Source organism: Spinacia oleracea, chromosome 3 (assembly GCF_020520425.1).
Source record: "Spinacia oleracea cultivar Varoflay chromosome 3, BTI_SOV_V1, whole genome shotgun sequence".
Classification (NCBI taxonomy): domain Eukaryota; kingdom Viridiplantae; phylum Streptophyta; class Magnoliopsida; order Caryophyllales; family Amaranthaceae; genus Spinacia; species Spinacia oleracea.
In genome coordinates this window covers 129,678,155-129,822,333 of record NC_079489.1, presented here as the reverse complement: position 1 = coordinate 129,822,333, position 144,179 = coordinate 129,678,155, and the positions used below count along the sequence as shown (strand labels likewise).

Below are 144,179 nucleotides of genomic sequence, written 5' to 3'. Positions count from 1 at the left end.
ATTTAATTAATTTATCAAATAGAATTAGGAATTTAATCATTAACCGAACTCTGCATGTTTTAGGAAACGTGCACGAACACAAACACTTGCACACACACGCACGACAGCCACGATGGGCCTCATGCGTGCGCGCGAGCAGCAGCCCACTCAGCGCCCGCGCGCGCTGCGCGCTGCGCGCGCTGTGCGCGCTGTGCGCTGCCCGTGCTGTGCGCGCTGTGCGCGCTGCGCGCTGCGCGCAGCCTGCTGGGCCTGGCCTTGCTGTTTTTGCGGCGCGCTTGGCTTGCTGGGCGATGGCCTGGCTTCGTGCTGGGCCTCGTCCGGCAGGCCTCGTCCGATGCTTATTCGTACGATGCGCTTCCGATTAAATTTTCCGATTCCGGAATTTATTTCCGATACGAACAATATTTAATATTTCCGATTCCGGAATTAATTTCCGTTTCGAACAAATATTTAATATTTCCGTTTCCGGAATTATTTTCCGATTCCGGTAATATTTCCGATTCTGACAATATTTCCGTTTCCGGCAATATTTCCGATTCTGGCAATATTTCCATTTCCGATAATATTTTCCGATACGTACCATGTTTCCGTTTCCGGCAACATCTACGACTTGGATAATATTTATATTTCCGATACGATCCATATTTCCGTTTCCGGCAATATCATCGTTTCCGGAGTATTCATTTCTTGCCTGTGACGATCTCAGCTCCCACTGAAACCAAGATCCGTCGGTTCCGAATATTCATAGATAGAGTATTTAATGCCATTAAATACTTGATCCGTTTACGTACTATTTGTGTGACCCTACGGGTTCAGTCAAGAGTAAGCTGTGGATTAATATCATTAATTCCACTTGAACTGAAGCGGCCTCTAGCTAGGCATTCAGCTCACTTGATCTCACTGAATTATTAACTTGTTAATTAATACTGAACCGCATTTATTAGACTTAACATAGAATGCATACTTGGACCAAGGGCATTATTTCCTTCAGTCTCCCACTTGTCCTTAGGGACAAGTGTGCATTTCCTAATTCCTTTGTCGCTCGATGCTTGCTCTTGAACATAAGGTAAGAGTTGTCATCCTTATTATGTCCAGAGGTGTTCCTCGGTTTCAGAGTTCAACTGATCAAATAAACAGATAATCATAGCCTATGATTCATCCGAGAACGGCCATGCATTTCACAGTTTCTAGCTCTCCGAGTGGCCTTGTGCAACTTTTAAGCATCTCATCCCGATTTATGGGAGGACAATCCCAATCTTGCGATCTTGAGATTAGACTTCGTTTGATAGGTGATTACCTGAGCGTTGCCTTTATAGCCTCCTTTTACGGTGCGACGGTTGGTCAACGTCAAAGCAACCAGTTCTCAAACAAGTAATCTCAAATCACTCAGGTATTGAGGATTTAGTGTCTAATAATTTAATGAAATTTACTTATGACAGATTTTCATCTCTTACGGTAAAGTTTCATAGGTCTTGTCCGATACTAGTCTTCCCAAAGTAAGTATCTATGCAAATGATTATAACATTGCCATGTCCACATAGTTCAAGAAACAGAACTACTAGTCATCTTGCATTCTAATCGTCTAACGTTTTCTATGCGTCCAATTTTATAGAAAACTCCGACCAGGGACCATTTTCAACCTTTGACATTCAAGTTCACTTGATAGACATTTCTTAGTCACGGGACTGGTCCTGACAGTCTATCTTGAATATATCGTCAAATTTGAAGGGACTCATCATTTAATACTAAACCAAGATTAAATGGAATATGAAAATACATTTCATATATGATAAATGTTCAACCCCAATGTTTTACAAGCATGGGCCTCAAACCCATCTTCTAAAACAGTTCATGGAATTCAAAGCTATGCTTGATTTCCAGTGCTACAATGTGAGTGTTGCTTCTCACTTGTTGCATAGGTTTAGTTATCATGCTTTGCCAATCTTTAATATCCTTTTCATCGAATGTTCTTCGAGATATGATGATAAGATCTTTTCGAGTTTGTTTATTATGTGATCTAGTCTTTCTTACTTCGATGGTGGTTTTACTCATTTTGCAATGAAGAACCATCAAGTTAGCAGACGTTTTTCTTGCTTCAAGAGTGGTTCTACGCATTTTTCAATGAAGAATCATCAAGCCAGCAGATAGGTGATCTACCCAAGTTCAGTGAAGAACTTTAAACAACCCTGTTTTATTGCTTCTTAGGCAATAATTACTTTTACTTCAACTTTATAGGTTGCTAGTGATGCTTTGTTTGGAATTACTTATCTAAGCAGTTCACAGATATGTGGAATACTCTCAACTATATCTTAGAACATAGAAATCATTATTTTAATTTCCCACGCAACAACTCATGGTCTCCAACCCATGTTGCCATTTCAAAACACGATGCTCTATAGCTCGTCCTTGCCAATGGTTAACTCCAAAGGGGTCTTGCTTGATCCTTTGCCAGTGTTTCTGCGTGTAGCATCAATATTTAGCATATCTTTATTTCCTTGAATCAAGAACTATTCCTATGTACCTTTTCAAGTACCATAAGTATTCTTGATCTCAATCTAGTTGATCTTCACTTAGATCAATAGAGATTGGTATATGTTCGTCATGGCTAAAGTCATACGATACGTTTTTGGCGATCCTCATATTATATCATACATGATAAATTATTTTGCAGAATAATTCCCAATTGAATTCTATTCATGTAACTTTAGCTTATTCAATTTCAGCAGATACTGAATCCAGCTAAATTCTTTGACATATAATATAGGTTAAGAATCTCATTTAGACTCTTTGATGTTTAACTTAGTAAATGCTTATACATAGTTCAAACATCCTTTACTTAGATTTATTCACATGGGTCGAATATCTCCAATGGAGACTTTCGTGTTTGATTTAGTAAATGCCATTACTTAATCCAAAACAATATCATAAGATTTTTGTAAATAGATCTTAATACCCAGTATGTACTAAGTTTCGCCATGGTCCATCATTGATGAATTATTTCAAATCTAAGTCATTAGCATTTGAATGTTATTTCACAATAGAGAGATATGTGTGTAATACACATAGGACCAATTAAGTTTTAAGTACTCCCACTAAACTTCTATAAGAATCATGTACATTTTATGAAACTAAAATACTTATTAGCTTCACTAAAATACATTTCTAATTCCCAATTGCTTGCTTAAATCTGTACTTAGATTTCATAAGCTACCTTCTTTTTCAAGCATTTATTTGGATCCACAAATCCTATGACATACCATGTACATAGTTTATTCCAACATTTTATTGAGGAATTGTTTTGTCATCCAATTGCTATATGTACCGATATGCAATCATTGCTTGAATTATAGACTTGAGCATTACGATTATGCATGAGGTTTCAACACAATCCATGCCATGAATTTTGCTTGTAACCTTTTAGCAACTAATCTAGCTTTGTGCGTGAACACAATTCCATGTTTGATGGTTTTTATCCTTAAAACAAACTTGCAACCAATAGGTGTGAAACTATTCTTGCAAATCAAGAAAATTTCAATTTTTGTCATCAAAACATTGAGTATGTTTTATGGCCTTTAACCAATTAAACATATAGTCTATATATGGCCTCTAACCATTTTAGGGAATCTGGGTTTCGTCATAGCTTTCTTACAAGTCACAAACTCATTAATCTACATGATAATAGTTTGACTGTAAGTTGTAGGTTTCTTCACTATCTAATAGAAGAATTGCATAGTTTCAGTGAGTTGAACTCTATGCCTACTTGGGTATAGAACATCAAACAATAGAATATCAATAGCCACTTGAAAGTCCTTTGAATATTCTGTTCTCCTTGAAGCACTTGTGAAGTCTTCTAAGAGATGTCTATTCTTTAAAGCCACTTCTAAAGTCCTTTAAAGAATAAGTTCGGATTTTCTGAAGCACTTTGAAAAGCCTTCGGAATGTCCGTTTATGTTTGTTGTTCGCCTCGAAAACTTTCGAGGTCTATTTTCTCCCACTTGTCATTTTGGAAACGAATCTCCAAAAGGACATTATTTCGAGCAAACAAACATTATGTTCTCAAAAATTCGTGGTAGAAACAATACCCTTGTGTCTCATTTGAATAAATCACAATGAAACATATATCTATGCTTGGGCCTTAGTTTGTTGAATAACAAACACTAAGCTCCCACTGAGTTTTGCAACTCTCTAGATATTTTATGAAAAGTTATTCTGAAATTACTTTTCAATAGCTTTGACGAATTTGGTTTAGTTTGGTGGTAGTTGAGCATTTTGTTTTAGAAATTATAGGAAAAGTCTTTATGATCCATCATTGATCGAATCAAGTACTAATTGACTTTGATTATGACATATCTTATGGACCTAGATTGTGAAATTACAACACACAATCATTGATGATCATATTTGGTCTCAAGTAATCATCAACATGATCTAACCTAGATCTTTATGATTTCTTGCCAAGTGGATTTTATACTTCTGAATCTTTGAACTAGCCAAACAGATTCAACTTATATCACATTTGAGTAAATAAACCTATATTCACTCAAATCCATGTGAAATAATAAAGTCATAAAATCTTTCTTTAGCTTTGAACTCTATTGTCTAGGCGTTCTAACAATAGTTCATATCTTTTGTTACTTTCAACAAGTAAGACTAGTTGTCTTAAAATGATCTAGAAATCAATCAACTTTCAAAAGTCCATCAAAATAGAGCTTATGAATGTTAACTTGTTGATATGGTCTAAGCAACAATGCCAAAGATTAGTGGAACTCAAATCAAGGGGTTGATTTGAACCTAGTAAAGTTCTTTTAAAGAGTTGTTTGTTTTAATCAAGCATATTGACTCAACCTGTAATTGACCATTTCATTCAAATAAACAAACAACATTGTTTTTGTTTTTCTTGAATGTGAGTCTTTCTGTGTTTGAAAACAGAAATTTAGGTATGTTGATTATGGAACAAAATAGCCATTTAGTTCCAGCCTTTGAAAGGACTTAAAACAAACTTAGATGACCCTACAATTAATGTAGCAATGCCATGCTTCATTTCCCACTTGTAGGTCATTAGTGTATCCTAGCTTCCATTGTTTGAGTTATTACCGAAGTAAGAACCTCAAGCGGTATATGATACCAAGGAAGTTTGATTGCTAGGTCACTTCTCTTTAAACATAAATTTATAGGTAGAAACGGAATCGTAAATTCCTTTCATTTGTTCCTTGTTTTCCTATTTCTTGTACCCTTTCTTATAGTCTTAAGAATTGAATTCTTTAGTGTTGACTTTTATACTTTGTTAGACATGTCCAATGTCACCAACAAGGTTCTTTACCATTTTAATTTATGATGAATATTTTGTTTCAACTAGATGATCTTACCAGAAGCTTCTAAAGTTCTCTAAGCATCGATCTATTCGAATGTCTAGGGACTAGACTCATTCGAGAATTAAATGGACAAAGATATTAGGTTGTTAACCATTGGTAAAGCTGAGCGTATTAAACTCAATGCTTTATGATCTCAAAAACTACATTGTATTTTGAATTCACAAGCACCAATTGGTTTGCCATTCGATTTTGATATTCGAAAACAACCATAAACAATGGAGAAGACACGCCTTCTCAACTAGGAGTAGGTCTGCTATGATCCTCAATAATTGTTGTGAATCTTTCAACAATGTACTGAGAGAGGCTAGGTTGCAACCTATTCTAAATATGATGGAGTGGATAAGGAGATATGCAATGAAAAGGGCATGCATAAAGAGGGAGGGGATGGAGAATTATGTGGGAAAGGTGATGCCTGCTGCCATGAAGTTATTGCACCTATCAAAAGAGGGAGCAAAGAACTGTTTTGAGACCAAGTCTACTCCCCACTTGTTTGAGGTTACTCATGGAGAAAACCAGTATGTGGTTAACCTTGAAGCAAGGACATGTGGCTGCTATAGGTGGGACTTGACAGGCATCCCTTGTTGTCATGCCTTTAGATGCATTATGAGGAATAGAGCTGACCCTGAAGACTATGTGCATAAGGCATACACTAAGGAAGCATTTCTGCTTGCCTATGCCCCTGTTTTCTACCCAATGCCTGGTATGAAGCAGTGGGAGAAGACAAAATCCCCACACCCACTGCCACCACCATTCAGAAAGATGGCAGGAAGGCCATCTAAGAAGAAGAGAATCAGAGCAGAAGGTGAGGATGATGAACATGTCAATACCCTGGTTGTTAAAAGGAGGAAGCCAACTAGGTGTGGAAACTGTGGTGATTTTGGCCACAACAAGAAGACTTGTAAGAATGATGCAGCACCACCACCACCTCCAAAAAAGATGGGAAGACCTAAAAAGCAAGGTCCATTTAAAAAGCCTACATGTACAGCAAAGAAAAACTTAGCTGATTCTGGTGCATCTGCATCTGCAACCAAGAGAAAGAGCAAGGCTGCACCAACTAAGGGAAGAACCAAGGCCGCACAACCATCCCAAGAACCTGCTTCACAAGTTGATGATTAGAAGTTTTAGTGTGTTATTATTAGTATTAACAGCTTGTGTGTTTTTAGTTAATTAGTGCTACTATCCTAACACTATGAAATGCACCACTTTTGATTAATGTATGGTGACATTTATTTGTGTAGAATGAATTTGTGGTGGTTTAACTTTTGTGGTAGGAATGATTATTGTTGGTTGGTTTCACTTGTTATGTTACTTGTGTTGTTCCCATTTTGTGCCTTCCCCATTTGTTTTGACTCGGGTTTTGTTGTCCAAGTCCCGACTTACTCTAGTTCGGGGTTTTGTTGACCAAGACTTTCCCGAGTCAAATTTTTGTGTCCCAAGTTCTCTACTTAATCTAGTTAGGGGTTTTGTGGATCAACACTTTATCGAGTCAAATTTTGTTGACCAAGTTCCTGACTTACTCTAGTTCGGGGTTTTGTTGACCAAGACTTTCCCGAGTCAAATTTGGTTGTCCAAGTTCCATAGTTACTCTAGTTAGGGGTTTTGTTGACCTAGACTTTCCCGAGTCCAATTTGGTTGTCCAAGTTCCCGACTTTCACTTTGCCGGAGTTTTGTTGACCAACTTTCCAATTTTATGTTAAAGTTGAGCAAAGTCAAATATAAGCAAACATTAAGGCACAAAAATTTAGTATCACCATAACACATCAATTTAGATTATAGTAGGGGATTTTATAACCCTTTTGATTTCTTAACAAATAGGCAAACATTATAGCCGTTACAATCCCAACAACATCAAACATATTACGTACTACTCTAACAACAAACATCAAACATCAAACATCAAACTACTCTAACAACCTAATACAGTCTAGCCATTACAATCCCAACAACAACAGAGGCAAGAGCACACACCACCAACTGTGTGGCAGTCAGCCCTGTTTTCACAATAACCTTAACAACCCCAGTGTTCAACTCTTCAATGTCAGCCAACATCTTGAACTTATCTTCCTCATGCCTGCTGATTTCCCTCTTAAGTAGATCAACTTGGGATTGCAAAATTCTCTTTTCAAGCAGCAATTGGTTGGTAAGGATTCCTTCGTCCACCCACTCAAAAAACCCGCACCCCCTTCTGCCGGTTGCATAGTCATAGAACTTGCAGGCTATGAACCTTCTTCCTGGATTTTGCATTGTCCACGCCTTTAATGGCCCAGCAGCAGGAAGTCCACAGTGACATGTGGAGGGAGAGCAAAATCTTCGAAGAGATGAATGAGAAATAGAAGACATCTGCAATTGGAATCAGTTACAACAATGGAATTCAATTGATTGCAATTTGCACCAAACAATTCAAGAGATGAAAAGTAAGAAAATCATACCTTTGGATCTTGAAACCAGCTTCTTTCTTTTTTCCCCCAATAAATCAGTTGATTTCCCTCCAAAAAAAATGTGTGTTTGATCTAAATTTTGGGGCAAATTTTTGGTTGTTATAAGAGGAACCCAGGCGCGTTGTTTTGGGCTTTGTTTGTTCCACACGCACTTTTGTTTGGAGGGAAACATGAAAGAATGGCCGGTAAATTGAAGAATTGGCCGGAATGTGGTAATAAGGTCCCATTTTTAATACACTACTTTAATTCAAGGTGCTATTTGACAAAATAAGAAAGTTAAGGTACTATTTTCCAATTTTAGACAAAAACAAGGTACTTTTTGACAATTTTGCCTAAATGAAATGTTTTGTTTGGTGTAAAAGTTTTCCTGAAAAATGATTTGTCCTTTTTAACTCATTTGTCGACGTCTGTGTTTGGTAAGAGCCTAAGAGGTGGAAAATAGTTTTTCAATAACTCTCTCAAGGGTAAAAAATATTTTCTGTTTGAAAGGATGGAAAAACCATTTTCCCTCCTTAACCCCCTTCTCCCATCAATCCCTTCACATTTATTCTCATTTTTTTCTTTCTGTATAAATTCTCGTGTAAATAAATAATTTGAAGTTCTATTTTTCTTTGAAAAATGTATTTTAGGACTTTTTTTTTATATAAAATAAATTTCGTCAAATTAAATGGACCCTAAATGAGAATCCATTTGTTAATAGAAAAACAAACATTAGTATCCATTTGTTAATAAAAAAAAAAACATGGGAATTCATTTTATAGTTTTGTACTCCGTACTCCATAAGACTCCATAGTCAATAGTTCCATACTACTCGTATTCATGAAGTTGACATTAGACAATGGGTTCCATTTTTTTTTGAGTGGTGGGGCCATGGCCATGGGGTCTATTGTAGAAGTTGACATAGACTTGTAATTTTGTCCCTTGTTCCTTTCACGACTTGGAACTTTTATTATTTTATTATTAGATAGGTGACTAAGTGAGGCAATGCTTACAAATTACTACCTTCAATTTAAAATGATCTTTGTAATTACTATTGTACAAATATTAAGATAAAAGAGAAAAAAATGTGTAAAAAATATGGATAAAGTAAGAGAAATGTGTAAAAATTAGATGAGGGTAAGAAAAAAAAAAAAAAAAAAAAAGAATTTATTGTTGTTGGGTAAGAAAGGTAATATAGTAATTTTTCTTGTCAAAAAATAGTATAAAAAACATTATAAAATAGACTAAAATGAAAAGTGTAAAGATAATATAAAACGGAGGTAATACTTCTATTATTAATTATATTTAAAAAAAAAAATTGTTAGAAAATTTCCTTCCTCTGCCTAACAAAGGCTTAGCTTTGTTATGTACTTCATTTGTCTTATTGTTTGCCCCATGAATTAATTGCGCTTTATTAAGAAATGGTAAGTGAAAATTGAAATTGCCCCAAAATTTTCGAATATCCGATCCATTATATCTAAACTTAAAAAATTGGTTCGGATAAACATTGAGATTTTTTTTTTAAAGGAGATTGCTTAACATACATTAATAATTTTTTAAAAATAGAAATCGGATATGAAGAGAAATTTTAAAATTCGATATGAAACCAAATATAAAAAATCGGATCTAATCAGATGGGATATTTTCCCCACCCCTCTAATGCAAACGTTTCAACAAGACAAACCTTGCTTGACTTATCTAAGGCTTTTGTTGATTTCTCTTTTATATCACGTCAAATTTGCATCCACATTTGTTGAGTTGTGTGGCAAACATTTCCAAACAGTCCTCTCATTACAGTTGAGAATGTTGTCAAATGCTAAATTACAAAGTTTAGCATAAATAAATGTCTTGCATTTAAATTTAATTTTAAAGTTTTTTTTGCCTTTCTTCTCCTTTTCATATGTGCTCCTATGAATTTAAATACAGAATCTACTTTACTTCCTGCAAATTTATTACTGTGAATCCCTGATTAAAAGCATCCCAATTTTGGCTACTTGCAAGTTATGGTAATAATTTCACCTTTTCTTGAGGTTCCATTTTTCTCAATTAAAAAAAAATACTTGTGATACTATTTATGAGAAAAAAGTTTATAACTTGAAAATATTTCTCTGCTTCTGATTGAATTTTTAAGTAATTTAATAAAAATAAATGTTTGCTTCATGTTGTTTATTCTTCTTGTCCAGTAATTTAAACTTTATGCATTTGTTGGATATTCTCAACCACGTGCTTTTCTGCTATCATTAACTCAAATTAAACAAATTGTTCTTGATTTTTGCAAATCAAAAGTGGGTTTTTATGGGGTTTTAGTGATTTGTGCAACTTTATTGTGCAGGGAAGTGGATTGTTTTTATGCTAATCCACCATGATTTTTAGGGTTCTTGGGTTTTTGCTAATTTTTAGATTATTAGTATTGCAAAATGGGATATTATCTGCAACTGGGGTTGATTCAAATCCTTCAACAAGACCTAAATTTGTCAACATTGGAGCAATAATGTCCTTCAATTCCACAATTGGTAAGGTTGCAAAACTTGCAATTCAAGCAGCCATTGATGATGTAAATTCCTCCCCACATGTTCTTCAGGGAACCAAGCTTAACATCTCAATACAGGATAGCCATCACAATGGGTTTCTTGGAGCTGTTGAGGGTAATTAACTAACCCCCACTTTCTTCTTTTTTTCTTTTTTTTCACTGTTTTTTGTTGCAAATTTATTCGATATTATAAGCAGTGGTTTTTATTAGAATTTGCTTTGATTTTGTTTCAGCAATGACCATTATAGAGAGTGGTGTAGTGGCAATAATAGGTCCACAGTCATCTGTGATAGCTCATGTAGTTTCTCAGGTTGCAAAGGGACTCCAAGTCCCTTTGCTGTCATTTGCAGCAACTGACCCAACCCTTTCCTCCCTTGAGTATCCTTTCCTTGTTAGGACAAGCCAAAATGATCTTTTCCAAATGGCCGCGATAGCAGACATTCTGACTTACTATGAATGGCGGGAAGTAACCGCCATTTACACTGATGATGATTATGGTAGGAATGGGATTGCTGCTTTAGGAGATAAGTTGGCTGAGAGACGATGTACAATAAGCTATAAAGCTCGTATGAACCCTGAGCTTAACCGAGAGGACATAAGGAATGTTCTGTTTCAGGTTTCCTTACAAGAATCTAGGATCATTATTCTTCATACTTACAATAACTATGGCTTAGAGGTGCTTGAGATTGCTCGCTCTCTTCATATGTTGGATAGAGGGTATGTTTGGATTGCTACAAATTGGCTTAGTGATGTTATAGACACGGATTCCCCTCCTTCTCCGGTTGCACTTAATAATGTCCAAGGTCTACTAACCCTTCGTGTTCACACTCCCAACTCACAGCTCAAGAAAAAGTTTGTTTCTCGGTGGGCAGATTTGGTTAGGAGAGAAAATGTTGGCTCATTTGGGTTGAATACTTATGGTCTTTATGCCTATGATACTATTTGGATCCTTGCCCGTGCCTTAGATGCATACTTTCATCAAGGAGGAAATATATCATTCTCTAATAACTCTTTGTTAAGTCAGTTGAAAGACAAAAACTTGCACCTTGAAGAAATGAACACCTTTGATGGTGGAGAACTCTTGCTCTCCAACATATGGCAAGTCAGAATGAATGGTTTAACAGGCCGTGTTCAATATGACTCGGATAGGAACTTGATTAATCCTGCCTTTGATATCATCAACGTGGTCGGTACTGGTCATAATACTATAGGATACTGGTCTAACTCTTCGGGTTTATCATCAAGGCCACCAGAATCTTTACACTCTATAACACCTAATCAGTCAATTTCAAGTCAAAAGCTGTCCGTTGTAATCTGGCCAGGGCATACCATAGAGAAGCCTCGTGGATGGGTATTCCCTAACAACGGGAATCATCTAAGAATTGGAGTTCCATGGCGTGTAGGTTACGAAGAATTCATTTCATATTCAACAAGCACCGATACATTCTCTGGATACTGCATTGATGTGTTCATTTCTGCTGTTAATTTGCTTCCATATGCCGTTCCTTATAGGTTGATTCCCTTTGGGAATGGGAAAAATAACCCGAACATCAATGAGCTTATTGAGAAAATTAACACAGGAGTAAGTATAGAATGTTTATTTTACGTCTTCTAGCTTTGTGCTACTACTAAAGCATGAGAAGTATACTATATGCTCATATGAGCTTTTTCTATTTGCTTTGTTTCAGGTATTTGATGCAGTTGTTGGTGACGTTTCAATTACTACTGATAGAACAAAATATGCAGATTTTACACAACCTTATATTGAGTCAGGTCTAGTTATTGTAGCCCCTGTTAAGACCACGGAATCTAATGCCTGGGCTTTCTTGAGACCTTTCACTCCAATGATGTGGTTTGTTACTGGTGCATCTTTCATCGTTGTGGGAGCTGTAGTTTGGATTCTTGAGCATCGGTTTAATGATGAATTCCGCGGTCCACCCAGAAAGCAAGTTGCAACCATGTTATGGCAAGTGCCAATTCACTTCTTTTCTTGTGCCCTAGTTTTCATGTTTGGTTTGAATATTATTGAATATGTTATTATGCTTTTTCAGGTTCAGCTGTTCAACTTGGTTCTTTGCTCATAGTAAGTAAGACTATTGCTAGCTAAGCAGTTATATATTCCTTACGATGAGTGTACGTAGTGATAATGATTTGTGATGATTTATATTCTTTCATCTTATTATGCAGGGGAGAATACAGTGAGCACATTAGGGCGGCTTGTGCTAATTATATGGCTGTTTGTAGTTTTGATTATCAATTCTAGCTACACTGCGAGTCTGACCTCCATGCTAACTGTGCATCAACTTACTTCACATGTCAAAGGATTAGAGAGTTTGATAGACAGTAGAGAACCAATAGGATACCAAGCAGGTTCATTTTCTGTAAATTATTTGAATGAGCAGCTGAATGTTCCTATGTCCCTTCTTGTCCCTCTTAACTCCGAGAATGAGTATGCTGAAGCCCTAACAAAGGGTCCCAAGAATGGTGGGATTGCTGCCATTGTTTCTGAGAGGGCATACATGGAGCTCTTCCTTTCGTCTAGGTGTGAATTCACCATTGTTGGTCAAGAATTCACCAAAAATGGCTGGGGATATGTAAGTATCTCTTTCGACAACCAACTTGAGAATATGCTAATGCTATATGCGGATAAGCCAGTCATACCTAAAGATGACTGTGGATCTGGCCAGGCCGGGCTTCAGGCCGAGTCCATGGGTCGTGGCCTGAACGGGCCGAGTCCACTCTACATCGTGCCGGGCCAAAAAAATCAAAACAAGGCCCAGAGCCACGGGCCACCGTGTTAGGCCATCATGTCTAAGCTTAATTTTACTATCTTCAGTGTGTTTTGTCGGGCCGGGTCAAGTCGTGCATTGTGGTGCTTTTCCAAAAAAATGGCCCACGGCCCATGACTTCGTGGTCGAGACTCGGGACAGCCTGGCCCACAACCATCGTGCCTAAGCCTAATTTTACTATATTTAGTAGTGTGTTTTGTCGTGCCAGATTGAGTCGTGCCGTGCCTTGTCGTGCTTTTTCCAAAAAAATAAATAAAATGCGACCCACGGCCCATGACTTCGTGCTCGTGTCGGGTCGGGACTCGGCCCAGCCCATCCCGGCCAACAGCCATCTTTCAAGCCTTGTTTATATTACCAGATACTGCTGTCCGTTATTGCCAGTCTAAGTTTATAAATTCGATTCTTGTACTCCGCAGGCATTTCCCCAAGACTCTCCATTGGCGGTAGACATGTCAACGGCCTTACTGAAGCTCTCAGAGAACGGCGACTTACAGAAGATCCATGACAAATGGCTAATAAGAAAAGCTTGCAGCACACAGGACACACAACTTGAAGTAAACAGGCTTGAGTTGAAAAGCTTCTGGGGGCTTTTCCTTGTCTGTGGCATAGCCTGCTTAGTTGCCCTGATTGTGTATTTTGCACTTACAGTGAAGCAGTTCCTCCGCCATCACACTCCCGAGGAGGAAGAAGAAGAACCCAGTGGCCAAATTACATCAAGGTCAAAGTCTTCTCGTATTCAGACATTTCTATCATTTATGGATGAGAAGGAAGAGGAAATCAAGAAGCGGTTTAGGAAGAGGCAAACGGACAAGGGATCGAGCAGGGGAAGTACTCCATCAAATAGAAGCAGCAATATTATGGAATTGTCAATGGGGAGTGGATCTAGGATTAATCATATGGAATTTTCCCCTGCTCAAAACAATCAAGTGTAGATACAACATACACAACACAACCGATCAGTAAAAGGAAGTTGGGGTAAATATGTGCATGTAACTTTCTTTACTGAATTTCTAGCCTCTTTTTGCAGCTTTTTGATCCTAACTGTAATCATATAACTCATATACGTACTCATGTTAACATTCAGCAAAGTTAAACGCAGCAGTCCTAATTATGATGAATTTCATATGTGAGAAACTGTATGAAAGAATCGACAGGTATCTAGATTTGATCTTCTGCGTTTACCACAACGTTGTCAATCATACTACCAAGGTGGCACGCTGCAACCAGGGGCCGATCCAAGAGGGGCTTACCAGGGCCTTGGCCCGCCCCATAAACAACATAAAAGAAAGGGAAATTTGACATGAATAATCTCAACTTCTCCTTCTTCTTGTTTCTCGAGTAAAAGATTTTTCATGTTCCTTGAAACTCTCCCACGTATTTCTGTTTAAACGTGCATTTAGTGTTTTGATTTGGTCTCCCCTGTTTTTCTCCAACTATGCCCATGTTACTGAGCAGTAACTGTTAGTGGGTAGTTGAGGAGAACATGGGTACCCAACCCTAAGTAAAACTCTCCTATAAAAGGAGAAGAGTTTCTGTTTTTCAAAACACACAACTGATCTTTGCAAAATATATCTTAAGAGCTTAAACGTTTTAAAAGAGAATCAGTTTTCAAAAGAGTGTCCCTTGAGTTCCTTATTACTTTGAGCTTTATTACGTACTAGAGTTTTATATCAAATTGTATTTTGGGTTTGAGGGTTGAGTGATCCTTAATTGACTTAGAGTTAAGTCAAAGAGAAACAGAGCGACTTAGAGTTAAGTCAAAGAGAAAAGGAGCGACTTAGAGTTAAGTCAGAGAGAGAAAGAGGAACACAGTAATCAAAGGGGATTGCTGTGGGGAACTCGTGTTCGAGAGGAACTCGAGTTAAAGAGTGTATTTGTAATAGAGATATTGCATCAATACAAAAGAGTAGTGAGGTTCTTCTTGATTAGGGTCAAGAAGGTTCATCCGTTTTATATCTTTCTTCGCTCATTATTCTCAGTCTCTTTATTGTTTAAATTCCGCAAGAAACTTACCCAAGTTCCCAAGAAACAATTCACCCCCCTCTTGTCAAGTGTTCCTACTAAACTATTAAAAGGTACCTCTAAAGTTTGGATAATTCTAAAATAATAAAAGTTATGATCATTTTGAGAAGATTGGTGAAAATTGAGATTATTCATGTCAATTTTTCCTAAAGAAAAGGTATATGTTTATTATTGTAGTATGGAGTACAATATTGTCTAGTGGAGTCGGTGTTTGTCAGTCATCAAGGTGTCAGACACCAAAGTTCTAAATGCCAGGGGCCGATTCCCTTTTCTCTCCAACTTATTACGAAGTACTTGTTTTTTGCTTTTCAAATTCTTACTTTAAAACTTTCTCCCTTCAAGAGTTCAAGTATTAGTGTCTTTATATTTGATAAACAAATCAACCTTTTATCATGTTACAAATTTTGTACGCTCATACTTTTTTTTCCCTATATATACATGTCTCATTATTCTAGGTGATTGTTTATACTTTTGTCATTAAGTAATGTAATAAACTTAGATATTACAATACAGAATACTTTTTGTTTGGGCTCCCAATTGATTCTCAATTGGGCCACTAAGTCCAAAGCCCAATGGCTCTAAACAAACAGCATCAAACCTACCAATGGCTAGTCAGCCATCCATCAAGGCCCAAGGCCCAAAAGCAATAAATGACCTATGGGCATTTATTATGCAAACACTATAAATAGGCCGCCAAGGCTCACACCTCAAGGTACGTCCAATTTATCGCCTTAAGACTACTCTTCTAGAGAACTTCTCTCTAGAATCCGAGCATCGTTCTTACTTAGGCATCGGATGGGCTTTCCTCGGAAACACCCCCGAGGCTAGTGACTTTGCTCTTGTGCAGGTGAATTCGGACTCTACTCATTCAAACAAGCAAGATCTTCAACACATACAAAAGGGCCTTCATTCGAAGCCCATTGTTTCCATCTTTACAACACCGGAACAATTTGGCGCCGTCTGTGGGGAAGAACACTTCAAAGCCTTTGAAAGACATCAATCACCTCTTTCCGCGAAAATGGTTAATGATGTTGTTAACAACAATGACGACGATATGATGGTGCGGTCAGATTCAGAATCTGACCAAGAGGAGCACCCTCAATCGATGGCGAGGTCACAGCCAAGCAGAGCTACGACCGCCACAAACGCAGGACCTCCGATTCCAACTAGGGAAGAGCTCACTGCGGCCATGACCATCATGCAAAACTTCCTCTTCAATGAGAAGCAGCAAGGATTGGCAAAGGACCGCAGAGAAGAGAGGAGGACCAGGCGAAGGCTGAACGAGCCACCCAGTGTAGAAGTGTCCAGACCCGAACGAGAACTCCTTCCCTTGACAGGTACACACTTGACGTCGAGATGGATGGAAAGCACGTGGGACACCCAAAAAAGGGCACAACAGCAACCAGATTGGTTTGCGAGACCATCGCCTACTCCAACAGCTCTCCAAAGCGAATCGACTACTCGTAACACTCGGATCCGAAGCTCGGTGCTCAGCAGGTTGAGGCCCTCGGTCCACTCAAGGTTAAGACCTTCGATCCATACGAGACTCGGGGTAGGTGAGTCAAGCAGATCTGGCGAACGACCCGAGGTCAGTAGCCGAGAAAGAAGAAGAGACAGGAGGCATGATCGAACCCCTAGCCCCCATCGTACGCCCGAACGTTCTAATCACAGAACCTCGGCAAACGAAGGCATCAGGGCTAGACTCGGGAAAAGAATCATGACTCCCACGCCATCCCCTTTCTCGGACGAGCTGATCATGGAAGAAATACCGAAGGTAAGACTGCCAGCGCACCTAACCTACAGCGGAATCACAGATCCGAGGGATCATGTCATCTCCTACGAGCAGCAAATGTTCTTGAGTCCCTACTCCGAAGCATGTTGGTGTAAATATTTCCCAACCACGCTAACCGGAGTGGCGGGAGAGTGGTTCAGATCGCTGCCGAAGGGATCGATCAAGAGCTGGAAAAAGCTGAAAAAGAGATTCTGCACACAGTTCGTGAGCAACAATCGCCCCGAGCGAACCACAGCAGAACTGACCTCAATCCAACAAGAAAGAGACGAAAGTCTAAGAGAATTCATGGCCAGATTCATGAAGGAATCAACAAACATACCAAACTTGCAGCCAGACGTGGCCATCTTCGCTTTGAAATACGCGCTCCAGGAAGGGAAGTTCCGTGACGAACTCTCAATGAAGAACCCCTCCAGAATAGCTGACGTGCTCCAAATGGCCGATGCGTTCATCGGATCCGAGAGACACAAAGAATACCCAGAGCAAGCCCGAGGGCAGCTCAAGGAAGGGGAAGGAGAAAGTAGGAGCTAGAGAGATGAGCCCGAAGAAAGACGGGAGAAGGGGTGAACTTCAACCCAAATACACTAACTACACTCCACTAGCTCTGCCCCGAAAAGAAATCTTTAGCCTCAACAGAAATGATGAAAAGTGGAAACTACCGGGGAAGCTCAAGTCCAACCCAGCTCGGAGAAACAAGAACAAGTGGTGCGAGTTTCACGATGACTTCGGTCACCACACCGAAGAATGCAACTCGCTGAAAGACTATATTGAGGACCTCGTTCGCCGAGGCTACCTGAAACAGTACTTGTTAGACCGAAGGGAGGAAAAAGAAAAGGCCGCCAGTGGCAAACAACATGAGCAACCCCAGAAGAGGGTCTACGAAGCAACAGGACACAAGAAAAACGACATCCTGGTGGTGTTCGGGGGGCAGAAGTCTGGCCAGGCCAGCAAGAAGCACCTAAGAGCCCTCTCCCATCGGGTAAACTTCAGCGCGGTGGGAGACAACCAGCCACACCCCCCGAACATGACCTTCACTGCTGATGATTGTTTCGGAGTCCAGTACAAACATGACGATCCCCTAGTCATTTCCATGGACCTCAATAACCACAACGTACATCGGGTGTTAGTCGACGGAGGAAGTGCCGTCAATATCATCTTCAGAAACTGCTTCGAACAGCTGATCCTCGAAGAATCAGAGGAAGCACTGACGAAAGTCAGTTATCCTCTGATCGGATTCAACGGATCCGCAGCTATCCCCCGAGGAAAGATCACCCCGCCAGTCACGGTGGGTGAAGGCCAAGCAGCAAAAACCCTTCGGGACGAATTTTTAGTGATGGATTGCGATTCCGTATACAACGTAATCATGGGAAGAACCATGATCCACAAGATGCAAGCAGTCCCCTCCACATACCATCAGCTGATGATATACGTCTCGGATGCAGGATTCGCCGAACGAATCAGAGGTGATCAAGAAGTGGCGAGAAGAACCTGCCACACTCCTGTCCGAAAACCCAAACTAGGGGACGACCCCGAGGAAGAAAAAGGAGCCACGGGAGAGGAAAGCGAGGCAAAAAGGAGAAGAGCAAGCACGAGCAGCCTATCTCCCGCAGAAGTTGATGCTCGCCCCGAAACCCTGTCTCCTGAGCCAGATCAAGAAATGGAGGATATCTTCCTCGAAGATAATTCAGACAGGAGCGTCCGAATAGGCAAGGGCCTAAGCTCGGGGCTCCGAATCGATTTGATCCGACTACTCAGGGATCACAAAGACATCTTTGCATGGTCAGCAGCAGATATGCCAGGGATAAATCCGAAGCTGATTTGTCACAAGCTGGACGTCAACGCTGAAGCTCGGCCAATCAAGCAAAAAAAGAGAAATTACTCCTCGGAGAAAAACAAAGCCATCGCCGAGGAGGTAAAAAAGTTGCAAGAGGCCGGATTCATCGAACCATGCATGTATCCGAAGTGGCTGGCCAACGTGGTGATGGTCAAAAAAGCGAACGGCTCATGGCGAATGTGCGTAGATTTCACAGATCTGAACCGAGCCTGCCCCAAAGACTGCTATCCCCTGCCAAGGATAGATCAATTGGTTGACTCCACCAGCGGCCATGCACTGCTCAGCTTCATGGATGCCTTTTCAGGCTACCACCAAGTATTCATGCACCCCGATGACAGGGCAAAGACAGCGTTCATCAAAAGCGCAGGAGTGTTCAACTACAAAATGATGCCTTTCGGCTTGAAAAATGCCGGAGCCACCTACCAGAGGTTAGTTGATCACGTCTTCGCCGACCAGAAAGGGAGGAACGTGGAGGTCTACGTGGATGACTCCATCGTAAAAAGCATCAAGGAGGAAGACCATGTCAAAGACTTGGCAGAGACCTTCGGAAATCTGAGGAAATACAGCATGAAGCTGAACCCAAAAAAATGCGTCTTCGGGGTGAAGTCAGGGAAGTTCCTCGGATTCATGGTGAGCGAAAGAGGAATTGATGCGAACCCAGACAAAGTCCAAGCGGCATTGGATTTACCCGAGCCGAAGACCAAGAGAGATGTGCAGAGGCTAACCGGCAGGTTAGCCGCACTAACAAGGTTCATATCAAAAGCCTCGGACAAGGGTGAAGGAAATAATGCCCTTGGTCCAAGTATGCATTCTATGTTAAGTCTAATAAATGCGGTTCAGTATTAATTAACAAGTTAATAATTCAGTGAGATCAAGTGAGCTGAATGCCTAGCTAGAGGCCGCTTCAGTTCAAGTGGAATTAATGATATTAATCCACAGCTTACTCTTGACTGAACCCGTAGGGTCACACAAATAGTACGTAAACGGATCAAGTATTTAATGGCATTAAATACTCCATCTATGAATATTCGGAACCGACGGATCTTGGTTTCAGTGGGAGCTAAGATCGTCACAGGCAAGAAATGAATACTCCGGAAACGATGATATTGCCGGAAACGGAAATATGGATCGTATCGGAAATATGAATATTATCCAAGTCGTAGATGTTGCCGGAAACGGAAACATGGTACGTATCGGAAAATATTATTGGAAATGGAAATATTACCAGAATCGGAAATATTGCCGGAAACGGAAATATTGTCAGAATCGGAAATATTGCCGGAATCGGAAAATAATTCCGGAAACGGAAATATTAAATATTTGTTCGAAACGGAAATTAATTCCGGAATCGGAAATATTAAATATTGTTCGTATCGGAAATAGATTCCGGAAATGGAAATTTAATCGGAAGCGTATCGTACGAATTAGCATCGGACGAGGCTTGCCGGACGAAGGCCCAGCACGAAGCCGGGGCCATCGCCCAGCAAGCATGCGCGCCACAAGCCCAGCCAAGGCAGCGCCCAGGCCTACCGCAAGGCAGGCCCAGCGCGCGCCAAGGGCCACGGCTGCGTGGGCCGTGATGCGCGGGCTGCTGCTCGCACGCGCATGGGCAGCCCTTGTGGCTGCCGTGTGTGTGTGAGTTTGTGCTCATGCGTGATTCCTGAATCTACAAGAGTCAGTGTATGATTAAGTTTCTATTCCTAATTGGATAAATTAATTAAATAGAATTCATGTAGGATTCTAATTTCAATTAATTCGTATCCTACTAGGATTACGATTCCTTTTCCATAACTCTATAAATAAAGGCCTAGGGGTCATAATTTATACACAAGTTTCAAAGTATTCAAAAGTGAGTTTTTTGAGAGAAAATTAAAACACACATCTTGCTCAAAAGTGCCGAATTTTCTAGTACCTTAAGGGCGATTCTAGTTGGTCAATCTTAAGGCGGATCCGGACGTGCTGTGGACTATCTACGGAGGGACGACACTTGGAGTCCTAAAAGACTTGTTCTTGTTCGGTTCGGGCGCAGCTAGGGAAGGCACGCAACAAAGAGTATGCATCTAATTATGCTATATGATTATGTGTAAATAATATGTTTCCTGGGTTAATGGTTGTTTCCGCATGATTTATGTAAATGTCATATGTATCATAACCTAACAGTGGTATCACGAGCCCCTTATTATTTTCATAATCTAAATTGCATGAACATGGTTAAATATTACAAATTTGCAAGAATTAAAAGGGGTGATTAATTTTCGTAATTGTTAATTAATTGCAAATTGCGTTTATTTAATTATATGTACGCAGTTTTTCGGCAGTTTCTTCATTACTCATCCGAATTGAGTGACTTTTGTGTCAATTCCGCATGTAAAAGGCATTCTAAAATTGAGTGACCCAGAATTCTCAAATTCGAAGCCTAACTATGACTTTTCGAAGGTTTTAGTTTTTCGAATGCAAAATTTCGTAAATTTAAGATGTTAAATTAAATATTTGCGATTCTTGTTGATAAATCTTGAATTTTTGATTGACCTACTGCATATGTTTAACAAGTTTGAATGCCTAGTCTTGTTAATTATGCAATCTAATTATTAATTATGATTAATTTGTTGAAAATTAGAATAATTTAGAATTAATTTGATTTTCATAATTAATTGTAATTTAATTAGAAACCTATGATTAAAAACCACCATAAAAATTGTAAATTTACGATAAATTTTAAATTTTTATGACCTAGACTTGAATCCATAACAATCGGAAATCAATTGGATAATAAATTTTCGATTTTTTCGCCCTAAAATTATGAAATTAATAATATTTATTAATTTGTCATTAATTTTAAATATAAATTTTAAATTTTTATGCGATTCGTTCAAATAACTTGCACGCACGAAGCAATGGACGCTTCGTGTTACCCTTAAGGGGTGTTGTATAATGCGGGCATGCGACGACGAGCAAGGGAGCTCGTCGCCCGTGCGGCACGAATGCAATGAGCAAGGGCGTAGTGCACGAGCACAAGGCAGCAGCCCTGCCTTGTGTCGTGTGCCACGAGCAATGAACGAATGGGCATGGGCGAATGGCGAGCCAAGGCAGTCGCGTGTGGGCAGCAAGCGAGCTGCGCCACAACGCGCGCTGCCTCGCACAAGAGCGCGCAGCCTCGCGCGCAGCGAGCGCAAGCTCGCGTGCCACGAGCGCTGCGCCCAGCACTACTCGCGCGCACAGCGCGCGATGTCGCTCGCCCAGCGAGCGATGTCGCGCCCCAGCGAGCGATGGCTCGCGCGCACAGCGCGCGATGTCGCCCGCCCAGCGAGCGATGTCGCGCCCCAGCGAGCGATGGCTCGCGCGCACAGCGAGCGAGCCAGCGCGCCCAGCGAGCGATGTCGCGCGCCCAGCGAGCGATCTCGCGCGCGCGCACTGCGAGCGATAGCTCGCGTGCGATGGGGCGCTGTGCGGAGGCTTGCGATAGGACAGCAGCAGCTATGCGACGAGCGCATGGGCTGCGCGCACATGGCCAGCAATGGCTGTGTGCGTACGACCCATGGGCGTGCAACGCGTAGGGTGTTTGCGTTACGATTAGATCGTTTTGAATGTTTAATTTGAAAATTTCAGTTCACGTAATTTTAATTAATTTTAAAATTAATAATTTGAATTAATTTCTTGGATTTTAATTTTGAATATTATAATTATAATAAATGGTATTTATTCTAATTATTTTACTAAAATTAAAATGATGAATTAATTTAAATGCGACTGAAATTAAATTAAATTTTTTGGATTCAATTATAAATTGATATGAGCTTTAAATTTTAATTAAATTTGTATGTTTCCGGTTAGACTAGAAATACAATTTTATGTTTAAAATTAGTAAAGCATATGAATTTATTGGTTTGAGTGGGAGCGCTTTTTAGTCATAAACTCTTGATTAGGTCTACAAATCCTTAAGGTTAAAACAACTTGATTAGAATTAATAAGGACTGAATAATTGGTAGATTATTGGTGCCCTTGATTAATTGCTGCAAATGTTTACGTGATGCATAATGTGTTTTACTAACCAGCTATGTGGGCCATTCATGATAATGAATGGGTGAATGGTATATATTGTATATGTACTGTTTTGCAGGTTATGAAGTGACTAGTATGGCCCAAATAGGATAGAAAATATGGTCTGCGTACCATTAATTTGAATGTAATTGGTCTAAAGTACCAAAGTTATTTTTCAATTCAAATATGGTCTGCGAACCATCAAATAGTTGTAATTAGTTATAGCTTATCCTATTTGAAGAAAATGGTGCCTCCCACGGAGATTTTCAAGACGGACTTTGAAGTCAAAGCTTCAAGATGAAGTCGGGCCATACTAGATCACAAATATCTTATGCATGTTTTAAGTTATTTATTGTTTTAAATATGTCTTAAAATGCATGAGATCAAAAGCTTGATTATGTTGCATGATTAAGGATTTTAGTTCACTTAAAATCTAACCAACATAGTAAGAGCCTTAAAGTTCCAAACTTAAAAATTGAGTTAAAAGGTGCCATGCCAAAATATACACTTGCTTGGATATCCTTTACATCAATCTAGTAATAGTTTTCGCTCAGCTAGGTGTTACTTATTGGTCCTAAAGGGGCAAGGTACACAAATAATTGTGAGTACATGTTAGTTTTGGTGAAACTCAACGATATAAGTAAGGAGTCCTTTTATGTCGTGGCAAAATCGATAGGTTTACCTAATAAGTTCTTAGACGTGCCTATCAACCAAGAGTAGTTTCTAGACTATTAGCAAAAGGCTTTTGCTTACCTAAAATGTTTTAGAATTGAGTCGACAAACTGTGCTTAATTCTTCAATGGTTTTAGGATCTTGGAATCATTTTATTCACACCTGCCGGAACACATAATTCGAATAAAATGCTAATAACTTGTTTGAATTGCATGGTTGCTTTAATTTCAAGTTATTATTCATGATAAATGTTTAGACTTTGCATGCTTCAATGTATGTTTTAATTATTGTTTATAATTAAATATCTTGCACTGCAATAAATCCTTTTAGAAAGGTAACAGTAAATTTCCTCGATTGGTAGTGAATCCAAGAAAGATTCACGGAAATGAGAGAAAGTGAGCAATTTAAAATGTACGTTTCTTATATCGACTTTTATGGTTGTTTTCGAGTATCAAAATCGAATGGCAAACAAATTGGTGCTTGTGAATTCAAAATACAATGTTGTTTTGAGATCATAAAGCATTGAGTTTAATACGCTCAGCTTTACCAATGGTTAACAACCTAATATCTTTGTCCATTTAATTCTCGAATGAGTCTAGTCCCTAGACATTCGAATAGATCGATGCTTAGAGAACTTTAGAAGCTTCTGGTAAGATCATCTAGTTGAAACAAAATATTCAACATAAATTAAAATGGTAAAGAACCTTGTTGGTGACATTGGACATGTCTAACAAAGTATAAAAGTCAACACTAAAGAATTCAATTCTTAAGACTATAAGAAAGGGTACAAGAAATAGGAAAACGAGGAACAATGAAAGGAATTTACGATTCCGTTTCTACCTATAAGTTTATGTTTAAAGAGAAGTGACCTAGCAATCAAACTTCCTTGGTATCATATACCGCTTGAGGTTCTTACTTTGGTAATAACTCAAACAATGGAAGCTAGGATACACTAATGACCTACAAGTGGGAAATGAAGCATGGCAATGCTACATTAATTGTAGGGTCATCTAAGTTTGTTTTAAGTCCTTTCAAAGGCTGGAACTTAATGGCTATTTTGTTCCATAATCAGCATACCTAAATTTCTGCTTCAAACACAGAAAGACTCACATTCAAAGAAAAACAAAAACAATGTTTGTTTGTTTATTTGAATGAAATGGTCAATTACTGGTTGAGTCAATATGCTTGATTAAAACAAACAACTCTTTAAAGAACTTTACTAGGTTCAAATCAACCCCTTGATTTGAGTTCCACTAAATCTTTGGCATTGTTGCTTAGACCATATCAACAAGTTAACATTCAAAAGCTCTATTTTAATGGACTTTTGAAAGTTGATTGATTTCTAGATCAATTTAAGACGACAAGTCTTACTTGTTGAAAGTAACAAAAGATATGAACTATTGATAAGAACGCCTAGACAATAGAGTTCAAAGCTAAAGAAAGATTTTATGACTTTATTATTTCACATGGATTTGAGTGAATATAGGTTTATTTACTCAAATGTGATATAAGTTTGGCTAGTTCAAAGATTCAGAAGTATAAAATCCACTTGGCAAGAAATCATAAAGATCTAGGTTAGATCATGTTGATGATTACTTGAGACCAAATATGATCATCAATGATTGTGTGTTGTAATTTCACAATCTAGGTCCATAAGATATGGCATATCTAAGTTGGAATGATCGAAGTCGATTAGTACTTGATTCGATCAATGATGAATCATAAAGACTTTTCCTATAATTTCTAAAACAAAATGCTCAACTACCACCAAACTAAACCAAATTCGTCAAAGCTATTGAAAAGTAATTTCAGGATATCTTTTCAATTATATATATATCTAAAGAGTTGCTAAACTCAGTGGGAGCTTAGTGTTTGTTATTCAACAAACTAAGGCTCAAGTCTAGATATATGTTTCATTGTGATTTATTCAAATGAGACACAAGGTATTGTTTCTACCACGAATTTTTGAGCACATAATGTTTGTTTGCTCAAAATAATGTCCTTTTGGAGATTCTTTCCAAAATGACAAGTGGGAGAAAATAGACCTCGAAAGTTTTCGAGGCGAACAACAAACATAAACGGACATTCCGGAGGCTTTTCGAAGTGCTTCAGAAAATCCGAACTTATTCTTTAAGGACTTTAGAAGTGGCTTTAAAGAATAGATATCTCTTAGAAGACTTTACAAGTGCTTCAAGGAGAACAAAATATTCAAAGGACTTTCAAGTGGCTATTGATATTCTATTGTTTGACGTTCTATACCCAAGTAGGCATAGAATTCAAGTCACTGAAACTATGAGACTCTTCTATTAGATAGTGAAGAAACATAGAGATCAGGTCAATGAAACTATGAGATTCTTCTATTAAATAGTGAAGAAACCTACAACTTGCAGTCAAACTATTATCATGTAGATTAATTAGTTTGTGACTTGTAAGAAAGCTATGACGAAACCCAGATTCCCTAAAATGGTTAGAGGCCATATATAGACTCAAATGTTTTAAATGGTTAGAGGCCATAAAACATACTCAATGTTTTGATGACAAAATTGAAATTTTGTTGATTTGCAAGAATAGTTTCACACCTATTGGTTGCAAGTTTGTTTTAAGGATAAAAACCATCAAACATGGAATTGTGTTCACACACAAAGCTAGATTAGTTGCTAAAGGTTACAAGCAAATTCATGGCATGGATTGTGTTGAAACCTCATGCAAAATCGTAATGCTTAAGTCTATAATTCAAGCAATGATTGCATATTGGTACATATGGCAATTGGATGACAAAACGTATTCCTCAATCAAATGTTGGAATAAACTATGTACATGGTATGTCATAGGATTTGTGGATCCAAATAAATGCTTGAAAAGGAAAGCTAGCTTATGAAATCTAAGTACAGATTTAAGCAAGCAATTGGGAATTAGAAATGTATTTTAGTGAAGCTAATAAGTATTTTAGTTTCATAAAATGTACATGATTCTTATAGATATATAAGAAGTTTAGTGGGAGTACTTAAAACTTAATTGGTCCTATGTGTATTACACACATATCTCTCTATTGTGAAATAACATTCAAATGCTAATGACTTAGATTTGAAATTATTCATCAATGATGGACCATGGCGAAACTTAGTACATACTGGGTATTAAGATCTATTTACAAAGATCTTATGATATTGTTTTGGATTAAGTAATGGCATTTACTAAATCAAACACGAAAGACTCCTTTGGAGATATTCGACCCATGTGAATAAATCTAAGTAAAGGATGTTTGAACTATGTATAAGCATTTACTAAGTTAAACATCAAAGAGTCTAAATGAGATTCTTAACCTATATTATATGTCAAAGAATTTAGCTGGATTCAGTATCTGCTGAAATTGAATAAGCTAAAGTTACATGAATAGAATTCAATTAGGAATTATTCTGCAAAAGAATTTATCATGTATGATATAATATGAGGATCGCCAAAAACGTATCGTATGACTTTAGGCATGACGAACATATACCAATCTCTATTGATCTAAGTAAAGATCAACTAGATTGAGATCAAGAATACTTATGGTACTTGAAAAGGTACATAGGAATAGTTCTTGATTCAAGGAAATAAAGATACGCTAAATATTGATGCTACACGCATAAACACTGGCAAAGGATCAAGCAAGACCCTTTGGAGTTAACCATTGATAAAGACGAGCTATAGAGCATCGTGTTTTGAAATGGCAACATGGATTGGAGACCATGAGTTGTTGCGTGGGAAATTAAAATATTAATTTCTATGTTCTAAGATATAGTTGGAGAGTCGTCCACATATCTATGAACTGCTTGGATAGGTAAATCCAAACAAAGCATCACTAGCAACCTATACAGTTGAAGTAAAAGTAATTATTGCCTAAGAAGCAATAAAACAGGGTTGTTTAAAGTTCTTCACTGAACTTGGGTAGATCACCTATCTGCTGGCTTGATGATTCTTCATTGAAAAATGCGTAGAACCACTCTTGAAGCAAGAAAAACGTCTGCTAACTTGATGGTTCTTCATTGCAAAATGAGTAAAACCACCATCGAAGTAAGAAAGACTAGATCACATAATAAACAAACTCGAAAAGATCTTATTATCATATCTCGAAGAACATTCGATGAAAAGGATATTAAAGATTGGCAAAGCATGATAACTAAACCTATGCAACAAGTGAGAAGCAACACTCACATTGTAGCACTGGAAATCAAGCATAGCTTTGAATTCCATGAACTGTTTTAGAAGATGGGTTTGAGGCCCATGCTTGTAAAACATTGGGGTTGAACATTTATCATATATGAAATGTATTTTCATATTCCATTTAATCTTGGTTTAGTATTAAATGATGAGTCCCTTCAAATTTGACGATATATTCAAGATAGACTGTCAGGACCAGTCCTGTGACTAAGAAATGTCTATCAAGTGAACTTGAATGTCAAAGGTTGAAAATGGTCCCTAATCGGAGTTTTCTATAAAATTGGACGCATAGAAAACGTTAGACGATTAGAATGCAAGATGACTAGTAGTTCTGTTTCTTGAACTATGTGGACATGGCAATGTCATAATCATTTGCATAGATACTTACTTTGGGAAGACTAGTATCGGACAAGACCTATGAAACTTTACTGTAAGAGATGAAAGTCTGTCATAAGTAAATTTCATTAAATTATTAGACACTAAATCCTCAATACCTGAGTGATTTGAGATTACTTGTTTGAGAACTGGTTGCTTTGACGTTGACCAACCGTCGCACCGTAAAAGGAGGCTATAAAGGCAACGCTCAGGTAATCACCTATCAAACGAAGTCTAATCTCAAGATCGCAAGATTGGGATTGTCCTCCCATAAATCGGGATGAGATGCTTAAAAGTTGTACAAGGCCACTCGGAGAGCTAGAAACTGTGAAATGCATGGCCGTGCTCGGATGAATCATAGGCTATGATTATCTGTTTATTTGATCAGTTGAACTCTGAAACCGAGGAACACCTCTGGACATAATAAGGATGACAACTCTTACCTTATGTTCAAGAGCAAGCATCGAGCGACAAAGGAATTAGGAAATGCACACTTGTCCCTAAGGACAAGTGGGAGACTGAAGGAAATAATGCCCTTGGTCCAAGTATGCATTCTATGTTAAGTCTAATAAATGCGGTTCAGTATTAATTAACAAGTTAATAATTCAGTGAGATCAAGTGAGCTGAATGCCTAGCTAGAGGCCGCTTCAGTTCAAGTGGAATTAATGATATTAATCCACAGCTTACTCTTGACTGAACCCGTAGGGTCACACAAATAGTACGTAAACGGATCAAGTATTTAATGGCATTAAATACTCCATCTATGAATATTCGGAACCGACGGATCTTGGTTTCAGTGGGAGATAAGATCGTCACAGGCAAGAAATGAATACTCCGGAAACGATGATATTGCCGGAAACGGAAATATGGATCGTATCGGAAATATGAATATTATCCAAGTCGTAGATGTTGCCGGAAACGGAAACATGGTACGTATCGGAAAATATTATTGGAAATGGAAATATTACCAGAATCGGAAATATTGCCGGAAACGGAAATATTGTCAGAATCGGAAATATTGCCGGAATCGGAAAATAATTCCGGAAACGGAAATATTAAATATTTGTTCGAAACGGAAATTAATTCCGGAATCGGAAATATTAAATATTGTTCGTATCGGAAATAGATTCCGGAAATGGAAATTTAATCGGAAGCGTATCGTACGAATTAGCATCGGACGAGGCTTGCCGGACGAAGGCCCAGCACGAAGCCGGGGCCATCGCCCAGCAAGCATGCGCGCCACAAGCCCAGCCAAGGCAGCGCCCAGGCCTACCGCAAGGCAGGCCCAGCGCGCGCCAAGGGCCACGGCTGCGTGGGCCGTGATGCGCGGGCTGCTGCTCGCACGCGCATGGGCAGCCCTTGTGGCTGCCGTGTGTGTGTGAGTTTGTGCTCATGCGTGATTCCTGAATCTACAAGAGTCAGTGTATGATTAAGTTTCTATTCCTAATTGGATAAATTAATTAAATAGAATTCATGTAGGATTCTAATTTCAATTAATTCGTATCCTACTAGGATTACGATTCCTTTTCCATAACTCTATAAATAAAGGCCTAGGGGTCATAATTTATACACAAGTTTCAAAGTATTCAAAAGTGAGTTTTTTGAGAGAAAATTAAAACACACATCTTGCTCAAAAGTGCCGAATTTTCTAGTACCTTAAGGGCGATTCTAGTTGGTCAATCTTAAGGCGGATCCGGACGTGCTGTGGACTATCTACGGAGGGACGACACTTGGAGTCCTAAAAGACTTGTTCTTGTTCAGTTCGGGCGCAGCTAGGGAAGGCACGCAACAAAGAGTATGCATCTAATTATGCTATATGATTATGTGTAAATAATATGTTTCCTGGGTTAATGGTTGTTTCCGCATGATTTATGTAAATGTCATATGTATCATAACCTAACAAAGGGAGCCCCCTTCTTCAAAGCACTGAAACCAAAGAACCTCCCCGGAGGAGAAGCAGAACCAGTCAAGAAAAAGGGGGTCCCGAGGAAAGTGGATCCCGAACTGATATGGGAACAGGAGCAAAAAGAAGCTTTTCAGCAACTCAGAGCCCACCTAGCTCAACTGCCGACACTGGCCAGACCAAAGGAGGGGGAAACCCTGTACCTATATGTCGCAGTTAGCCCTGGAACCGTCAGCGCAGTGCTTCTTCGGGAAGAAGAAAAGAAGCAACAGCCAATCTACTTCACCAGCCGAACACTCACAGGGGCCGAAACCCGGTACCCGCTCATCGAGAAAGTCGCATATGCAGTAGTGGTAGCTGCACGAAAACTGAGGCCATACTTCGACTCCCACCAGATCACAGTACTAACTGACCAACCGCTCGAGAAAGTACTCGACAAAATAGAGAGGTCAGGAAGATTGGCTGCCTGGGCCTTCGAACTATCAGAGTTCGGCATCAAATATCAGCCGAGGACAGCAATCAAAGCACAAGCATTGGCAGACTTCTTGGCCGAGTTCTCATACCAGGAAATGCTGGATGATACGAAAAGCACTTGGGAGGTCTTCACTGACGGATCTTCCACAATAAACGGCTCAGGAGCAGGAGTTGTACTAATCCCCCCGACGGGGAAAAGCATAGAGTATGCATTGAAGTTCGGCTTCAAAGCAACTAACAACGAGGCCGAATATGAGGCCGCAATCGCAGGAATAGAGCTTTGCTTATCCCTGGAGGCCGAGCACGTTTGCCTCAAAACTGATTCCCAGCTTGTAGCCAACCAGATCCGAGGGGAGTATGAGGCCAAATGGCCCAGCATGACAGCCTATTTAGCAAAAATTAAATCCTTAACGTCAAAGTTAAGATCCTTTGAAGTCATCCTCATCCCCCGAGGACAAAACACGCAAGCAGACGCACTGTCAAAACTCGCAAGCTCAACACTCATCGACCTAAACAGGTCGGTCCACGTGGAAGTTCACCAAGAGAGAAGCATTGACTTGCTACCCACCACACTATGCAGTTTACGTACCGAACCTAGCTGGATGGACGCAGTAGTTGCATACAAAGAAAGGGGAGAACTTCCCGAAGATAAGCTGCAGGCGAGAAAACTGAAAAGATTCAACAAATGGTTCATCATCAACGCCGAAGGAGACCTCATGAGGAAATCATTCTCTGCTCCGCTGCTAAAATGTGTGGGTCCAACAGACGCTGACTACATCCTAAGGGAAATCCACCTCGGGATATGCGGAAACCACATCGGAGGTAGGACATTGGCACATAAAGCCCTTCGGGCTGGGTACTGGTGGCCCACTATGGTTTCCGAGGCAAAGCAGATGGCAAGGAAATGCGAGAAATGCCAAAAGTTCGCACCAGCCATCCATCAACCAGCTCAAACCCTACAATCAACACTGTATCCCTTACCATTCGCACAGTGGGGGTTAGACATCATTGGTCCCTTCCCCTCAGCGACGAACCAGAAGAAGTGGTTGATTGTAGGAGTCGACTATTTTAGCAAATGGATCGAAGCCGAAGCTGTCTCCTCCATCACCGAACCTCAGGTCCGCAAGTTCATATGGCAGAACATCAGGTTGCAAAAGTGGTGCAAACAGTTCGGCATACACCTAGCTTACTCGGCAGTCTGCCACCCACAAAGCAACGGGCAAGCCGAAGCTGCTAACAAACTCATCCTCAATGCACTCAAGAAAAGAGTCGAGGATGACAAAAACAAGTGGTTAGAAGAACTACCCGGAACGCTATGGTCCCTTCGGACCACTGAGAAAGAAGCTATCGGGCAAACACCGTTCCACCTTGTATATGGATCCGAAGCTGTAATCCCTGTGGAAATCGGAACAGAAAGCCTGAGGATCCAGGCATACAACAGGTATGATGGGCTCCAGGGAGAAAGCAACAACCAACTTCTGTCTGAAGCTCTCGATCTACTGGACGAAGCTCGGAACGATGCAAGGACACTCAACGCAGCCTATTTGCAGAGGGTCAACAAGCATTATAACCGAAGAGTCAACGCCAGACCCCTAAAAGTCGGTGATCTAGTGCTTAGAAACGCCGCCTCGGTTCAGAAAGGACGGATCCATGGCAAACTCTCAGCCACTTGGGAAGGACCATACATCATCCATTCCGAAAAGAGGCCAGGCACGTTTATGCTGAAACAGTTAGATGGAACAATTTTGAAGAACCATTGGAATACCGATGTTCTCAAAAAATATTTTGTATGATCTCTGTCTGTAGACCAAGTAAGTTGTTTAATGAGAAGAGGAAAGCCATTGGCACCATGTGTTTCATTAAACTTATCTCTATATTTATTGTCCCCTTATATATATATGCAGCCTCGGATCTGATCAATCCGAGACTAAAAACAGGTTGACTTTGTCCATTCCTTGATAAAATGCAAGAAATGACCAAATCATACACTTCAGGGAATCGTCCAGAATCCTCGGATTCGCGATAACCAAATAAAACTTGTTCGCCACAAACAGTCGCTCGAATCAAGTTATAAAACTCCGGCTCAGATCCACGGATCGCCGAAGGCATAACTAAGAGGCAGACTAGCGATCTCTTGCCCAGGTTTCCGAACCACAAGAGATCGGAAGAACAATCCAAACCTCTGAGCAGATCGACGGATTTGAAGAGTCTGGAAACTAAAGAGTCTCTTAGCAGATCTACGGATTTGAAGAACTCGCAAAACTAAAGAGTCTCTTAGCAGATCTACGGATTTGAAGAACTCGCAAAATTAAAGAGTCTCTTAGCAGATCTACGGATTTGAAGAACTCGCAAAACTAAAGAGTCTCTTAGCAGATCTACGGATTTGAAGAACTCGCAAAATTAAAGAGTCTCTTAGCAGATCTACGGATTTGAAGAACTCGCAAAACTAAAGAGCCTCTTAGCAGATCTACGGATTTGAAGAACTCGCAAAGTTAAAAAGTCTCTCAACAGATCTACGGATTTAAAGAGCTCGCAAGATCAAAAGGTTTTTAGCAAGTCTACAGAAAGAGGAGCTCGAAAAATCTACGGATTCAAAGACCTAAAATTGCGAAAGTACAAAGTTGAAAAGAAGCAGCCAAGTAACAAACATTCATTTTTTATTCAATATTTGGGGGGAGTACAAGTACATTGAAAACCTCAAAAATTGAAAACAAAATGAAACAGTTAAAATCGGCAGCCATCAACAGACAATACCGGCCTACCGAAGTACTAAAGAAAACAAAAAGAAATGAGTACAACGCAGCGCCGAGGCAAAAGGGGGGAAAGGCAAGCACATGTTCGGAAGTCCTCAACTGGAACCGACCGACTCTGAAGAAGACGACTGCCCGAATCCCTAACTCTTGGGGGTCTCAGGAGCAGCCCCTAGGGGAGCATCCTTCGAAGAACCCCCAGCAGTAGTGTCACCTTCGGAAGACGCCTTCTGGGCCCGAGCCTCTGCAAGAGCAGCTTGACGTTCAGCTTCAGCTTCGTCTCGATCGGCCTGGCACTCCTCCAAGTGATCCTGGGCCCTCATCCAGAGCGGAACCTTCTCATTCCAAGGGAAATGAGGCATGTGCTTCGCAAACATGCGCCGAGCACCCAGGATGCCATTCCAGTATTGCTCTCTACACTGATCAGCAGTGTAGAGGTCAACTCTCTCTTGCTCCAACTTCCGAATGGCCGCATCCTTCTCTCGGATCTTCAGCTGGAGAACGGGCACACTACTACAAAAATGGGCAAAGAGACCCTTAGCAAAAGACCCGTTGATCGACATAACGGGTCTTTTTAATATGAGAGATCTAATATTATATATAACGGGTCTCTTATGAGTTAAAGGGCCCACTTAAAATTAGAGGGAAAAATAAAGAGACCCGTCATCTGAATTAATGGGTCTCTAATGTATAAAAAAGGTCCTTTTTTTACGTGAAAAAAAAATGAAAAACACCAGAGACCCTTGATTTAACAAAATGGGTCTCTTATATATCATATGACCCACCTCCCATACAAATTAAAGTAAAATAATAATTAAAAAAAAAAGTAAAATGCGGAAAGACCCGTCGTTTAATCCAACGGGTCTCCACTTTCATTCATTTGCCCCCCAAACCTTCGCTAAACTGCTAAACCAAAATTCACCCTATTGTGTTTGCCTCTTTCTTCTTCCTTAGATTCAAGAGCTAGGTTTCAGGAAAGACAACCATTGGCGAACTCATGGACGAACTCACCACCACCGGCGAATTGCACTACCACCGGAGAACTACCGTACCATCGGCAACCTCACCATCGTTGCTAGCGAACTACAAATTTAGGTTTTTTTTTTCTCAACACTCTCTTCATTCTCTTCTTCTCTTTAATTTTATTTTTTGAATTTCTGAATACCTTGTGGGTTTATTCGATTTTCGATTTCAATTTGTAATTTCTGCTACAAGATTGGGGTTTTTTTCTTCTGAATTTTTCAACTTCAATTTCTCCTACGAAGTTGGGTTTTCCCCCCCTGAATTTGTGAAATTTCAATTCCTGAAATTTTGTGTTTAAATGTTCATGTAATTGCAATTGTGGGTTAGGATTTTTCCAGTTTCACGGGAAAATATGATTTTCACCTTGTCATGTTTACATACTTGTTCTACACGGGGACATTTTGATCAGCAATATGTTTCTGGGAAAATGCTTTTGTTGTACAGACTGCAGAATGCTTGTTCTGTTCCTCTTCTCCTTTTCCCAGTAAGATTAAAAAAAAGAGTCGAATGAGAAAGAGTATTGCAGTTGATAGACTGAATAAGTTCTTATGTTTTCTCCAAATTACATTATCTATTGTATTTTCCCTTTGAAAAACAATAATATGGCTTCAACATGTGTAAACCTAGATTAATTGTATGATTCTATTACGGTAAGAAAACATAGTCTTTTATCTTTTAGGAAAAAAAGCATAGAGCTCGGGGTTGAGAGTTTCAGCATAGAGCCCTGTCTTCCTTTTTTTCTTTTCTTTTTTTTACAACATTGACCTTTGTTGATTTTAATTTGTCTTCTTCGACCTGATCTGATAGTCTATTGTTGTGGCAGTGGCCAATAATATGTGTTCATTGTTGAGATGCAATTCCATGTCCATTTTGATCTAATTGGTTCAAATGTGTTGTATGATTTGAGTTTAGTTGTTTGCTACTGTGTTTTTCTGTTGAAATGTGCCAGGAAGAAATTTTGGCATTGCTAAGTTCAAACACTGTCATTCCCTTAAAAAAAAAAGTTCGAACACTGTCTTTGAAGTTCAGTTAAACCTTTTCTTGTGTCTATTTTTCAGCTGTTGTCAGATCAAAGTTTTGTTCTTTGGCATTCTGTTTATGTAATTTTGCAGTTTATGAATTTTTCCGATTGTAATCTATCATATGGACTCTGTACTGACAAGCATATACATGTGACACAGTGAGGCTATCTTCTTTTCTCATCCTTTCCCCTGGAGTTATCTTCTTTTTTGGCTCATTATGAAAATGAAAATATAACTTGAAATATGTATGATTGAGATGTGGGGACAAGTGTAGGTTAATACCATTGGATCTGTTTTAATTTCCTTGGTTGCTGCTTACTGTTATGAGTAGTCGATAGTAGATCTGCTATGTGTTTGTATTCTGGAAGTGTTTCCGTTGTTGCTGCATTATAGGCAGTCGATAATAACACTGCTACGTATTTGTGTTCCCATTGTTGCTTCTTACTAATATAGGCAGTTGATAGTCTCTCTGCTATGTGTTTGTTTTCCGTTTCCATGGTTGCTTGATATATAACTTATATTTTTCCTATCATACTCAGGTTACTTCAATAGAAAAGGCTGAATATGAGAAAATCTTAAAAGGCGCTGACAACAGAAGATAGTACCAATCTGTCTCGTTCGGCAAAAGGCTACAATCATAAGGTAGTTTCTTGTTGTTTGAGAAACTTGCAGATTGTTTCTTTTACTTATCTAAGAAGAATTGGCTGCCAATAAGGGTGATTAGCGTGTGATGTGTGGCTAGAGTAGTGCCTGCTTTAGATGGATGTAATGTAGATGAATGTGGTGATAGGCTTTTCGACGTTGAGTCGTTGACAAAGTATAAAATTCTTCCCTTCAGTGTGCATTTCACTGATCTATAAACCCCTCTTAGCTGAGTTAATTGGTGATATAATTCTATTTGTTATATGCATATGAAATTGAATTTAAATGAACAAGCTCAGGAGGTCCATTCCTGTGTTTCAAAACTTGTTAAAATATAAGATTTGCTATATATTTATGTTGTGAGTTGTGACGTTTAAGTGTAAGAAGATCCTAAAATGAAATTTAGCTTAAGAAAGAACATCTTTACCTGATGTTGTTGTTTGTTGATTTAGCTTGCTTAGGAGTTAATTGCATGAATAGGTTTTTGAGGACTAATGTGTCCAGTGGCAAAAAGCTTGGAGGAATCTGTGGAATAATGCAAGGCTTAGCTCTAGTAGTTAAATCGTATGATATTTAACTGTCTTATGTGCTTCGTGTTTCTTTTCCACATATAAGCTGCTTGTTGGATTCTCAGATCATATTTAAAATAGTATTGTTATCTTTATTCTTATGTTCTTGTTTGCGCTTTGCTGTAAATTTGAATCATTTGGAGATGAGTAAACACAAAGACAATGACTTGTTTAAGTGAATTGCATCTGCAGCATGGTACACTTCACATACTTGATTCCTTTCCCTTCAGCTTCTTGTAAGACTGTCCATTCTTTGTGATGTGTGGCAAACACCATACCTCATCATCCAAAGACGTATTTTCTTTCTTTTGATAAGCTGAATGAGCAAATTAACTTACTCAGCAGCTACAAAGGATACAGAAGACAAGACGAGACACCAAATCCAAGTAAACACAAAGACAAGACACCAAATTTTGCTCCCTTCCAAACACATAAAGGTGAGATACACTTACACTCACCACGACGTTCTTTCACCTCGAAAGCTTCACTTATTCTCTCGCTTATTATTTTGTCGTCCAGTTTATGTGTTGGTTTTAGCTGCTCACTGAATACTTTGTAGTCAAAACCCAAAGACTTGTCTATTTTGTTCTCATCTCATCCCTTTACAATCTTATATAGAGACCAATCTTAAGCTATATACTATAATCCAAGATTTCAGCATAACATATTTTCTTATCATAGGTTTATTTTAATACCCTATTGCAATTTTTTTGTGTTTTAAATAATGTACTTTGTATTCATATTATTTTTTAGTGTTTGATAAGTTTGAATTATAAAATTCTTCTATTCCACTTCCTCTCCTCACTTGCGCTATCTCTGGTGTTTCTTCTTCTTCTTCTTCTTATATCAGTAGTCCGACTTCATTGCACTAAACTGTATTTTGTCAAATTTGACTAAGTTTGCGCTTGTAGCTAGCTTCTAATCACTTAATTAATGGTTTAACTCAATTTTCTATTAAACTGTGTTAGCTCAATGCGCAATATATGATTAAGATTATTATCACACTGTAAAAATTATATATTTGATATAGTTCGGAGAATTTCTTTCTTTTCAAACAAATACTAACTATGCATTTGCTTAAATAATAGTACTAATTATTTTTACTTATTTACAGTTTTCTCAAGAAACTTATTCATCGGAAAATGTGGATGAGGTTAGAGACGTGTGGGTCGAGTATTTTCTCAAGCAAGATGAAGACGAAGACGAAGAAAACAAAGATGTTGGTATGGAAATAACTCCATGAGTTTCGATTCCAGTTATTGGTAAATTGGTGTGAATGATTAGATTTTAGAACCTTTTGTTTTACGTTTTTGGAAATTATGATGTCAAGCTTTTACGTTTATGGAAACTACAGTTAATGTAAAACTTTTGCGTTTTGAACATTATTTATTGGAAATATATTTTTGGTAATAATATGGATTATTATGGAATTGTTAATGAATTAATACGAAATGGTATAGCAGCAGGTGTAAGTTACAAGTTTAACACGACTTCTGAATGCAGCAGGTGTAAACACGTTTAACAGCAGGTTTAAAGTTTAATAGCATCAGGTTTAAGTAAACTACAGGTTTATACCTGCTATTATCTAATGTGTTTTTAAAAAATATAAATGAAAAAAGACCCGTTATGTATAAAAAGAGCTCTCTAGTTATAATACTAAAAAATTTCAAAGAGACCTCATATCTCAGATATGGGGTCTTAATTTCGTGAATAAAAAAATTAAAGAAATTCAAAGAGACCCCCTATCTTACCTATGGGGTCTGAATATTTTTAACAAAAAGATCCCATATCTCTAAAAAGGGGTCTCTTTCCCCTCTAAAATATTTTTGACAAACTTTATATAAGAGACCCCTTTTCTTACGTAAGGGGTCTCTAGCTTTTAACAAACAGACCCCCTCTAGGAGAGGGGGTCTCTTTTAAAAAGAGACCCCCCCATCTAGAGACCCCCTTTAAGGAGGTCTCTTCGGCTATTTTGGACGGGTCTCTTTGCCCATTTTTGTAGTAGTGGCACCTTGTCAGCTTGATTCTGAATAATCTCCCGATGCTTGACAAACTGCTGAAGCCTCGCCTCCGCTTCCTGGCTCTGCTTAATGGCCGCCTCAAATTTAGACGTCATCTCCTTGAGAAGACTGTCTTTTTCTTCAAGTTCGCTCGCAAACTTGGCGGCCATTTCTTTCCTCTCCTTGTCGAAGGAAGCTATCTTTTCAGCATCCTCCTCGACTTGGAAAGTGAGCTTCCCAACTTCGGCCCCGATCCGCTCAGCCGACTCCCTAGCCTCACGACTGTACTGAAGGTACAGTTGCTTGACCTCCACCAGCTCGGCGAAGAGCTGCCCAGCCTTCTGGTCCAAGATAGGGATATCACGAGCATAAGCCTCCTGATATCTCCTCAGTTGTCTCTCCTCAACCGAGCTACACTCGAAAGCGAACGAGGACCAGAAAACAGCCTGGGAAAGAAGAAAAGATGAGAAAAGATGAGGAAAGAAGAAAACAACAAACCGAAAACGGAACTCAAAACAGAATTTCCAACACTTACCTCATTCAGATAATATTGGGCCATCATAGCTGGGTTCCTCTCCTCAGCTCCAGGAACCCTCCACTGCGGGTTGGCCCGAAGAAGATTCTCCCGTGCAGCTTCGGGACCCACCAAAGATCCCACGTGAGCCATGGGGTTCTCCCCCAAAACCGGAGCTCTAGCATAGCGAGCCATCGCCTCCCTTACCTCCTCGGGGATCCGTTTCAGCGGAACATCCGAGCAAGGGTCAGCGTGGATCAGTCTATCCAGGGCCGAGGTCGAAGTAGAGCCCAAGGTCGAGTGGCGCCTCTTCCTCGTCAGACCCTGCTCGGGTTTCTCCTCCTCAGCAGAAGGGACCCCCTTCTCAGCTTCGGGAACCTCTATGTGAGCTTCGGTGAGATCCACCATCTCCTTATCTGGACTTTTCTCCCTTTCGAGAGAAACGTCAGCAGATTCCTCCTTCTGCTCGGCCACAATAGGGACATCCGAGCCAGGAACAAGGTCGGCTTCAATCGCCTCCATCACCTTGGTTATATCCTGGATCTCGATCCCTAAAGCAGCAGACGGCTTCAGCGGAGAGGGGATGGTATCTTCCTCAGCCAACGGTTGGTCCACGGGCGGCGGTTCCGCAACCACCACACTCTTCAACTTCTGCCCTGGCAAGGGCATGAAGTGAAGGAGATTTTTGGGAGGAGGCATGACTTCCGAAACCGCTTCCTACAGGGCAAACGCTCAAAAGTCAGTTTCGGAAAAAGAGAGAACGGACTACAAAAAGCTCCAAGTCAGAACAAATACCTTCTCCGAGGACTGAGAAGCCTTCGCTTTCTTCGGATGCGCGGAAGGCCTCAAAAGAGTGCTACCCTTCCTTTTGCGCTGATCCTAAACAGAGGAGACCAAGGGTCAATAAATGTAAAAGAAGACAAAGGAAGGAATAAAGAAAAAACCGTGAAGTACCCGGTTCCTAGATAAAGAGATATCTATCCGAGCTGGAGATGAAACCGAAGGAACGGCACGCGGCACAGCGTCAGTCCCAGGACCCTAAAAAGATGGTCCAGGACCAAGACCTTAGCCGACGGCCAACCAGAAAGAAAGACAAACAAAAGACTTCGAGATATAGAAACACTCACCGGATCCGAGGTTGTCCTCAAATCAGGGAGCACGACCTTCACTGGAACAGCTTCGGGAGAAGAGGCAGAATCCCACGGATCGGCTCGAACTTCAGATATCCGAGCGACACCCGACGGAGACAGCACGTAATCCTTCAAGCGAGGATTACGAGGATTCTCTTTTCCGAACTTGTAATCAGGAGCCGAGTCGTGAATGGTCTTCAGATCCAAGGAAATGCCCAAGACCACAGGATCAACGCAGCTAAAGCCGTACTCTGCAGAAACAAAGCACAAAACAAAGTCAATAAAATGAGACAAAAAGGAGGAGGACAAACTTACTAAAGCACGGTCCCAGCCGAAAGACACCTACCCCTGTCAAAAATCCTGCTGAGACCGGCAACAGCAAGAATGTCCTCCCGCAAGATATAGTTGAGGTTCGGAAGCCAGTTGGACGGCAGTTTGTAGTTGTCCTCCCGAGCCAAAAACCACTGGAGGAGATCCACGTAGTGGTGATGGTTCCGATCCGGAGCAGCCACGCTTCGCATATCAGGATCAGGAGTCACAAACCACTTCGGAGGGCGGTAAAAATGTGGATGCTTCGGATCTGTCGGCACACGAACGAACAACCACTCCGTCTTCCAATTATGATCAGAGCTGAGGTAAGGGTAGGCCGTAATATAGTTCGGCTCCCCCTTCCTTCGGGATCTTTTGTTGATGATGGTCCACCAACCATACCCATCCCCCTTGGAAGCGTGGTTGAAAGACAGATCGTGCAGATCCCGAAACACGGCAACAGAACATGGAAAGTTAATAAAATCGCACACCCATCTAAATCCGATGATGTGCCTCATAGATTTGGGGGTAAGCTGGGCCAAACTGATGTTGTACGACACCAGGAGCTCGGAAATGAAGGGATCCAAAGGAAAGCGGAGACTGTTCTCCAAATGATGAGTATACACAGAGATGAACCCCCTCGGCGGATGAGTCACCCGAGGACGCTCCTGGTCGGGAAGCTCGCACCAGTACCCCAAGGCGTGCTGGATTCCGTATAACTCTTCGGCCCTCCGATGGTAGTTCCTCAGCTTCGCCTCCACCAACCAGTCACCACTGACCGATTTTTCCAAAGGACCATCGATCTTAGTGGTCTCGTGCAGAATCGGGGCATACTTGCCCTGCGGATCAGCTTCAGTCCAATGAACTGGAAACTCAGGGTAAGAGCGGCGCACACCCGAAGAACCAGCTTTCTTACCAGAAGTTGCGCGTTCAGACACGCTAGACCCGCCAACAACATCATCTTTGGAAGCATCCCAACCAATCGAACGCCTCTCCACCGGCCTCTCCGAAGGCCGACCCCTCGAAGTTTTCGGTAACCTTCCCGAAGGCACGTTCTCCCTCTCACTAGAGGAGCCAACGACGAACTTGCTCTTGCCCCTATTCTTTGCCATGGCCGCGAATTCTCGGTCTAGGGTTGAGATTGAGGGGTAGAAGGAAAAACGAAGAAAAAAGGAGAATTCAGAAACAAATTACCTTTTTCTGAAGCGGAATTCGCCGATAAAACGAACAACACAAGTTCCCGAAGTCTAAAGTTGGCCGAATTTCGTAGATCTGAAGAAACAAATTGCACTGCGATCGCCGGAATTTAGAGAGAGAATGGGTTTGAAAGAAGGAGTAAAAAGTTCGAAAAGAGCAAAGCACCCCGTATTTATAGAAAAGAAAAGGGGCGCATCAACTTCCTCAACCCACGATCTCCACGACACAATACAACTCCCAACACTTGTCATCAATGCAAATCATCCCTTTTCGAAAAAGAGAGGGAACTTTCGGACTTCTGACAGCTGGAAACCCACCCATTTAATTCTAAATGGACCGGGTCTGGGGGGCATGTTGTTTGGGCTCCCAATTGATTCTCAATTGGGCCACTAAGTCCAAAGCCCAATGGCTCTAAACAAACAGCATCAAACCTACCAATGGCTAGTCAGCCATCCATCAAGGCCCAAGGCCCAAAAGCAATAAATGACCTATGGGCATTTATTATGCAAACACTATAAATAGGCCGCCAAGGCTCACACCTCAAGGTACGTCCAATTTATCGCCTTAAGACTACTCTTCTAGAGAACTTCTCTCTAGAATCCGAGCATCGTTCTTACTTAGGCATCGGAGGGGCTTTCCTCGGAAACACCCCCGAGGCTAGTGACTTTGCTCTTGTGCAGGTGAATTCGGACTCTACTCATTCAAACAAGCAAGATCTTCAACACATACAAAAGGGCCTTCATTCGAAGCCCATTGTTTCCATCTTTACAACACCGGAACACTTTTTATGAAGATTTTATGTTTAAAAAATTACTTTAAACTAAAGTTAAGTGTACTTCGTATTCCTTTGATATAAAAAATTAATTAATAAAATATCGGCCCACCCTATAAAATCATTTTGGACCCGCTGGCTGCAATACTCGGGATTAGGATTGAAATTGTATTACTTCGTGTAAAAATGAAAAAAAAGGGTAGGGATTTTCTCTTTCTAACTTGGTTATTATTTGATTCCAAAACTAACAAAAAAGTATTACGTAGGGGGGTCTAGCCCAGGTAAGAATATTTGTAAGATTAAAGATATAAAGAAAGTTTGATTTTTCATGAATCAGGAACATTTTCATGGTAGTATAGTATGAGGACACTAATGTTACATCGTCGTTGTTAGAATAATGCCTTGAACCGTTCAAACCTTTAACTGCAACGCCCTATCACGGGGGCGACGTCCCTGGTTTAGGGGTTCGGGGACGCAGCGTGGTCCCCGATGCCCCCGAAATTTACAGTATCTGTTATTCTGTACTAGGGTTATCTGTTTTGGATTTATATTCTGGGCTTTTCCGCATCTGTCTAGAAAGTACTATATAAACTCTCTAGGTTATAACCTAGTAAAACTTTCCTCCCCTCTGCATGTGAACGTAGCTAATACATGGTTAGTAAACCACGTTAAAATCTCTGCTCGTTCTTTATTTACGTTATTTAATCTTTCTTTGCATCCGTTATAAAACTGTAAAACACATGTGATGCACTTCAGTAAAAGTTGTGTAAAACCCCTGCACGAGTGAACGGGCAAGGCCCTCGGAGGGGGGGGACACTCATTCATGCTAGCTTTGTAAGTGGACAATAGGTCGGTCATTCATTTCAATCTATAAATTACAAGGTAATGATGATTTATGGGGTTATGGAAGGCAGATACACTAAATAATTATAAAAGCATAAACTGCATAAAAGTGATGTTTTGGCAGGAAATGTTCTACACATATCAACAGCAGCAGATAATATTTGGTGTAGTATGGTGTTTCACTGTTCCCTTCTATTTTAGGTGACTCTTAACCCTGTCAAAATTTTAAGAATCGGGATCGGAATCGGAATTTGTTGTAACAGGTTTCTGAAAATAGGAATCGGAATCGAAATATGTTGCAACAAGTTTCTACAAATGAGAATCGGAACCTATTTCTACGGGTTCCGTTTCAGGGTACCCTGTTATTTTAAAATTTTAAATAAATTATTGCTAATCTACGGAGAAAAAAATCTACTTTATTGTTTGGGCTTTGATTGTTTTATAACTTGGGCTTAAATTGTAATTTCATATTTATATTTCCAAAAAGTAGCTTGAATTGTTTTATATTTTGAGCATAGGAAGCATTTTTATAAGGTATGAACCCTTATTTTGGGTAATTCATATTAGAATTGGTGTGTACAGGGTACCCGTTCCGAAAAATTAAGAACCGGAACCTATTTAAACAGGTTCCCAATTTTGTTACCCGGAACTGGAACCTGCACAACAGGTTCCGATTCCTAAACCGCAGATTCCTAACAGGTTCCGGTTCCGATTCAGGTTCAGGGTACCTTAACTTTTTGCTTTGCTCACAGAATTCATACATCAACTAAATGCCGAGGGTTGATTCTTACTGAGTGTTTAAGTTGGTTAGTGTTTCTAATACTCGTATAAGTTTGTAGAAGATAAGATTTAATTAACCATATATGTTAGTAGTTTGTTATTAACTTAGTATTTGTATTTATCTTCCTGTATAATACTTGGTCAATATTTATCTTCTTAGAGTAGTTAATATCTAGCATGATTGTGTAAACATTGTAACCTAGCTTAGCCTATTTAAAGGCCTCTACACATTCAATGGAAATCATCAAAACCTTCTCAACATTTATATGGTATCAGATTTTTACGATCTTCTCAACAACCATCGACATATTTGTATAGATCATATCCCAAGAGTATAGCCTTAAGTTGTGTACTTGTGTCTTCCATGCCATATATAGTTGGTGGGAGTGAGCTTGGTAACATTATAAAGATGAAGAATGATGAAGGGCTTGGTAGGGTCAGAGGTATTTGGGATGAGAGTTTGATCAGATGTCGTCATGGTGAACAAGAATGAAGAGAAAGGTACTTTGGAGATTTAGATCGTAAAAATCCATGACATCTCTCCATGTGTCACGATAACTTGGCAAATGCTATGACAATGTCGCGTCATGTCATAAGCACAAATAATTTTTATTGTATAATCACAAAAAAAATGTTGTTACCCATCCTTGAACCCATGACCTCTTACTCCCTCCGCCCCTTAATACTCGTACCGTTTTTCTTTTCGGGTCGTCCCTTAATACTTGTATCGCTTCTATATAAATGAAATTTTTTATCAATATTAAATTATTTCTCACACTTAACTATTAACATACTCCCTACAAAAAATCATTTAAAAATCCAGACCCCCTCGGATTAAAGGACGGAGGGAGTATATGTTAATGCTTAGTTTTATCCATCACTCTAACAATACAACTTGTAACTTTAAAAAAATTAAAAAGGAGAAACTTCGTTCTTTCGAATGTGTGATGTCCAAAATTATTTAGTTGAACAACAATTTATGATAACATTTTGTTTCTTAACTTTTATTCTTTATTAATCAAATCATATATATTTTCTAGAAATTTATTTAGAACAAACACAAAACTATGAAATGAACAGAGAAAAAAATAGGAAAGAAAAATAATATTGCGCTTTCTTTTAGCTAATCAAATGTTTTTTTTTCCTGTTTAAAATGTATTTCGACTTTGTAACTCATTATATGTTGACTATATTAGTCCTTATTTATATGGTTTGCTATAATGCCACTTTATCAGGAAGTTTGTTACTTCCTCCCCTTTGTAATCTCTCTCTAGTACTCCCTCCGTTCTTTGATGTTTGTCATCTTTCCATATTGAGTTATTTTTATTTGTTATTCACTTTTGGAATCTTTTCTTATTTGTCCAATATTTATCCCCATTATACCATTGTAAATATCTAAATGACCCACTTGTTTACTCCAAGTAACATTTATCCCATTATACTCTCTTTGTCCCTTAATCTCGCACAACTTTCCTTATAAAGTTGTTCCTTAATACTCGTCCCGTTTCAATAGATGACATATTTGTACTAATATTATATCATTTCTCTCACTTAATCATGAACCCATATATCTTATTACTTCTTAAAAAAACATTAAAAAATTCAACCCCACCCCTTTATCTGACACGTTTTCCACTAAGTATATTAAAAAAGTACCACACTATCCACTATCACCTAATAAATTAAAAAGTCAATTAAATTGCCTAACGGTCAAATCGAGACGAGTATTAAGGGACAGAGGGAGTACCCCCTAATTGTCAATCTCTCACACCCACAAGGGTTAGATTCTATTGAGATTCATGTGACAGATGTACTTAAGCTAGATTGTCTTATATTCCAAAAAAGTCACTAACATTCAAGAACAGAGGAAGTAATACAAATAATATAGTTTAACAAAAAAAAAAATCCTCAAAAACTTAGTTCACCAATTGTTGGTTAACCAACTTTATTCTTAAACTGCACAAATAATGAAATTCCTATCATTCTCAAATTGCATATATAAAAGAACTTAAATTTGAAATGAATAAAATAAAAATTAAACTATATGCAACACATCACGACCTTGCCCGGACCACTGACTAGTTCATCACTTATAAGGCTACATCAAAACCTTCACTTCATATGACCAAAATACAACAAAAAGACAAAATAGAAAAAAGCACAAGAACAGTAGAACAACCTTTATGGTCAACTTTATTATTATTTTTTGAACTGATTATGGATACGAAAAAATAATGGTACAAAAATTGAAACAATGGTTTTTTTTAATATGGTATTTTTTTATTTTTAAAATGATACTTTTTAAAACAATAGTACTTTCTCCTTCTACTGTCGTTTCCCTCTTTTTGTAAATTTTTATCCTTTTTTTTTCTTCCCCTTTTTCGCTCTCTTCTTTTTTCTATTATGATTGTCTTTTTTCTCTTTTTCTTTTTTTCTCTTTGTCTTTTTCCTCTTGTCATTTCCCCTTGTTATTTTTCTCTTGTCATTTTTTCTATTTTGTCTTTTTACTATTGTTATGAACTCCCTCCGTCCCGGAATACTTGAACCGATTTGACCGGCAAAGAGTTTAATATAAAGTAATTGACTTATTATTTAATTAGATTGTAGTTGATAGTGGAGTATTTTTAAATATATATAGGGATATGTGTCAACTTTTTAAAGGGAAAAGGGGGTAGGGGGGAGGGTGCACGAGACCACAAAATGACATGTGAAGGGGTAGTTGATATAATATTAATAAAAGTTTACCATTTATTGAAACGGTGCAAGTAATTCGGGACGACTTTATAAGGAAAGCGATTCAAGTATTCCGGGACAGAAGGAGTAATTGTTACTCCCCCGTATTTATTTAAGGGATACACTTGTCTTTTCCGACCGTATTTATTTAAGAGATACACTTGACATTTTTAGTAACTTATCAATCCCACCATCTAATTAAATAATCTATTTAATATCTCATATGTCCCACCACCCTATTAAACAAATAATTTAAGAACTACACCCCACCCCCACCCCCTATAATAACATGATCCCCACTTGTTTTACTTATTAAAATATCTACCCAACCCTACTTGTTTTATTACTTTATTTCATTCAATACTTCTTCTTAATACCCGTGCCCGGCCAAGTGTATCCCTTAAATAAATACGGGTGATACTCCTTACGTATTTTATTAAAGAATACTCTTCGACCGACACGTAGTTTTAGGAGAGTGAGTTGAATTTATTAATATAAAGATGAAAGTGGAGTAGTGAGTGACTTATTGATTGTAGTAAAAAGATGATGTAACTAAATGAGGGGACCACGAGAAAGAGAGAAATATTAATATAACTGGAAGTGAGGACTAGACCTATCAAAAATCCACCCGACCCGAAAACCGACCGAACCCGACCCGAAAATATGGGTCTTGAACAAGATTTTGTGACCAGTAATTCGATTTTCTCCGAACCCGAGCAACCCGAAAAGTAATGGGTCAAAACCCGACCGAACCCGTTTTGGACTTTACCGATTGAAAATCATTGTATTTATAGTAATAAATGAGACTATGAGAAAATTTAAACATAAAAAACACGTTGTTTTTACTATTGTTGTGTGTAATATGATTTTAATTTGAATTATACTACATCTTATGGTTGAATTTGACTAAATATAAACTTGTGTAGGAAAATTTGTTAATTTGTGCTCATCTTTTGTATATTTATCACATAAATTAATGAAAATATAATGCGTGTTTTAAAATCTCTCAACCCGTTGGGTCGACCCGTAACCGAAAGTTCTGGGTTTCGAACAAGCATTTGTAAACCCGAACCCGAAAGTGACCGAACCGATTCAACCTGAAACCAAAAATAATTTTTTACAACCCGACCCGATCGACAGGTGTAGTGAGGACCATGACATACCAAAAAAAAATGTATCCTTTAATAAAATACGGAGGGAGTAACTGTTATCCGAAAAAACAATCTCTACACTCACAATCATCCACCTACAAAATAAACCCAAAAAAATATGTTAGTGATCCACAAATAACACATTTTTAAAGGTGGAGAAATATATCAACTCCCAGAAAATCCCCACAAACAAATAGTTTAACCAATTTAATTTACCGCTTTTGTTTATCGAGAAGATAAAGACTTCGTTCTCTTCACCTGATATGGTATGAGTTTTTAGTTTCTAGTCTGAAATGTTTTCTATGAGTAATTTTTTTTTCTGGTCTGAAATGTTTTTACTTTTTCTGGTCTAATGTGATCTGATTTAATATGCCATAAAAATAGTGAAGAGAATGAAAGTGAAGAGAGCAAGTCTTTAATAAAATACAGAGGGAGTATCTGTTATCGGAAAAAACGATCTCTACACTCACAGTCATCCACCTTCGAAATAAAACCAAAAAAATATGTTAGTGATCCACAAATAACACATTTTTAAAGGTGGAGGAATACAACTACCAGAAAATCCCCACAAACAAATAGTTTAACCCATTTAATCTACTGCTTTTGTTTATCAAGAAGATAAAGACTTTGTTCTCTTCACCTGATATGGTCTGAGTTTTTAGTTTCTGGTCTGAAATATTTTCTATGAGCATTTTTTACTTTATCTGGTCTGAAATATTTTCTGCAAGTGTTTTTTTTACTTTTTCTTTATCTAATCTGATATGATTTTTCTGATCTGATTTAATAAGCCATAAGAATATGGTAGAGAATGAAAGTGAAGAGAACCAAGCGAAATATGCCAATTAACTACCACTTTCATTTTGTGCTTATTACAAAGGCCGTACATTTGGTGAATATGGACCTAAAATACCACACTGACTGTGCATCTTATCAAGTGACGTTATGGTAATAAAATCGGATGTTGATCAAGGGGATGAAAGGGGAAGCTGAAAATTAACTCGGAAAAGCCCAATGAAGATGCTCTGCTTACTTTCTTCTTTCTTCTTCAACCCAAAGTCAAATCTGGAACCAACCTGCAAAGCTTGAGTCTTTAAAACCCCCACATCAATGTCAATTTAGTTTCTTCCAAGAAAGCTACCTTTTGTTGTTTTACAACATTGGAATTGAAATATTCCACTTTCTCCATTTGTGGACCCACTTTAGTGCCCTTCATTTTCTGTCAACATTTCTTTTTATTTCATCTCCTTTCATGTTTGTAATCAACTATACTTCGAATCTGCTTTTACTTGTTGGATTTTTAGAATCAAACTTTAACCTAAAATTGGCCATTTTTTAAGGTACAGTACCTGAATTTTTTTCAAAGATTTAGGTATATTTTAATAATATTCATTCTTGCTGATATTCCTTTCGTTTCTTGGGTCTAGTAAAGGCTAATTAAAACAACTGACAAATATTTCAAGTAGTACTATCTTCTCTGGAGTGAATATCTGCTGCAGTTCATCATTTCAGCCTCTAAAATCTGAAATTTTTGTTCTTGATTTTTTAAAATTATGCAGAAAAGGGGATTAGGGTTCTAATTTTAGTGCTAACCCACCATGATTATGAGGGTTTTATGGCTGTTTCTGCTTTTGGTATTGAAACTGGAAAATGGGTTATTATTAGCAAGTGGGGTTGGTACAAATCATTCAACAAGACCAAGAACAGTAACCATTGGGGCAATTTTCTCCTTCAATTCTACAATTGGTAAAGTTGCAAAAGTTGCAATTCAAGCGGCAGTAGATGATGTTAACTCTTCCTCACAAGTTCTTAATGGAACCAACCTCAGCATCACAATGCAGGATTGTCAGAGTGGATTCCTAGGAATTATTCAGAGTAAAAATCCCTACTCATTTTGATCTTTTTAGTTGGATATTTGATTCATTTTCTTGTATTTTTGAGGTTTGATTTGATTTGCTCTTTTGGCGTTGTTATAATGGAATCAGGAAAGATTATAGATGACGTATATAAAGAACACACGGATTTAACGTGGTTCACTAACAATGTTTTAGTTACGTCAGCATTTTGGGGAATTTTTTTTTATTGATTCTGGAGGAGTACGTATTACAGAATACAACTATGCTATGACCTCGAGAGTTTATACAATACTCTCTAGGCAGAAGCGGAAAAACACAGAAAAATGGCCCAAAACAGATAACGCTAGTCTAGAATAACAAATAACATAAAGTAAGGGGCTTGACCTATTCAAGGCATATTCTAACAGGTGTTTTCCTTTTTTGTTTCAGCAATGACATTCATGGAGAGTGATGTAGTGGCAATAATAGGTCCACAATCATCTGATATAGCTCATGTAGTTTCTCAGGTTGCAACAGGACTCCAAGTCCCTTTACTCACCTTTGCAGGAACAGACCCAACTCTTTCATCTGTCGAGTATCCATTTGTTGTCCCAACAACCCAAAATGATCTTTTCCAAATGGCTGCAATTGCAGACATTGTGAGCCACTATGGATGGAGGGAAGTAACTGCAATATACACTGATGACAGTTACGGAAGGAATGGGATCGTGTCTTTAGGTGACGAATTGGCTAAGAGGCAGTGTAGGATAAGCTATAAAGCGCCTTTGAGCCCTGACCCGAGTATAGATGACATAAGGAGTGTGTTGTTTAAGGTGATTTCAGAAGAATCTAGGATTCTTGTTATTCATACTTATGATAAATTTGGTCTAGAAATACTTGAGGTGGCTCGCTCTCTTCAGATGTTGGATAGTAGTTTTGTTTGGATTGCTACAAGGTGGTTAACCGATGTCATAGATACTGATTCTCCTCTATCCACTGATGCATTGAGTGATGTTCAAGGGTTTATTACCTTGAGGCCACACACACCCAATTCACAACCCAAGAAAAATTTTATGGCGCGGTGGAGTAATTTGGTGAGAAAAGAGAACATGAATAATGCCTTGTTTGGATTGAACACTTTTGGTCTTTACGCGTATGACACTGTTTGGATTCTTGCTTATGCTCTAGATGCATATTTTTCTCAAGGGGGGAACATATCATTTACAAAATATTCAACCTTGGATCACGCGAAAGGAAGCAGCAACTTGCACCTTGATTCTATCAGCAGTTTTGATGGAGGAGAAAGCCTACTCTCAAAAATATATCAAACCAATATGACAGGGTTAACAGGTCTTATTAGGTTTGACAAAGATAGGTACTTGATTAATCCTGCTTTCGATATCATCAATGTGGTTGGAACAGGTCTTTACACAATAGGGTATTGGTCTAACCATTCAGGTTTATCAGTTAAACCACCAGAAGATGTACGTTCTAAACCGCCTGTTTCAAGTGAGCGGCTATTAAGTGTAATTTGGCCTGGGAAAACCACTGAGAAGCCTCGTGGATGGGTTTATCCGAACAATGGTAAGGTTCTAAGGATTGGAGTTCCACGCCGTGTTAATTACCTTGAATTCGTATCATATTCAGCACGCACAGACTCATTCACTGGGTACAGTATTGATGTCTTCACTTCTGCTTTGAATTTGCTTCCATATGGAATTGCTTATAAGTTGATACCCTTTGGGGATGGGAAGTCTAACCCAAAGATCGATGATCTTATCGAGGAATTAGCTAGAGGAGTAAGTGCATTATGTTTTTATTTCTCGCAAACTTTTTACAAACACACAAAAAGTACAAGGTCTGTTAAGCTTTTTTCTATGTTTATTGCAGGTATTTGATGCTGTAGTTGGCGATATTGTAATTACCACCAAAAGAACAAGAATGGTAGATTTTACACAGCCTTTTGTTGAGTCGGGTCTAGTGGTTGTGGCACCTGTTAAGACCAAGGAGTCAGATGCCTGGGCTTTCTTGTGGCCTCTAACTCCAATGTTGTGGTGTGTTACTGGTTTATCTGTCATCGTTTTGGGAGCTGTCATATGGATTCTGGAACATAGGTTTAACGATGAGTTCCGTGGCTCACCCCAAAATCAAATTAAGACAGTGATATGGTTAGTGTTAAACAAATGTTACAAGTACTTCTTTGATGATACTGATGAGGAAAATGAAAGAAATGAAAGCAAAGCTGTTTTTTGTTTAATGCTTGTTTCTTTTATCTGACAAGAACATAGTAATCAAATCCTATTATGATTTTAATTGCAGGTTTAGCTGTTCAACTTGGTTCGGTTCTCAAAGTAAGTGAAATGTTTTGACAGTTTTAGTAGTTATGCTTATGCCTTTAGAAATGACTACAATGAGAACCTAATTTACAGGACGTTAATTAATGCTTGTATTCTACCATATGCAGGGGAAACTACTTTAAGTGTGCTGGGTCGAATCGTGCTATTCATATGGATGTTTGTAATTCTAATTGTAAAATCAAGTTATACTGCAAGTTTGAGCTCTATACAAACAGTGCAAAACCTTTATTCCCCTGTCAAAGGGATTGAGACCTTAATGGAAAGCAAATATCCCATTGGATATCAAAATGGTTCATTTTCTGAGAGTTATTTGCACGAGGAGCTTCACTTTCCCATGTCTCGCCTTGTTGCTCTTGAAAATGAAAATGAGTATGTGGAAGCTCTCAGAAAGGGCCCCAAGAATGGTGGGGTTGCTGCCATTGTTGATGATATGACGCGCATAGAAACCTTCCTTGCAAAGAGGTGTGAATTCACTGTCAGAGGTCAAAAGTTCACCAAAAACGGAAGAGGATTTGTAAGTGCTACCCCTATTTCACAATACTTGCATCATTTCTCTTTTCACGTTCCAACACGTTTCTTTTGACATTAACTAGTATATGCCCGTGCATTGCACGGGGTGTATAAAATATAAGAAGGTTCAAGAATTATGTTTTTTTTCTAAAATTAAAACTAATTATAAAGATAAATTGGATTATCTTGATGTAAAATAAAATAAATATTGTAGTAAGATAACGAACAAAAATTGCATGATTGATGAGTATCAATTGAGAAAGTAGATCGAAACTCAAAACTATATGTTGTTATTTTCTAAAGATTTATAAATAAGATGACTATGATTATCCATGACTGCAAGCATGCAACTCCTCCACTCCCTAGTAATCAGCCTAATGAGGAATTCATCATTATTACGGATTAGTTTTAACTAACACGCATATGCATCAGTAATTCAGTAGTCTTATTATTATATAGGATTAACCCACATGTCCATCAATTGGCGTAACAATAATTAACACGTACTGGTTAGATGACATGAAAATTGATGTTTGGACTACAACGTATTTACTGGAGGAACCAATAATGTATATGTAATCAAATCAAATAGATGATAGAAATAAAAGGCCAACTATTTTCAAGGACAATAATGTATATGTAATCAAATCAAATGAAAACAGTGAGAATAGGAACATGCACAAGCCATAATATGTCTGTTCCATAAGACTTCACATATATACCTATCATTTATCAAGATACTCCTATGTTGTGTTACTTCGACACGCCACTTTTTGGCTCATACTCGTGTCGACCCGACGTGACACGAATTCGGGTATCGAACCCGTACCGATTGCAAGCCTTGTTTGTCTTTCTGGGAGTTGGAATAAGAGGTACGTACTCCGTATTGCATATTTCTATTACAAAATAATCGTAAATATTAAAACCCAAAGGCTTAAAGATAGTGAAAACCTGACCAGAAAAGCTAGTATACATATCAAAGACAAACCTCAAGTAGGCTCCAAATCTATGCCGACCCTCAATCTCTCCAAAACATTTGCACTCCCACAAGTTGACAGCTAAGAGCTTGATCTGTTCCCTTGCTGCAACAAAATCCCAAAAAACACGACCCATCACCAGTAAATCAAACATATTTGTACATAATTAGCAGATATTGTTTCAATTTGACATTAAAACCCCACCTTCCCACGCACAAAAATTAACAGCAAAACCTAATGTTTTAAACAAAAGGATAGAAGGTGAAGAATCATGAACATACAAAATTCACAGCATCTTTCAAAACAGCTTCTGTAGTTTCCGAGTCACCCATCATACCCTTCTCTGCAAATTTGTATCAGCAAACGAAATATGAACAGTCAAGAAATTACTTTATATAGACTAAAAAAACAGAAAGAAATAAGGAGAGGAGAGAGAAAGTGTACCACACAGAAAGAAGGAGAGGAGAAACAAATAACCGCATGCTTTTTTTAAGGTGGGTGGGTGGTTATTTGTTTGTAGATTAGTTTTTTGTTTTTGTTTATATCAGATAAATGTTGTTTAAAACGGTTTTTGGAGGGATTAAGATTGTTTTTGAATGTTTTTAGCGGGAGTGTGTAGAATTGTTCCATTTGGTTTTTGGAGGCCTCACATAGCTTAATGACTTTCTTAGTATTATATAGGATAGGATAGGATAGGATAGGATAGGATAGGATATCTCTAATTTCGTATAAGTAAAAATTATAAAAAAAAGTTAGATATTTGGAATCCTTGTTGAAATTATAATAGAGATGAGAGAGGGGATGATTGTAGCAAAATGATACTTTTATTTCATTCAATCCAATAAATTAAGTTACATCAAAAGATATTTTATATTAAAAAATCTAAAAATTATAAAAAAAAGTTGATATTTGGAATTCTTGTTGAAATCCCAAACCTTTAAAATGCATGTGTTTTGAGTACTATGCTTATCAATAGTGATATGAGTGAGGATTCCTTGAAATTCACTATTTATAAGGAGCAAATTTTCAAACCTTCCCTTTGTAAGCTCTAAATGTTTGTTTCCTTTGGTCTAAGGTTCAAATCCTACCATCAACATTTCCTTTTATTTTATTTCTTCTTTTTTCTTTCTTTCACCTTCTATCTGATGACCTGATCCCTTTTATCCTTTTTTTTCCTCTTACGTTCTTTTCAATAATTTATTTATCTTTGTATGCGTAAATTATACATTTATAAATGAAATATCGGACTATTTCATTTGCAAGGTATTATTAGAAACCATAACATATTTACTTAACATTCGGTAAATAATTTACTTCTTGTCTAATTATTCAATATATTTACTCTATTATTTTTGCTAATGGATTCCAATATCTTGGGGGACCGCGCGCTAGCGCGCGCGGTCCAACAACTAGTTATAATAGAGATGAGAGGGGGGAAGATTGTAGCAAAATGATACTTTTATTTCGTTCAATCCAATAAATTAAGTTACATCAAAAGACATCTTATAGGCTCATAAAACATACTACTCATAGTCCATGCATTGCTAGAATGTGAAATAACCCACTAACCCATTATTGCCCACTAATATTATTCATGTTCCTAAAATTAAGGACCACTAAAACACTAATTTGAAGCACTAAATTAACGCATTGAAACAAATTTAACAAGATCTCACTTGATTATGTTTTTTCTTACATAATGGTGAAAAAAAGATTGTCAAAGTCGATTGATAAATAGTGGGCAAATGAAAAACGATGCAAGTATTGGTGTAACAGAGGTAGTATATAAAAAACACATTGAGGTAGTATATGCTAGGAAGAACTGCTAAAGTGAAAATACTTCCTGAATGTGTTCAGAAATGGCTAAATGAAATTTCCTTTTCTCTGTCCTTAGGCGTTTCCGCGAGGCTCACCCTTGGCAGTAGACATGTCAACGGCTATACTGAAAATGACAGAGAATGGTGACTTACAGAGGATCCATGATAAGTGGTTGAGGAAAAGTGCATGCAGGTCACAGGATACCAAGCTTACAGTAAACAGGCTAGAACTGAAAAGCTTCTCGGGTCTCTTCCTACTCTCTGGTGTTGCTTGCATTTTTGCTCTCATCTTGTATTTTGGAGTTATGGTGAGAAAGTTCATGCGTTTCCGGCCACCCAAAGAGGAAGAATCAGTTAGCCCGACAGCTCAGATCACGCAACCTACCTGTCTCAAGACGTTCTTCACGTTTGCCAATGCGAAGGATGATGAAACCCAAAGCTGTTAAGAAAAGGCACTGCAGCAACCAACTGGAGTACTGGACCCTGGTACATAACTACAAGTATAATATTATGATCTATGTATATAACTGAAATTCTAGCTCCCAGCTAGTTTTTGATGTAATTTGATCATGTAGTTATATACATTATGTAAGCGAATGGTTTAGAAGCCATATAGTAGCAAAGTAGAAATCGGCAATTACGAATTAAAAATGAAAAATTTCCATGTGAAAGAGACTAGTGTGAGAAGTGCACCAAAATGTATCTAATATTGGTTACGACTGAGGGTCTGTGTATGATAGGTCTCAAGTTCGAATTATCCTTCCCGTGAGCTGATTTGTAAAGAAAGAGTAATAAGGCTATTCAGCTAACTATAGAGTATTGCTCTTTTTGCCTACTAGGCACCTAACAAGGTTAGGCTTGTTTCATATTACACTTACACTTGGCTTTTGTACTCTTCTTGTTCCTTGAACGAGGATGAAATTGTCATTCAGCTATAAGTTAGGGTTTTCCATGATGGGGTTATTGTTCAATTGTACTCTAGGACAACGAAAGATTCTAAGTAACACCCGTTTAAATTGCAATTAAAGTTTGTATCAACTAGATTAGTTGATAAAGTTTTAAGATATGAGTTTGAATGACGTCTACATTAGTCGCCGCATTTCCATTTGTTGCTCTCACTACCCAAAAAAAAAGAAGTTAATGAACTATACAATTATACGAAGAAGGTAATTTGCAGTACGCTTCAGTCGACTATTTTTGCATCGGTGTGCTAATCTTCTTAATTGGTCAGCTATATGTTAGGGTTTTCACTTTCCCATGATGGGGTTATTATGTTCAAATGTAATCTAGAACAACGAAAGATCTCCGAGTAACACTGGTTTTAAAATGCGAGTAAAGAGAGCAATAGTCCCGCACAACTGCACAAGGACTGAATGTCGTCATTGCTGAATAATTAGGGAAGGAAACTAAGTACATGCAACTAAACTGACTCCAGCCATCGTTGGGGGAAGATAAGATGTACACAACCTTAGGCCTAACCAATATAACTTAACGGGGAAAATGTCAAAGGACCAACTCAACCAAAAGCTTAAGCTGATGGTTGAAGCCCTAAGATTAGTTGAAGTGTGGATGCAGCATAGGCCTCCTCATACCTAGCGCGAAATATTCCACTTTGAAAGGAGGGGTGGATGAGATTCGAACCCGTGACCTATGCGTCACGTTGGCTCTGATACCATGTCAAAGGATCAACTCAACCAAAAGCTTAAGCTGATGGTTGAAGCCCCAAGATTAGTTTTATACGCTAGGTATGAGGAGGCCTATGCTGCATCCACATTTCAAGCCCAAAAGGCTTTCATGTGAGGGGGCGTGATAGAGTATAAAACTAATCTTGGGGCTTCAACCATCAGCTTAATTTTAAGCTGATGGTTGAAGCCCCAAAATTAGTTTTATACTCTATCAGAAAATATTTATCAGAGAAGACAAAGACCCCCCCCAAAAAAAAGAATTAAAACAAGTAAAATACTTGTGAAGCTTTGAAAATTTGCAAAAAAAAAAGTTAGTCATGATGTATGTGACCCTTGGGATGGATATGGAAGATTGACTCACTTTCGAGAATTAAGTTTTTTGTTTGGTTGGATTTTCATGATCGTCTTCCGCATAGGAAGACACTTTTTGTTAGACACATGATTGATTCAAGTGATTGTGTGTGTTGTCAAAGGCATTTTAGATGGATTCTATAGATATCCCAAGGGATTGTCCCGAGGCTAAAGATATTTGGGAACATTTTGGTGTTTTCGACTGAATTTTTCACCCTTCATATGCATCAATGGTACATTCCAACCTAACTCGGTCATAAGCCTCCCCTCCTACAAAATCAGATCCTTCTCCCGTGGAGAACTCTCTTTCCTTCTATTCTTTGGACCCTTTGGAAGAGAAGAAACTCCATCATTTTCAACCAAATTCAACCCACTACGGAAAAATGCATTTTGGAAAGAACTCCATACGTCCATAAATATGAACTCTTCCGTGCCTCCTCCTCACATTACCGCTCCACAGTGGTCCCAATGTTTTGAAGCTTAATTGTGATACTTCTTTTCTGAAAATGGACCAAGATGCTAGCATTCCATGTGTTTTTAGGGATCGTTTGGGCAACTGGATCCTTGATTTTCAACGAAAAGTGCAGAGTTCAATCGGTATTGATGGGTGAAATGTTAGCAAATTTGTGTTGGATTGCAAATTATTCAAAGGAAATGATGGCTGAAAGGGGTCATCAATTCAGATTCACATCAAGCTTTAGAGCGTTTGGAAAATTCAGAACTTATTGATGTTAATCTTGCTATAACTAATCAATGCAGGGACTTCTTGCGGGCTCTTTTTGAGATTGAGCTAGATTATGCCCCGAGATGTACTAACAAAGTTGCGGATAGGATAGCGAAAATGTGTCGTACGGATATAATAGCTAGTTTTAGTTTTAGTTTTAGTTTTATGAGCAACCTCCCGAGTTTGTTTTGGATGTTATTGTGGAGGATAAACCTCCTTGAAACTATCTTGTAATCGTTTAACTTTTTTAATTTAATGTTTCTTGCTTGCATAAAAAAAAATTTGTGAAACAAATGTATTAGGGATTTCTGTTTCAAATCTGCATTTGCTGAATAAGTATGAACATTCTTCCAGAACTTCAAAACTGAGTGCTCCGAACAACCAGTTAGAGCACTCTTTCAAGTCTTTAACACAAAAATTATATAAAAAAAAGAAGGAAATAAAGTGAAGGTCTGAATTCTGAAAACAATTGGAATAACTGCATTTAAATCGTTACATTACATCTGATATATAAATATTATATATATTGGAGGGAGAGCGGAAATTCTATTTACATCTGAAGTATTTGATGATAAAGTAAAGAAACTGACGCTGGCGGAATTTTTATTTACATCTGAAGTATTTGATGATAAAAGTAAAGAAACTGACGCTGGCGGAATTTTGATTTACATCTGAAGTATTTGATGATAAAAGTAAACAAACTGACGCTGGTATGTACAGGCTACAACACACTTGAAACCATACTGCCTTAAACATATTTCTGAAACCATTTTTCAGATCTGCAGAACTTATTTACCACCTTATACACTTCAATCAGTAGTTTGGGAAATCTGCTTGTGAAGTACTCTTCAAATCCGTCAGGAACTGGTCCCAGAAGTCTCTGAAATAACATTAAAAAAAGGACCAAGTAGTAAGTACCAGCAAGTAGAGGGAAGATTTTCTTTCATAGGTCTATTCTTTAAATGACAGAACACAATACAAACCTCTTCTTTACATTAAAAGCTACGAGAATTTAGGGGCAAGGGCAATACAGATAAGGGCGTTAATGAAAATAATCAAACTGCAACTTCCATTTATCACAAAACCAAAACAAACTAATGCAATTCTATCTAAATTTCGCTTAAGTGCCATCTGTGATCACATTGTTATTTTATCTTCACGACTGAACACAGCTACTGTGTTTCACATGATAAAAACCTAACAGCTTGTATAATTTAATACGAAGTACTATTAATTTTGTACACGTTTTCATTCTTAATAACTTCACTCTTTTGTTATGTTATGTTATCCAACCTAAGAATGCTATTTCTACCATCTCAGGGCCTTGGCAATAACTTATCTCTACCTCCGTTCCTTTATGTTGGTTACACTATCTACTTCGTCCGTTCATGTTTGTTCGTTTCACTTTATCCTTTTTTCCTATTTTGGCGAACTTTTTCTTACACAAACCCACTTATAACACTCTCTTACTTTTTCTTACAAAACCCCACTTACAAGTTACAACACCCTCTCCTACGTTTTCTTACAAATTACCCACTTTTTCTACTCTCCCATTGGTCTCTGTAGTTATAGTAAGTGTAACTATCAATTAAGAAGGGAGATGGTACAGGTTTTTGGTTTAAGCAACAGAATCTGTCATAAATAGCATTCTGTTATCAGCAAATTCTCTGTTTGCCATCACGTGTTAAGATGAAAAAGTAATCAACATTCAAGTACCATACTACGTCACCCAGAGTTCCAAATCGCACGAAGAGACATCAGGGGGAGAGGTGAGAGAGATTTCAAAGAAGAGAAGCGATAGCCGCGGATGAATATGATCAATGATTCTGCCGTTACTCCCTCCGTCCCTAAAAGATTGCCCCATTTGACTTTTCACGGTCTCCAAGACACGAATTAAAACGTAAATAACTCTAACTCTACAGGCGTAAAAATTATAAAAGTTGATATTCCAAAAATATAAATTGAAACGAATCTAACAAGATTCCACATGACTATATTATTTCTTATAGACTAATGAGAATTCATGGTCAAAGTTTTCAAAGTTTGACCCTAAAAATTGCAATGGGGCAATCTTTTAGGGACAGAGAGAGTATATTATAATCACAAATTGACAACAGTACCTGAATTTCAGCAGGCAGCTCCCGATAATGATTCAACTTATTTCGCATGACTCGCAGCAGGTCCCGGACACTGTCATACTTGTAACGCCTGTAACGGCCAATGTCATTGATAAATTGTGGCTCCAGCTTTTCATTCCATTTATTACCTATAGCTATAGGAGCAATTCTTTCCAATGCTTTCAGAATTTCTGAATAAGCCTCTCTGTCTTCTAATTCAACTCTGTCACTAGCGTCATGTAGAAACGATAACCGCATTTCACAATCCCAAAAGAATGGATGGTGTAGAACCTCCAATGCCGTGGGCCTGACAATAATGACAGAATTGTCAGCTTGACTAGAAAGATCAGTCAACACTCAACAGAAAGGGGAAATAAAAAAAAGACCAAGACAACTAATTATCTAAAACTCGTAGTGGGTAAAAGAAGTGAGTTGAGAAGGATGGAGGTGGAAAGGCAAGCAGATGGGGTTCGAGTAAGGTATACTATGCAGGTGTTCATATCCCATAGAGAAAACGTTGAGTTTGAAAACAAAACCTGCTCCCTAATCTCCCTAATTTGTCAATAATTCATTTACTCAACAGCAACTGAAACATAAAACTCTTTAAGAACTTGAATGTCGATGACTTTCTTTCAGCCAACTTCAGCCAGGAGGTAAAAATCTATTTGAAATCTACTCATCATGTGGCATTCAAATGTGCATCATGAGAAAGGTAGTTCCAAGGCCGAAGGACATTTATTATAAACAAGCAAAGGATAACAAGTTGGGCAAGGGATAAATTCCCGCGAAGCTAATCAACAGAAAATAGTCCGAGGAACATAAGTTTGGTGGACCACAAATCAACAATGACCTCACCTCATTTCAGGGTTTGGTTGCAGTAAACGAGAAAATAGTTCCAGTGCTTCTGGCATATTCTCTACCAGAAAAAGGTCCATCTTGTTCCTGATTATATTGGCATCCCGCTCAAATCGATCACCGAAAGGATGTCTACCACCTGTAACACAGTAGAAAAAGACACAACCCAAGCTAAACATATCCATAGCCCGTGTTTGGCGTTCATGAAGTAGCTGTTCAGGAGCTTGCCAGCCAGAACTTCCATTACCTGTTTATAAGCCATTAGCATTGTTAAGTAAAAATATGAACAATAAACTAATACATAAAGCAAACTAAAAAGTAAAGTAATGTACAGTTCTTAATAGGGGACTTTATGCTGCAAGAAACCGCAGTAACTCAAGTTTGGTGACAAGTAAGCGTCTAAGGGCAATGATAATTCTTTATTACCTATCCCCTCAAAACCCCATCCAAAAAAAATAATAGAACTTAACGCTGTGCGATTGTGATCCAGGTGAAGCATCTTGGTATTAAAACAATGAGTAGATGGCCAACTAAATGCCAATTAGTTCTGTGCTACAGTTTAAGAAAGACATATAGAGAATCTTCAGCCATTTGGATGGTTAATAATGGCTCATGGCTACCAGTATTCCATGGACTTCGGCTAGGAATGATCTATTGGTGCATATAAACAAGAACTCCTTATCCATTATACTCCAAAAAATATTATTATAACAGACTGCTTAGAAAGTGTTTAGATTGTTCTCGGGGCTTGAGGGTTGGTATTAAACTTGGGGATATTAAGCTCTAATATACAATTGGACATTTGAACACCCTTAATGTATTCCAGTAGATGATAGCTGAAACTCATTCAGCATAACCAAATAAATCCTAGGTAGTTCTGCTTTGCTGATAAGCAACATTTATTCCTGGAAAATATCCTTGAGTAGAAGACTCTCCAGAATCATGGGAAAATCCTCCTAAGGCTCTACATGACTATAGTCATTATCATTACCACATTGCCTCAAAGAGGCTCCCGCAAGAAGCGGGGTAAGGGGGGATCGGACGTACGCAAGCTTACCCCTGCAATTGCAGAGAGGTTGTTTCCAATTGACCCAAAAGCGATAATGGGAGAACAACGGGACGACCATCTTCTACTTCATGGAAAGGAAGCGAAGAGGTATTAAGAGCCATTTTGATTTAGTCCATTACATCCCACAACCAAAAGAACAAATGAATCTTTGACTCCATCGGAAATGGATATTCTACATGACTACAGTATTAAAAAAAAAAAAAAAGAGAGAGAGAGTCAACCTAACAGTAACAGAGAAAGAAAACACAGAGAACGGGAGTGTGCACAGACAAGTTAGATGAGATTTTTTTTTTTTGTCAATACAAGTGAGATGAGAATTTTTTCGGCAATAAAAGTTAGATGAGATTGTTTTAGAAGGTTTGACACCATAAACAGAAAACAAAAACTTACAAGCTAATTCCAACATGAATTGAGATTCTGCTAACAGTTAATAGCGTTGAGTAATTGGCTTCAAAACTTCTATTTTGATATTTTTGAAGTAAATAGTAAAAAACAATAGCCTAAGCAAATAGATCCATCGAACGATCTCCTTTAGAGGTGAATAACATATATGCAGAAGTATGCACAAACACTACAGGGGCAATATAAAGGACTTCTTACCAGTAGCATGATGACCTAAAGAAGACATATCTGCAAGAAGCCGCTTGCTAATCCCCATATCAGACAGCTTTGCACAGAGTGCTATTTCCTTGTTTATCAATACATTTTGTGGTTTCAAGTCACGGTGAATTATTCCCAGATCATGCAAATGAACAAGGCCACAAACCACATCCCTGCATTAAAAAACAACATAAAACAGAAAACCCGACATTAAAAATCTAAATTACAAAATAAAGATGATACATAGCACACCAGGACTGTATTTTACTAGATCACACCAAACACCTATATAAATAGTTTCCAGTTTCATTATTGAGCTGGTGCATCCCAATAGCAACTTTTGCTTAAAGTATTGATGGCATTGAAAATGAGGCTATTGGCAGCAGAATATTTAAATAGGTTGTCAGTTTCAGTTAAGCTTGTATTCTTGGTGCTACTCCAGGTGAAACAAATATCAAAAACAACACTCTCCTTTAATGCAAAACTACAACTAGATAGGAGTGTGCATGACAAATCTCAAAACCAACACTTCCCCATTAATGCAAAACTACAAATATTCAATATATGACTTGCCAAACATAACAACAATTACAGCATTCAAGTGTGCATGGTAGATAGGAGTTTGTTCCAACCTCATAAGTTTTATAAACAAGGGAGAAGGATAGCCATTGCTTTTCCACAATTTTATGTCTTGCATGGTGGCCTTTACAGAGTTCATCCTGACTTTGTACTCCGTGCTTCCATGCAACGATTTGTCATTGAAGGTCATAGAATGAAGGGAGGATTCCGCATATGACTCAATAAGATCATATAAACTGCAAGAACAAAACTCCAGAGAAAGATACACAAAATCATTGTCATACTCCATGCCATACCATCGAACAATATTCGGATGATGGTCAGATGCAATAAGGTTTTGAATTTCTTTGAAGGCCACATCATGATGAGCCTGAACCAAGCGTTTCACAGCCACCTTCCTGCCATCATAAGCTCCCTCATATACAACAGTACCATTGCTTCCCTTTGCTATTTCTCTTTTGGATACAAACAATTTACCAATTGTGCGTCCATCGGTCTCACTTTGCAAAAGACTATTGAGATTTAACCATCGTCTAACAGCCTTTTCATAAGGCTGACTTTCCTCTAAGACAGTTATGTTCTTCCCGGATTTACGAGATTTTTTCCTTTTGGAAGATATCGGTTGAGTGCTCAAACTTGACTCTTCATCCGGTTCAATATTTCCCGTTGCCACTGTGGGTTTGTAGTGGAAAACAACGCCGATGAGGAGAAAAAGAAAAACACAAGACCAAAGAAGATATTTCCTTATTAGCATCCACAAACTATCAACACTCCAATGAATGTCCGTATTAATTTCCAGAACTTCACGCGAAGACCGAAGATGGCTATCAGTAGATAAAGAGATCCCTTTCTGATGGGTAGCTGAGAATACATCATGTTTATGTGGTGAAGGTAGCATTTGACTTGGAGCACCAACTGGAAGCATAATTGGATCTTTCATGTGATCCAGTAAGCCATCTAGTCTAAGAAAATACTCGAACATACTCTGTTTGCGAAAACGGATAACAGGAAATTCTAATTCACACGGCAATGAGACAGTCCTAGGATCATGAGAGCCAGAGCCCAGTTTACGGTCATGATTCAATGAAGCTCCATCAAGCAACTGATTAGTCCCTCTACATCGAACTTTGGCTTTAAAGAAGCTAACTGTTAGATTCCACAGTAGTTTATCAAAGGCTTTAGTAGAAAGTGAATAATCTATTCTTTCAATGTATAGCTCCACATCAGAATGTTTCGCACTTGAAGAGATAGAATATTCTAATTCATTTCTTGCCTCAGCAGAAGAAGTCTCTGCACCCCCTTGTGGCACCTTTCTGGAAACAGATTTGCCATAATCATGAATAAGCCTTCCAGTCCAAGGATCAACCTTAAAAGCAGTAGAATGCATGGATCCCACAGTAACTTCATCATCCTCGAATATTGGTGTTTTTTCCACATAGTCTTGAATAGTACCTTCAAGTTTCTGTTCAAAGTAGTAGACTTAGGCTTACTCTGTGAATTAATCAGTTATGTTGTGATATATGAAGTATACACAGCATGAAGCTGTAAGTATCTGAGAATTGCAAAAGCTCCTCAACATTCAAGATTTAACAATAAAAGGTTATCAATGCATTAGGAATTCTAATTGTTTTTGGTGATTTACAAATATTATTTAAAAAAAATTGGGCAAGCATGTTATTCTAATGTTCTAACAGCGGCTACCTATGTACTACTTTGAAGAAATAGAGTTCAAGTTGGTGATCTAGACTGCAATTTCCTGAGTTCATATGAATTTGTATAGAACGCAAATCTTTATGTCATTTTCCATCCCTCGTGAATTATTATGCTGTATTAGTAAAGATATAACCTTGATTACTTTAGCTACTCTCACCTCATAATACTCAATCAAAAATAGATGAAACAAAAGAAAAATCACTAGGATTAATATATCTTTGGCTGGCACAAAGTCATAATCATACTAGCGAAGGTCAGAGCAGAAGAAGGTTCAAAGCTCTTCAGCTTATATTTCTGAAGCATGAAGTAAAACTACAAGAATACAATGTCAATCGAACGAAAGATTTGATGTGAAAACACATGTGACATGCTATATGCCTATAAGTTGTATGATAATTCACAGGGGATGCCAGAAATAGTGGTGAAAAAACACATTGTAGAACAAGAGTAGGCTGATGAGGGTTAGATTAGGTAACCTACCAGTTTTCCATAGTTACTGTTCAGATATAGCTCCCAGTCATCTCCACAGTCCAGAAAAGAATATCTACTGTGTGCCACTGCTTTATCCTTTTCATCATATTCTTGGACAGGAGAGTGATAAGACATATAGATTGGAGGTCCTGATGCGAAAGACCAGAGTATTTTTCTAGAATCACTGTCTATCAGACAGACAGTGCCATTAGGAGCAGCTACTAGCTCCACATCTTGTTTCCTGAAACAATACAATAAAACTGATGAGAAATAGGACGGTAAAAAAGAAGAATGAGGGCCTACCAAATCAGATGATGTCCATTTCTGATGAAGCCAAAGATTCTTTTGTTCTTTTGGATATAATGGACTAAATCAAAGTGGCTCTCAAAACCTCTTCGCTTCCTTTCAATGAAGTAGAAGATGGTCATCCCGTTATCGCTTATTGGTCAATTGGAAACAACCTCTCTGCAATTGCATAGATAAGGAACTAAGGTTGCGTACAACCGACCCCCTCTACCCCGCTTGTTGCCGAAGCCTCTTTGAAGGAGCTGGGTTAATGATAATAATGCTGAATGAAAGGTCCAGATCAAACCAGACGGAAGAGGGGAAGTTAAAAAATAAATAACCCTTTCTTTTCTTTTGAAAGAGGGTCAATGTTCAATAGACACTATACAGGTATTACAAGCCTAAGGTAGATTGTGACATGATCTACGTCTTCTGCAGAGTCTGCAAGTTAATTTAGCATCGCTGCAACAATATAAGGAGTACAGTAATGATGGAAACAGTGGTTCTACAGAGTTGTGATGAATGATGATACTAATGAATGTGATTGTGAGTAAACAGAAGTAACTGCAGTAAAAACGCATGGCAAACACGCTTTATATGCGAGGGTTTTGGTGCTCAGTCTGTTAGTCACAACAATTAGGTGAAATTCTCATGTTAGCTGTAACTAGAGTACTTTAAGTTAGCCCCGTCAACAATACTCTGTAGTTGCTCAAGCAAAGGTCAATCATGAAGCACCTGGATATATGTGTTTACATATATAAGCAATATTCTACCTCGTTCACTGAAATGAGCTAAATCATTTTTAATTTTTTTTACATAAGCAATGTTCTACCTTGTTCACTGATGGAGGCACTCAAATGAGCTAAACAACTACACTGCATTCCAATGCAAACCGTTGCACACATAAATGTCTGGAAGTTAGGGTGCAGCATTACTTACAGCTAGTGAACTCTAATCATAAGCCAACTATTTGACCTATTAATCACAAATCACAAGAAGTCCCCCACCATGATAATTAAGATTTGTAAACATCTCCAAGCAACTCTAGCTATGGTTCCCAAAATGTCCACCCAATATATTATTATGACCCAACTGACTTTGTATATCCAAAAATCCCTCAACAAGAGGAAATAACTTTTTACCGCAGACCGGCACAATGTGATCATGAAGCTGAATTTTACAAAACCAACTACGATGTCTTCTTTCACCGATTACGTTTAGATGGTACCAACAAACTTGGTCCTCAGAAAAATCATGTGAAAACCCATGATTCTTCTTCCCTGGGCTGTCAAATTTTGGACGGACAATTTTGTTATCCATATTCACATCCACGCAGAATGATCAGTGATCAGTAAAGTGATAAACCCCAATTAAAAAGCAGTACAAATTCAAAACGCCAATAAAAATAACCTAAAAAAATTCTGATATGGGCTGGGGCAATATCATTTTCGTCCCTCGTTACAAAATTCAACCTCAAAATACCCAATTAAACGGAGAATTAACACTCATAATTAAGCAATACCAAAATCTGAAATGGGCATCATATTTTATTCTCCCATCACAAAATTCACACAAAAAAAAATACTGAAAAAGGAGAGATAGAGGAAACTAACGGAGCAATAGAAAGCAGTTTTCTGCCGGGAGGACGATGTAAAGACAACTCATTGTCGGAGGATAAAACGATAGCGGCCGAGAAGGAAACACCGGCGATGATGAGAGAGAAAACACAGAAAACGAGGAATTTGAAGCTGCGTTTCATCTGAAAGTTTTAACACCGAATTGATCAATGTTTGGTGGGGTTTGGAGATTATAGAGGTGCATAGAGAGTTTTGAAGGAAAGAGATTCGAAGCTTCAATTCCAGTGACATTTTTTAAAGGTTGCCTCAGAATTCAACGTTTGAGGTTGCCCTGTTTCACTGTTTGTATTTGTCGTAGCCCCAACGATTCCTGTTTTCTTTGGGGTTTGAGGTTTTTGAGCCTAACTATTTAATGAACACGTTATATTAAAGTTATACTTTTACGTTCTCGACAAGGTAATCAAGTTTTGGTCCTTGGCCTAACTTGTTGACATATTTCTGAATTCTGACGGTATGGTCTAACGTAGAGCTGTGAAAAAATTGAATAGATCCGTAAACCTGATCTGAACCGATCGAAGTAATCCGAAACCTGACTTGTATCTGACCCGGAAAAACCATACCCGATTTCATCCGATGTTGTATGACTCGAATCCGAATTCGACACCCGACCGAAAGATGACTGTTACGGGTCGTTTTGTACCGCACGTGTCGTGGTCGGTTCCTACATTCAAGGAGTCATCATCCCCACTTCATGCTTGTTGGACAAGGTCAAGGAAGCTAACAAGGATCAAGCGAACGGTTAGAGAAGATCAAGCGATCAGGTGAGAAGATCGTGGAGGCGGTTGAGAGTATTATGGAACAACTAACAACAGGATTCCGTCTTCTATGCTAGACCTAGTACTATATAAAGATCACCACTCTACAATGATAAGGGACGGCCGAGACCTACGATAAAATCCACACTTCTCCATTATCTATACCTCCGTCTAAAGATAAGCCCAACTACTTACTACTATTGCCTTTCCCATAATCCAGTAACAATGAAGCCAACTAATCCCCATTCTTACCATATGATCCTTCCCGTAACTCATACAACAAAGATAAAAAAAATCCCTTTGTCTTCCACATGGACTTTCCACTACCAATTGCTAATCTTTATTATCCATATGTAGACAATATACAATAGATCAAAGAGCTTCTTCTAATACTTTTTCCTCCGCCGAATTACAAAGATATTACTTCAAGTATTATCTCTGGCTATATTTCCACATACGCAAATATACATTGTACTTGTATTCATCTAGGCTATTTATGCCGACAACATAGTAGATTGGTGGACTCATTGCCACCCGCGGTTTTTATCCCTTTTGGGTTTTCCGCGTCACCATCTCTTGTCTCGTCTCTCTTTATTTTTTGTCATTTATTTCCTGTCATTTGAGTACTTTATTTTATCTAGTCGTCTATGTCCCAACCAAAGGTCGTCCATTCGAAATTTGGCATAAACAGTTTGGCGCCGTCTGTGGGGAAGATGACTAGATTTATCTTCAAACACATATCCACAAATATCCTCCCAAACACAATATCCGACCCACTTGCGCTCACCAATAAAGTTATCGCCATGCGAGAGATTGTTGTCATACTGTGTCGCCACCATGAGATGGAGCTACGTCAGGGCACATGTCGTCGACATGACAGGTGTCGTCGACGGGTCAGGTGTCGTCGCGGGTCAGGTGTCGTCGGCGGGTCAGGTGTCGTCGACGGGTCAGGCGCCGTCGACGGTCAGGTGTCGTCGACGGGTCAGGTGTCGTCGATGGGTCAGGCGTCGTCGACGGGTCAAGTGTCGTCGGCAGGTCATGTGTCGTCGCCAGGCTCGTTGGTCGATGGAATATGGTATGACGTCAGGGTACATGTCGTCGCCAGATCAGGTGTCGACATCAGCAGGTGTCATCGCTAGAAGTGACGCGTCGGAGTGGTCAAATTCAACCTAGATGATGCATATCGTGACAACAACGACACCAACGCTTGATGACATCGAAAATAGATGTCACCACAAACAAGATACAATATGAGTTGTCTCGTACCTTGACAAGATCTCGAGACGATTTGATCACTTGACGTCGCGAAAAGTATGGTATAAAACTCAACCCCAGTGATTTTAATTTAAACTAATATTGTTTCTAGTCCTTGTTGTCACTAAAACAGATGCGAACACGTGACGTCATCCACCAATGACATGACGTCAACATAGTTTCGTCCGACGTCACCTCCATATCAGTCGACGACGTCTCCACAAACGAAGGCGACAAATGGAGATTCAACAACAAATTGTCGGCAATACTAGATTTTGTGGCTAACTTCATTCCAAGTATCAAATAGGAGAATTTGTAGTTGTCCTGAAGTCGCCACAGGGGAGCATATAGTATACTCTATCTCATTTAATTTTCATATAGTATACTTTACTTGATTTGCTTTTTATATAGTATACTTTGCTTATTTTAATTTCCAAAAGCACTTTGAAATATATGCTATATGTTGCTATCCCACTTTTTGTACTAACGTCATCACCACTTGTCGTTTGATCATGTCGTGTCGCTTGGCTAGGTCATGAGTACATCAGGTGACCGACGTTAGAATGCAGGTGACAAGGTATTGTCTTGTCTACAGGTACTGACGTGTCACTTGGCAAGGTCGTGAGTAAAGCAGGCGACCAACGTTAGAAGGCCGCGAGAATATAGTATACTTTATTTGATTTAAATTTCATACGATATTTTTTATGCGATTTAATTTTCGAAAGTATCTGAATTATTATTGCCATGTTGATGCATGTCGCTTGTTATGATTTCAAGTTTAGTTAAAAATAAACTTTTCATATGAGAATGTGGTTGTAGACAAGATGTTAGCCAGGTACGTGACATCGGGGGCTCGACATCAAATGACTATTTGCACAACCGGACCCAAAAAACGTAACACCTCAAAGTGACTTCCCACATCAACATTGCCAAGCCTACAACACAATCACCTCTCGAAAAATTAACCTTTCGCCATCACACTTTCCATGTCATCATATTTTCACCCCACACCAACATCAAACCACTTGACATCATAAACGCAACGTCGTGTCCTTTTCCCATGTCCTCATCACCAAATTCTTCATCAGCACATCATAACGCGTTGTTACGACAACATGTGACGACGGCAGGACGCTATCAGCCACACAAGAAGATAAGAAATCATTTGGCGTCAAGTATGACACATAGAAATAAATATCTAACATTTTTTAATTTCTTTGGTGATAGTGTTACACGAGGTCACGACACGACATGAGGTCACGATGGCACAACATGACGCCACGACAGCAAGTCACGACAACAGGACACGACCATTCCGGTTACCCCCATGACGACAAGAAGTTTCTTGGCGTTAAACATGGTACGTAGAAGTAATTATCTAACATATTTATTTTAACAATATATTTCTTCGTAAGTTCGCCAACAGATCGTTGATACATGAATATCAATGGGGGCTAAAGGTACGAACATACTTTCGAAATAAGTTATCTTTTATTTATAATATATGCGTATTGTCGCTGCCATGTACATCGCAGATCGTGAGGGTCATCAACACAATCGAATGGTATGAGTGACGCAATTCATTTATGTTAATTAGTGACGTCAAAATTTTATAAACTAACACCTCATACCACATTGAAATTTTCTCACATATCATCCGTGACAACCATTTTTCATTCACTAACGACATGCCGCGACTATACGCGTTAGTATGTATGACAACAGATTACCTTGATCATGACGGTATGCCCCGACGCCACGAGATGGCAATGACCGATGACACGACGCCACCAGCCTCTACCGAGAAAGCTAAGGAAATCGGAATGTCGAATAATCATCATCAATGACCATGATGACACATGAGTAACTTCTAAACTATTTTTCACACACTTTCTCATTTCAATTCATTCATTGTTGTTCTCTTGTATTAATATGTCTCGTATTCAACATTCATCAAGTTAACTAATAAATTATTGCATCGCACCATGAATATCTCGATTTCTCTAATGACTAAACCAATTTATCAAATTGTTTCGAGGTAATTTGACTTGAAGGGACGTTTAGAGGTTGCATCATGCTGGCACGCATGTACGGCGTCAAATATAAACGAACGTCATCATATCTGTGGCCGACTTCAGTCATGATATCTTCCTAAAGCCGCCACAGGGGGGCAAGATAGTACATACTCCAGTTCAGTTTAATATACTTGTTACAACTTTGAAATTTAACTAACGATGTGATACAATTTATTTTCATGGTGATCTTGTCGTGAGATTTTGGTAACAGGTACGACGCTAAGAAAAATGTACAAACATTGGGGGCTCAACCACTATCACATGTCGAAATAGGCGGATAAAGAGAAGTCATTGGGTTTCCCAAAGACGACAAGTGATAGGACGTCAACCGATTAACAAGAAAGGATCAACCAATAAGTCTACCAACGTTGGAATGGACAGTGTCAAGACCAGCGATGCGTCGACCTCATTCAACGAGACGGGACGACGCCAGATGTGACGACGGTGGTACAAGCGATGACAATGATCTCAGGAACGAAAACAAGATCGGCGACGAGAGGTGTCACGACGTCAGGACAATGCTGTTGATTGTAGAATAATCATCAAGGGACAGTCAGCGACACGACGTAATTTCGTTACACGAGCCCATATTAAGTAATATCTAACACTTACTTCGTGCGTTAATTAATTTATTAAATTTTTCACTACACTGCGATTAAAGTTCAATTTCAGTTTTTGTTATCTGTCGCATTGAATATATCTTTCCAAACGCAATTATATCATATTTATGTTTCATCTTATTTATTTGAAAATTAACGCTAACATCGCATCAAGCGAACGTCCACCTCTACCTTTTCTATTCTCTACAGATCATTTGTTGACGATATCACCAACGATAACAACAACGAATGACATCATCAGAAGACGACATCAACGAACGACGCTATCAACTACAAGCGACAACGTCTCCATGGTCATGACCCTTAAACTTATTGGATCCCAACGACGACATGTCGCTTATAAGCGCGACCACTACAGACGACGCAGGTACTATTTATGTGCACATAACTTCGTTCTTTGAGTACTTCACAGGTGTCATCTATTCCACAGCGAACAACAGAGACAGCGTAAACAACATTTTAAGCTAACGACGTGTATGCACCCTCGACGCTTGTCCAAACGCCTAACCAATCGCCAAATACAAAACAGAGAAACACACGTCTTTCCCCCTCAACACTGACGACAAACAAAGCCGACCCAGAATGCTCATGTCCTACTTAAACTGTTGTTCTGAATATCCCATAGGCTAAAGTCTCCTTCCATAGATTGCGCCATCCAAACATCTTATCCCTTGTCCTCGTGTTATAGGAAACCTCACAACCCTTCGACTCTTCTTGACATTCGTCATAAGGTTGCTTCGAACCATCCACTTCATTCACCTGTAACTTCAACTCAGTCGTCTGCTACCTATCCTCACATGACATTGCAACCATCTAAAACGGTTCAACCATACGCACACTCGACGCAACTTCCTTCTCTAAATTCTTCGCATGACTACGAACAAATGAAGAGGCTTATATCGCCTTCATACGATAAATGTCACACAACATCGACAATAGAGGCACGCCTGTAAACATCAGACAACAGACTAAGATACGAAAGTTGGCCATGACACCTGTAAATATCAGACAACAGACTAAGATACGACAGCTGGCCATGACGCCTGTAAACATCAGACGACAGACTAAGATATGACGCCTGTAAACATCAGACGACAGACTAAGATACAATAGTTGGCCATGACGCCTGTAAACATCAGACGACAGATTAATATACGACGGTTGGCCATGATGCATGTGAGCATAAGACGAAGATGGAGATACAAAAGTTGGCCATGACGCCAGATACTTAACTAACGCTACGGCTTAAACATGTTTTCGTGCAGGTTTCTTAAGAATTATATTCTGTTGTGTTACGTTCATTAAGCGAAATGATTCTTTCACAAGATGGCAGGTTTACATCAAAGATGATAACACCAACGTCGACATGAAGACACCAATATACGCACGACGACATCAAATGCTATCAGAAATCGTGGATGACACCGGGTGGCGACGTCATTGATCAAGATTAAGTACGGAAGACGACGGATAGACCGAAGACAGTGACAGATTAGCGTCGACAGCAAATGAACGTGGTGACAGACTTTGAAGATTATTTTCCTAACTTCCAGCTCGCTGCAATTAGAAAAATGGGGGCTACTGTTACGGGTCGTTTTGTACCGCACGTGTCGTGGTCGGTTCCTACATTCAAGGAGCCATCATCCCCACTTCATGCTTGTTGGACAAGGTCAAGGAAGCTAACAAGGATCAAGCGAACGGTTAGAGAAGATCAAGCGATCAGGTGAGAAGATCGTGGAGGCGGTTGAGAGTATTATGGAACAACTAACAACAGGATTCCGTCTTCTATGCTAGACCTAGTACTATATAAAGATCACCACTCTACAATGATAAGGGACGGCCGAGACCTACGATAAAATCCACACTTCTCCATTATCTATACCTCCGTCTAAAGATAAGCCCAACTACTTACTACTATTGCCTTTCCCATAATCCAGTAACAATGAAGCCAACTAATCCCCATTCTTACCATATGATCCTTCCCGTAACTCATACAACAAAGATAAAAAAAATCCCTTTGTCTTCCACATGGACTTTCCACTACCAATTGCTAATCTTTATTATCCATATGTAGACAATATACAATAGATCAAAGAGCTTCTTCTAATACTTTTTCCTCCGCCGAATTACAAAGATATTACTTCAAGTATTATCTCTGGCTATATTTCCACATACGCAAATATACATTGTACTTGTATTCATCTAGGCTATTTATGCCGACAACATAGTAGATTGGTGGACTCATTGCCACCCGCGGTTTTTATCCCTTTTGGGTTTTCCGCGTCACCATCTCTTGTCTCGTCTCTCTTTATTTTTTGTCATTTATTTCCTGTCATTTGAGTACTTTATTTTATCTAGTCGTCTATGTCCCAACCAAAGGTCGTCCATTCGAAATTTGGCATAAACAATGACCGATAATTGAACTTAACCAACTGAACAATGATCTGAACCGGATTCGATACCCGACAATGACCTTACCCTGATTTTTACCACATAACATGATAGTGACTCAACCTGTGCAGTAAATATTTTACGCATGAGTATTTTGAGATGACCAAATCAGTTATTGACTCAATCTTAACCCGTGTCCGAGAATGAACCCGGCCTGAATTTTAACTGACCTGAAATTATCCGATCTAACTTGACCACAAACCCGAAATTAACTATTACAACCCCGACTATATAAGACCCGAACCAGAAATGAACCCCGACCCGAACATGACTCGACTCGACCCGAACCCGACTTGTACCCTAAATGAGAAAATACCCGACATGACCCAACCGAAAACCAACCAACCAAAATCGACCTGCACCCGAATGATAAACTAACCCGATATGACCCGACCCGGACCCGGCCTGATGACCTGTTTTGACAGCTCTAGTCCAATATATCTTGTACTACATCGGTCCCTGAAAGTTCTCTACACTTTGTAATACGAGTATGTGTTCAAAGTATGAAAACTATGATCGTAAATTATCGCTAATAAATGCATCAAAATATTAACATGTAAGATCTTGTTATGTTTTATCAATATATATATTTTTAAATATCAACTTTTATAACTTTTCTCGTACAAATTTGGATGTATTAATGGTTGAATATTACATTGAATTCCGTCTAAATAGCGAGTGTGAATACGTTGTGTGTCTATACGTATGCATGTGTCTTGCTACAGGTTAGTATCATTGCCTGTTATTTTTTTTCTACTATTGGTGTGGTCGATGCTTGTTACGCATATGGGATAGGTTGGCCTAGATCAAGCCTCGGGAAATTCGGTCAACCAAACTCGTGTTGCTCAGTACTACAAACGATTGCCTTACTATCGAGCAACGTCGTGCTCTTGGTGATGAAATCATTGGTCTTCTTTAGAAATGAGCATTTATTTGGATACCACATAAATCAAGCTCTGATTTGAGGGACTTTTGGATCAATTCTTAGGGGATTTAATTAATATTGGGTCTTGGAATTTGTCATCTATCTGATCACTGTGAGTCTAATCTGATTGTGGGTATTCGTGATTTCGATGAGATGCATGATCTTATTCTTGGGTGCTGTCGAAATTAAGCTAATTTTTTTGGGAAATTTTGTATCAATTATGGGTCTTTTCTTGTATTAGTTTGCAGTTTGTCATAAATATGAACAATGTTGATCGTGGTCTGATTGTGGGTATTCATGATTTTGATGAGATGTATGATCTTGTTCTTGAGTGCTGCCAAAACTGAGCTAATTTTTTGTATCCATTCGGGAACTTTTTCTTGTATTATGTCTTGCAATTTGACATCAATATGAACAATGTTGATCAACGTTGGTAGTTGTGGATTTGAATAGTTGCCGTCGTGGGTATTACATCCAAAAGCTTTAGACTAAATCTTGTATACACTATTTCCCATGTAGTTCTTTATACACTAATGTGTTTATTTTATATAGGGCTTTTACCTATGTCCCTCATTGATTATTGATCTTAAATGCTCTTTAGAAAGTTATTTTTAGTACTAATGTGTTACTCGTAGTGTATTTGTAGTTATTAATGGCAGACCACATACCGCAAACCGACAAAATGTGATCATGAAGCAGAATTTTACAAAACCAACTACGATGTCTTCCTTCATCGATCACGTTTAGATGGTACCGAAAACTCGGTCCTCAGAAAAATCGTGTGAAAACACATAATTCTTCTTCCCTCCCTCTTGTAGGTTCCCTAGAAAAGGGTTTGTCAAATTTTGGAGTGACCATTTTGTTACCCATATTCACACCCATGCAGAATGATCACATGAAGTGATAAACTGTTAAATATTAATCTAGAAAAATCTAGAAATATGTGATTGTAAATTACAATTTAGAATAATCTTAGGAAATATCTAGGAGCTAGTCTAGAAAAATCTAGTAACTAAAATGTCTAGAATTATCCTAAAAAACATCTAAATAAATGAGGGGAGTAGAAGAATCTAGAAACCAAAACAACTATAAATACGTTGTATTTGCATAAGTTTAGAGGTGAGCCAATTGAAAGAGCACCCACAAATTATGAGTGGTGGAAACAAGGGTTCTACCAAAGAGGTCCATCAAAACTTTCGCGTGCGTCCTCAAATTTATATCTAAACTCAACTAAAAAGCAGTACAAAATCAAAACGCCAATAAAAAGAACCTACAAAAAACTGATATGGGGTTGGGGCAGGGGCAATCTCATTTTTATCCCCTCATCACAAAATTCAGCCTCAAAATACTCAATTAAACAGAGAATTAGCACCATAACTAGTTTAGTACCCGTGCAACGCACAATTGTTACTACTCTGTAAATATTTTTATGTCCTACTTTTAATAATTTAATAATCATTTAAAGAAAAGTTAATAAAATAAAACATATTTCGTAAATGAGTTCATCAACACCAATTTATTTAATTTTTCCTAAATAAATAGTTAAAAAAAATTAAGTTTTTTTTCTGACATTTTAACACACAAATAAGTTTATTTCAGTCAAAATAATTTTTTTCCCAGATAATATTAGTTCAGACAAAATAAGTCGAATAAAACAAAGCTTTAAGTTTACTAAATTTATCTAAACTTATATTCTTTGAAATAAGTGTATTCATATTTATTATCAGTATAAGGTAACAATTTGCCAAAAAAAAATTGACTTTTTTTTCAAATAATAATTTATATAATGCATATGAGAGATATGGACTACAATTAACTTTCTACAATAAGAATTCGTATAGAACGTAAATCATGATGAGCCTGAACCAAGACTTTCACAACCACCTTCCTGCCTTCATAAGCTCCCTCATATACAACAATACCCTTGCTTCCCTTTGCTATTTCTCTTTTGGACACAAACAATTTACCAATTGTGCGTCCATCGGTCTCACTTTGCAAAAGACTATTCAGATTCAACCATCGTCTAATAACCTTTTCATAAGGCTGACTTTCTTCTAAAACAGTTATGTTCTTCCCGGATTTACGAGATTTTTTCCTTTTGGAAGATACCGGTTGAGTGCTCGAACTTGACTCGACATCCGGCACACTATTTCCCGTTACCACTGAGGATTTGTAGTAGAAAGCAAAGCTGATGAGGAGAACAAGAAAAACACAAGGCCAAAGAAGATATCTCGTTACCAGCATCCCCAAACTGTCACCTCTCCAATGAATGTCCGTATAAATTTCCAGAAGTTCACGGGAAGACCGAAGATGGCTATCAGTAGATAAAGAGACCCCTTTCTGATGGGTAGCTGAGAATACATCATCTTTATGTTTATGTTGTGAAGGTAGCATTTGACTTGGAGCACCAATTGGAAGCATAATTGGATCTTTCATGTGATCCAGTAAGCCATCTAGTCTAAGAAAATACTCGAACATACTCTGTTTGCAAAAACGGAGAACAGGAAATTCTAATTCACACGGCAATGAGACAGTCCTAGGATCATGAGAGTCAGAGCCTAGTTTACGGTCATGATTCAATGAAGCTCCATCAAGCAACTGATCAGTCCCTCTACATCGAACTTTGGCTTTAAAGAAGCTAACCGTTAGATTTCACAGTAGTTTATCAAAGGCTTTAGTAGAAAGTGAATAATCTATTCTTTCAATATATAGCTCCACATCAGAATGTTTCGCACTTGAATAGACAGAATATTCTAATTCATTTCTTGCCTCAGCAGAAGAAGTCTCTGCACCCCTTGTGGCACCTTTTTGGAAACAGATTTTCCATAATCATGAATAAGCCTTCTAGTCCAAGGATCAACCTTAAAAGCAGTAGAATGCATGGATCCCACAGTAACTTCATCATCCTCGAATATTGGTGTTTTTTCCACATAGTCTTGAATAGTACCTTCAAGTTTCTCTTCAAAGTAGTAGACTTAGGCTTACTCCGTGAATTGACCAGTTCTGTCGTGATATATTAAGTATACACAACATGAAGCTGTAAGTATCTGAGAATTGCAAAAGCTCCTCAACATTCAATATTTAACAATAAAAGATTATCAATGCATTAGGAATTCTAATCGTTTTTGGTGATTTACAAATATTATTTAAAAAAAAATGGGCAAGCATGTTATTCTCATGTTCTAACAGCTACTGCCTATGTACTACATTGAAGAAATAGAGTTCAAGTTGGTGATCTAGACTGCAATTTCCTGAGTTCATATGAATTTGTATAGAACGCAAATCTTTATGTCATTTTCCATCCCTCGTGAATTATTATGCTGTATTAGTAAATATATAACCTTGATTACTATCGCTACTCTCATAATACTCAATCAAAAATAGATGAAACAAAAGAAAAATCACTAGGATTAATAGATCTTTGGCTGGCACAAAGTCATAATCATACTAGAGAAGGTCAGAGAAGAAGAAGGTTCAAAGCTCTGCAGCTTATATTTCTGAAGCATGAAGTAAAGCTACAAGAATACAATGTCAATCGAACGAAAGATTTGATGTGAAAATACATGTGACATGCTATATGCCTATAAGTTGTATGATAATTCATAGGGGATGCCAGAAATAGTGGTGAAAAAACATATTGTAGAACAAGAGTAGGCTGATGAGGGTTAGATTAGGTAACCTACCAGTTTTCCATAGTTACTGTTCAGATATAGCTCCCAGCTAGTCATCTCCACAGTCCAGAAAAGAATATCTACTGTGTGCCACTTCTTTATCCTTTTCATCATATTCTTGGACAGGAGAGTGATAAGACATATAGATTGGAGGTCCTGATGCGAAAGACCAGAGTATTTTTCTAGAATCACTATTCACTGTCTATCAGATAGACAATGCCATTAGGGGCAGCTACTAGCTCCACATCTTGTTTCCTGCAACAATACAATAAAACTGATGAGAAATAGGACGTAAAAAATAAGTACGAGGGCCTACTAAATTAGATGATGTCTATTTCTGATGAAGCCAAAGATCCATTTGTTCTTTTGGCTTTGGGATATAATTTACTAAACCAAAGTGACTCTCAAAACCTCTTCGCTTCTTTTCCATAAAGTAGAAGATGATCATCCCGTTATCGCTTATTGGTCTATTGGAAACAACCTCTCTGCAATTGCATGGGCAAGGTTGTGTATGTCCCCCTTTACCTCGCTTTTTGCGGAGCCTCTTTGAAGGTGCATGGGTAAGGTAACGATAATAACGATGAATGAAAGGTCCAGGTCAAACCAGACGGAAGAGGGGAAGTTAAAAAATAAATAACCCTTTCTTTTCTTTTGAAAGAGGGTCAATGTTCAATAGACACCATACAGGTATTACAAGCCTAAGGTAGATTGTGACATGATCTACGTCTTCTGCAGAGTCTGCAAGTTAATTTAGCATCGCTGCAACAATGTAAGGAGTACAGTAGTGATGGAAACAGTGGTTCTACAGAGTTTTGATGAATGATGATACTAATGAATGTGATTGTGAGTAAACAGAAGTAACTGCAGTAAAAACGCATGTCAAACACGCTTTATACTCGAGGGTTTTGGTGCTGTTAGTCACAGCAATTAGGTGAAATTCTCATGTTAGCTGTAACTAGAGTACTTTAAGTCGCCAAACCCACAAATAAAATCATTTTAAGATGACTGGACTTAAAATGCTCACCAATTGGGTAACATTGCCAGCTCATTGCCTTGTCACAGCTTAGTCATCTGAAAAAATTTCAAGGACAATTTGAATTTGAATTTCAAATAATAAAACAATTCTTTTTTTTATTTTTCTAGGATTTATTTCGATGAAACCAATGTTTCATCATCTCCTTGAACTCATTTGAGCTGTTATGAAATTTATGTTTTGATTTTCCAGAAAAAAAAATTTTGTTGTGAAATCTCCTTCTTCGTCGTCGGAGCATCTATGTCAATGGAGTTCTTTTCTCGGATTTTGTATTTTTTTTTTCGATATTTGCAATGTTGGATTTGGTTTGTTGTTTAATCCTAGTTTGATATCCATATCCCCTAATGTTATCAATGTTTTGTTTAAGTTTGGAAATAAAAAACATGGGTTGTTGTTGTTGACAAATCTATAGAAATGGAAAATTGCAGGGAAGTGGAAAAAAAGGGAAAAAAAGGGTGGGGGGTTGGTAGGGAAGAAGCTAAATGTGCGTTTTATTATGCTCAAGCCAGTACTCGAACCCGTGACCAGCGTGCAAGCAATGCTCTATGTTAATGTTTTAGTTGTGACCATTGTGACGTGAGGCCGAAGCCATTGTTGGTTTTGCGTAGAAATTGTATTTGTTTGGTTTCAGTATTTGTAAAATACAATCTAAATTATATTGTAAAAAAGGAAATCGCTGATTTATTATTTTTTATACAATACAAAATCTGAAATTGTATTGTGTAGAAACTATAGTTAGTGTAAAGATTAAGTTGTAATATAAATTAGAACATGTATTTTTTTTTTAAATTACACACTACTGTATTGTTTCCCGCCTATACTAAGGGCTGTTGCTGCAGCCAATCAACTAACGAACCAATACCAGCATGAGCAATTAGTAGCCGGGTCCACCATAGATTTAACATTAATTTGCTAATGAAGTGTGTATGCGTTTTTAATTTCCTCGATGTTATTTGGTTTATCATGTATACATATTAATTAAGTGATTTTCTTATTATTGGTTTTGGGATACGTATGTGTCCATATTATTGTTATACATAGTTTACATAAGTGTCTTGCTAATAAGGTTGGCTAATCCTCGTAACTAGTTCACTTAAGTGTCATGGTACTAGGTTATCCGGGAATGAGAATCGCTCGGGACACATAAAAGGGTTGGCTTAGACGATGAGTTTACTTAGGTGTCATGGTACTAGGTTATCCGGGAATAAGAATCGATCGGGACACATGAAAGGGTTGGCTTAGACGATAGAGTTTACTTAGGTGTCAGTGTACTAGGTTATCCGGGAATGAGAATTGTTTTGGACACATGAAAGAGTTGGCTTAGACGATCGAGTTTACTTAGGTGTCAGTGTACTAGGTTATCCGGGAATATGAGAATTGTTTTGGACACATGAAAGGGTTGGCTAATCCTCGTAACTAGTTTCCTTAAGTGTCATGGTACTAGGTTATACGAGAATAAGAATTGTTCGGGTCACATGAAGTGTTGGCTTAGACGACCGAGTTCACTTAGGTGTCATGGTACTAGGTTATCCGGGAATGAGAATCGATCGGGACACATGAAAGGGTTGGCTTAGACGATGAGTTTATTTAGGTGTCATGGTACTAGGTTATCCGGGAATGAGAATCGATCGGGACATATGAAATGTTGGCTTTGATAGAGGGAGCTTACACATACTTTAGTTGTCCATAAAAACACACGAGACACTAACATACTCGAAAAAATTAAAACAATTACATCGAAATAACCATGTAATTAATAAATACATTAATACCGAGCTTATTCATTAGTGATAGAAATATTTGAAAAGAATGTAACATAAATAACAATTTAATTATTATTAATTTGTAAGAAGGGTGCACAAGTAGGATGTTATTTATATTTTCCTTTTATTTTCATCAAAAGTTAATTTGAAAATTGGAAAAGCTTACACCTACTCACCTACATGTCGGACGAAAGGTTGGCTAATCCTCGTAACTAGTTCACTTAAGTGTCATGGTACTAGGTTATACGGGAATAAGAATTGTTCGGAACACATGAAAGGGTTGGCTTAGACGATCGAGTTTACTTAGGTGTCAGTGTACTAGGTTATCCGAGAATGAGAATTGTTTTTGGTCACATGAAAGGGTTGGCTTAGAGGATGAGTTTACTTAGGTGTCATGATAGTAGGTTATCCGGGAATGAGAATTGTTCGGGGCACATGAAAGGGTTGGCTTAGACGATCGAGTTACTTAGGTGTCATGATAGTAGGTTATCCGGGAATGAGAATTGTTCGGGGCACATGAAAGGGTTGGCTTAGAGGATGAGTTTACTTAGGTATCATGGTAGTAGGTTATCCGGGAATGAGAATTGTTCGTGACACATGAAAGGGTTAGCTTAGACGATCGAGTTTACTTAGGTGTCAGTGTACTAGGTTATCCGGGAATGAGAATTGTTTTGGACACATGAAAGGGTTGGCTTAGACGATCGAGTTTACTTAGGTGTCAGTGTACTAGCTTACACGTACTTTATTTGTCTATAAAAACACACGAGACACCTAACATACTCGAAAAAATTAAAATAATTAGATCGAAATAACCATCTAATTAATAAATACATTATAACGAGCTTGGTCGTTAGTGATAGAAATATTTGAAAAGAATGTAACATAAATAACAATTTAATTATTATTAATTTGTAAGGAGGGTGCACAAGTAGGATGTTATTTATATTTTCCTTTTATTTTCATCAAAAGTTAATTTTACTAACACCCTTATCCTTGTACTCCTTCTTTATCCTATTACCAATTACAAACAACTCAAAACCCGTCATGTAAGCATAACGATGGTAAAATTCACTAAACTCAAGACCGGACTCAAAACACATTCCTGGACAAGGGGTGGTAGGCGTAGTTGAATTCACAATAGTTCCTTCTCCGACGACAGGTTCAACATTAAGGTCTATACTAACCATTGTACTCTGGAATAACAAATGAAATTAAACAAGTTAATTATTAATACAAATTTAAATAAATCATACAATGCTTTTATACATATAAATAGGTATATCATGGCTTCGTGAGATTCATACAATGCTTCACTTAAAACGTTATTCGTGAGATTCATGTCACCTTCAACATGTTCCTCTGAAACATCTTCCTCTATGAATGGCAGTACATTGGATGCTTGTTTCTCCAAGACATCACTCCAAATCGAGTCCTTAAGTCCTTCAACAGTATCTCTCTCTACCAAGTGCATCTCGTTTGGAATTTGTTCATCCAATTCACTCCCTTCACTTGGAGAGCTTTCTCCTTTCTCAATCTCACGTGCATGTCTTGCCGTCATCTGTATTTCCCGAATCTTAATATCCACATCAATGGATGCAGTCTCCATACTGTACATATAGGGGAAGATTAATTGAGGCGGGATTCTCCGATACATTGGATGCTTTTCTAGTCTCCGATACATTGGATGCTTTTATACAAATCAAATTTAATTCAAATGAACAAATAATTAATTGATATAATAAAATATCATTTTGTTTTTAATTATACATATACAATTAATTAAATTAAAATGGTTAACATACATAAGTTATCCACGAAAATAAATGCTTATACACACACGGTACATAGGTTTCTCCGTCAACTTCAATCAACAACATTGGTTACTCCGCTTGATTAATTAATGGTTCATAGATTATACGACAATGATAAAATCACAATACATTAATAAAGATTATATTCGGGAAAGAAATTTACTAAGAAAAAACATAAAACGAGAACAAATTTGTAGATAACAATGAGAAGTAGAAATGGAGTTCATGAATGTTCACCTCTTACAACAAGCCTGGTAAGTGACAACCTTCTGTGGATACTTAATGTTCACCTTCACTTTTTTTTTTTTTTTTTTTTTTGGGGGAAATTTAGGCGGGGAACTTTTCAGAGGAGTTTTGGGCGCCAGAATACCCGTTGTGAAGAGCAAACTGGCGGAAAAAATGAAAACCTTTCCCTCCTAAAGTATACCATTTCCCACCTAAACCCAAAATTTACAATTTGACATGTCAATCACCCATTGCATTTTAAGTCCAGTCAACATAAAACCATTTTATGTGTATAGACTCCCACTTTAAGTTAGCCCCGTCAACAATACTCTGTAGTTGCTCAAGCAAAGGTCAATCATGAAGCACCTGGATATATGTGTTTACATATATAAGCAATATTCTACCTCGTTCACTGAAATGAGCTAAATCATTTTTAATTATTTTTACATAAGCAATATTCTACCTCGTTCACTGAAATGAGCTAAATAATTTATTTATTTATTTACATAAGCAAGGTTTGTTAAACTCACACACACAAATATGAGGAGAAAAGTATATGCCTTGTATTACAATATGCACAACTATTTATACAAAGAATAGGAAACTTAACTTACCAAAACTCCTAAAAACCATAATGAAAAACATTAAGTCTTACATCAATTTCCTACATCAAGTCTTACTTCAATTCATAGGTTACATTATGTTACAAGAATTCTAGTAACTCTAGAATTCATAACACTACCCCTCAAGATGGAGCATGTAAGTCACGAATGCCGAACTTGCGTAACAGAAACGTAAATGGTTATTTCCCAAGCGCCTTAGTCAAAATGTCAGCCAATTGATGACCAGTAGGAACGAATGAAGTATTAACATTTCCGTTAACCAACTCATCGCGGATAAAGTGATAATCCACCTCAATATGTTTCGTACGATCATGAAAAACAGGATTCTTAGCAATGTGAATGGCAGATTGACTATCACAAAATAACTGCATCGGCCTGGGATGCAAAACACCAAGAGAGAATAACACAGATTTCAACCACTTAAGCTCACATATAGATACGGCCATAGAACGGTACTCAGCTTCAGCAGATGAACGAGACACGGTAGGTTGTTTCTTTGTCTTCCAAGATATCGGAGAACGCCCCAAAAAAACCAAATAACCAGATAAAGAACGACGAGTTAATGGACAAGCCGCCCAATCACTATCACAAAATGCCGTAAGAGACATATTAGGAATAGGGCTCAGTAGAATCCCTTGGCCAGGGCTACCTTTCAAGTAGCGTAAAATGCGAGTTGCTGCATCCCAATGTAACACTTGTGGTGCACTTAAAAATTGAGCGAGAGTATGCACTCAATAACTCAATTGAGGGCGTGTCACAGACAAATAAACCAGTCGTCCTACCAAACGACGATATTGCTCAGGATAAGCAAACGGCTCCCCCTTGGCATAAGCAAACCTATGATTTTGCTCCATAGGCGTATCGATAGGTTTACAACCTAACATTCCTGCTTTAGTTAAAATATCCAAAGTATATTTTCGTTGTGAAAGAAAAATACCTTCTGGACCTCGAGCAACTTCAATGCCCAAAAAATATTTTAACACTCCCAAGTCCTTCATACGGAAACAAGTACTTAAATAATCTTGAAATCTCACTACAGCATCATGGAAAGAGCCTGCAATTATCAGATCATCAACATATACAAGGACATGCATGGAAATACTACCCTGTATATAGCTGAACAAGGAGTAATCGGCATAAGATTGTTTAAAACCAAATTCTTTTAAAGCGTTGGATAACTTAGCAAACCATTGTCGTGGAGTTTGTTTGAGACCATACAATGATTTTCGCAACCTGCAAACCTTCCCTGGAGTAGGCGTACTATATCCTGGAGGAAACTGCATATATACCTCCTCAGTCAACTCATCATGTAGGAATGCATTATGAACATCCATTTGATGCAATTCCCAATTCAGAGAAACAACAACTGCTAGAAAAAGACGTACAATCCCCATTTTCGCAACTGGAGCAAAAGTTTCATTATAATCCACACCTGGAACTTGTCGATTATCAAATACAACAAGATGCCCCTTCAGACGCTCAACAATGCTTTTATCTGTATATTTTATTTTATAGACCCAACCACTACCAATTGCCTTTTTACCAGGTGGTAAATCTTCAACCGTCCAAGTACCACTATTTTCAAGAGCATCAATTTCTTCCTGCATAGCCTTACGCCAACTGGGATCTTTAACTACCTCTTAGAAAGAAGTTGGCTCTTTACCTTTTGTAATTGTTGTTAGAAAGCATTTGTGTCTCAATGAAAATTTATTATAATCCACATAACAAGCTATATTAAAAGGTTTACCTGAGGACTTTGATGGAGGAGGGTGAGCCTTAGTCGATGAAGTAGGGTCTATATTTTGTAGCACAACTGTATTGGTAACAAAATCACGAAGTTTCATTGAAGGAAACTTTTGACGATGACCCTGACCAACATTCTCATTAACTATATTATTTTGTATGCCATCAACATTATCCACGTTTTCAATGGACACCATGCGTGGATTGATTTGTTGGCTAGCATCCACTATTGCATCATCATCATGTATTCTACCAAGCCTAGCATCAACAACAACATCAACATTTCTAGAATCACTCAAACTGCCAGTGCTATGCTGAACTATACTTGGCATACCATAGTTTCCAATAGTCCCACACCCTTCAACGTCAATGAACTCCGTATCATCCCACAAAGAATTTTGATTAAAATACAACTCCCATTGCAATTTTTGTTTATCGGGAAGTGACTCAATGTAAGGAAAAATATTTTCAAAAAGTTGGACATCACGACTCACAAAAAATTCATTCGTATCAAGATCATAAAGACGCCAACCCTTTTTACCAAAAGGATATCCAACAAAAATACACCGCCTAGATCTTGAGCCGAATTTGTCCTTAACACGTGGTCTATTTGCAGCATAACATAGACAACCAAAGACACGTATAGAATCATATGAAGGAATTTGACCAAACAAGCACTCATGAGGGGATTTACCATTTAATACTTGGGTGGGAGTCCTATTAATAAGGTGAACGGCAGTGAGAACACATTCCCCCCAAAAGTACTTAGGCAATTTTTCTTGAAACCGTAATGCATGAGCAACATTAAGAATGTGCCTATGTTTTCGTTCAACACGACCATTTTGTTGAGCAGTATCTACACAAGAGGTTTGATGCAAAATCTCCTTTTTCTTAAAGAAAGACCCCATACTTAAGAATTCTTGCCCATTATCACTTCTCAAAATCTTAATTCGTTTATCAAATTGAGTTTTTACCATTGCATAAAATTCACGAATTAAATTTCCAACCTCATATTTTCCACACATCAAAAATACCCACGTAGCACGGGAAAAATCATCAACAATAGTGAGGAAAAAACGTGCATACAACTAGAAAGCACCTTATTAGGTCCCCAAATATCACAATGGATTAACTCAAAAATACCAGATGCTTTATTCAAACTTAACGGAAACGAGTTTCGGGGTTGTTTGCCCATAAAACAATCCGGACAATTAAAATCACAACCATTAGGCCTTTTACTACTAACTACCCCAGGTAAAGAAGAAATAACTTTCATAGAGGGATGACCTAAACGTCTATGCCATATCATACTTGCATCTGAAACAGCCACTTTATTTGCTTGCGGACGATCACGTGCACAAATTGGCATGAATATATAGACCCCATTAGACTGCACCCCCGCTCCAATCAGGTTCCTCAAATTGTGGTCCTGAATAGTACATAGCTTGTTAGTGAAAAGAACAATAAACTTGTGACAGTCTAGTAATTGAGACACCGACAACAAATTATAGGTTAGATCAGGGACATATAAAACATTCTCCAATAATAAATCATCGCACACCAAAATATTTCCTTCTTTCGTGGCGGTAGTACTTTTGCCGTTAGGCATACCAACAGGTGATGAAATATCACACAAATTTGTGAATAAAGAGATATTACCCGACATGTGATTTGAGCATCATGTATCAGATATCCAATCACTGAAACCATACGTACCATTTAATTTTTAGGACAACGAAGAAGATGTTTTCGACCGATTGAATGCAGCCATGAATTGAGCCCATTGCTCATCAGTAAGTGTTGGTGCATTTCTTCTATCAGCCTCACCAACTTCCTGGGTACTGCCACCACGGGAACTACCAACATTTGCAGTGGAGCCACGACCAGAATTGCGCCCACTGCGACCAGAACCACGACTTCCACGGCCTGAGGCAGACCTGCCCCCATGACCACCAGGCGAACCACCAACATACCATTCAGGAAATCCAACAAGTTCAAAGCACTTGTCTTTCTCATGGCCTGCTCGACCACAATGAGTACATAGCCTACCATCACAGTCTCCCACAGCCTTACCAGAACGAGAATACGCCACACCATTGGCCGCAAACCCCACTGCATCGGGACGGGGGTTTTCTTGAGCCTCCGAAACAGTTTGCTTTCTCTCATCAGCAATCACACGAGAGTAAGCAACATTGAGAGATGGAAAAGGATCCATCATTAACAAATTGGAAACAACACTCCCGAATTTCTTTGATTCGAGACCAATACAAAATTGATGGAGCATCTCTGTTTCACGAATCTGGACATACTCATTAGCAGCGGAACACGTACACGTAGGAAATTTTGTATAACTAGAAAATTCATATTGTAAACTACTTAATTCACCATAATATACAGCCACAGGTCTCCCCCTATGTTTACAATCAGTAATTTTATTTTTTAATTCAAGAATACGAGGCCCGTTTGTGAGGGGGTCGAAAAAGCACGAGGCTAATGCATGACCTCGTCCCTCGTGGGCGTGACGTCGTCAAATCAAGTGTAGTTAGATTTCCTGTGAGTTTACACCCAATCGACTAGTAATATAGGAGTCGCCATTCAGTTTTTAACGACAATGAGAAAAACTGACAAAACCCGGTTATCGTGACATAAAGGGAGTGCAATTATGTTCGACCACGACGGCCATAGGTTCCCTTGTGATCCTTGGTGTGGGGATCGCTCAACGTACACCCGCAGGGCAGAGATTGAGAGTTCGGGGGACTGTAACTACCGAGAGGAGTGCTCATCGATAACTCCAGAGGCAGGTTATCCTTACTAGCTCAGCATAAATAATTGAAGGGACATGCGTTTAAACTATTAAAATATTCTGAATTGATTTTTTAGCAATATGCAACACATAATACTAAATCGATCGTGATTATCTTATTTAGATTGATTCAAGGTACCTAGCATGATAATTCAATTGTCCAAGGTATTATCTTATTAGGCGTGATAGATCAATCAAGTTAATAGTTTGACGATTTTATAAAAGGGTGATTAAAGCGATTAAATCATGCAAAGGGACACATTACAACGCACCCTTGAGAGGTGCGTCACGGTTCTCAGAAAACTAACCACTTGGCTTTGCTATTTCTCCTTTTATTTAACGAATCTCGGGTTTCTGAGCAGTGTTCCAGTATTTAGGCGTAATTCATCAGCTACAAGGGACAGGATACATTCTGTTCGACTTTTGGGTCGATTGCGACAGAACGCGGGATCAATTTCGCAGCGTGAGGCTTAGGCTTACGGTTGGAGTCAATACTCAGATTATGAATTGTGTGTCCTCTTCACGTCGGTTTTTAGGCTATATTTATAGGGAAAGAGTTCATGGAAAGATAGATCTTTAGAATCCGAATCCGAAAAGAATTTGGAGACGACACGACCCCAGGTATTTTCAGCGCCTAGTGTTGGGCGCCGAAGATTTCGGCGCCCAGACCCAGGCGTTGAAAATAGGATCTGGGCCGAGCCTTTTGTCAGATTTGGACTCTTAATCACGGAGCTTTTGAGACTTATAAGAGTTTCTTAGTGCGTATCAACTTATGACGGAATGCGTCTGGGCCCGTTACGAACTCTAGGTTCGTTAGGATTTTAATTAATACGTAACTCTTATTTTCGAATTATAGCAAGAATAGAATTCCTTTGCCAATTCTATCTCTTTTAGGACTTATGTTGGAGTGCAACACCTAATTCTGACAGATTTCTATCTTTTATGACTTTGCCACGTTTAACAACTATTTCTTACGGCAGTTACCATTTTTAGCAGGTTTCTATAAATAGCAGTTTTTACTGAAATGAAAAGGTGATACAAGCCATGGTGTATGTGACCTGTTTTGCGAGGGTCTCACGAGCCCCCGAGTGATAACATTTGACTTAAGGGTCATCACTTGAAGTGTTAACACATTCCTCACGTGTCATTGGAATTTGTTAAGTATAGAAACTCCCTCACTTTGTCATTGGAAGTACCTAAAGATGTATAGAAACTCCCTCACTTTGTCATTGGAAGTATCTACAGACGTTTTCGAAATCAAATCTATAAAGTGTAACCAGGCCTGGCCAAGCCCAATCACAATCACGAGGTAAAAATATTTTTAAAGATTCTCATTTTCAGGGTTAGCTAAACGAGAAAACCCCCTTGTTTTTATAGGACGTAAAAGGAAGGAAAATCCAGCACATCACTCGTTTTGGAAAAGCGGAAAACCAATTTTTTGATTTTTGAAAAGAGAAACGGTCCTTTGATTTTTGGAAAAGGGAAACCATCCTTTGATTTTTGGAAAAGGGAAACCATCTTTTGATTTTTGGAAAAAGATAAACCATCTTTTGATTTTTGGAAAAAGATAAACCATCTTTTGATTATTGGAAAAAGATAAACCATCTTTTGATTTTTGGAAAAAGATAAACCATCCTTTGATTTTTGGAAAAATATAAACCATCCTTTGATTTTTGGAAAAGGATAAACCGGAAAAAGTTATCGCTGCAGTGACTAAGGACCTGCGCGGTTAGTGACGCAGACCCCGCCCGCTGAAGGTGGGCGAGCCTGTCCTGCTGAGGGTGGACGCCCCGTCCGATAGAAGTGGACGAATCTGCTTTGATGTTTTGAAAATAAGGACCTACGCGGTTTGTGACGTAGACCCCGCCGGCTGAAGATGGCGAGCCTGTATTTTGAAGATTTTTTTTTATTTTTTTCGAAAACTGAGGACCTGCGCGGTTAGTGACGCAGACCCCGCCCGCTGAAGGTGGGCGAGCCTGTTTTTGTTTGAAGAATTTATTTTCTTTCGAGGGATTCTCGGATTTAGTTGCAACCTGAATGTGGGTTGACAACGTGCTTAGACGGACCATTGTCTCGTGGTCATCATCTTTCATGGTTTTGAGCTAGTCTTTATGGCTCAATTTTGCCATTACCTGGGTCCTTGATTAGGGGACTATGTATAAGTATCAACGGCGGCCTTTGTCTTGAGGTCGTAATCCGGTTTTATCTTTTGAGATTATCCAAACACGGGGCTTCGTACAACGTAGTTTGGGAATATTGTTTTAATTTTGCATACTCTCTTTTGAAATATATATTTTCTTCCGAGCCCCCAATGACTCGTGCTTGACGGTCATTTCTTGTCAAAGAGGTTCTTTGGGGATACGCATTTTGTAATGTCCTTGATCGTGTTTGGGATCGTGCTCGTAAGTGCGAGCGATCTTTGTAGTGATGTGCTACTCTTAACAAAGCCGTGAGGTGCGACTTTCAGTAAGGAAATTGGCAATTTTCGAGTCGAATGGATATGGCAGGACCCTACAGAAGTCAGGGCCTTTTTGGGGCCTGGGCTCATTTTCGGCGCCCTGGCCTGGGCGTTAGAAATAATTCACGCCCAAGTGGGGCGTTGAAAATATTTCTTGGGCTGGTCTTTTGATGACACAGTTGGCCTCTCGTTCGTTCGTTTATTTCACTTGGAAATTCTACGTATTCTCTTCTCTTTTGTTTTTCTTTATTTTGATTTTCAGCGCCCAGAGCTGGGCGTCGTAATATCTGGCGCCTGGTCCTGGGCGTTGAAAGTGCGTCCCAGGCAGGACTTTCTCGTGATGATTTCTCGAGAAGCCGTAGTCGATTGGTGGACTACGGTGTTTGTCGCTTTGGGGCGATTATTTAAAGGAACTGTTGCTCTTAAGGTGTACATTTATTGCAATAGTCGGGCGAGTCTATATGGCCCGAGGAACATACCTTGAGGTGTAAGACTTTGATCGCTCTTATATTTTTTTCTTTTGAACGTGTTCGTGAATGTTCGATACTTAGAATGTATGTGCGAACGAGCGTTCATAGAATGGCCGTTGCGTGCGGTCCATTAATCAGTTCGCTTGAATCATTTTTTTTTGAGCAATGACTGATATTGAATAGTTTTCTTAGAAGCTTGATAGGGTTCAGGCCCATTCATGAAGTGGGCTCAAGCATCGTGCCCTTTTGATCGTTCAAACATTTGCTTTGAGATTTTTTTATATTGCTACGGTCGTTTCGTAGCTTGGAGCCCCCAAGTATGCATGTTGGGATGCTTCCTTTTGGCGTACGATTTTTGTAGGTTCTTTCGAGAAAGATTCCTTGGGGTCCCGCTCGTGTAGGTGCACGCTATCCCTTCCGTGGTAGGTAATATTTTTCTACTTTTAATCCTTAATGTAGAAGTCGGGTGGCTTGCATTTTGAATTTGGGCGATAAGTAATCTTTGCCTCTTTTATACATGCTCTTGGTCGTGCCCGCATTAGTGCAATATGCCTCACTCTTTTTAGACTTGTACCGTGGGATGGTTGAACTTATGGTGTGACGTAGGCTTGTGTGGCCTAACAGCGTGTCTTAGAACATTCCTCCAGGTGTTGGGATATCATTATTATTTTTTGCATTTGGAGTACTTCATCACGCCTCGTTCAGGTGCTAGAACAAGTGTAGCACCTTCTGCGTGGGTGTGCACGGCTTATTACTTCGTTCGATGCGAGGATTCATAGATGTTTCTTTCTTCCCCTTTTTTTTTATCCTTGATTTTTCTTTCGCTTTTGCTTTGGAACGACGCAGACTGTGTAACGGGCGCTTGTTGAAGGAAATAATGCCCTTGGTCCAAGTATGCATATAATATTAAGTCTAATAAATGCGGTTCAGTATTAATTCACAAGTTAATAATTCAGTGAGATCAAGTGAGCTGAATGCCTAGCTAGAGGCCGCTTCAGTTCAAGTGGAATTAATGATATTAATCCACAGCTTACTCTTGACTGAACCCGTAGGGTCACACAAATAGTACGTAAACGGATCAAGTATTTAATGGCATTAAATACTCCATCTATGGATATTTGGAATCGACGGATCTTGGTTTCAGTGGGAGCTGAGATCGTCACAAGCAAGAAATGAATACTCCGGAAACGATGATATTGCCGGAAACGGAAATATGGATCGTATCGGAAATATAAATATTATCCAAGTCGTAGATGTTGCCGGAAACGGAAACATGGTACGTATCGGAAAATATTATCGGAAATGGAAATATTTCCATAATCGGAAATATTGCCGGAAACAGAAATATTGTCAGAATCGGAAATATTATCGGAATCGGAAAATAATTCCGGAAACGGAAATATTAAATATTTGTTCGAAATGGAAATTAATTCCGGAATCGGAAATATTAAATATTGTTCTTATCGGAAATGAATTCCGGAACCGGGAATTTAATCGGAAGCGCATCGTACGAATTAGCATCGGACGAGGCTTGCTAGACGAAGGTCCAGCACGAAGCCAGGCCCGCGCCCAGCAAGCCGAGCGCCCAACATGGAGCTGCCACGCCTCGCCAGGCCCAGCGCAAGGCCAGGCCCAGCAAGGCCTTGGCGCGCGCACGCTAGGCGTGCTGTTGGGCTGCGAGCAACGGCTGCTCGTGTGGGACGCAAGGCCTGCGCGGGTGGTGCGATGCTCGTGGCCTTACGATGCTCATGTTCGTAACGAATCCTAATCCTATCGGAATTCGTGTATTGATTAAATCCTAATCCTAATAAGATTATATTTATTATTTAGAGTTCAAGTTGGATTCTAATTAATAAAACCAAATCCTAGTAGGATTATAATTCCTTTTCCATACCTCTATAAATAGGAGCCTAGGGTCATAATTTATAGATACAATTGAAGTATTCTAAAGGTAAGATTTTGAAGAAAAATCAGCCATACACTTGCACCTAATAGCCGGAATTCCTAAGCTACCTTAAGGGCGATTCTAGTTGGTCAATCTTAAGGCGGATCCGGACGTGTTGTGGACTATCTACGGAGGGACGACACTTGGAGTCCTAAAGACTTGTTCTTGTTTTGTTCGGGCGCAGCTAGGGAGGGCACGCAACAAAGTGTATGCATCTAAACTATGCTAAAAGATTATGTGTAAATAATATGCTTTCCTGGCTTTATGGTTTTTCCGCATGATTTATGAATTGTCATATGTATCATAACCTAACAGTGGTATCACGAGCCTCTTATTATTTTCATAATCTAAATTGCATGAACATGGTTAAATTTTACAAAGAATTAAAAGGGGTGATTAATTTTCGTAATTGTTAATTAATTGCAAATTGCGTTTATTTAATTATATGTACGCAATTTTTTGGCAGTTTCTTCGTTACTCATCCAAATCGAGTGATTTTTGTGTCAATTCTGCATGTAAAAGGCATTCTAAAATTTTGACAAAAAAAGTACTTTTCGCCCGAACCCAGAATTCCCAAATTCGAAGCCTAACTATGACTTTTCGGAGGTTTTAGTTTTTCGAACGCAAAAGTTTGTAAATTTAAGATGTTAAATTATATATTTGCGATTCTTGTTGATAAATCTTGAATATTTGATTGACCTACTGTATATGTTTAACAAGTTTGAATGCCTAGCCTTGTTAATTATACAACCTAATTTGTAATTATGATTAATTTGTTGAAATTCGAATAATTTAGAATTAATTTGATTTTCATAATTAATTAATAATTTAATTAGGTACCAATGATTAAAAACCACCATAAAAATTGGTATTTGTGTTAAATTTTAAATTTTTATGACCTAGATTTGAATCCATGTTAATCGGAATTTAATTGATTAATAAATTTTCGATTTTTCGCCCTATAATTATGAAATTAATATGATTTATTAATTTGTCATTAATTTTGGAAATAAAAGTTTTAATTTTTATGCAATTCGCTCATAAAACTTGCACGCACAAAGCAATGGACGCTACGTGTTACCCTTAAGGGGTGTTGTATAGTGTGGGCATGCGACGACGAGCAAGGGAGCTCGTCGCCCATGCGGTACGAATGTAGCGAGCAAGGCGAGTAGCACGCAAGCACAAGGCAGCAGCCCTGCCTTCCGTCGAGTGCTGCGATGATGCATGGGCGGATGGGCGAAGAAGCAAGGCGAGCGAGTAAGGCAGGCGCGCGCGCGGGCAGCGAGGGGTGCCTCGCAGCAACGAGCGCTGCCTCACCTAGCCTCGCCAAGCAACTGCTGCGCTACGAAGCAGCAAGCGATGCTGCGCGCAAGCGCGGCTCGGCTTGCTGCGTTTGCGCGTGGCAGCTGCTCGTGCCTTGCTGTGCGATCACTCGTGAGGGGCGATGCTGCCTCGTGGACTCGACGGGGCATGGGCGCAAGCCCATGGCCTCGTCTTGACCCGATTGATGCGTTTTGAATTTAATTTTTAATTTTCAGTTCGGAAACGATTTTAATTAATTTTAAAATCTGTAATTTAAATTGTTTTATTGGATTTTAATTTTGAATATTATAATTATTATAAATTTTATTTATACTAATTATTTTACTAAAATTAAATCTTGAATTAATTTAAATTCGTTTAATTCAACTGAAATAAATTAAATTAATGGATTCGATTATAAATTTATATGAGCTTTAAATTTTAATTAAATTTGTATGTTTCCGGTTAGACTAGAAATACATTTTTATGTTTAAAATTAGTAAAGCATATGAATTTATTGGTTTAAGTGGGAGCATTTTTAGTCATAAACTCTTGATTAGGTCTACAAATCCTTTAAGGTTAAACAACTTGATTAGAATTAATAAGGACTGAATAATTGGTAGATTATTGGTGCCATTAATTAATTGCTGCAAATATTTATGTGATGCATAACGTGTTTTACTAACCAGCTATGTGGACCATTCATGATAATGAATGGGGGAATGGTATATATTGTATATGTACTATTTTGCAGGTTATGGAGTGACTAGTATGACCCAAATAGGATAGAAAATATGGTATGTGTACCATTAATTTGAATGTAATTGGTCTAATGCACCAAATTTGTTTTTCAATTTAAATATGGTCTGCGTACCATCAAATAGTTGTAATTAGTTTAATTATAGCTTATCCTATTTGAAGAAAATGGTGCCTTCCACGGTGAAATTCAAGACGAAGTTACCATTTTCGAGACGGACTTTGAAGTTGAAGCTTCAAGATGAAGTCGGGCCATACTAGATCACATTTATCTTATGCATGCTTTAAGTTATTTATTGCTTTAAATATGTCTTAATTATGCATGAGATTATGGCTTGATTATGTTGCATGATTAAGGATTTTAGTTCACTTAAAATCTAACCAACATAGTAAGAGCCTTAAGTTTCAAACTTAAAAATTGAGTTAAAAGGTGCCATGCCAAAATAAACACTTACTTGGATATCCTTTACATCAATCTAGTAATAGTTTTCGCTCAGCAAGGTGTTACTTATTGGTCCTAAAGGGGTAAGGTACACAAATAATTGTGAGTACATGTTAGTTTTGGTGAAACTCAACGATATAAGTAAGGAGTCCTTTTATGTCGTGGCAAAATCGATAGGTTTACCTAATAAGTTCTTAGACGTACCTATCAACCAAGAGTAGTTTTAGACTATTAGCAAAAGGCTTTTGCTTACCTAAAATGTTTTAGAATTGAGTCAAAATACATAATGTGCTTAATTCTTCAATGGTTTTAGGGTCTTGGAATCATTTTATTCACACCTGCCGGAACAATAAATTTGAATAAAATGCTAAATAACTTGTTTGAATTGCATGATTGCTTTACTTTCAAGTTATTATTCATGATAAATGTTTAGACTTTGCATGCTTCAATGTATGTTTTAATTATTGTTTATAATTAAATATCTTGCACTTTAGTAAATCCTTTTAGAAAGTTAATAATAAATTTCCTCGATTGGTAGTGAATCCAAGAACAATTCACGGAAATGAGAGAAAATGAGCAATTTAAAATGTACGTTTCTTACAGCGACTTTTATGGTTGTTTTCGAGTATCAAAATCGAATGGCAAACCGATTGGAGCTTGTGAATTCAAAATACAATGTAGTTTTGAGATCATAAAGCATTGAGTTTAAACGCTCAGCTTTACCAATGGTTAACAACCTAATATCTTTGTCCATTTAATTCTCGAATGAGTCTAGTCCCTAGACATTCGAATAGATCGATGCTTAGAGAACTTTAGAAGCTTCTGGTAAGATCATCTAGTTGAAACTTAATATTCAACATAAAATGGTAAGAACCTTGTTGGAGTGACATTGGACATGTCTAACAAAGTATAAAAGTCAACACTAAAGATTTCAATTCTTAAGACTATAAGAAAGGGTACAAGAAATAGGAAAACAAAGGAACAAATGAAAGGAATTTACGATTCCGTTTCTACCTATAAGTTTATGTTTAAAGAGAAGTGACCTAGCAATCAAACTTCCTTGGTATCATATACCGCTTGAGGTTCTTACTTCGGTAATAACTCAAACAATGGAAGCTAGGCTACACTAATGGCCTACAAGTGGGAAATGAAGCATGGCAATGCTACATTAGTTGTAGGGTCATCTAATTTGTTTTAAGTCCTTTCAAAGGCTGGAACTTAATGGCTATTTTGTTCCATAATCAGCATACCCAAATTTCTGTTTTCAAACACAGAAAGACTCACATTCAGAAGAACAAAAACAATGTTTGTTTGTTTATTTGAATGAAATGGTCATTTACGGGCTGAGTCAATATGCTTGATTAAAACAAACAAATCTTTAACAATAAAACTTTACTAGGTTCAAATCAATCTCTTGATTTGAGTTCCACTAACCTTTAGCATTGTTGCTTAGACCATATCAACAAGTTAACATTCAAAAGCTCTATTTTGATGGACTTTTGAAAGTTCATTGATTTCTAAATCAATTTAAGACAACTAGTCTTACTTGTTGAAAGTAACAAAAGATATGAACTATTGTTAGAACGCCTAGACAATAGAGTTCAAAGCTAAAAGAAAGATTTATGACTTTATTATTTCACATGGATTTGAGTGAATATAGGTTTAATTACTCAAATGTGATATAAGTTTGAATCTGTTTGGCTAGTTCAAAGATTCAGAAGTATAAATCCCACTTGGTAAGAAATCATAAAGATCTAGGATAGATCATGTTAATGATTGCTTGAGACCAAAAATGCTCATTAATGATTGTGTGTTGTAATTTCACAATCTAGCTCCATGAGATATGGCATATCTAAGTGGAATGATCGAAGTCAATTAGTACTTGATTCGATCAATGATGAATCATAAAGACTTTTCCTATAATTTCTAAAACAAAATGCTCAACTACCACCAAACTAAACCATTTTCGTCAAAGCTATTGAAAAGTAATTTCAGAATATCTTTTCATAATATATATCTAAAGTGTTCCTAAACTCAGTGGGAGCTTAGTGTTTGTTATTCAACAAACTAAGGCCCAAGTCTAGATATATGTTTCATTGTGATTTATTCAAATGAGACACAAGGGAATTGTTTCTACCATGAATTTTTGAGAACATAATGTTTGTTTGCTCGAAATAATGTCCTTTTGGAGATTCTTTCCAAACTGACAAGTGGGAGAAAATAGACCTCGAAAGTCTTCGAGGCGAACAATAAACATAAACGGACATTCCGGAGGCTTTTCGAAGTGCTTCAGAAAATCCGAACTTATTCTTTAAGGACTTTAGAAGTGGCTTTTAAAGAATAGACATATCTTAGAAGACTTTACAAGTGCTTCAAGGAGAACAAATATTCAAAGGACTTTCAAGTGGCTATTGATATTCTATCGTTTGATGTTCTATACCCATGTAGGCATAGAGTTAAAGTCACTGAAACTATGAGATTCTTCTATTAGATAGTGAAGAAACATGGAGTTCAGGTCACTGAAGCTATGCGATTCTTCTATTAGATAGTGAAGAAACCTACAACTTGCAGTCAAACTATTATCGTGAGTTTGTGACCTGTGAGAAAGCTATGACGAAACCCAGATTCCCTAAAAAGGTTAGAGGCCATATATAGACTCAAATGTTTTAAATGGTTAGAGGCCATAAAACATACTCAATGTTTTGATGACAAAATTGAAAATTTGTTGATTTGCAAGAATAGTTTCACCTGTTGGTTGCAAGTTTGTTTTAAGGATAAAAACGATCAAACATGGAATTGTGTTCACACAAAAAGCTAGATTAGTTGCTAAAGGTTACAAGCAAATTGACGACGTAGATTGTGTTGAAGCCTCATGCAAAATCGTAATGCTTAAGTCTATAATTCAAGCAATGATTGCATATTGGTACATATGGTAATTGGATGACAAAACGTATTCCTCAATCAAATGTTGGAAGAAAACTATGTACATGGCATGTCATAGGATTTGTGGATCCAAATAAATGCTTGAAAAGGAATGCTAGCTTATGAAATCTAAGTACAGATTTAAGCAAGCAATTGGGAATTGGAACTGTATTTTAGTGAAGCTAATAAGCATTTTAGTTTCATAAAATGTACATGATTCTTATAGATGTATAAGAAGTTTAGTGGGAGTACATAAAAAATTAATTGGTCCTATGTGTATCACACACATATCTCTCTATTGTGAAATAACATTCAAATGCTAATGACTTAGATTTGAAATTATTCATCAATGATGGACCAAAGCGAAACTTAGTACATACTGGGTATTAAGATCTATTTACAAAGATCTTATATTAATGTTTTGGATTAAGTAATGGCATTTACTAAAACAAACACGAAAGACTCCACTGGAGATATTCGACCCATGTGAATAAATCTAAGTAAAGAATGTTTGAACTATGTATAAGCATTTACTAAGTTAAACATCAAAGGATCTAAGTAAGATTCTTAACCTATATTATATGTCAAAGAATTTAGCTGGATTTAGTATCTACTGAAACTAGATGAGCTAAAGTTACATGAATAGAATTCAATTGGGAATTATTCTGCAAAAGAATTTATCATGTATGATATAATATAAGGATCGCCAAAAACGTATCGTATGACTTTAGGCATGACGAACATATACCAATCTCTATTGATCTAAGTGAAGATCAACTAGATTGAGATCAAAAATACTTATGGTACTTGAAAATGTACATAGGAATAGTTCTTGATTCAAGGAAATAAAGATATGCTAAATATTGATGCTACACGCATAAACACTGGCAAAGGATCAAGCAAGACCCTTTGGAGTTAACCATTGATAAGGACGAGCTATAGAGCATCGTGTTTTGAAATGGCAACATGGATTGGAGACCATGAGTTGTTGCGTGGGATATTAAAATATTAATTTCTATGTTCTAAGATACAGCTGGAAAGTATTCCACATATCTGTGAACTGCTTGGATAAGTAATTCCAAACAAAGCATCACTAGCAACCTATAAAGTTGAAGTAAAAGTACTTATTGCCTAAGAAGCAATAAAACAGGGTTGTTTATGTTAAAGAGTTCTTCATTGAACTTGGGTAGATCACATGTCTGCTGGCTTAATGGTTCTTCATTGAAAAATGCGTAGAACCACTCTTGAAGCAAGAAAAGACTAGATCACAAAATAAACATACTCAAAAGATCTTATCATCTATCTCGAAGAACATTCGATGAAAAGGATATTAAGATTGGCAAAGCATGATAACTAAACCTATGCAACAAGTGAGAAACAACACTCACATTGTGGCACTGGAAATCAAGCATAGCTTTGAATTCCATGAACTGTTTTAAAGATGGGTTTGAGGCCCATGGTTGTAAAACATTGGGGTTGAACATTTATCATATATGAAATGTATTTTCATATTCCATTTAATCTTGGTTTAGTATTAAATGATGAGTCCCTTCAATTTGACGATATATTCAAGATAGACTGTCAGGACCAGTCCTGTGACTAAGAAATGTCTATCAAGTGAACTTGAATGTCAAAGGTTGAAAATGGTCCCTGGTCGGAGTTTTCTATAAAAATTGGACGCATAGAAAATGTTAGACGACTGGAATGCAAGATGACTAATAGTTCTGTTTCTTAAACTATGTGGACATGGCAATGTCGTAATCATTTGCATAGATACTTACTTTTGGAAGACTAGTATCGGACAGACCTATGAAACTTTAATGTAAGAGATGAAAATCTGTCATAAGTAAATTTCATTAAAATTATTAGACACTAAATCCGCAATACCTGAGTGATTTGAGATTACTTGTTTGAGAACTGGTTACTTTGACGTTGACCAACCGTCGCACCGTAAAAGGAGGCTATAAAGGCAACGCTCAGATAATCACCTATTAAACGAAGTCTAATCTCAAGATCGCAAGATTGGGATTGTCCTCCCATAAATCGGGATGAGATGCTTAAAAGTTGTACAAGGCCACTCGGAGAGCTAGAAACTGTAAAATGCATGGCCGTGCTCGGATGAATCATAGGCTATGATTATCTGTTTATTTGATCAGTTGAACTCTGAAACCGAGAAACACCTCTGGACATAATAAGGATGACAACTCTTACCTTATGTTCAAGAGAAAGCATCGAGCGACAAAGGAATTAGGAAATGCACACTTGTCCCTAAGGACAAGTAGGAGACTAAAGGAAATAATGCCCTTGGTACAAGTATGCATATAATATTAAGTCTAATAAATGCGGTTCAGTATTAATTAACAAGTTAATAATTCAGTGAGATCAAGTGAACTGAATGCCTAGCTAGAGGCCGCTTCAGTTCAAGTGGAATTAATGATATTAATCCACAGCTTACTCTTGACTGAACCTGTAGGGTCACACAAATAGTACGTAAACGAATCAAGTATTTAATGGCATTAAATACTCCATCTATGGATATTCGGAATCGACGGATCTTGGTTTCAGTGGGAGCTGAGATCGTCACAAGCAAGAAATGAATACTCCGGAAACGATGATATTGCCGGAAACGAAAATATGGATCGTATCGGAAATATAAATATTATCCAAGTCGTAGATGTTGCCGGAAACGGAAACATGGTACGTATCGGAAAATATTATCGGAAATGGAAATATTGCCGGAATCGGAAATATTGCCGGAAACGGAAATATTGTCAGAATCAGAAATATTATCGGAATCGGAAAATAATTCCGGAAACGGAAATATTAAATATTTGTTCGAAACAGAAATTAATTCCGGAATCGGAAATATTAAATATTGTTCGTATCGGAAATGAATTTCGGAACCGGGAATTTAATCGGAAGCGCATCGTACGAATTAGCATCGGACGAGGCTTGCTAGACGAAGGCCCAGCACGAAGCCAGGCCCGCGCCCAGCAAGCCGAGCGCCCAACATGGAGCTGCCACGCCTCGCCAGGCCCAGCGCAAGGCCAGGCCCAGCAAGGCCTTGGCGCGCGCACGCTAGGCGTGCTGTTGGGCTGCGAGCAACGGCTGCTCGTGTGGGATGCAAGGCCTGCGCGGGTGGTGCGATGCTCGTGGCCTTACGATGCTCATGTTCGTAACGAATCCTAATTCTATCGGAATTCGTGTATTGATTAAATCCTAATCCTAATAAGATTATATTTATTATTTAGAGTTCAAGTTGGATTCTAATTAATAAAACTGAATCCTAGTAGGATTATAATTCCTTTTCCATACCTCTATAAATAGGAGCCTAGGGTCATAATTTATAGATACAATTGAAGTATTCTAAAGGTAAGATTTTGAAGAAAAATCAGCCATACACTTGCACCTAATAGCCGAAATTCCTAAGCTACCTTAAGGCGGATCCGGACGTGCTGTGGACTATCTACGGAAGGACGACACTTGGAGTCCTAAAGACTTGTTCTTGTTCGGTTCGGGCGCAGCTAGGGAGGGCACGCAACAAAGTGTATGCATCTAAACTATGCTAAATGATTATGTGTAAATAATATGCTTTCTTGGCTTTATGGTTTTTTCGCATGATTTATGTTTTGTTATATGAATCATAACCTAACACTTGTAGGGCGAGCGTTATGTGCAGTAGTTTGATCGGAGTTTTGGTGACTCACGATTTTCAGTTACCCTTGTTAGTGGGGTGATCGACTTTATATATTCTAAGTAGCGCTTAGAATTTGGGAGGGGTTGTAGTTATTCTAAGGTTCGTTTTACACGATCAAACCTTAGGATTGTGCCCTTATGACGTGTGTATAACATTAGCGTCGAGAATTTGCGATAAAATCGTCATTTCGAGCATTTTTAGAGTGTTTTTCTCAAGCCCCCAATTATAACTACGGGATTGGCTTGGTGCTATAATGCTTAGCATATGTTTTTATACATTCATGGTGACATGGATCATGAATAGTTTGAACCAGACTCGTTTAGTGCGAGGTACGTTCGAGTAGTGATTTGCTACTTCTCTTGTAAATATCGTATTGTGCGACATTGCCATGGTCAAGGTAGTCACATGTTCAAGTGTGCCTTGACCAAAATCTAGGTGCCTTTCTTTACCCATAATTTTTTTGACTCACTTGCAACATCGAGATAAACGCATACTTAGCTTAAACCAACGACACTTTATTATGTTCGAAGAATTCTTTGAAAATTATTTGAAATCCGAGTCCTACTGTGTACAATCCGAGGTGTCCTAAGTAAGTCGACTTATAGAAGGGTTCGTACAGGATTACATGAGTGAATCAAAATACTATTACGATTTTCGAAATGCTGTCTAAGGATTTGCTGGAAGCCAGGGTGCAGGCGTCAAGATATTACTTGTGCCCGTGTGGCGCATGCTTTAGGCTTTTAGGGCTATCTTTTCCAGAATTGCGGGAATATAAACCGTTTTCAAATTGACTTAGATTTACTTGGTGTATGTCTGCACAAAAGGTCAAGGTATACTTAGTTCTTTCCCTAGCTCTTTCATGTCAATTTTTAGCCCCCAGTTGCTATTATGTCTTCTCATTAATGATGCTTTCAGATTTCGATTTTAGATGCCCGTGTCATATGTCTGAGTAGGGTGAGCCTTGGTTAAGTGCAAAGTCCTATTGACAATGTCTGATTTTTTCAAAGGGGATTCGCAAGCATTTGAATTACCATGAACGGGTGCCCTGAGTTCGAAGGAACGATGGGGCGATGTCGTAGAACAATCCTCTTTATTGCAAGCTTACTGCCTTTACTACTTGTTGGCGATTATGACTGTGTCTAGTGGTGAAAGAAGGTCTTTAGGTGAGTTAGTTTGCTTTAGGGAGGGTCAAGTCGAGTACTTTAGAGGTCATGGACGCTCGCGCTAGCCCCCATTCAATTGAGGCAAAGCGATCTTTTGAGTATTGGCTAAGTTCCTAGGAGTGTGAGTGCTCCTTCTGGCAAGGGTACGTGCCCTTATTATATTTCGATGTGTGCTCATTTTGGCATCTTGATGACTTAGATTCTTCCTTTGACTTAAATTTTTCTTTCGACTTGGACTGCAAGTAATTAAATTTCAATAAGGGACTCTATTTTTTATTCTTGTTATTCTATAGGTTTTAACATTTTTGCAAATTGGTTGGACCGAATCATGGATTGCCTACGTATCCGCCTTAAATAGATTTAATTTGGAATCAGGTCTTGCGTAGTTCTTAGCCAGAAAATGGTTTCTTAGAATGCCGATTTTAAACAAGTACGTTCGAGTGGGATCGTAATGTTTGAAATAGGGTGAAATAAGTGAAGTTCATTATTATTTTAATCTGCTGCTTTGCCGTAGGCCAAAAATTTGTTTCATTTTTTAAGTACATGTATTAGCACAAATCTTTTCATGTATTTTTTGGTACGTATATCTAAATACGTGATGTACCCCTCCAAGTGTTCGTTATTTTTCGTGTATGTGCGGATAAAATGACGAGCACTTTTGGGCGAAGTTTGGCAAGCAGAGAGAATCGGCGCCCAGGCTGGGGCGCTAAAGATTCCGGCGCCCAGCTCTGGGTGCTGAAAATGATTTCTGGGCAGATTTTTTTTGGTGTGTTGCTTCTTTTCCTTTTGTGTCAGATATTTGCGAATCTTTTTTTGTGCGCTAAATGCTCTTTTTTTTAGACGAACTTTTAAAGGCGCTTTGCAAAGTTTCTTTTTTTTTATTATTATTTTTTATGTTAAGCGTAGAATGTACTTTTTCATTTGTCTTTTTTTTATTCGTGACTCAAGACGGCTCGAAAGATGGGTTGAATGAGATAGGATAATTTGTATAGGCATTAGTCAAGCATGAGGATTGGAAAGGGTAGAAGGTCGTAGAACTTTATGTATATTTTTTTTTTTGTGATATGATTTGGATTGGTTGACTCAATTCTTTTCCTTTGTTTACTTGGGTAAATTCCGCACTTTGGGAGGTACGGGCTAAATATTTCATGGCTCGCTCTTTTCGCTCTCCCTTTTCTCTTTCTCTTTAAGTATTTCATGGCTCGCTCTTTTCGCTCTCCCTTTTCTCTTTCTCTTTAAGTATTTCATGGCTCGCTCTTTTCGCTCTCCCTTTTCTCTTTCTCTTTTTTCTTTTTTTGCTTGGGATTTCTCCCCCTTTTTACTTGGGCTAAAAGGTAGATGGTTGTGGTCTTTGAGTCACGAGGCGAGACTGAGTGAGCCTCGTTTGGTAGGCCTATAGTGGACCTTTAATTTTAGTAGGCCTAGGGTGGACCTTTAAATTGTCTTACTTTGCAAGCGTATTTAGTCGTTTCTTAAAATGTGCAAATATCGTAGATTCAAAATGTTGTTTTTACTTTATTGAAATTTAACGAAAGAATTACATCGAAAATAATTTTTTTTTGGCTTCTTTTCAGATTCCAGTTTCCGGGATTTAATTGGAAGTTGTGATTTAGACTCGAACTTTCATTAATTTTTCTGATTATAACCCGTGTATGAATAGAAGGAGGTGGCCTAGACTCAAAATGATGACGTGGCGTAAGCCTATAATACTTGACCAAGCGACTCGAACTTAGGCTAATTGGACCATAATTTTCTTTGGTTGACACTTTAGATTTTAACCCTTGGGTGTTCAGTCATGCGCCATTTTGCTTAATATTGGCAAGGTATTTTCATGGTTCGTCATGTTGCATTCATGGAAAATCTTTTAGTCCGTACTTAGGAGTATTTCAAGGAGCGAGTGGCTCGAGAGGACTATGATAGTCGTGACCCAGTGTGATCATAAGCCTTGAGGCCATTAATTTTTTTTTGCCAATGGTATTGACACCTTAGGCTCACTTTGGGGGTTGTGCGACTATGGAGGAATGATTTTCAGAATGTGACTGTTTCCATTTTGCAAATACTTGAATTACATAATATATTCTTTTATTGGTGAGAGAGAGTATTGAGGCCATAGATTCTTAGAAAGGGATGACAATTACATATGGGTGCTTGTTAGGAAGGGAGACTCAATATGGTTTAACCTTTTAACTTGCAGGACGACACCAAGCATTAGGACCGGTTCTATGTATAAGACAACTAAGACTTAGGATTTAGATTGTACTTTGGCATAGCCTAGTCTAGACTCGGATTTATTTATTTTTTATTCGAACATTATTTTTCCTAAAAAACTTTATTTAAACATTTTTTTTTGAATACTTTGCCCATGTGACATTCAAGGTCATTTAATTAGCGTGCTCGGTTTTGGTGCCGAACATTGTCGTTCATAGGAGGCCTAATGACGACGCAAAGAGTTGTTTATTTTATAAGCCGTTCTTAGAATTGAGTGCCTTTTTCATACGTCCTCGTAGTAAATTTGCTACGAACTTTTTTTATTGCTACGTATATTTTATGCGCGGGTACTGAGGCTGCTGTGCCTGACCAAAAGGCCAGGCAGCAACTTTAGCGCCCAGCAGGGGCGTTGAAATAATTGGCGCCCAGCCAGGGGCGCTGAAAATGCGTCCTTGACTGGTACTCGTATTCTGTTCGTCTATATTGTTTCGTACATACGACTTAATTTTGCGTGCTTGCCCAATAACGTTCTTTGCGCGTTATGCAGCATCGTGGGATTCGTTACAGGCCGTCCTGGGCGTCGCTTATTTTTGTGGCGATCGCCCGGGACTACGGGACACGTATTTAGGTATAACTCTTTGGCCAATTGGTGTTTATGAATGTTTGGGAAATTTTTAGGGTCGTTGTTTTTCTAGCGTTATTTGTCACACACAATCACAACACAATCACGTAATTTGCTACACATAACTAACATTACAACATGAAGCAAAAATAATATGTCACGTAGTTTATGATAGGCTTCTATGGGTAATATTTGCGCCTGGCTTGGTACCGCTTCTATGGTAGATCCAACACATGCCCCGGTCGAGGTAGTGCATTCAATAGACGAATTTCGTCCCAAGAGGCCAATCACGATGTAAGCCAAGGGGGCATGCACCAATGAGAGGGACCTTAGTGGGCGAGCGATTGGGTTTGGGACGGGTGTACTACTAGCGACAAGTACCGAGTGGACAACATTCGAAGCGTATGCACCCCCCGGTTGGCAATGGGTATCCTTAGTCCGAACTCCCGAGATGAAACATGCCAAGGGAGCCGAGATTCGTCATACGGTTCTGTCCGTTCACATTAATATGCTGATTTTTCAGGTCGTCCCAACTTGATAAGGAAATAAACGCGGAGTAGGATCGTTTCACCCTTCGGCTATTTTGATTACCTACGAGCACGAGTATTTCATTAACGTTCCCCAGCGGAGTCGCCACTGTGAGGGGGTCGAAAAAGCACGAGGCTAATGCATGACCTCGTCCCTCGTGGGCGTGACGTCGTCAGATCAAGTGTAGTTAGATTTCCTATGAGTTTACACCCAATCGACTAGTAATATAGGAGTCGCCATTCAGTTTTTAACGACAATGAGAAAAACTGACAAAACCCGGTTATCGTGACATAAAGGGAGTGCAATTATGTTCGACCACGACGGCCATAGGTTCCCTTGTGATCCCTGGTGTGGGGATCACTCAACGTACACCCGCAGGGCAGAGATTAAGAGTTCAGGGGACTGTAACTACCGAGAGGTGTGCTCATCGATAACTCCAGAGGCAGGTTATCCTTACTAGCCCAGCATAAATAATTGAAGGGACATGCTTTTAAACTATTAAACTATTCTGAATTGATTTTAGCAATATGCAACACATAACACTAAATCGATCGTGATTATCTTATTTAGATTGATTTAAGGTACCTAGCATGATAATTCAATTGTCCAAGGTATTATCTTATTAGGCGTGATAGATCAATCAAGTTAATAGTTTGACAATTTTATAAAAGGGTGATTAAAGAGATTAAATCATGCAAAGGGACACATTACAACGCACCCTTGAGAGGTGCGTCACGGTTCTCAGAAAACTACCACTTGGCTTTGCTATTTCTCCTTTTATTTAACGAATCTCGGGTTTCTGAGCAGTGTTCCAGTATTTAGGCGTAATTCATCAGCTACAAGGGACAGGATACGTTCTGTTCGACTTTTGGGTCGATTGCGACAGAACGCGGGATCAATTTCGCAGCGTGAGGCTTAGGCTTACGGTTGGAGTCAATACTCAGATTATGAATTGTGTGTCCTCTTCACGTCGGTTTTTAGGCTATATTTATAGGGAAAGAGTTCGTGGAAAGATAGATCTTTAGAATCCGAATTCGAAAGAATTTGGAGACGACACGGCCCAGGTATTTTCAGCGCCCAGGGCTGGGCGCCGAAGATTTCGGCGCCCAGACCCAGGCGTTGAAAATAGGATCTGGGCCGAGCCTTTTGTCAGATTTGGACTCTTAATCACGGAGCTTTTGAGACTTATCCGAGTTTCTTAGTGCGTATCAACTTATGACGGAATGCGTCTGGGCCCGTTACGAACTCTAGGTTCGTTAGGATTTTAATTAATACGTAACTCTTATTTCCGAATTATAGCAGGAATAGAATTCCTTTGCTAATTCTATCTCTTTTATGACTTATGTTGGAGTGCAACACCTACTTCTGACAGATTTCTATCTTTTATGACTTTGCCACTTTTAACAACTACTTCTTACGGCAGTTACCATTTTTAGCAGGTTTCTATAAATAACAGTTTTGACTGAAATGAAAAGGTGATTGAGATTCGTTATTTTATAGGAGATGCATTGCCAAATGGAGTTTTATGTTCTCATCATCGAACCTTCACTTTCGGGAATGGGGACAAAAGTAGGTGTCTACACCGTTCCCCAGAGAATATCTATCCCGCAAATCATCCCATAAAGACTTGACATTCTCAGGAAAACGCATAGTAGAACGAACAGACACATCTAATGTATTAAAAATCCAAGCAACAAGCATAGAATTAACAATACCCCATTGATTAAAATCATCCGATGTTGCATCTGGAACATCAATGGTACCATCGATGAAGCCGAGTTTTTTTTTGCACGGAGATTATTGCGTAGGGAACGAGACCATTCCTCGTAGTTGTCTCCTTTCAGCAGGATAGGGCTTATGACTGCCCCTGTACCTTCACTTGGGTGAAGGTAGTATTCAGAAAATGGCTCATAGCGAGGAGCCTTAGATTTATCATCATCACCCATGAAACACAAATGGGAATTGCGCAAACAACAGCAAAGAATATAAAAGAATTGCAAGAACACGTCTATTTGAAAGAGAAAAAAAAGGTCTCTAATTTAGAGATGGCTTGATACCATGTTAAACTCACACACACAAATATGAGGAGAAAAGTATATGCCTTGTATTACAATATGCACAACTATTTATACAAAGAATAGGAAACTTAACTTACCAAAACTCCTAAAAACCATAATGGAAAACATTAAGTCTTACATCAATTTCCTACATCAAGTCTTACTTCAATTCATAGGTTAAATTATGTTACAAGAATTCTAGTAACTCTAGAATTCATAACAAGGTTCTACCTTGTTCACTGATGGAGGCACTGAAATGAGCTAAACAACTACACTGCATTCCAATGCAAACCGTTGCACACATAAATGTCTGTAAGTTAGGGTGCAGTTAGGGTGCAACATTACTTACAGCTAGTGAACTCTAATCATAAGCCAATTGTTTGACCTATTAATCACAAGAAGTCCCCCACCACGATAATTAAGACTTGTAAACATCGCCAAGAAACTCTAGCTATAGTTCCTAAAATGTCCACCCAATATATCATTAAAACCCAACTGACATTGTGTATCCAAAAATGCCTCAACAAGATGAAATAACATTTTCCATTCTAATTCCCTTATTACTCCGACTGGCAGACCGCAGACCGGCACAATGTTATCATGAAGAAGAATTTTACAAAACCAACTACGATTTTGATTCCATCACCGATCACGTTTAGATGGTACCGACAAACTCAGTCCTCGGAAAAATCGTGTGAAAACCCATAATTCTTATTCCCTCTGATAGTTCAGTAGGAACACTTGACAAGAGGGGGGGTGAATTGTTTCTTGGGAACTTGGGTAAGTTTCTTGCGGAATTTAAACAATAAAGAGACTGAGAATAATGAGCGAAGAAAGATATAAAATGGAGGAACCTTCTTGACCCTAATCAAGAAGAACCTCACTACTCTTTTGTATTAATGCAATAACTCTATTACAAATACACTCTTTAACTCGAGTTCCTCTCGAACACGAGTTCCCCACAGCAATCCCCTTTGATTACTGTGCTCCTCTTTCTCTCTTTGACTTAACTCTAAGTCGCTCCTTTTCTCTTTGACTTAACTCTAAGTCGCTCTGTTTCTCTTTGACTTAACTCTAAGTCAATTAAGGATCACTCAACCCTTAAACCCAAAATACAATTTGATATAAAACTCTAGTACGTAATAAAGCTCAAAGTAATAAGGAACTCAAGGGACATTCTTTTGAAAACTGATTCTCTTTTAAAACGTTTAAGCTCTTAAGATATATTTTGCAAAGATCAGTTGTGTGTTTTGAAAAGCTAAAACTCTTCTCCTTTTATAGGAGAGTTTCACTTAGGGTTGGGTACCCATGTTTTCCTCAACTACCCACTAACAGTTACTGCTCAGTAACATGGGCACAGTTGGAGAGAAACAAGGGAGACCAAATCAAAACACTAAATGTACGTTGAACAGAAATACGTGGGGAGAGTTTCAAGGAACGTGGAAAAACTTTTACTTGGGAAACAAGGAGAATAAATCAGAATCCTATGTTTCATTTATTAATTAAATACATTTTATTTATTAAAAAGATTTTCCAAGTTAAAACTCTTTTATAATTACAGTTAACATATTTCATTTAAAACGTACCAAAATACTATGTCCCTTTCATACCAAATTACTTATAAACTTTATTAAATACTTACATAAATCCTAAAACATAAACTCATATGTTGTAGTCTTCATGTTGCACCTTTAGAAGCTTCACTCGAAGACTTCCCAATTTGTTCCTTCTCTGGAACGCCGAGGATCCACATAATATATGAGGATCTCGCCTTAGGAACTCGCCTAAGGATCTCGCCTTGCTTAATGATTATTTCTTCAATGTAGTGTCTGACATGGATCAATTATTTGCTTATATTCCACGTTGCTTAGTTTATCCTACTCAGGATCTCCTTAACTTAGCATTATCCCTCTAAGGATCTCGGAACCTATTATGCAACATAACTTAACCAATTGTCAGGAGTTTGCTTTGTCATCATCAAAACTTTAGGGTCAACAATATTCCCCCTTTTTGGTGATGACAACAAAAGCAAACTTTCACTAAATGCAGCAATAATCAATTAGCATAAATATAAAGCAATAAATTAAATAAATTATTTTTATAAAAATTAATCTAAACTTCCTAAATGAAATTAAGGAAAATTGAAATTAATTTTAATAAACGAAAATAAATTAAAAACGAGAAATAAAATTTTATAAACTTACATCGAGAAGAGAGTAGTGAGACGGATTCAAGTGATCAATTTAAGTTAAGTTTGCATTCATTTCCCCCTGTTGGCATTAACAAAAAGTAGAAATACACAATACTAATATATACCGATTAGAGCGCCCTCCGATCAACGGTTGGCAAACTAAGTTAGCCTCAAAGTTAAGTTCCAACGTACTAGATTTGAATAGAAAACATAATAAATAACTAGTCATGATTTTAGAGATACGTTCATTGATGAGTTCCACTAAAATTAAAGGAAATAAAATAAAATAAAGGAAATAAAGGATGTAACTGTATCCCATGAAAGGAGTACAAACCAAAAAAAAATAAATAAAAAGTTCCAAAATAAAAATAAAGCGTAATGTAGCACACACACACACAAAAAATTTGGGATCTTGGATATTGGGATGGAACAAGGTTAGATTTTGGCAAAGAGATCCTCAAGTATGGGAAGGACTTGAATCCATTGGTTGAACTCCAGATAACAAAGCTGTAATCTGATTCTGGAGTTGTAGTATCATAGCATTTGTGAACTCTTGGAGCAGTATCATTCTATCCATATCCTTTCTCAACTTGATAACCTGTTCCTTGAGTTCCTCCTTGTTGGGATCATGAGATCCTAAGGAACTTGAAGAACCAAAAGCAGCAAACCCACCAAAGCCAGTAATGGAAGAAGGAACAGTAGGAGTGGGAGGAACAGGGATGTACCTTGGTTGAGGAACAGGGCTATCCACCTTTGGTGTAGGAACAGGGGTGGATGTTTTTTCAATCATAGCAAGTTCCTTTTCCTCCTTTTCAAATTCAACAGTGTCCTCCAATACCTCTACGTTCCCATCATCATCCTCATTGTCACAAGATATGTCAACGAACACCGGAGGAACAATGACCTTAGGAACTCTAGTGGCTACCCTTATGCTCCTACGTTTACCACGAGGAACATCCTTTGGCACATTAGGAACCACCTTAGTAGCCTTTTCCACCTTCTTAGGAACTACCTTAGGAACACCTTCTTTTTCCCCCTTACTTTTAGGTTCCTTCACTGTAGCCACGGCCCAACATAATCTCCCATTAACTACTGCTAGATTCATGCTTCTTAATAAATCACTTTGCACAATTTGTTGACTAGTGACCATCAACTCTCCATAGTCACGCAAATCCACAGAGAAACTCCTAAACACCATAGTCAACAATGAAGCATAACCAACTTTATAATCTGAAGGAACACAGTGGGATAAGTGTTTAATCATTAAGGCAGGAAAGTTGATTGGTATTTTGTGTTCAAGGCAATACATCAAAGAAGCATCATAGAGGTTGGCCAAGGTACGCTTTTGAGTGCGAGGAACAATACCTCTACGAACAAGGTTAAAAAGGAGTTTTTGTAGCGGGGTGGGAAACAAGCTTTGGTTAGTTAAGGAACACACTTTAAGATCTCCTCCTATTGCTTCCACAAGTTGTTCATTAGTCATCACACCAATCTGAATTTTAGCGGTTGCTCCTTTCACATATAAATCAAATCCCTCATTACGAATATTCAATAACTTTGCAATATATTCAGCATTAAATTCAAACGCTGTTCCATTCACACTACTTGAACAAACACCATCCACATATTTAAAATTCGCGCGAAATTCATTCATAGCATCTGGAAATATGGAGTTTTTAGAATAATCACAAAATAGGCTTACCCATCCCTGATGTTTAAGAATTTCCATGAATTCCTCAAGATTAGTTTCACACCAAGTCTGATTTACGGCAAAAGCCTTAACCAAATTCGCCTCATTCGCCGAAAGGACCCGGTTTGGGGTGATTTCCCCCTTAGAACAATCCATTGATTTCTTCAAACTCACAGCCACCCCACCACCCGACCGCCGCTGCCGTTTCGCGGGTCGGTGGTGGGTCTGTTTTTGCGACGAAACGGAGGGGGAGGGTGGGCTGGACGGAGGGATAAGGTTGGTATGAGTTGTCTTCGCGAGTTGGGCGGGTTGTGAGGCTGGGTCCGTCGCGAGATGGGGTATGGGGTTCGCGACCGGGTCGAGTAGGGGAGGGGGAAGCTCGACTGGGAGGGCGGACGGAGGAGGTAGGTCGAGCAGGGGCTGGGTGAGGTTTAGGCCGGCGGCGGTGGTGTCGGACGCGGGGGGGAGCTGGGAGCCGCCGGTGGTAGGTGCGGTTTGGTGTTGAAGAATTTTGGTGGTGGTGGGATAACTTTCGTGGCTGAGTTTCTTGAGTGGGGCGAGGGAGTGAGCTTCGGCGGCGTCGGTCGGTCGGTCGGCCGGTTTGGGTTCGGTCGCCGACTTGTCGCCGCCGTCGGTTGCTTGTAGCCGGCCGCCGTCCATGGTGGTTAGGGTTTCAGATTTTGAATTTTGAGAATCTAGGGTTTTTGGTGATGGAATTTGGGGATTTTTGATTTGTTGGATTTGTTGTGGAATGGGTGAGATATCCATGGGAGTAGGGGATAGAGATTTTCTTTTTCGTTTCAGATTTGTGTTTAAACTTGTTCTCACCATTGTTGGAGATGGTGGAGAAGATGAAGGAAGATGGAGAGGAGGAGTGTAGATTATCAAGGCTTGTTCCTTTGATGTTTTCTGTATTTGAGGTGGGTTAGGGTATGATAGATCCATAGGAGTGGGTGTAAGTTCCATTAGCTTTAAAATTTGGAAAAGATAAAATTTGGTGGAATAATAAAAAGTTTAAGGATATATTTATAAGAGAAAAAAAAATTAATTTGTGGAAAAATAAAATTTGTGGAAAAATAAAATAAAATGAGTAAATAGAAATTTGTAACAAAAAAATAACCATGATCCTCCTAGATTAGTGGAACTTTGTGAATTACGTATCTCATATTACTGACTAATTAAATACACATTTTTAATTCGAAATTTTTAGTTGTTCCTCAACGATGGTAAACTTCAGTTATGCTTTACGCACATGTATTTATAATGGTATACAGTAGTAATGCATAAATCTAAAAGAGTCATACCTCATGAGGATCTGTCAGCTTACTTATCTTATTTTGATCATCCGAGTTCCATTCTCATTTTCTCATGCTTCTCTCTGCTTAAAGGTTTAGTCATAATATCTGCAATTTGATTCTCAGTTTGACAAAAGTCCAACTTGATTAAACCTTTTTCAACATTATCCTTAAGAAAGTGATGCCTAATATGAATATGCTTAACCCGAGAATGATGTATCGGATCCTTAGAAATGCAGATTGCACTAGTGTTATCACAATAAATAGGAACACAATCATATATGATCCCAAAATCCCTTAACTGTTGCTTTATCCACAGTATTTGAGAGCAACATGCAGCAGCTGCTACATATTCAGCTTCTGCTGTGGATAAGGCAACGGTATTCTGTTTCTTGGAACCCAAAGAAACCATGCAAGATCCTAGGAATTGAACCATACCTGATGTGCTCTTTCGGTTTACTAAATTACCTGCATAATCTGCATATGCATATCCTTTTAAATCGAAAGTTCCACTTCTTGGATAAAACAGACATAGATCGTCTGTTCCTTTGAGGTATCTGAATATCCTCTTCACTGCAGTCATGTGGGACTCCTTTGGGTTTGATTGAAATCTTGCACACAACCCAACATTGAATGATATGTCTGGTCTGCTTGCGGTTAGGTATAGCAGAGATCCAATCATTCCTCTGTACGTTGCTTGATTCACACTTTTTCCTGTGGGATCCTCATCTAGTCTTGTGGCTGTTCCCATGGGAGTGTGATTTGTTTTCACTGAATCTAACTCGTACTTTTTGAGGATTTCCTTCACATATTTTTGTTGGTGGATCATAATTCCTTCCTTAGTTTGTTTGATTTGCAAACCAAGAAAGAAATTGAGTTCCCCCATCATACTCATTTCAAACTCACTGCACATTAAATTAGCAAAATCCTTGCACAAATTTTCGTTAGTAGCACCAAATAATATATCATCGACATAAATTTGTACAACTAATAAGTCAGATCCTTTTGATTTTAAAAATAGAGTTTTATCGATTCTTCCTCGTTTAAAATCATTTTGTAAAAGAAACTTTGATAATCTCTCGTACCACGATCTAGGAGCTTGCTTTAACCCATAAAGAGCTTTATCAAGCTTATAGATGTGGTTCGGAAATTTGGGATTCTCAAAACCAGGGGGTTGTTCCACATAGACGTCTTCCTCAAGAAAACCATTTAAGAAAGCACATTTGACGTCCATCTGATACAACTTGAATCCCATAAAGGCTGCAAAAGCAATTAGAATACGAATAGCTTCTAATCTAGCAACAGGAGCAAAGGTTTCTTCGAAATCAATACCTTCCTGTTGATTGTAGCCCTTGACTACTAACCTTGCCTTGTTCCTGATGATTGTAGTATGCTCATCGAGCTTGTTCCTGAACACCCACTTTAGTCCTATGACTTTCTGATTCTTTGGTTTGGGTTCCAGATGCCATACCTTGTTCCTTTGGAACTCATTTAACTCATCTTGCATGGCAGTGATCCAATCAGCATCCTCCAAAGCTTCAGTGTGGTTCCTTGGCTCGATTGTGGAGAGGAACGCATGAAAAGCACAGAAGTTCCTTAGTTGAGACCTTGTTTGAGTTCCTTTCCTAATATCACTGATAATCAGATCCATTGGGTGAGAACTTTGATGTTTCCAGGGCTTAGGTTGAAATTGTGCCACTGGAACATCTAAGGTCTCCTCAGTTCCTTCTGTTTCCTGAGATCCTTGTTCCTCTGCATCAGAGGTCTCTTGATCTTCTTCTGGTTCCTCAGAATCATCATCTTCTGGTTCCTCAGGGTTTGCATTTTCTGGTTCCTCATGATCAACATTTTCTGGTTCCTCAGGATCAGGGGTTCTTCTTCCAGGAACACCTTGGTTGGTAGTAGTTTCTTGTGTTTGTGGATCTGCTATTCCATTTTGCTTTCTTCCAGGAGAGATTTCTTCATCATAATCTGTAAAACGAGTTAATCCAATTTCGAAATCTTCCTGTTCCTGAATCTCATCAACATTGTTAGCTTCATCAAATATTATATGTACACTCTCTTCAATACACATCGACCTTTTATTATAAACTCTATATGCTTTACTGTTTAAGGCGTATCCTAGGAACACGACCTCATCACTTCTTTCATCGAATTTCCCTAAGTTCCTTTTGCCATTGTTGTGAACAAAGCATTTACACCCAAAGGCTCTAAAGTAAGAGATATTGGGTTTGTTTCCTTTTAATAACTCATAGGGAGTCTTGTTTAAAATGGCCCTGATCATTACTCTATTAACAATATAGCAAGCTGTGTTTACTGCTTCAGCCCAGAAGTTCCTTGGTAAGGAACTGGAAATTAACATGGTTCTAGCCATGTCTTCCAAGGTTCTATTTTTTCTTTCAACGACTCCATTTTGTTGTGGAGTCCTAGGTGCAGAAAAGTTGTGATCCATACCTTGTTCCTTGCAGTATTTATCAAACTTGTGATTCTCGAATTCAGTTCCATGATCTGACCTTATATGTATTAGCTGACGTCCTGTGGATCTTTGTATTCTCTTAGCAAAAGAAACAAATTCATTAAACGTTTCATCTTTACTTGCAAAGAAAATAACCCAGGTAAATCGAGAAAAATCGTCAACAATAACCAAGACATAGCGTTTTCCACTTCTACTTTGAATTCTCATAGGTCCACACAAATCCATATGGATGAGTTCCAATGGTTTAGTTGTGCTGACCATTTTCTTAGGCTTGAAAGAGCTCCTGACATGCTTTCCTTTGGCACATGCTTCACAAACTTTGTCTTTAAGGAACTTGATGGAAGGTAGACCTCTCACTAGTTCCTTTGATCTCAGTTTGTCAAGCAATGAAAAGCTAGCATGTCCGAATCTCTTGTGCCATAGAAGTGGATCCTCCTCAATAACACTAAGACAAGTTAAGTTGTTCCTTGGAACTTTGTTGAGATCCACAGTATATGTGTTCCCTTTGCGAGTTCCTTCCAAAATAACTTCCTTACTGTTATTGTTAATAATTCGACAACTTTCTGAAGTAAAGCTTACCGAGTTTCCTTTGTCACAGAATTGTGAAATACTAAGCAGACTGTGCATTAAACCTTCTACCAGGAACACATTATCAATTGAATGGGAACTTGACCTTCCTACTTTTCCAATGGCGATGATTTCACCTTTCTTGTTGTCTCCAAAGGTCACAGTTCCTCCGTTGTAGGCCTCTAGTGAGAGAAATTTGGTTTTATCTCCTGTCATGTGCTTGGAACACCCGCTATCGAGATACCACGAGTTGTTCCCCCTCACTAGGACCTGCAATATTATCAATTGTTAGATACAGGAACTCGGGTTTCCTCGAGTTCCTTTTCTACTAAAAGATCATCTTTCTTAATCCATATCTTCTTGACAATGTTCTGGTTTTTATTGAACAGTTCCTTCTTTTTGGAACACTCAGTCACAACATGATCACCAGTACCACAAAAGGAACAAATTTTGACACTAGGCAGTTCCACATAATTTTTCTTTTTACCATTGTTCCTTTTATAGTAAAAACCTAGGCCTTCAGTTCTCTTAGATTGAGCCTTCTCAATCCACTTAGGCGTGATTCTAGGAGATTGTTTATGTGCATTTGCTAAGGCTAGTTCCTTGGTTAATTTCTCCTTTTGTTCCTTTACTGTGACCAACTCACTGTTTAAGTTTTCCAAATCAACGTTAAAGACCCCCATGCTAATCTCAGTGGACTTGCTAGGATCTAGGCTTAAATTAAACAGTTTATATTGACTGAGTTCCACTTTGAGAAGAATGTTTTCATTTTTGACTCTCTCAAAGGAGTTTTGAAGAGCAGTGTTTCTATCAAGCAAGTCAAAGAACCTACCCTGTACATCAGATCTAACATTATTAAGGTAGGTCATGTGTCCCTTGGTGAGTTCCAAGGCTTTGTCACTTTGAGCCTTTATTACACTAAGCTTTTTAAAGTTATCTAGAGTTTCTATCAATAATTCCACTAACTTATTTTTAGACAGAGATTGAAGAGTTGAGGAACTTACTTCTCTTGATGGATCTTGGGTTGTTCCATCAATCTTTGCCATAAGACAAAGGTTTGCTGTTTCTTCATTTGGTTGATCCTCATCTTCTTCCGAGTCAGAAGCATCTCCCCAAGCTGCGATCATAGCCTTCTTGAAGTTTGGTTTGGCAAAGGTTGATTTGTTGAATCTTTCCTTGGACAGATCCTTTCCCTTGCCTTTCCCTCTTTCATTTTCCCACTGAGGGCAGTCTTTGATTAGATGGTCTGATTCTCCGCACTTGAAACATCCTTGGTCAGGCTCGGAACCGCTTGGTTTTCTCATTGAGTTCCTTCCTCTTAGATTTCCAGGTTTAGAGTTCCTGTAAAATCTTTTCATTCTTCTGACCAACATGGCAGCTTCTTCTTCATCAGGATCCGAGTCCTCCTGTTCCTCAGCCTTAAGAGCAAGGCCTCGATTCTTGGGATTCTCAGGAACAGCTGCTCCTAGATGTAATTCGTGCGTCATCAAGGATCCCGCCAATTGTTCAATGTTGAATTTGGTGAAATCCTTTGTTTCGAACAATGCCGTGACCTTGGTTCTCCATCTATCATCCTGTGGCATGCTCCTTAGGATCTTCCTAACCTGTTCATCAGAGGGAATATTTCTTCCAAGAGAAACTAGTTCATTAGTGATATTAGTGAAACGAGTAAACATTTCCTGTATTGTTTCTCTTGGTTGCATTTCAAAACGTTCATACTTAGACATTAATAAATCAATTTTTGAACATTTGACCTCATTAGTTCCTTCATGAGTTATTTGAAGGAGATCCCAGATTTGCTTTGCGCTCTTGCACCCCATAACTCTGTTATGTTCATGAGGTCCAACGCCGCAATGCAAGATTTTCACAGCCATTGCGTTGATTTCAAATTTCTCAAAATCTTCCTTAGTAAAATCAGACATAGGTTTAGGAACTACCTCATTTTGAGCATTGGTCATTGTTACCTCGAAATCACCGACTTCTATGACTCGCCAGACTTGATAGTTCTCTGCCTTGATGTAGATCTCCATCCTGTTCTTCCAGTAGGTGTAGAATTTTCCGTTGAACATTGGAGGTCTTTGAGTGGAATAACCTTCCTCGAGTTTCTCGTAAGCGTTCATACTTTCCAGGAACTTTTTCTCAACAGGGTTTCCTGTATTTTTGTGAGATCCTGCTCTGATACCAACTGATAGTTCAGTAGGAACACTTGACAAGAGGGGGGGGGGGTGAATTGTTTCTTGGGAACTTGGGTAAGTTTCTTGCGGAATTTAAACAATAAAGAGACTGAGAATAATGAGCGAAGAAAGATATAAAATGGAGGAACCTTCTTGACCCTAATCAAGAAGAACCTCACTACTCTTTTGTATTAATGCAATAACTCTATTACAAATACACTCTTTAACTCGAGTTCCTCTCGAACACGAGTTCCCCACAGCAATCCCCTTTGATTACTGTGCTCCTCTTTCTCTCTTTGACTTAACTCTAAGTCGCTCCTTTTCTCTTTGACTTAACTCTAAGTCGCTCTGTTTCTCTTTGACTTAACTCTAAGTCAATTAAGGATCACTCAACCCTTAAACCCAAAATACAATTTGATATAAAACTCTAGTACGTAATAAAGCTCAAAGTAATAAGGAACTCAAGGGACACTCTTTTGAAAACTGATTCTCTTTTAAAACGTTTAAGCTCTTAAGATATATTTTGCAAAGATCAGTTGTGTGTTTTGAAAAGCTAAAACTCTTCTCCTTTTATAGGAGAGTTTCACTTAGGGTTGGGTACCCATGTTTTCCTCAACTACCCACTAACAGTTACTGCTCAGTAACATGGGCACAGTTGGAGAGAAACAAGGGAGACCAAATCAAAACACTAAATGTACGTTGAACAGAAATACGTGGGGAGAGTTTCAAGGAACGTGGAAAAACTTTTACTTGGGAAACAAGGAGAATAAATCAGAATCCTATGTTTCATTTATTAATTAAATACATTTTATTTATTAAAAAGATTTTCCAAGTTAAAACTCTTTTATAATTACAGTTAACATATTTCATTTAAAACGTACCAAAATACTATGTCCCTTTCATACCAAATTACTTATAAACTTTATTAAATACTTACATAAATCCTAAAACATAAACTCATATGTTGTAGTCTTCATGTTGCACCTTTAGAAGCTTCACTCGAAGACTTCCCAATTTGTTCCTTCTCTGGAACGCCGAGGATCCACATAATATATGAGGATCTCGCCTTAGGAACTCGCCTAAGGATCTCGCCTTGCTTAATGATTATTTCTTCAATGTAGTGTCTGACATGGATCAATTATTTGCTTATATTCCACGTTGCTTAGTTTATCCTACTCAGGATCTCCTTAACTTAGCATTATCCCTCTAAGGATCTCGGAACCTATTATGCAACATAACTTAACCAATTATCAGGAGTTTGCTTTGTCATCATCAAAACTTTAGGGTCAACACCCTCCATCTTGTAGGTTCCCTGGAAAAGGGTTTGTCAAATTTTGGAGTGACCATTTTGTTATCCATATTCACACCCACGCAGAATGATCACATAAAATCCAATTAAAAAGCAGTAAAAATTCAAAACGCCAACAAAAACAACCTAAAAATCAGATATGGGTGGGTATCTCATTTTCATCTTCTCTATCACAAAATTCAGCTTGCTTAAGTAGTACCCAATTAAACAGAAAATTAGCACTCAGAACTAAGCAATATCCAAAATCTAAATGGGCATCATATTTTATTCTCCCATCACAAAATTCAGCTTCAAACCCCCAATTTAACAGCATGGAACAAAATGAGAGAGGAGAGATAGAGGAGACTAACGGAGCAATAGAAAGCAGTTTTCTTCCAGCAGGACGACGTAAAGACAACTCATTATCGGAGGATAAAACGACGTCGGCGGAAAAGGAAACACGGGCGGTGATAAGAGGGAAAACGCAGAAAATGAGGATTTTGAAGCTGAGTTCATCTGAAAGTTTCAACACTGATCAAGTGAATTGATCAATGCTGGTAGGGTTTGGAGATTATAGAGGTGCATAGAGAGTTTTGAAGGAAAGAGATTCGAAGCTTCAACTCCATTGAAATTTTTCAAAGGTTGCCTCAGAATTCAACGTTTGAGGTTGCCCTGTTTGTATTTGTCGACTTGTCGTAGCCCCACTGGTTCCTGTTTTCTTTGGGGTTTGAGGTTTTTGAGCTTAACGAACACGTTATTTTTCAATCAAAAGTTATGCTTTTACGTTCTCGACGAGGTAATCTAGTTTTGGTCCTTGGCCTAACTTGTTGACATACTAACTTGTTGACATATTTGATATTTCAGATGGCATGGTCCAACGTAGAGCTGTCAAAAACTTACTCGACTCAAAAACTCGACCCGATTCGATCGAATCTGTAACTGATCATGACCTGAAATTTTGGTAAAACAAGTAACCTGAAATCCGACCTGTACGTGACCCGAAAAAATCAATAACCAATTTTAACCCGATGTTAAGTATGACCGATCCCGAACCCGACACCCAACCGAAAGATGACCGATAACTGAACTTACCCGACTGAACAATGATCTGAACCGATTCGATACCCGAGAATGACCTTAACCCGATTTTTACCACATAACATGTTAGTGATCAACCTTTGCAGTAAATATTTTACGCCTGAATATTTTGAGATGACCAAATCAGTTATTGACTCAATCTTAACCCGTGTTCGAGAGTGAACCCGACCTGAATTTTAACCGACCCGAAAATTTTCCGATCTAACTTGACCCCAAACCCGGGATTCACTGCTACAAACCCGATTATATAAGACCCAAACCCGAAATGGAACCCGACCCAAACATGACTCGACTCGACCCGAATCCGACTTGTACTCGAAATGAGAAAAAACCCGACATGACCCAACCGAAAACCAACCGACCGAACCCGACCTGCACCCGAATGATAAAGTGATCTGACACGACCCGACCTATTCATAACCCGAGACACGAGATGACCTAACTCGGGCCCGACCTAATGACCTGTTTTGACAACTCTAGTCCAACGTGTCTTGTACTACATCGGTCCCTGAAAGTTCTTTACACTTTGTAATACGAGTATGTGTTCAAAGTATGAAAACTATGATAATAAATTATCACTAATAAATGCATAAAAATATTATCATGTAAGATCTTGTTATTTTTTTATCAATATATATTTTTAAATATTAACTTTTATAACTTTTATCATACAAAATTAGATGTATTAATGGTTGAATATTACATTGAATTCCATGTAAATAGCGAGTGTGAATAACTTTCAGGAATGGAGGTAGTATGAGGCCACTTCCATAACCTTGCGTGTCTACACTTATGCATGCATGTGTCTTGCTACAGGTTAGTATCATTGCGTGTTATTTTTTCTACTATAGTTGTGGTCGATGCTTGTTACGTATATGGGGTAGGTTGACCTGGATCAAGCCTCGGGAAATCCGATCGACCAAACTCGTGTTGCTCATTACTACAAACGAGTACCTTACTATAGAGCGGCGTCGTGCTCTTGATGATGAAGTCATTGTTCTTTTTTAGAAATGAGCATTTATTTGGATACCACATAGATCAAGCTTTGATTTGAAGGACTTTTGGATCAATTCTTAGGGGATTTAATTAATATTGGGTCTTGGAATTTTTCATTAATCTGATCATTGTGAGTCAAATCTGATTGTGGGTATTCGTGATTACGATGGGATGTATGATCTTATTCCTGGGTAATGTCGAAATTAAGTTAAATTTTTGGGGAAATTTTGTATCAATTATGGGTCTTTTTCTTGTATTGAGTTTTGCAGTTTGTCATCAATATGAACAATGTTGATCGTGATCTGATTGTGGGTATTCATGATTTTAATGAGATGTATGATCTTATTCCTGGGTGCTGCCAAAACTGAGCTAATTTTTTGTATCAATTATGGGATTTTTTTTCTTGTATTAGGTCTTGAAATTTGACATCAATATGAACAATGTTGATCGTTGGTAGTTGTGGATTTGAATAGTCGTCGTCGTGGCCTTGTGGGTAGTTTAGTAAGATATTACATCCAAAAGCTTTAGACTAAATCTTTTATACACCATTGCCCATGTAGCTCTTTATACACTAATGTGTTTATTTTATATAGAGCCTTTACCTCTGTCCCTCATTGATTATGGATCTCAAATGCGCTTTACAGAGTTGTTTTTAGTACTAAATTTGTTACTCGTAGTGTATTTGTAGTTACTAATGGAAGACCTCAGACCGTCACAATATGATCATGAAGCAGAATTTTACAAAACCAACTACGCTGTCTTCCTTCACCGATCACATTTAGATGGTACCGACAAACTCGATCCTCGGAAAAATCGTGTGAAAACCCATAATTCTTCTTCCCTCCCTCTTTTAGGTTCCCTTGAAAATGGTTTGTCAAATTTCGGAGTGACCATTTTGTTATCCATATTCACACCCATGCAGAATTATCACATGAAGTGATAAACTGTTAAATATTAATCTAGAAATATCTAGAAATATGTGATTGTAAATTAAATTCTAGAATAATCTTAGGAAATATTTAGGAGCTAGTCTAGAAACATCTAGTAACTAAAATGTCTAGAATTATCCTAAGAAAAATCTAGATAAATAAGGGGAGTAGAAGAATTTGAAAACCATAATACAACAACTATATATACGTTGTATTTGCATAAGTTTAGAGGTAATCCAATCGAAAGAGCTCCTACAAAATATGAGGGGTAGAAACAAGGGTTCCACCAAAGATGTCCATCAAAAATTCCGCGTGCGTCCTCAAATTTCTATCATAAACCCAATTAAAAAGAAGTACAAATTTAAAACGCCAATAAAAAGAACCTAAAAAAAGTTGATATGGTGATGGGGTTAGGGCTGGGGCAATCTCATCTTCATCCCCTCGTCACAAAACTCAGCCTCAGAATACCCAATTAAACAGAGAACTAGCACTCATAATTAAGCAATATCCCAAAATCTGAAATGGGGCATCATATTATATTACCCCATCACAAAATTCAGCCTCAAAACCCCCAATTTAACAGAAAAAATCGTGCCAACAGTCGTGCAAAATTCCAAAAATTAGCCCCAAACAAAATATTAAGCATAGAACAAACTGAAAAAGGAGAGATAAATGGGACTAACGCATCAATAGAAAGCGGTTTTCTTCCCGCATGACAATGTAAAGAAAACTCATTATCAGAGGATAAAACAACGGCGGTTGAGAAAGAAACACGCTGCGATGATGAGAGAGAAAACACATAAAACGAGGAATTGGATTGTATACTACTCCGTAATAAATAATCTGGAGCTGACAAATGTTGCTCTCTCATTTGCCTCTCTTATGGATACCACAAAAAATTATAAAAAATAAAATATTGAATTGTATATTTATTTTGTTAACTTTTACCTCATACAAATATTTGATTATGTTTTCCTAATTAAAAAATAATAATAATTCATTCTACACATGAGAAATATTTTATAAATTATCTTTTCTATATTTTGGAAACAAATATAACCAGTATGATATCACTCCGTATCATTTTATAAAAAATTAATCCATTAAACGGAGTACGTAGTAGGACTTTTATAAAAAAAAATTAAGAGCAGTCTATTGATTTGCACTTACGTAATTAGAGTACAAATAAATTAGAAAATCAATCAAGTATGAATAAGAGTGTACTAAAAAATATACTATAGTAATCTATAATATTTTAACAACTACTACGTAAAATCGATAATTATAACCGTCATCGATTGTACTATCTTATACGTAGGATATTTTAAATATCAAAAATAACTTTTACCACATTCTCATTATCGTAATATTTTTATACGGAGCACGAATACTAATTTATTGCTCATATTATTGAAGTCTTAAAGGCATATTGATTGAAATTTTGACTAATATATCGTAATCAACTGTTTCAAAAATCATAATTAAGATTTATATGATAAAGTTTCCTTATTATTAATATGTTTGCAATAACAAAATGTTTTTTATATGTTAATGTAATGATTGCAATAAATTTCATGTAAAATTAAATTTATATATATAAACGTAGATGATTGACAAATGTTGACTAACAAATAGATATTTATGTTGGTGGACGTGTATAAGAAATACATGTACGGAGTATTCACCTTGATGATGGGGCAAGTTTGAATTGATTGGATTTGAGAATACTCACTCAATCCTAATTATGTATGTCACTTTTAAATATTTTGGTAATACAATCAATTTTAATACTTCTTAATTAACTTTTGTAAATATATTTAAGAGTCATTTGAGAGGAAAAGTGAAAAATTTATTGAATATAGGGATGTCAAATTGTCAGAGTGGTGGGTTTTTGGAGATATCCCCATGTACATCCGCCCCAAGTGGGCGGGGATGGAGGAAAGTTTGGTGGGTGATGGTTTAAAAAATTTATTCGGCACGGGTGACATGGTGATGATGGATTTTAGATTGGACCCGCTCACGTCGCTAATCTTTCATCTAATTGATTATGAATATATATAAAAAAGTTACTATATTTTACATTTTGTAATGTTTTGTTTATTTACTCAATTACTCTAATTTGACAAACGAATTGCCAAATACTCTAGAATAAAGTTTTAAAATTCAAAACTCTCTTACCAAAAAAAAAAGGTTGAGTCTAGGGGTCCGTGGGTTTGAAGCGGTGTGGATACACGGACGGGGGTGATAAATATGGATGAATTTTATTTTGTACCTCTCGTGACGGGGTTTTGGGAGGGGTTGGTATCGTTCCTGTCGTGGATTAAGAGGATGAAGATGAGAACTGTTGGCAGGTCGGGTATGCAGTCCCCGACCCGCCTCAAAGTCATCTGTAACTGAATAAAGTAAATGGTGTAGGTAGGTGTTAAGTGATTGGGTAATGAGTTTGATGGCACGGTTGTACGAGTATTAAGTGGATATTAATTACTATCGAAGTGAAGGGTGGATGAGATAACTTTATGCTTGATACAAGTGGTGAATGAGATGAAAATAATTTTATCTCTATACCCTTTTTTGTTTTAATTGTTTTAATAAATAAGACAAGAAATTTAAATGAGCAATAAAAAATTTACCCATAATTAATTTTAATATGGAGAATATCTACATAAGGTCTATTTTAATGATAATTGTCTACCATATTTCATATGAATTTATATTTAAATTATAAACCGTGTATCGCACGGGTACAATACTAGTTTAACACTGATCAAGTGAATTGATCAATGTTGGTGGTGGGATTTTAGAGATTATAGAGAGGTTCATAGAGAGTTTTGAAGGAAAGAGATTCGAAACTTCAATTCCAATGAATTTTTTTCAAAGGTTGCCTCAAAATTCAACGTTTGAGGTTGTCCCTGTTTGTATTTGTCGTAGCCCCAACGATTCCTGTTTTCTTTGGGGTTTGAGGTTTTTGAGCCTAACAAACACGTTATTTTTAAATCAAAAGCTATGCTTCTACGTTCTCAACGAGGTATTCCTTCATATTTATTAAAGGATACAATTTCTATAAACGGTCGTATTTTACACATTATTTTTTGGCATATCATGATCTCACTTCCAATTATATTAATATTTCTCTTAATCTTTTGGTCCCCACACTTACTCACATCATCTTTTTATTACAATAAATAATTTATGCACTAACCCACTTTCATTATAAATCCAACTCATTCTCCTACAACTACGTGTAAGTTAAAGTGTATCCTTTAATAAAATACGGAGGGATTAATCAAGTTTTGGTCCTTGGGTGGGCTAGAGTGTTATCTAGTGTCACTTATGGACATATTTCCAATGTTATGGTCCAACATATATGGCCAAATTACCAGATTGCTATAAAAAACAAAAAGAGCATTTACCAAATTGGTAATAAAAATACTCCGGCCACTACAAGGTATAAAAAGAAAAGAGCGGGGGACAATTGGACCTATTATTTTGCCAGACTTTCATTCTGCACGGTGCGTGAATCGTACTCATTTCTTTTTCAGAGGTAAAAAATGAAGAAGAAACTAAGATGTAAAATAAAGGGAAAATGAGAACACATGATTAAGCTTTCAATTCCTTTAATTTTGCACGTACTCCATGTAGAAGACTCTAGGTGATACTCTGTAAATGAAAATGGGAACAAGAAATAATTGAAACCTAAGAAGAAGATGAAAAAGTAGTAAAGTAATTGATAAACATTCATCCCAAAATGCGTAAAAAGACTGTGTAACCCATGCATTATAATGGGAATAATAATAGGCCTTATCGAGGTCTGTTCTTTTTTTTTAATACTTTAATATGGCTGGTGTTTTTTTTAATACTTTAATGTGGCTGAAGTTTTTTTAAATACCAACTAGCTTTTGGGCCCATTCTTCGCACGGGTTTTTACTCACTTGAAACTTGAAACTATTTTTTGAGAGAGAAACTACAATTTTTCAAACAAATGATAAGTTACATTAAGCACAATTGCACAAGCTGCTATTATAATGCTTAAAAGAAAAAATAACGGCAATCTACCTACGAATGGATATATTTACAAAGAGAATGTCAATTTAAGCCCGCAAAAGAATGGTTTCATCTAAGATGGATTAATAATTTTGTTGTCTAAAATTGTAGAAAATAGTCTCTCATAACTGAAACCATTTTCCAAAAATTTAAAATAGTCTCTCATCACCTCCTTGTTTAACATGGTCCATTTTCACCTTATAATCCAATCCTTTGATAGAGTATCTTATTGTTGAATTCTGCACATTTATTTCAATAATAATTATGAACCTGCAGTAAAATATCAACTATCAACTGCTCATATATACATATAAATGGAACTCAACTTAAAATAGAGTGAAAGAGATAGAAAGTCACCAGAGATCTTAAGGCAGTCGACAACGTTCAATTGTGCCTTAATAGTTTGGTATGAGAAATGCAATCCTAGTAAGTATCTGAAAGTGAGGTACTTATAAGGGATGTTGAATTTATAAGGGATGTTATGAGTTAAATGACAAACTCATTTCAGTTACATTGGAAGGGAAGATGGAGGGAGAAGAGGAGAAGATTAGGAATAGAAGAAATTAATTCATTGAATTAAATTGAATTAAATTTGGAGGTTATAGAAGCTGAAAGGGAGGATTGAGGTCACGTGTCTTGAAAATGTTGTTGCTTACGTGTCTGCCACATGTCTTCAAAATGGTGTTGCTTATGTATCATTGAAATGGAGGTGGTTATGTGTTGGTATTGACTAGTTATTGATTTGGTAACAACTCGTCTTTTTTTATACCAATTTGGCTCAACATATCTAGTACTACCTCGGTTTCTAAAAGTACTTTACGCTTTATAATATATGTCCAAATTATGAAAACTATTCCAGTAGATTCTCGCTAATAATATCTGCATCAAAATATTATCTTGGTATATTATATCAATACATATACTTTTAAAATATCAACTTTTATAATTTTTTCTCATATGAAATCTATACTATATATTAAAAGGCGTTTCTACAAACGTCTACATGACACGTGGTGCTCACTCTCAATCAATGTTATTAATCCACTTTCATTAAAAAAGTGAGATAAATGGTTTGCATAAAGATTCGAACCAACAACCTCCACTTTCAACACTAGAGTGTTATCCAATTGAGCTATAATTGTTTAAATGTTATCTTTGCAAAATTAATATTAATATAATACAGAAAAGTTATCTTGGAAAAAAATTCAGACATAATTTTGTTGAATTAATAATTAATTCTTATTCACATAATACTCTAGGGCATCGCCCTGGCCCAAATACTAGTTGATATATTAATGGTTGAATATTGCATTGAATTTCGTGTAAATACTGCGTGTGTATAACTTTTAGGAACAGAGGTAGTATGAGGTAACTCCCATAACCTTATGTGCCTTGCTGCAGGTTAGTATCATTGCGTGTTATTTTTTCTACCACAGTTGCGGTCGATGCTTGTTACGCATATGGGATAGGTTGGCCTAGATCAAGCCTCGAGAAATTTTGTCAACCAAACTCGTGTAGCTCAGTACTGAAGGAAATAATGCCCTTGTCCAAGTATGCATTCAATGCTAAGTCTAATAAATGCGGTTCAATATTAATTAATTATACAAGTTAATAATTCAGTGAGATCAAGTGAACTGTATGGCTAGCTAGAGGCCGCTTCAGTTCAAGTGGAATTAATAATATTAATCCACAGCTTACTCTTGACTGAACCCGTAGGGTCACACAAATAGTACGTGAACGGATCAAGTATTTAAGTGAATTAAATACTCCATTTATGGATATTCGGAATCGACGGATCTCGGTTCCAGTGGGAGCTGAAATCGTCAAAAGGCAAATTATGAATACTTCGGAAACGATGATATTGCCAGAAACGGAAATATGGATCGTATCGGAAATATAAATATTATCCAAATCTTAGATGTTGCCGGAAACGGAAACATGGTACGTATCGGAAAATATTATCGGAAATGGAAATATTGCCGGAATCGGAAATGTTGCCGGAAACGGAAATATTGCCGGAATCGAAAATGTTGCCGGAAACGAAAATATTGCCGGAATCGGAAATATTATTGGAATCAAAAATGAATTCCGGAATCGGAAACATTAAATATTTGTTCGAAACGGAAATTAATTCCGGAATCGGAAATATTAAATATTGTTCGAATCGGAAATGAATTCCGGAATCGGAAAATAAATCGGAAGCGCGACGTACGAAATAAACATCGGACGAGCTTGCTAGACGCAAGGCCTAGCACGGAGCTAGTCCCGTGCCTAGCGAAGTCCGCGCAAGCGCAGCAAGCGAGCAACAGCAGCCCGCCAAGAAAGCAGGCCCAGCCGAGCACGAAGCAAGGCCAGGCCCATCGAGCAAGGCAAGGCCAGCAGCAGCAGCGCCCTTGCAATGGGCCGTGTGGCTGCTTGTTGGGCCGAGCTCCGCGCGCGCACAACAGCTCCTCGTGGGCTGTTTGTGCGTGTCGTTGTGTTTGTGCATGTTTCGAATCCTTAGGCGTTTAGGATTTGTCCGATTAGATTATTTTCCTAAAACTACTTGAGTTAGTTGTTAAGCTAAACACTAAAATCAATAGATTTAATTTAAGTCTAATTCTAATTGAATTAGAAAAATTGAATCCTAGTAGGCTTCTAATTCCGATAATCCTACCCTATAAATTGGTGATGGAAATCACAATTTATACACATCAATTTCAAGTATTCATGTAGTTTTATGTTTAACTAAGCTTAATAATTTGCCAAATAATTAAGTACGAATGACATAAAACCTTAGGCTAAATTCTAGTTAATTGAATCTAAGGCGGATCCGAACGTGCTGTGGACTATCTAGGGAGGGACTACACTTGGAGTCCTAAACTTGTTCTTGTTCGGTTCGGGAGCAGCTAGGGAAGGCACGCTACACATGTATGTATCCTAAATTATGCTAATTGACTATGTGGCAATTAATTTGGATTCTTGGCTTTATGGTTTTTCAGCAAGAAATATATGTTTTATATTTGTCATAACCTAACAGTGGTATCACGAGTCTCTAATTAATTCCATAATCAATTATAGTTAACATGGTTAAATTTTATAAATTTGCAATGAACTAAAGGGGTGATTAATTTCTATTTTTGTAATTAATTGCAAATTCGTGAGATTATTTAATTATATGTTTGCAGGATTTTCGGTAGTTTAGTCAATAATGGTCGGAATCGTATAATTTTATAGTGAATTTCGCATGTAAACGACGTTTTAAAATTTTGATTAAAATCAAAGATTTAACCCAGAATTCCCAAATTCGAAGCCTAACTATGACTTTTCGGAGGTTTTAGTTTTTCGAACGCAAAATTTATAATTTTTGGATGTTAAATTAAATATTTGCGATTCTTGTTTGTAAATCTTGAATCTATGATTGACCTACTGTATATGTTTAACAATTTTAATGCCTAAGCTTGTTAATTATACAACCTAATTTGTAATTGTAATTAATTTGTTGAAATTCAAATAATTTAGAATTTGATTAGATTTTCATAATTAATTAGCAATTAATTAGGATCCTATAATTAAAAACCACCATAAGATTTGTTAAAATTGAAAAGTTTTAAAATTTTATGACCTAGATTTGAATCCATGAAAATAAATATAATCGGAAATTAATTTGAATAATAAATTTTCGATTTTTTGCCCAAATTTAATGAAATTAATATGATTTATTAATTCGTCAATTAAATTAAAGTATAAAAATTATTATTTTTTATAAAACCAACCACCAATGTTGCACGCACGAAGAAAATGAAGCTAAGTGTTACCCTTAAGGGTGTTGCATTGTGCGGGCATGCGACGACGAGCAAGGGAGCTCGTCGCCCATGCGGTACAAGGCGACGAGCAACAAGGCATGCGCGACAGCAAGGCTGCTGTGCCGTGTGTGCCGTGTGGGGGTCGAGAACCAAAGGGCATCGATGCTATGGAGCGCCAGGCACGAGGCAAGGCAGCAACATACGAGCAAGGGAGCTCGCATGTGCTGCGCATGCCACTGCCCAGCGCTGGCAGCATCAGCGAGCAAGCAAGCAACCACAAGGGCAGCGAGCACAGCCCGCATCACTCGGCCACACGAAAGCAGGCCTGGGCGCTGCAGCAATTTTGTGCTTGGGCGAGGCTTGGGCTTCGGCCCAAGGCCTTGCCTTAGTACGTAAGGGCCATTTTAATTTTACTTTTGATTTTTCGGTTGAAAAACGATTTTAATTAAATTTAAAATTGGTAATTTAATTTCTCGGAATTTAATTTTGAATAATTTAATTATTATAAATTTATTTATACTAATTATTTTACTAAAATTAAAACCTTGATTAAATTTAAATTAATTAATTTAATCAACTGAAAATAAATGAAAGGATTTAAATAATATTTTATATGAGCTTTAAATTTTAATTAAATTTGTAAGTTTCCGGTTGGACTAGGAAATACAATTTTATGTTTAAAATTCGTAAAGCATGTAAAATTCTTGGTTTTAGTGGGAGCGTTTTAGTCATAAACTCTTGATTAGGCCTACATTCCTTTAACGTTAAAACAACTCGATTAGAATTAATAAGGATTGAATAATTTGTAGATTATTGGAAGCCTTGATTAATTGCTGCAAATATTTATGTGATGCATAATATGTTCTACTAACCAGCTATGTGGGCCATTCATTGATAAATGAATGGGTGAATGGTATATTGTAAATGTACTGTTTTACAGGTTATGGAAAGTGACAAGTATGGCCCAAATAAGATAGAAAATATGGTCTGCGTACCATTAATTTGAATGTAAAATTGGTCTGCGTACCATCAAATAGTTGTAATTAGTTTCAATTATAGCTTATCCTATTTGAAGAAAATGGCGCCTCCCATGGTGAAATTCAAGACGGAGTTTCCAATCCATTTTCAAGACGGAGTTTGAAGTTGAAGCTTCAAGATGAAGTCGGGCCATACTAGATCACATTTATCTTATGCATGCTTTAAGTTATTTATTGCTTTAAATATGTCTTAATTATGCATGAGATTGTGGCTTGATTATGTTACATGATTAAGGCTTTTAGTTCACTTAAAATCTAAGTAAGAGCCTTAAGTTCCAAAGTTTAAAAATTGAGTTAAAAGGTGCCATGCCAAAATAACACTTACTTGGATAACCTTTACATCAATCTTAGTAATAGTTTTCCGCCATAGCGAGGTGTTACTTATTGATCTTAAAGGGGTAAGGTACACAAATAATTGTGAGTAAATGTTAGTTTTGGTGAAACTCAACGATATAAGTAAGAAGTCCTTTTATGTCGTGGCAAATGAGATAGGTTTACCTAATAAGTTCTTAGACGTACCTATCAACCAAGAGTAGTTTCCAGACTATTAGCAAAGGATTTGCTTACCTAAAATATTCTAGAATTGAGTCTAAATAATGTGCTTAGTTCTTCAATGATTTAAGGATCTTGGATTCATTTTATTCACACCTGCCGGAATAATAAATTCGAATAAAATGCCAATGACTTATTTAAATTGCATGATTGCTTTAATTTTCAAGTTATTACTCATGATAAATGTTTAGACTTTGCATGCTTCAATGTATGATTTAATTATTGTTTATAATTAAATATCTTGTACTGCAATAAATCCTTTTAGAAAGGTAACAGTAAGTTTCCTCGATTGGTAGTGAATCCAAGAACGATTCACGGAAATGAGAGAAAATGAGCAATTTAAAATGTACGTTTCTTATAGAGACTTTTATGGTTGTTTTCGAGTATCAAAGTCGAATGGCAAACCGATTGGTGCTTGTGAATTCAAAATACAATGTAGTTTTGAGATCATAAAGCATTGAGTTTAAACGCTCAGCTTTACCAATGGTTAACAACCTAATATCTTTTATCCATTTAAATCTCGAATGAGTCTAGTCCCTAGACATTCGAATAGATCGATGCTTAGAGAACTTTAGAAGCTTCTGGTGAGATCATCTAGTTGAAGCAAAATATTCAACATAAATTAAATGGTTAGGACCTTGTTGGAGTGACATTGGACATGTCTAACAAAGTATAAAAGTCAACACCAGAGAATTCAATTCTTAAGACTATAAGAAAGGGTATATGAAATAGGAAATCAAGGAACAAATGAAAGGAATTTACGATTCCGTTTCTACCTATAAGTTTAAATTTAAAGAGAAGTGACCTAGTAATCAAACTTCCTTGGTATCATATACCGTTTGAGATTCTTACTTCGGTAATAACTCAAACAATGGAAGCTAGGCTACACTAATGACCTACAAATGGGAAATGAAGCATGTCGATGCTACATTAGTTGTAGGGTCATCTAATTTGTTTTAAGTCCTTTCAAGGCTGGAACTTAATGGCTATTTTGTTCCATAATCAGCATACCTAAATTTCTGCTTCAAACACAGAAAGACTCACATTCAAGAAAGACAAAAACAATGTTTTTTTGTTTTTTTGAATGAAATGGTCATTAACGGGTTGAGTCAATATGCTTGATTAAAAAAAAACAACTCTTTAACAAAAAGAACTTTACTAGGTTCAAATCAATCTCTTGATTTGAGTTCAACGAACCTTTAGCATTGTTGCTTAGACCATGTCAACAAGTTAACGTTCTAAAGCTCTATTTTGATGGACTTTTGAAAGTTGATAGATTTCTAGATCATTCAAGACAAGCTAGTCTTACTTGTTGAAAGTAACAAAAGATATGAACTATTGTTAGAACGCCTAGACAATAGAGTTCAAAGCTAAAGAAATATTTTATGACTTTATTATATCACCTGGATTTGAGTGAATATTGGTTTATTTACTCAATGTGATATAAGTTTGAATCTGTTTGGCTAGTTCAAAGATTCAGAAGTATAAAATCCACTTGGCAAAGAAATCATAAAGATCTAGGTTAGATCATGACAATGATTACTTTAAGACCAAAGATGATCATCAATGATTGTGTGTTGTAATTTCACGATCTAGCTCCATAAGATATGGCATATCTACGTTGGATTGATCGAAGTCAATTAGTACTTGATTCGATCAATGATGAATCATAAAGATTTTTCCTATAACTTCTAAACAAAATGCTCAACTACCACCCAACTAAACCAAGTTCGTCAAAGCTATTGAAAAGTAATTTCAGAATATCTTTTCAATAATATATATCTAAAGAGTTGCTAAACTCAGTGGGAGCTTAGTGTTTGTTATTCAACAAACTAAGGCCCAGGGGTAGATATATATTTCATTGTGATTTATTCAAATGAGACACAAGGGTATTGTTTCTACCACGAATTTTTGAGAACATAATGTTTGTTTGCTCGAAATAATGTCCTTTTGGAGATTCGTTTCCAAAATGACAAGTGGGAGAAAAAAGACCTCGAAAGGTCTTCGAGGCGAACAACAAACATAAACGGACGTTCCGGAGGCTTTTCGAAGTTCTTCAGAAAATCCGAACACTTATTCTTTAAGAACTTTAAAAGTGGCTTTAAAGAATACACATCTCTTAGAAGACTTTACAAGTGCTTTAAGGAGAACAAAATATTCAAAGGACTCTCAAAGTGCCTGTTGATATTCTATTATTTGATGTTCTATACCCAAGTAAGGCATAGAGTTCAAGTCACTGAAACTATGAGTTTCTTCTATTAGATAGTGAAGAAACATGGAGTTCAGATCACTGAAGCTATGAGATTCTTCTATTAGATTGTGAAGAAACCTACAACTTACAGTCAAACTATTATCATGTAGATTAATGAGTTTGTGATTTATAAGAAAGCTATGACGAAATATAGATTCCCTAAAATGGTTAGAGGCCATATATAGACTCAATGTTATAAATAGTTAAAGGCCATAAAACATACTCAATGTTTTGATGATAAAATTGAAATTTTTTTGATTTGCAAGAATGGTTTACATCTATTGGTTGCAAATTGGTTTTAAGGTTAAAAACCATCAAACATGGAATTGTGTTCACACGCAAAGCTAGATTAGTTGCTAAAGGTTACAAGCAAATTCATGGCGTGGATTGTGTTGAAACCAAATGCATAATCATAATGATCAAGTCTATAAATCAAGCAAATATTGCATATTGGTACATATGGCAATTGGGTGACAAAAAGAATTCCTCAATCAAATGTTGGAAGAAACTATGTACATGGCATGTCATAGAATTTGTGGATCCAAATAATGCTTGAAATGAATGCTAGCTTATGAAATCTAAGTACAGATTTAAGCAAGCAATTGGGAATTGGAACTGTATTTTAGTGAAGCTAATAAGTATTTTAGTTTCATAAAATGTACATGATTCTTATAGATGTATAAGAAGTATAGTGGGAGTACATAAAACTTAATTGGTCCTATGTGTATCACACACATATCTCTCTATTGTGAAATAACATTCAAATGCTAATGACTTAGATTTGAAATTATTCATCAATGATGGACCAAGGCGAAACTTAGTACATACTGAGTATTAAGATCAATTTACAAAGATCTTATGGCATTGTTTTAGATTCAGTAATGGCATTTACTGAATCAAACACGAAAGACTCCATTGGAGATATTCGACCCATATGAATAAATCTAAGTAATGAATGTTTGAAGTATGTATAGCATTTACTAAGTTAAACATCAAAGCGTCTAAAATGAGATTCTTAACCTATATTATATGTCAAAGAATTTAGCTGGATTTAGTATCTACTGAAACTAAATAAGCTAAAGTTACATGGATAGAATTCAATTGGGAATTATTCTGCAAAAGAATTTATCATATGAGGATCGCCAAAAACGTATCATATGGCTTTAGACATGACGAACATATACCAATCTCTATTGATATAAGTAAACATCAACTAGATTGAGATCAAGAAAAACTTATGGTACTTGAAAAGGTACATAGGAATAGTTCTTGATTCGAGGAAATAAAGATATGCTAAATATTGATGCTACACGCATAAACACTGGCAAAGGATCAAGCATGATCCCTTTGGAGTTAACCATTGGCAAGAACGAGCTATATGCATCGTGTTTTGAAATGGCAACATTGATTGGAGACCATGAGTTGTTGCGTGGAAAATTAAACATTAATTTCTATGTTCTGAGATACAGATGGAAAGTCTTCCACATATCTGTGAACTGCTTGGATAAGTAAATCCAAACAAAGCATCACTAGCAACCTATACAGTTGAAGTAAAGTAATTATTGTCTGAGAAGCAATAAAACAAGGTTGTTTATGTTAAAGAGTTCTTCACTAAACTTGGGTGGATCACATGTCTGCTGACTTGATGGTTCTTCATTGAAGAATGTGTAGAACCACTATTGTAGCAAGAAAGACTAGATCACAAAATAAACATACTCATAAGATCTTATCATCCTATCTCGAAGAACATTCGATGAAAAGGATATTAAGATTGGAAAAGCATGATAACTAAACCTATGCAACAAGTGAGAGGCAACACTCACATTGTAGCACTGGAAATCAAGCATAGCTTTGAATTCCATGAACTGTTTTAAAAATGGGTTTGAGGCCCATGGTTGTAAAACATTGGGGTTGAACATTTATCATATATGAAATGTATTTTCATATTCCATTTAATCTTGGTTTAGTATTAAATGATGAGTCCATTCAAATTTGACAAGTATATTCAAGATAGACTGTCAGGACCAGTCCTATGACTAGAATTGTCTATCAAGTGAACTTGAATGTCAAAATTTGAAAAAGGTCCCTGGTCGGAGTTTTCTATAAAGGTGGATGCATAGAAAACGCTAGACGACTAGAATGCAAGATGACTAGTAGTTCTTTTTCTTGAACTATATGGACATGCCAATGTCGCAATCATTTGCATAGATACTTACTTTGAGAAGACTAGTATCAGACAGACCTATGAAACTTTACTGTAAGAGATGAAAATCTGTCATAAGTAAATTTCATTAAAATTATTAGACACTAATCCTCAATACCTGAGTGATTTGAGATTACTTGTTTGAGAATTGGTTACTTTGACGTTGTCTACCGTCGCACCGTAAAAGGAGCCTATAACGGCAACGCTCGGGTAATCACCTATCAAATGAAGTCTAATCTCAAGATCGCAAGATTGGGGTTGTCCTCCCATAAATCGGGATGAGATGCTGAAAGTTGTACAAGGCCACTCGGAGAGCTAGAAACTGTAAAATGCATGGTCGTGCTCAGATGAATCATAGGCTATGATTATCTGTTTATTTGATCAGTTGAACTCTGAAACCGAGAAATACCTCTGGACATAATAAGTGTAATACCTCGTATTTTTTATAATATTTATAAGTATATTTTATTATATTTATAAAGCATTTTACGATTTATTAACATTTAAATAATATTTAAATGTATTTTATTTAATATATTTTAATTAATTAGGATATTTATTATTTTTATTAATTACGAAACGAATTTAATTCTTGAGTCGGGAAATGATTTTTTAAGGCATCGGGTTTTAAATGAAAAGTCCAATTCGTTTTATTAAACGAGCCCAATCAAAAGAATTTAATTCAAGTCCTAAGCTAGCCCAATCATTTCATTCCCTAAGCCCAATTCTAATTTCCTAAGCCTAGCCCATTAACAATAAGGAGCCTATAAATAGGACTCCTCATCATTAAATGAACCCCTAAAATTTCATAAATCCCCTTTTGCTTTGCTTGCCCCTCACTCCATCTCTCCTCTCTCTTTGCTCGGCACCCGCAAGCCCTCAAGGCCTCGTGCCCTCGTGCTGCACCCGCACGCCCGCATGGCCTCGTGCCCGCCTCTCGCCCACACACTCTCTCGCCTCTCCTCTCTTGCCCGCAGCCGCAGCGAGCACTCGTGCGCTGTTGCTGTGCCTTGCTCGTGTGCTCGTGCACACCCCTGCTTCCCCTCTCTCGCTCGTGCCCTCGCGCACAACGCTGCACCCCGCTCGCCCTCTTGCTCTCCTTAGCGCCCAGAGCGCGCGCGCCCCTCTCCCTGCTCACGCCTGTCGCTGCTCGTCGCCCTTGCTGTGCGCACACACACGGTCGTGTGTGTGTGTGTTGTTCGTGTTCGTTTTTCCAATCTCTTTTCGCCCAATCACAATTAATTCGTGGTTGTTCCGTGCTATAGGCCGGATTGGTATATTTCTCTCCTTCCTTACCTATTCTATTTAAATTCCGTATTTTAAATTACTATATTAATATTGTTTTGAGTAATTAAAATGCTGGGAACCGGTTATAAATACCGTGGTTTGAGGATTTGTGTGTTGTGATTCATTAGGTTTGTTTGAATTATTAAAGGATGAATTTTCAGATTTGTTTATTTAATAAAGCATTGATTTTTATGATATTAAACTAGTTTTATTGGAATTTTCAAGTTAGGGTTTTAACCTAGACCTAATGAGTCAATTGATTAACATAATTAGGTGATGATTTTAATTATGATAATCAATTATATTTTCAGATTTGAATAAAGGTTTAAAGTGTTGATTTTTATTGATTTTTAAGACGGAAGAAGTATGTTTTTGCACTAGGGATTGATTTCACAAATTGAGACGATTTTATTATTGAAAAACGATTGAATTCTAAAGTCTAAGGGAGGTTTTAATTTTTATAAAGTTGCTGGAAATTTAATGAACATGGAAATAATTTAAGTTTCATTATTTTGATGATAGGAGGTGATTTCTAGTTGAGTGCTCGTTATTGCAAAGTGGCCCCTACGCTTAGGTATTCAAGGTACGTACAAGTCTAGGGCGACCACACCTTTTGTCAATGACATTACATGATTATTGATGATGTGGATTATATTATGTGGATTCATATATATATGTTTTGGTGAACGATCATGTGGATTAATATTATTGGAATTATTGAATTGTTGGTTGAACAAGCATGTTGAAATTATTATGAGTATGGATTCCATTGTCAATCATGTTGTTCAATATTTATGCGTGTATGGTTTATTTCACATGCAAGGGATGGATTATTTATTTGTATGCTATTGTACGGGATGTCTAGCATGCTTTGAGCCAATTATTCGTACTTCGTTGTACTATTTATTCTACCACATGTGAAGGGTTAGCTCACGTAAGCCACCGCACATGTATAGTTAAGTTGGGAATATTTTGTATGAACTGAATTAGGATTTGTCGTGCAAGGGCACAACCCTCATGTTAATGTGCATGATGTGGAGTCTCACTTTGGTGAGGAGGAACATGGTAGTAATATCACAAGTGTCTGCTTGGTTGATCACAAGTCCTAAAGCAATTAAAATAAGATTGTTTTGGTTGTTGTTTATTAATTGTATGTATGCATGTTGTCGAGTCTTGAGTTCGCCTTTATTAAAATATTAATAAACGTAAAGTGCAACCGGAACAAGCTTCAAAACTCTTGGAACGTATATACCTTGAGTATGAACAATGGGGGGAGTCTTGCCGGAAAGCTCGTACTCCTACTAATGATACAAGACGTTGTTTCATTTATATTATGCGCAGGAATTCCGTCGGTATGGCCCGACACTCGGTATGGCCCGATTTTATTATTTATTCTTTGGTGTATGGTTGGCTCCCATCACCTTTCCTTTATGGAATATTCTTTTGGCCCGTTCAAAGCTTATTCTAATTAAATTGTGAGTCAAGAGTCGAGTCTTGTATCTCATGATTGTTTGTTAATTATTATATGGCTTTTGCATGTTGATTAGTACTTAGTGAGTGATGCATGTTTTAGTTTCATTTACTCTATGCTTGTAAGTACTCAGCTTTTGCTGACTACGTGCTTTGTATGTTTCTGGTCATGGCCTTTGCCTTAATGACCCTATGATGATACATCATTTGCATTTGCATTTTTGGGGAGTAGAATAATATAGCAGGTTGGTAGATCAAGTACGATCGAAATCATGTGGCTTGGGATGATTGAGAGAGTTGCATGCTTTCGTTCTTTGAAACTATTTTATTTAATACTTTAATTACGTTTGAAATTGTTGAACATTTTATACTTTGGTTTTTGGGCCGTCATGGTTCCAAATTGTAGGAGGCCTCGATATTTATTAATTATGTTTTTAAAAGTTAGTTGACATTAAATTCCGCTGCGTAATTCTGGTAATAGCCTTAACCGTTATCACGGTGGCGGTAATGCTTTAGTAATTCCTTTATTTTAAGTTGGAAAATGGTTTTATAAAAGCAAGGAATTATTAGGGTGTTACAAAGTGGTATTTGCAGAGCTCTAGTTTGAGAGCTGCTTTGCATTAACTAATAGTGCAAAGTGGTAAATCCTTAAACTACGATTGCGGAACTTTAGGATTTTCGAAAATTATTTTCCTAAAGTCAAAACGTATTATTTTGAGTACTCGATATTTTAAAGGTCAAATATCAATTATTTTGGGTCGTTTGAGATGAGTTGAAAAATTGGATTATTACGTAAAATTAATTTATTTTTCCGAATTTTTTTTTTTTATTCGAAAATTTCGAAATTAATTCGAATTTATTTTAATAATTTCGTAAATTATTTTATTTAAATATCCGAATTATTTTAATTATTTATTTATTTATTTATTCGAATTTTTTCTTCGAATTTTTTTTCGGATTTCTTTTATTTTATTTTAAATTATCCAAAATTTATTTATTCATTTATTTAATTAATTAATAATTTTTATTAATTTTCGATTTTAATTAAAATAATTTCAACAAAGTTAGGAGTTATTTCTTAATTAATTTCGAAAATTAATATTATTTTCAAGTGAGAAACGGGTAGATTAAGAAAGGGCATATTAGTTTAGGTATGAATCTTATGTGATTATGTGGAATATTAATTGCCATGTGTGAGGGGGTCGAAAAAGCACGAGGCTAATGCGTGACCTCGTCCCTCGTGGGTGTGACGATTCTTTTTTATTCAATCAAGTATAATTGGATTTCCTGTGAATATACACCCAATTGACTAGTAATATAGGAGTCACCATTCAGTTTTTAACGACAATGAGAAAAACTGACAAAACCCGGTTATCGTGACATAAAGGGAGTGCAATTATGTTTGACCACGACGGCCGTAGGTTCCCTTGTGATCCCTGGTGTGGGGATCTCTCAACATACACCCGCAAGGTAGAGATTGAGGGTTCGAGGGACTGTAACTACCGAGAGGAGTACTCGCTCGTCGATAACTCTAGAGGCAGGATATCCTTACTAGCTCAGCATAAATAATTGAAGGGACATGCGTTAACTATTAAACTAATCTGAGTTGATTTTAGCAATATGCAACATATAATACTAGATCGATCGCGATTATCTGATTTAGATTGCATTAAGGGTCCTAGCATGATAATCCAATTTCCCAAAAATATTATATTTGTTAGGCGTGATAGAACAATCAGATTAGGTTAGTTTAACAGTTCATAAAAAGGGCGAGGAAAGCAGTTAAATCATCGAAAAGGGACACATTACGACGCACCCTTGAGAGGTGCGTCACGGTTCTCAGAAAACTAACCACTTTGACTTTGCTATTTCTCCTTTTTATTTAACGAATCTCAATTATGGGACAGGATACGTTCTGTTCGATTTATGGATCGATTGCGACAGAACGCATGAACAATTTCGCAGCGTGAGGCTTAGGCTAAGGGTTGGAGTCAATACTCAGAATATGAATTGTGTGTTGTGTGTCTTTTTCACGTCGAATTTAGGGGCCTATTTATAGGGAAGAGTTCGTGGAAAGATAGAATTGCAGAGTTCTAATCCATAAAGAATTAGGAAAAAACACGTACCTAGGTATTTTCAGCGCCCAGGCCTGGGCGCCGAAGATTTCGGCGCCCAGAGCCAGGCGTTGAAAATAGGGTATGGGCTGTTTTCTTTAGTCAGATTCGGATTCCTGAAATCCGTAGAGTTTGAGATTATTTCGAGTCTTTTAGCGCGTATCAATTTTGTGACGGAATGCGTCTGGGCCCGTTACGAACTCTAGGCTCGTTAGGATTTCAATTAATACGTAACTCTTATTTCCGAATCATATTATGAATAGGATTCTCGCAGTTTTCTATCTCATTTAGGATTTATGTTGGAATGCAACACCTAATTCTGACAGGTTTCTATCTTTTATGATTTGCCACTTTTAGAAGCTACCTTTTACGGCAGTTACTATTTTTAGCAGGTTTCCATAAATAGCAGGTTTCGGGTGAAATGAAAAGGGGAATTGAGATTCGTTTATTTCATAGGAGATGCGTTGTCAAGTGGAGATTTACGTTTTCATCATCGAACCTTTCCCTTTCGGGAATGGGGACAAAAGTAGGTGTCTACAGTTAACCCCCACTTTGACTGAGTCTTGGAGTAAGACGACGGTCAAAGTATTAGACGGAGTGTGTCACACAAGCCATGGTGTATTGTGACCTGTTTTGCGAGGGTCTCATGAGCCCCCGAGTGATAACATTTGACTTAAGGGTCATCACTTGAAGTGTCGACATATCCCTCACGTGTCATTGAGACTTGTCAACTGATAGTATAGAAACTTCCTCACTTTGTTATTGGAAGGATCTAAAGGTGCGTAGAAACTCCCTCACTTTGTCATTGGGAGTAGCTACAGATGTTTTCGAAATCAAAGCTGTAAAGTGTAATTGGGCCTGGCCAAGCCCAATCACGAGGTAAAAATGTTTTTTAAAGATTCTCATTTTCAGGGCTAGCTAAACGAGAAAACCCCCTTGTTTTTATAGGACGTAAAACGAAGGAAAATCCAGCACCCTTGT

General features: G+C 37.8%; 3 protein-coding genes and 1 long non-coding RNA gene across 7 annotated transcripts; 2 read left to right on the top strand and 2 right to left on the bottom strand.

Moving 5' to 3' along the window:
• The first annotated feature begins 9,455 nt into the window (after positions 1 to 9,455).
• On the top strand, positions 9,456 to 14,226 carry LOC110791039 (glutamate receptor 3.6). 2 transcript variants are annotated; one of them, XM_021995802.2, is made up of 7 exons: positions 9,456 to 9,795; positions 10,122 to 10,434; positions 10,553 to 11,901; positions 12,008 to 12,285; positions 12,371 to 12,402; positions 12,507 to 12,913; positions 13,525 to 14,226. In XM_021995802.2, the coding sequence occupies exons 2-7, from the start codon at positions 10,152 to 10,154 to the stop codon at positions 14,038 to 14,040; spliced, it is 2,865 nt and encodes a 954-aa protein (XP_021851494.1). In that variant the 5' UTR covers positions 9,456 to 9,795; positions 10,122 to 10,151; the 3' UTR covers positions 14,041 to 14,226. The 2 variants fall into 2 exon arrangements, with proteins under 2 accessions (XP_021851494.1, XP_056696766.1); XM_056840788.1 differs by having other exon boundaries at positions 9,456 to 10,434.
• Positions 14,227 to 48,793: 34,567 nt separating this feature from the next.
• Positions 48,794 to 56,069, top strand: LOC110791040 (glutamate receptor 3.6-like). Its single transcript, XM_021995803.2, has 6 exons — positions 48,794 to 49,725; positions 50,136 to 51,484; positions 51,576 to 51,853; positions 52,005 to 52,036; positions 52,150 to 52,556; positions 55,424 to 56,069. The coding sequence occupies exons 1-6, from the start codon at positions 49,449 to 49,451 to the stop codon at positions 55,790 to 55,792; spliced, it is 2,712 nt and encodes a 903-aa protein (XP_021851495.1). The 5' UTR covers positions 48,794 to 49,448; the 3' UTR covers positions 55,793 to 56,069.
• Positions 53,094 to 54,319, bottom strand: LOC110791041 (uncharacterized). Of its 2 annotated transcripts, XR_008931022.1 has the most exons (4): positions 53,974 to 54,319; positions 53,811 to 53,872; positions 53,541 to 53,634; positions 53,094 to 53,448 (listed from the first exon to the last, which is right to left on the bottom strand). It is a non-coding gene; the product is annotated as an uncharacterized lncRNA (long non-coding RNA). The 2 variants fall into 2 exon arrangements; XR_008931021.1 differs by having other exon boundaries at positions 53,811 to 53,985.
• A 2,494-nt stretch (positions 56,070 to 58,563) lies between the features above and the next one.
• Positions 58,564 to 122,117, bottom strand: LOC110791043 (serine/threonine-protein kinase/endoribonuclease IRE1a). Of its 2 annotated transcripts, XM_056840787.1 has the most exons (8): positions 121,807 to 122,117; positions 79,196 to 79,438; positions 65,520 to 65,751; positions 63,380 to 64,788; positions 62,748 to 62,920; positions 61,079 to 61,325; positions 60,227 to 60,530; positions 58,564 to 58,986 (listed from the first exon to the last, which is right to left on the bottom strand). In XM_056840787.1, exons 2-8 carry the CDS (start codon positions 79,204 to 79,206, stop codon positions 58,855 to 58,857), a joined length of 2,508 nt encoding a protein of 835 aa, XP_056696765.1. In that variant the 5' UTR covers positions 79,207 to 79,438; positions 121,807 to 122,117; the 3' UTR covers positions 58,564 to 58,854. The 2 variants fall into 2 exon arrangements, with proteins under 2 accessions (XP_056696765.1, XP_021851496.1); XM_021995804.2 differs by lacking the exons at positions 79,196 to 79,438; positions 121,807 to 122,117 and adding an exon at positions 67,409 to 67,760.
• Positions 122,118 to 144,179: the final 22,062 nt, after the last annotated feature.

Bases quoted from the DNA above. Each gene is read 5' to 3' on its own strand.
- LOC110791039 (XM_021995802.2), top strand. From the start codon at position 10,152: ATGATTTTTAGGGTTCTTGGGTTTTTGCTAATTTTTAGATTATTAGTA. The intron at 11,902-12,007 runs GTAAGTATAGAA...GCTTTGTTTCAG, and splicing joins TTGAGAAAATTAACACAGGA to GTATTTGATGCAGTTGTTGG. The intron at 12,403-12,506 runs GTAAGTAAGACT...CTTATTATGCAG, and splicing joins AACTTGGTTCTTTGCTCATA to GGGAGAATACAGTGAGCACA.
- LOC110791040 (XM_021995803.2), top strand. From the start codon at position 49,449: ATGATTATGAGGGTTTTATGGCTGTTTCTGCTTTTGGTATTGAAACTG. The intron at 51,485-51,575 runs GTAAGTGCATTA...TGTTTATTGCAG, and splicing joins TCGAGGAATTAGCTAGAGGA to GTATTTGATGCTGTAGTTGG. The intron at 51,854-52,004 runs GTTAGTGTTAAA...TTTTAATTGCAG, and splicing joins CAAATTAAGACAGTGATATG to GTTTAGCTGTTCAACTTGGT.
- LOC110791043 (XM_021995804.2), bottom strand. From the start codon at position 67,554: ATGAAACGCAGCTTCAAATTCCTCGTTTTCTGTGTTTTCTCTCTCATC. The intron at 61,326-62,747 runs GTAAGAAGTCCT...GCTTATAAACAG, and splicing joins TTTAGGTCATCATGCTACTG to GTAATGGAAGTTCTGGCTGG. The intron at 58,987-60,226 runs GTACTGTTGTCA...ATGTTATTTCAG, and splicing joins AGCTGCCTGCTGAAATTCAG to AGACTTCTGGGACCAGTTCC.